This window comes from Lipophrys pholis (assembly GCF_963383615.2).
Source record: "Lipophrys pholis genome assembly, chromosome: 10".
Classification (NCBI taxonomy): Eukaryota; Metazoa; Chordata; class Actinopteri; order Blenniiformes; family Blenniidae; genus Lipophrys; species Lipophrys pholis.
This window is the reverse complement of record NC_137640.1, coordinates 11,703,644-11,847,822: the sequence shown is the minus strand read 5'-3', so window position 1 is coordinate 11,847,822 and position 144,179 is coordinate 11,703,644. Positions and strand designations below refer to the sequence as shown.

Sequence of the window (144,179 nt, the reverse complement as noted above, 5' to 3'; positions counted from 1 at the left end):
CACACGCAGAGAGAGAGAGTGTGTGTTTGTATATATACAAGACACAGTGGAAATGAACAGAATAATGAGCGAGGAGCGGCAGCCAGGGACTTTTAGGGGAAGGAGACGGGGAGTTCATCAAGGTGGATTGATTGGACACTCTATTGTGTGTATTTGTGAATAATTCATCTAAAACATTACACCCTGAGAAAATGATGAAAATGTAATGTACGTCTTTCCACATAACCTGTGTTAAGGAAGTGGACCTGGAGATGAGAAGTTAAATAAAGCCGCACTAATGGCAGCAGAAATGGTTTTAATGGGAATGTGTAAAATTGCCTTTTGCAATATTAATATTACAGGTGACACAATTTTAACTTACACTTTAGGTCGGCACCTTTAATTCAGGCAATTCCAAAAATACAACATTGTTCTTGGCATTTTTCGCTACTCGAATGGTTAATTGTCTCTGGAAATTTGCATTTTGACTTGTGGAAGACCTTTTGGAAGTGGAAGGAGCGTGAACGGGGGGGGGGGGGGAGGGCAGAGGCGACACCTGTCAACTCCGAGTCACGCCAAGTGTGTGTGAGACAAGTGTCCCAGTCATTGTGATGCTGCGTACGACCAGGTTTGACATGATGGAAAGTTGTGTGCGTGCTTGTGTGTGTGCGCGCGCGCGTGTTTAAAGAGGAGGTGGACTCTCCCGTCTCTGTCGGTAGCTTTTGTTTCACGGTCCACGCAGTCCCCGCCACAGAGAGAAGCACCAGGACGTCCACCAAACTGCAACATCACCTCTGTCATAAGCCTCCGCGGCGCCTAAATCAAAGACTAAACCAAAAAGCTTTACCAACATGTCAGATTAAAATTCCGACCACATTACAGCCCCCCCCCCCCCCCCCCCCCCCCCCGCCCCTCCCCGGCCCTGCCTGTGTCTTTTTGCTCTGTCTCTCGGTCTTTTACAGCCGCACTAGCCATGCACGTACACATGGGGAGACAGACATGTACATACAGCGCGGATGCTACCCGGACTATTAAACTCCAAGCTGCCCGACACGCCACTCTCTCCAAACTAAGCGCACAGGCATGAGCGGCCGGTTTCAAGCTGCCCTCTCTGTGAATTGATTCTACTATGAGCCTACACGAAGCTCTGCTCTCAGAGGCGTGATGAGGGGAGACGGCGGCCACCGCCACCTCCAGTCCGGCACAAAACCCGCGTTGCTTTTCCAACAGCGTGTGCCATTCGTCTTAACACAAAGGAACAATACATGTTTGTTTCGCTATAACCCCCAAAACACGCCATCTGAGGCGGAGTAGCGGCACGTTCTTCCTGATCCCACCCCCGCGGTCCAAAATGGATTATTCCACAATTTATTCCAGGGAAAGACTGACAGTTTTTTGGGTCATGAAGCAGCTGTTCAAGTCAGCGGCCTGTCCCCCCTCCGCTGGAATAAGAAATTAGTCCATTTTTAAGTAAATAACTAAAGCCTCTGGCCGATAAGAAGGAATTAAAAACTAGTGTGCAGGCTCAATATAAAAGGAGAGGGAGAGAGAGAGAGCCCTCCATAAACAGTTGAATTCAATAAATATGATTTCCCCTCATCCGTCCTCTGTTTATTAAAAAACGTTTTTGGCAAAGTTAGACCAAGTTATAATCAACACACAGGAAAATAAATGTATCCCAAGGAAGTAAGAGTTACATATAAGCAAGGTGGTCTGTTTGACTAAGCTGAAGTGACATGATGTAAAAGCACAATTACACATGCAATGCTGTGGAATTCATTTTTGGTGTTTGAATGAAATTTCCGGCACCCAGAGGTTATAGCATATTATCCATTCATTCATTGTCCATACACATTTTATCCAAGCTACAATCACAAAAAAAGCAGCCTATCCCAGCTGACGCTAGGCAAAGGGCAGTGTACACCCATCCCATCGCTGGACCAACAGGGACACGATTGTGGACGAGTTATCCATGCACCAAGGGAGACAGTAATCAACCTTATACATTCAGAGCTAAATTGGAGTCTGTGCAAATTATACTGATCTAATAGCAAGGGTGCAAGGTGTGCAGCAAAATTATGTTTAGATATAAATTATTAAGCAAAAAATGCTCAACTAAAACTGCAACGTATCTTTTTCTAAAGCTACTCAAAAATGTTGTTGTGTTTTAATTGCAGTTAATTGTATTGTTAATAGAAGATGTCTGATTCAATTTATCTATGCACAATATTGATTGTTAAATATCAAGGTACTTCACTCAGTTAGACAATATAGTATAGCATGTAGAAAAAATACAATGAGTTCATTTGTTTCACAAAACAAATGTAGATAGAAGGAAGGTGCTACAAAAATCCAGATCAAAAAGATTGAATATTGATTCATATAATGTATTGCATGTACTCAGTCACAATTTATGGTGTTTAAAATATAAGAAAATTAGATTACTCTGTGTAAACACTTAAATATAAGTAAATAATTAACTTAATTATTAAATATAATTACAATGATGTGACATTTTGCAATTTGTTTCTTCCAACAGGCCAGTAGAGAAATGTATAGCTCACACACTTTTCCACCTACAGGTAAAATAATCCCACCAGCATTGGATTGGATTGTGTGAGAAAGCCAGGCAAAAAACAAAACAAAAGAAAACACTATGTACACACAGGAAGAACATGCAAACAGGAAGTGAAGTAAAGCCCCCCGTGACATGCGCGAGATAACCACTATCAGCTATTATGCCCAATACCTTACAATCAGCATATCTCAAAATTAATATGTTATTGAAGAGGTTAGACTTCCTGACATTTAAGCTTATTGCCAGTGAGAAGTGATAATAATATTGATTAGTCCATTTGTATCAATTACCTTGTCTTCAGAATTTGGCAATAATTAGTTGTGAGGAAGGAAGGCCTCACAGTAACAGTGGTGTTGTTACTTTCGGAAAGTATTTTTTTCCAATGAACTTATTCGATGTTTTTACATAGAATTGTTAAATCTGTTGAAGAAACCCCTGTTTGCCACATTTAAGTCACTTATCTTTAGGACCTTTCACGGCAGGCGCTATGTAAGTCTTTCTTTGTAATTAATTCTTCCTACTTTAAAAAAAAAAAAAAAAAGATGCATTCGAACACCTTGGATCCATTAGTTGAGCAAATTCCACATTTTAGGCCCCGTTTATACATGACAATGTTTCACGTGACAACACCTAATTCCTAAAAAAAAAGGAGGGTGTTTCCACTGCTGGAGCGGACACTGAGACAATGATGTAGTTAGTATGCCGGGCCACAGGAGGGCGCTGTTGCTTGATTTTGTAATGAAACTACACAGACGTGTACAGAGAACAATACACTATAAACGTGAAGAAAATGGAGAGCACCCGACATCCGCATGGACTGATGACGCATCGCATGCAATCAGGGGTGAGTCTCAACTATAAAACTACTGATCTGGATGATAAAACTAGAATATAGACCGTGAGTCATACCACTACGAGGCCGCCATGTTTGTTTACAACTGGATGAGCAGGAGGGAGGGGGAGATATGCGCATGCGCAGTAACAGGCAGCCCATCAATCTCTGCAGGAGGGATTAGCGGCTGTGAAATAATTTTTCCACCTCGGGAGCCGGATTACAAATTTCGCGGAAACAGTGCATCCGTACACTGGTGTCTTGTAAACTGACTCCCTAAAAGTGAAGAACGTTTTGCGGATACCTTCGCATTTGTTGTCGTGTGAACGGGGCCTTCGCTTAGTAACATCCAAGTGTTGTGCCAACATATAATTAAATTCCATGATCTGTATGCTGAATCAGATGAGCAATTTGTATCCTTGTAGTTTTATTAGATTTCTGTATGAAATGTAATTTTGTTATATTCTGCTCATTTTCAATACATTGAAGCTAATTCTAAATGTGATTCATAAAGTTTAAATTGAAACTGAGATTGAACATATCATATGAAAAAAATCGACATACCTATTTTAAGCTTAAATAAAATAACAATTATATTAAGCCAAACTGCTCTTATTTAATTGTTAGCTCCGATTTTACAGACTAATCTTCTTTATTTTGTACATCTGCGTTGGTGAAATCAGTTTAAATTCTGAGAGCATCTATTTACGCATTGTTCTGGTCCATGTTCAACATGCAAGGCGACAATAATGCCAAGAGTATTAATGACGCTGCCTTTAAGTAATAAATGAACAGATGGTATATGATGTCCATGTGGGAAGATGTAAACTTGTAATCTGCATATATGCATTTCCTTGGTGTCATCAACATCTGTTATGCACCAAATGTAAGACCTTGAAATCAAACTGAACCGTTGACCGTGGATTGTAGGATAACAAAGCAAGTTCTGTGTTGAAGGCACTGTGATGTTTTTTTCCACTGAACTGAATTTATCTGTGCAGTACTGGACAAAGGCAGTAAATTAATGCGTTTAATGAGACACAGTCTTCATAACCTGAACGTTAATAGAAGTGAAGTCTGACATCCATTTAAATAGTGATTCTTTACAGCGCACCCTTTTCTGTTTCCATACTTACTCCCTTGCATCTATTTAAATTTATTTTCAGGAATTTTCTTTTAATTTCATTTCAATCTTTATTCTCATTTTTCCCACCTGATCAATTAGTCTCTCTATCTCTACATTTCTCCCTCCCTACACACCACTCTCCATCTGTTGGCCTCCCTCCATCTCGTCTTCCACCCCCACCCCCACCCTCTCCTGTCTGCCTGGAGTCACCAGTCATACAGCAGCATGCGTTTCTCCTCTGGTCATAATTGAGATCATATGTTGAAGCCAGCTCTGAAACCCAACACGGGACGTCCACATCAAATAAAACCTGCTGTCAGCGCCGGGGCCTGGCTCTGCCAAGCAGAGTGAAACTATATCTGTGTCTGCCTCACCAACACGCCATAAAATGGGAGTCCAAAAGACTAAGAGACATATAGACAGACAGACAGACAGACAGACCACACCTCTCTTGGAGACATTCCTGTCTCCCTATGCAAACCTGCAGTCTCAATCACAAACTGCCCGACGTGTTCTCAAACCTCTGACGAGACGTTTGCAACCTTTTGCACCTACAAAGCCTCATAACTGTCAGTCACTCTGTGAAGAAAGAGATGTACACCAGCCTGACTTGCAAATGATTTGTGGAATTGCGTGACAGTATGCTGTATGCTATCATTGGATTGTTTGGTCATCCTCGCTGGCACTTTGCTCGTCTTTACAGCACAGGGACTCATTTCAAGCTGGTGCCAATGCATGAGTGTATTACACTGGTGCTGAAACTTACCACCCTTTTCTTTGACGGTCAACTTTTAAGTTAAACCAATTTAGATAAATCTTAAGTTTTTTGTGGAAGCGCCATTTACCAAAAAGTTGTCTGAAGGGATCAAACATTCTAATTTGTTAAATAAGAATGTTTTAATGTGGGAAACATTGTTTTGTTTTGGGGGTTTTTCCAACCAAAAACCCCAATGACTCCCACATGAACAACTACAGTAGAGACGACAACCTCCCTGAACCAGGAAGAAACTTCCATCAGAACCAGACACAAGAATAGTGGCATCAGAACCAGACACAAGAATAGTGGCATTGCCTGTCTCTGGTTAATGGACAATAAAAAGATGAAAAAACAACTTGGAGAAGTTTACACTGTTACACAGCAGCACTCAGTATACCATTTCCAAGTTGATTTATTATTATTATTATTATTATTATTATTATTATTATTATTATTATTATTATTATTATTATTATTATTATTATAGATTTTGTTTGTTTTTCATTTATTGTGGATTGTATATTTCAAAACCCCGACAGGAGAAACAATCAAGAAGCATCTTGGCTGATGTTATTCAGCTGAATTCAGTGGAAGACGAACATGGTGTTCCTTCTGAAAAATTGGTACAATATCATTTGCTCAAGGTATGAAATTTTGATTCAAAGACTTAACTTTAGAAAAGACCAATGTTGACAGTCTATTTTTGGCTTTTGTCAGAAACATGACGAGCTAAGAAGAAGTTAAGTACATACATTATACTTCGAAGAGTTGAAGAGATGTTTCTTTCTTTATTAGTTTATTTGCAGAGGACAGTGCACATTAATGGACACTCAGCACATTGTGTAAATGCGCCAGATTTAGCCATGGATGACGTTCTGGTTCTGGTTTAGTCTGAACAACAGAACAAATAGTACAAAGAGTCCAGGTCTAGGTCTGGATGTGGTGTTTTTAACTCATGTCTAGTTTTAAGTCTGGGTCTTGTTTAAATGACCCAGCTCAGTTAAAAAGAGTTGTGGTCATTGTCTAAAATAACTGTAATGTTGTTTAAAAAAGTTCACTAGGAAAAGTGAGGTTCTCTTTAAATGAATCTTTTTTTTTTGGAGCAGTTTAAAGAGTGTAAGTTCTACTTTTCAAAACTTCGGCTTCTAGCGCAATAAAGGCAACAGCATTATTATGCCGGGTGAGCTGTGTTTGCCCGGAGAGGCCGAGGTAGATTTACATCCCACTTACTTTATTGCGCGACTCAGGAGACCCCATTCACCTGCTGTCAAAAAAGTAACTAAGTAACTTTTACTTTGAGTACATTTTTTATGCGCTACTTTGTACTTTTACTTGAGTACATTTTGATCAAAGTAATAGTATTTTTACTTGAGTAAAATATTTTAGTAGTCTGTCCACCTCTGCTCTGCTCTCAACCATAGTTGGCTGGGATTGGCTCCGGTACCCCGCTGGATGGATGGATGGATGGATTGATGGATGGATGGATTGATGGATGGATTGATGGATGGACGGACGGACGGACGGACGGACGGGCGGATCCAGCCCTCTGTGACCAGCAGTTGGATAAATTGGTAAAGAAGACGGATGCTATTCCAGATTGCCATTGTGCATTAAAGGTATGAACATGGTATGATGGCAAATTGTAATTCCATCACTCAGCCAGCAGCAGGGTCAGCCACGGAGCTAACGGGACCTTTCGTGTGAAGGGAAGAGCTGCATGCAGCCGGGATAGATGTAGATGCTCTTGTGTGACACGTTCCGCCTCTGATTCCAGAAAGCATGCTATCTGAAAAACACGCACTTCGTGAGGGATTTTGCGAGCTTTGTTTGATTGAAGTGTAAAAAAGCGAAGCTGACGTAATAACTGGTTTTCTTGACGTCGGTGTTGCTAGATCTCTGTGTAAAAGTTTTATTTGGATTACAGAGGTCGTCTTTCATGTCTGAGACTTCCTTTGTGGTGCTACACACATGCAAGCCACCGCCTGCCACCCACTACATGGAACGGCGGTGGCGGCAGCATCACCATTTCCCGGCAGATACGGCTGAGATTGGATTGCCCTTCCTCTCCCCGGGTCTCAGCAGTATAGATAGTGATCCAAAGTAAGAGCTGAAGATGGATGAGGCATTGGCAGTGATGGTACTGCTGTTGGGGGAAGGTGAGAGCCAGAGTGTCCTGTTGTTCATCAAGGAGTGGAGAGATCAGATGCTATCAGCCTAAGAGTTGTCTGCTCTGCTCTGTCGCCTCAGCACTGCACACAGCAGCTAGTTTACGTAAAGGATAAACAGTGACCCTGGGGTTGTAATCCACTAGCAGGCCAAGCAGAGGCTGTGTGGATTACCGGAGGCTAACTCTAGCCTCTCCACTTGTTTTACACCTCGAGAGGATCCTAATTGAGCTAAATCCCATTATTTATGTCCGGCTGTGGAGACAGTAATCAGAGTGGCTGGTGTGTCTTTAAACAGATCAGTCAGGAGCCAAGTCTGTTAATTCAAGCATGTGCTCAGGCACCCGGTGCATTTCCAGGTTGTTTTCTAGAGAAGACTTGGAGGTAGGAGGGAGGGGGAAATGTTTTGCGGTCATTAGAGGCTGCACTCATCATTGTGCTGCACATGTGAGAGAGTGATTGTGTTGGTGTGCACATGAGTGATTCTATGAATTAATTTGTGCTGTAGGCAAAGTGTACCTGAAAAAATATAACATCATAGTTACTCGTAAATGACATTTTCATTAAACAACCGTTAACAGCCGTTTTCATCCTTTACTTCTTTGGATTGAATGAATTCAACTAATGTTGATCCAGAATATTCATTGCAAAGCAACAACCTAGACTCGCAATTTCCCGTATTATTAAAAGGCAGGATTCGTTGATTTGAAGATATGACCATATGAAGTTTCATTGCTGGCTGATATGAGAATTATGAATGGAGACAGGGGGCAAGAAGTGACCCTGTGTGGAGCCACAGTGCTGAGGGCTCTGCAGCTCCACCGATAGACAATAGAGACGAGAACCTCCAAACGCAGTTCACATAAATGTCACGCTTTCTGGACTGCTAATAAAAAACGGACAGGGCTCCCGACAAAAGCTGCATTAGAGGGGCAAAAGAAAGAGTAATTAGGCAAGCAAGAAAAAATAAGAGAAGGAAAGGGGAGAGAAGCGTACGTTAATGTATTTCAGACAAAAGGAAAAAAGATATCCGGCAAAATGGTGATGGAGAGATTTTTGCAAAGATTTTGTGATGGCTGGTGGTGAAGTGATGTGGAGCTAAGCGAAAGAGGGAGAAAGAAAAATGAAGGTGGGAGATAGGGTTTGGGAGTTTAGAAACCCCTCAACCATATGCAACTCTGTCTGCAATATACATGCAAATGGTGGCATGCATGAGCGATGGGAAAGCAATGAGCAGAGCTGCTTTTTCGCTCACATTTCCCTGAATGATGCCCAGCCTCTGAAAGCCGCTCTCACACAAAGCACACAGAACTGCAGACGACGCGATAGTATACCTTTAACTCTCTAATTAAGCCATTTTCCCAGTGCACAAAAAAAAAAAAAACCTAAACAAGACACTCAACCATATTCAATCTTTGCGAAACCTAATCTGTATTTATGACAGGAGAAATGTGAGGTCATGTCTGGTGTTCAAAGAGTCGTTTTAACATACAATTAGGTTGTTTTTAAAGTGAGTCAATGAGAAAATAAAAGATAAAAGAAACAAAAGAAATACAAGAAGATTTGGCGTTGAGGAGGGACAACAAGAGAGAACGAACAGATATCCTGGTGCCTGCAGGAATGAGGATCTGGCTTTGATTTTGGCGCACACCACATACAGTTACAACGCTTACAAAGACACTCCAGCATATATGTGGAAAAAACCCAGAAACATATAAAGCCCTGAGACATGAGCTCTGGTTTGGGTTGCCCGTCAGGCAGCTGGATGAAGAGAGGCCTGTCTGGAGCAGATTTTATTGGGACACATGGATCCTCGAGAGAATATTTGTTCTCTCTTGCTCTCTCTCGCTCTCTCTCTCTCTCTCTCTCTCTCTCTCTCTCTCTAGGTTCTTACTTAGGTCTGTGTGAGGACACTATTTTGCTGTTGGCATTTGTTGGTACTAAAATATACATTTGCTTTTAAGATTTTGACTATTTGACCATTATTCAAACTCAAATCACTGAGTACCAGAGGCAGTACCAGGTTGGTATGACAAAACTATACAATGTGATCAATTGGTCAGTGAGTGAATCAATAAATCAATCAAATCCAATCTATATTTCCAGAGCACTTTCAATACAAATAGAATGCTCGGCGAAACGTCAACTCCCTCCTTGCCAAGACAAAACACAGTGGCGAGATTTAAAATTTGTGCACAGGTGTTAAATCATGTAGAAAACAAGGTGAACGTCTGTGAAACTACAGACATGGCTGCAGTCCAGATGTGGCTGTGCAACTCTCAAGTTCCTCATTCTGTCGTGTGGCCTTTTCTTGGGAAATAAAACTTTTGTAAATTCTTTTTAAATAAGATGGAAGCCATATGAAAATCCTATGAGGTAATTGCCTGTGATAAGTGAGGTGCACCAGGGAGGCCTACAGCAGCTCCAGCTCCATCAGCCCCCACAGGCCCAGTACCTGCCCCGTGCCAGGTCGAGAACATTCATGCTTCTCATGCTACTGGCCAAACCGTCAACCCAGGTTCATTGTGCGTCTTTTGTTTGTCATGACGTGGACAAATGCATCACAAGAATCTGTAAAACAAATCTACCCACAGGTTAATGACGTGACATTGAACCTGGGAGTGTTCTTGACCGGTTGGTACTGGCCGCTGCGCTTCAGGCTCCGGCCTCACTGTGCTGTGTCCCTTATTGCTTTGCAATTGCCCTTTTCGTCTTCTGGGCCCTCTTATCCGCTGGACCCCAGCTGGGCCCCGCTGCCCTGGTCTCCTGTTGTCTCTGTTCTTCCGAGTGTTTGAGCCTATTCCGTCCACTGGGCCCTCAGTCGGGCCGGGCCTTTCTACACTCTGTTCTCCTGCCTGTTGTCTTCCTTCTCAGTCTCTTGAGTCCTCCGTCCTCCTTTAGTGTCGATCCTGCTGCGAGTTTGTTAATTGATTGAAAGCTGCTTAGGGTTGGGCAGTGTGTCCGTTGTCTTCAGGGACAATGGTACATAAAACCACTGTTAAAAAATTAATGTCCTGTTAAAAACACAACAACCTAAAATACAATAAAGAAATCAAAACATACAGCGAAAGTTAAAACAGACGTAAAACAAAACCCTGTCAGAACTGACCCTGTCACAAGTGTCACACCTTATTATTTAAAAAGTCTACAACAAGTAGCTCTTTGTGTTGGTCTGTCAACCTTGAAGTAGTTCTCAGCTTCAAAAGGTTGATGACCCCCCCCCCCCCCCCCGTTTCATTACTTTGGTGGTCATTACACAGTTTACTACACATTACTAGTTAGCTTGTTCTGAGACATCTGAGACACATTGTCTTGCGGTAAACATTGCACGGCTGACTCTTTCATCTACCCACAAATCCCTTTCTTAACAAGGAGGATATACACAAGATCTTGCTTTTATGCTCTTTATTGAACTAATAGGTCAACAGGCGAGCTGCTGAAATTCAGCCCAATATCCATCCCAGTATCCCTCACAAAAATGTTGCAGTGAGAATTACACTCAGTTTCCTGGATGAGATTTTTTCCAATTGCTCAACTGATTTAAAATATATATATATGTATACCATAAACCCCTTTTTCTCCTGTCTACCAAATAAATTCCGGGAAAAGCGATAATAGATCAAATAATTGCTGCAAAGCAGCATCACACCAGTTTGAATGGCAAGTTTAATCCAACACTAATGCAGATTATTAAAAGACAACAATTAACATAAAGCCACTAATAAAGTTGTATTAGTGGCTGTTTTGTGACTACTAATCTAACTAACTAAAATATCAAGTAGCTTAAATCACAGCACTACATATTAATCTAATACACTTACCCCAACGCCAAACACTCTTAACACTAAAATCAACATTTAGAAATCAATAAGAAAATGTGAAAAAACACTAGTCTCATTTCACATTGTTCCTCATCAGCCCATTTGAAAGGAATGTGGAAGAAAAGGTTTTCTGTCTTAATGTTATAGCCTAACTTGGTGAATAGAAATGGGTCTCTGCATATTTTATTTCCAGCTTTCATTGGTTTGGTGGCATAAAGGAGGTTGTACTGTAAAGGTGTTAAGAGTTGTGTGTGTGTGTGTGTGTGTGTGTGTGTGTGTGTGTGTGCGTGCGTGTGTGACACATGGCTTGCACAGTACACGAGGGGTTTGTGTGTTACACACGAGAATGTGTGTGAGAATGGCTTCATAAACACACGGGTGTTAGAACAGGCGTTTAAGAGGTTGGAGAGGTGAGGAAGAAAGGCCGCCAGTCTAAATGTTTGTCCAAGAGTGGGAGCAGTAAAAGCATTAATGTACGTTGCTCTGTGAGTTTTAAGAGCCAAACCAGGGTTGAAAACCAGAACGGCATAATTGACATTTCTCCGAGGATCAAAAGTAAACATGACCACGTTTTATTAATCTGTCTTGGCTGGATTTGGTCTTTCAGAGTGAAATCTTAGGTAGACGGTGCATCACCCATCCGTTGTTTGTTCACGCTTCACCCAACTCACAGGGGGGCTGCAGACGACCACAAGAAGCCAATATGACCAAAAGAAAAGAAAAAAAATGCTTCCATACTTTTGTGTTTTTTAATAATTCATTCCATTGGGCATTCCAGGAGGGGATCAAAGTCTACCACCCTCTGTCTTCTGTCTCTTTATCCTTCACACCAGTCATCTCCATGTCCTCATTCACTGCATCCATGAACCTCCTCATTCTCCTTCTGGCCTGGCAGCTTGATCCTCAACATCCTTTTTTCTTCATAACCATCATCTCTCCTTCATACATGGCCAGATCATCACAACGTGGTCTCTCTCACTTTGAACCAGACTTTTTTTTACATGAGCTCTTCTTCTCATAATATGGCAGGTGAACAGTTTCAGGAATGGTTTGCGGATCACTATTAGAAGTCTGATTGGCCACCAAGTGTCCCAGATATCAGTGAAATTTAGTATTTGCCGGAAAAACTGGATAGTCACACTATGGAGGTCCAGCGTCTTCATTAACAGGACAGACGACCTGCTGCAATTACCCTGGATCCAGATACCAACAGCACACCATTACAGTCATGGAGGAGTCCATACCTTGATGTGTCAGAGCCTTGAGGTGGTTATAAGGTTACGGCTGAGATCAAAGAAAATCCCAACAAAAAACACATTTACAGAAAAATCAATTAGCCTTAGTAACAATAATAACCTTGCCACTTTTGCCGCCATTTTGCCTGATCAGTATTTGCAACAAAATAACAAATATCTTGACGTTAGAAAAAAGTGTGATATCAAATATCATCCACTAGATTTGAGTGGTGACTTATTTGTAGTTTCAACAAAGTGAAGTCAATTCGAATAACTAAATCACTACGTTTCTCAACTCTGTTCACAGATAACGACACAGCACTGGAATAAATAATAGTTTATAAAATATTGAGAATGAAACAATAAATTCACCAAGAAAATAGATTTTTCATTCAAGCGAAGAGTACTTAATTGTTGGGACAGTTGATAACAAAATATGTTCTATAAATTTCACGGATTTATTTCTTTGAATGGCAAAAAACTACATCCATCCATCGGTCTGTCTGTCCGTCCAAAGAAGAGCAAAGAAACGCAGACGTCACTCCACAACCTCCTCATCCAGTGAGACCAAAAACTGTCCAAGACCAACTGAGACATATCATTTCTCCAGCAGGTCCTCGGTTGGGGAATCCTAATCAGATTACCAAACCACCTCAACATTGATGATGAGGAGAAAATATAACAATTTCATGACTGAGATAGACGTCTATGGTAATTACTGGAATCAACGAAACCAAGACATTTTCGGCTTCATGTCAGGATCCAGAACACTGGTGAAAAATTGTTTTGTAACATTTTCTGATATTTTAAAGAACAAGCAACACATCCATTTATTCACATGGTAACCCAAACATGAATTACTATTGAAACAATTGTTAAATATTGGCCTATTGGTTGTATTTGAGAGGGACATGGCTCATTTTGACTGGCTATCTATAAAGACTGTAAACATCTGGACTGAAGTAACGGGTGCTAGTTATACACAGAGTTGAGTTTTTTTGTTGTGCAAGTGTGTCTGTGTGTATGTTTGTGTTTTTGGAGGAATGGTGTATGTATGCTGCTTTTGTCTCTGAGGACATTAGGATGTGTCAAGAGCCCTGCTTAAATGCTTCCTTTTCTTGGGAACATCTTGGGAAAACGCATTTTCTGAAATATGCATTTGTACATATGAAAAGGAATACAAATGTATTTTTTCTTTGTAAGAATATATATGTGTTTACGGAGGTATGTTTTTTTTTTTTATGTATGTGTTCTCATGTGCAGATTGTTGCAAGTGAGTGGAGCCGTCAGCAGCTTTGGCGCTTCTCTTCTCTTCTGCTGTAATCAGTAAGAGTGGAGGCCCAGTCTTCTCTACCTCTCCCTGCCTGTGGTTTCTTCACATACCGTCTCGAGCGAGTGGGTAGGAATGTGTGTGTGTGTGTGTGTGTGCGTGTGCGTGTGCGTGTGTGTGTGTGTGTGTGTGTGTGTGTGTGTGTGTGTGTGTGTGTGTGTGTGTGTGTGTGTGTGTGTGTGTACATGAACTTGCAGATTGTGTGTACAATAAGTGTATTTTTCTGTATGTGTCTGTGAGTGGTGCATGCACGTCCATGTATTCATGTGTGAGAGAGAGAGAGAGAGAGAGAGAGAGAGAGAGAGAGAGAGAGAGAGAGAGAGAGAGAGAGAGAGAGAGAGAGAGAGAGAGAGAGAGAGAGAGAGAGAGAGAGAGAGAGAGAGAGAGAGAGAGAGAGAGAGAGAGAGAGAGAGAGAGAGAGAGAGAGAGAGAGAGAGAGAGAGGAGAGAGAGAGAGAGAGAGAGAGAGAGAGAGAGAGAGAGAGAGAGAGAGAGAGAGAGAGAGAGATTTGGTGTGTTTGTGTGTAAGAACAGGGGTGTGGGGGATGAAGAGGCCCTGTAAGGGAGAAGACAGAAACCTGATGGTAGTTAGTTGGCTTTTTCCCTGCAGTAAACAACACGATAGACACAAGCTTTAACTCAGATGTTTTTGCGCAATTCCATAAAAATAATAAACACGTTAATCAGACTGTGCTCAATGCGGCTTAACCAATTGTTAATCCAGGGGACTGTTCATACTGGGAAAAAAAAGAAAGAAAATCTACTAAATACATGTTGTATTTGAAACTTTTATCAGGGTGCAGGCTTGAGGTTTACGACAAATACCAGATCTGTTTTCAACCAATCAATCAAATAATTGTGTTTATATAGCACATTCATAGCACAATTAATAGTGATAACAAGACAAAACAAGGAAGGACTCTCTTCAGCAGACAGTAAAAAAACACATATGAGCGTGTGAGCAGCCGTGTTTTGCCATCAAATGCGGGCAGATGGGGACAGAGCAAAGCATTAAAACAACATTGTTTATGCATTTCCTCAGACAGTCTGCGGACTTAGTAATCCTCTCTACTGTTTCCCAGAAACTGTTCCAAACAAACACACATGCACACAGACACACACGCACGCACGCTCGAACGCGCACGTCGATGCTCAAGTTTATTAATGAACTGTGGCGTTTGAACAAGGCACAACGCAGGGTTTATATTACAACAGCTTGGCATGATCCCTCAGCTGATATAATCATAATGTGATGAGAGGTTGTGATGACACATGCACAGAGAACATTTGGTTCCTATCCAAAATATGCCACCATTACAATAACCCACTTAGCATGACATTATAATCACTTTGGTGCAATTATGTTAAAAACGCTTAGTGTGTTTCAGTGGCATCTATTATATTTTATTCTGCTCTGCTTTGCTTCGCAGCCAAATTAATGACGGGAATGGTGGTGTGGGCTGATTGGAGTTGGTCCATTCCTTGTGATTTGGCCAATGGTGATGGGACGCCAAGGTGATTTCTGGAAGATTTAACTGGTGTATGTCATCCAAGACTGATGAACTGCAGTGAGATCAGCGCAAATTGGGTGCAAATGCTCAAGTGAATGAATCGTCTGATGTGATAACTCGATAAAATCTGATGAATCATCTTTATTAGACCACTACAACCCAAGTTCTACTTGGAGTTGGAGTACTTTGGAGTGACTTCAGTGGTAGAGCTGGTCGTCCAATAACCGAAGGGTTGGCGCTTCGAATCCCGCTCTATCCAAGTCATTGCCGTTGTGTCCTTGGGCAGGGCACTTTACCCACATTGCCTCATATGAATGGCTATGAATGGTGCATGAATGTTGATGGTGGTCGGAGGCATGAAATGGCAGCCACGCCTCTGTCAGCATGCCCCAGGGCAGCTGTGGCTACAACGCAGCTTACCACCACCGGTGTGAATGAATAATGGTTTCTGAATGGGCTTCGAGTCACCTCGAAAAAAGTTCAATACAAATCCAAGTCATTATTATCATTATTAAGTTGTGGTTATGACGCCACACAACATTAGAAATGGGTGATATTGGTCAGTTTATGCTTTGATGGAAGGTTGTACAGTTGTATTTGCTGGTTTTTATTCAAAAACCCTGCTACCTTCACTTCTTCTGGATAATTGACGAGAAAGGTTAAATGTTGGGTCATTCGTCTTTGATTGCACCTTTTTTTTATTTTTATTATTATCAGTGAATGTTAAAACAGAGGCAAAAAGACTTTTGTTATACGATGGTTTGTAATGAAGTTTGGAGCCCGAAGTCATTGGGTGGTAAAAAAAAAAAAATAAATAAAAAAAAAAAAAAGGAAAACTGTTTGAGTGATAATTCATTTGTTTTAAAGGACTTGGTTTAGCTGAACCAGTAGGTTGTCCTCAAATCTCTTGATAAGCAGTTTAATTCCTCAGCCTGCCTATTTATCTGTTAAAGTGTTTTTTGGGCAAAACGCCAAATCCTAACATGCTCCCTATTGTGTGTGAACATCCTACATGGAAACTATTGCCATTGGTGAGAGTGAATTTATGTGTATGAATGGGTAAATATGGGAGTAACAGTAGAAAGTGTTAAGATAGCTTAAAAAAAGAAGAGAAGAAATAAGTAAAAAAGGGAAAAGGACAATGCCCTGTCAAAGTAAGTCTAATGAACTATTTACCATCTTTAAGAATATTTGTTGTGCCTTGACCTTTATTCCTTTGGTCTTAGTAAAAGTCACCAAACATCCTCTTTTGCCCACATATGTCCTCTTTTCATGTCCTGTCCAGGTCGTCCTTTAACTTGTTTTTAATCCATTGTTGAATATGGCTGGTTTTCATTAAACGTGTATTTCAATTGACTGATGCTTTCCACCGATTACAAAGTTACTTGGTTTGATTTATGTATCTTTTCACATATTGTGAGGCTTGATTAAACATCCTCATTTTTTGCATTTTGAAATATAGTCACCCTTTTTTTGTGAAACCATCAATTTATGGCCTGAAAATCATCTCTTTTAAACATTGGTGTTACCGAGCTCTCGTGGTTTCCTAAGTTCCTCAATTCTAGTTTTGATGACGATGATGTGATTGGGCACCCGTGGTCAGGTTGTTTGCACCGACACCTTGCCGGTGAAAAGTACAATTCAGATTTTGGGCCGGAGTATTTCCAAACCGGGTTTTGCGTGGACTCCATGCGACTGTGAGGGTTTTCTCACGTCTGGTTACTTCCGCCACAAACTAATGGTTTCTAGGTTAATTGGCGACTCTGAATTACTGTAGGTATGACTGTGTGGTTGATAATCTGTTTCTCTTAGTGTGATGGACTGGTGACCGATCTGGATTGCGCTCTGCCCTTTGTCCAATGTGAGCTGGGATAGGCTTCAGTTCCCTGGAGCCCTGTTCGGTAGAAAGCAGTTTAAGAAGATGGATGGAGAGCTTTCATGAGCACAAGAGTTGCTGCTAATCTCTGTGGCTTTTCCTGTAAGGAGCCTGGAGTCTGCCCCTCATGCAACATTTAACACGCAGAGTCCGTGTGATACATGCATTCTCCCTGTTTATGCAAAACAAAACAAAAACTAACAAACAAAGATGCAATCAAAGTTGTGATGTGATCGTTTCAATGTGGATTTCATATACTGTCATTAGGCTCACTAATTCTTCTTCAAAGTTTTACACAATAAATGAGTCTCAATGCCATATCGTCTCGAATCTGGCAGATTCAAAGATTATATATATTTATATATATGTGATGTGAACTGTAAGTGCATCGTGACACAGGAATCAGACATAAAGATGAAAAGCATTATAAATGCTTATGAAGCTTTCAAAAAATTCTGTTATATTTACTTAGCCCCCAAAAATGGCAGATATACATTCACTTTCGTAATCTCTGCGGTGAAAAGCTGGAAACTGTTTTCCAGGTAAAGTTAAGTAAAAATAACAAACCAAACAAACAAAAAAAAAGGCAAGAAATATATCGGAGTTCCTTTGGATGTGGGCTTTCTCCGACAATCTCAGGGTATCAGGGTTTAGACTGCCGCGTTCAGGCACCCACAAATGAACACAAACATAGCCAAGCAAATTAAACATGACGTGTGTGAACACCTCTTGACTCAAGCAATGGTTTTCTAATAAAGTAAAAAAAAAAAAAAAGGTCCCAAATTTCCCCTTGCGGTCTGTTGTTATTCCATATTAAGTTACTTTCATGCATTTATCATGTGCCCTGTGGTTTCACCAGTTAACGACGACAAAATGTCACTGATTCAGGCTCAGGTGTCGTGAGGCCCATTTGAATGAAACTGTGACCCACACCTCCACCCAGTGTCACCGACACACACACACACACACACACACACACACACACACACACACACACACACACACGCACACAGTGCAGAATCCTTCCATCCCTCTACCGCTCTCCCTTTTTGAGCTCATCTTAAGCCACCGCCCATTCTAATTCCAGCCTGCATCACTGTGCCTGGAAAAAAAGAAAAAAGAAAACAGTCATAAACACGCCAGATTAGGTCAGAGTTGGTTTCATAACCACTCCGTGACCTCTTATTCGCCGTGTCGTTCTCTTTTCCTCTCCGCCTATTTGACTCTTTCTCTTTCTCTTTCCTGCAATTCTCTATCCTCTCGCTTTCCTTCCTGCACCCTCTCCTTCTCATCCTCTCCACTTTCTGCGGACCAATCTGTCTTCTATTTGGTTTGCTCTCTTTTCCAATCTTCCATATCCCCTGCTCTCTTTTTATGCGCTCTATCTTCACACTCTTTCGCCCACTGTATAAGGTCCCGCTGTACCTCTAAACTTCACAAGTCCCGCACTCCTTGTATTTCCCTTTCCCTTTTTCCTTTCCTCAGTCTTTGCTTTCTTTTACTCCCCCCTTCTCCCACAGAATTTCACTTTCTTATTCTCTACCGCCATCTTAGACACCAACAGTATAGTGTCTCGAAATGACAAAAACACATATATGGATCTATGCCTAAGTATGTAGGTGATTGCCAAAAACATTTAGAAAGACAGTGAGACCAATCAAATTGTGTTGCAGTGATCAGATATACGAGTGAATTATGGGAATTAGGGAGTTGTTGAATACAAACCCAATTCTTCACAAATGTTGCTGCAAAAGCAAAAAGCTGTTGCTTCCGTCATTTTATCTGTGAAGGTATTTGACTGAAGGAGGACAGAGAGTGGACAAAGCTTCTCAACCTCAAAGTAAGAGTCATGGTGTGGTGGTTAGCACTCTCACCTTAAAACGAGATGATCTCCGGCTCAATTTCCGGCTTGGGGGCTTTTCTTCAAGTATTTTATTTCGCTGCCCAATGGCATGCACATATAGGTGAAATGGAATCTCAAGAGTGACTATACCTGTGAATGTGTGTGGGCGTGATTGTCTTTCTACGATGGACCAGAGTCCTTTCGAGGGTCTACACTACCTCTCGTCGGTCAGACGGGATCTCCTCCAGCCCTCCTAAGGTTAATAAAGCGATTTAGAAGGATGGAAGGATGTCAGAATGACGTTTTCAGGTTTATCTAAATTCAATTTACACTCTGAAATCTGAAAAGGAATAAGCTGTAGAACACATGTATACGACACAAAAGTCTGAAGAACAAAATATACAGAATAGAGGGATGTTTTTTGGATTGTTTGTTAGGCTTGTTAAGTCATTTTAGAGAAATAGTGTCCTAAGTCAATGGTATAGGCATTATTTGTAAACGTTAATGTAGTATTTTTTTGATCTGCAACTGGTGAGGATAATTTAATCAATTGAAAGTGATTGAGAAGTGTCGGGAAGAGGGTCTTCAAGTTTGTTTGTTTGTTAACATGCTCTTAAGTGAAGTCATTTCGTTTACTGTTTTTCTTATATTAGTTGCCCCAACTGCAATTTATTTTTAGAATTTCTTCAGACAAAGTTCAAATATGAGACTTAAAAAAAAAAGATTTGCTTCAACGTCCCTGCAATATCCTTTTTTTTGTTTTTCATATAGATCTTTGACAAACCTCAAGTGTCGAATGCATCATGATGCAATCTAACAAAAATCAAGGAGATTCTTTAGTTTATGTGAAACGTATGTTTGGCTTTTGTACATGTTTCTCTGAAGGAACCATACCAAACAAGAGAGATAAAACCGCAAGAATGAAACCCTACAGTCAGGCGAAGATGGGTCAACTAATCTATATCTGGGCCAAAGGACAGTTTGCACATGATCAGCTCTCCAATGAAGAAAATATGTAAATTCACAAGAGCAAGAAAAAAACTGAAGGCCAGTATCTGATGTCTATATTAGACATGCTTTAAAGCATTATGATCTTCAATAAGGAGAAATATGTTTTCAATACAGATCACGTATTACATTTTATAACAAGCATATGTGGAATTTCACAACCGCGACCATCTGACTACGCTGGTATATGTTTTACAGCTGGGAAGAAATGTATTGCAGGATTAACGTTCGCATGTTTTGTAATGTACTAACTCTGCTCTGGGAATGGATCCTAAATGATTTATTGGCCATAAAATTCATTGATCACAGCTTTTCAGTAACACGTAATGTAGCCCAGTTGAAAACAAACAGCGTGGCCACTGGGCACGTTAGTGGCAGAATATTCTGTAATCTGTTGTGGTAATTTAATTAGCCAAGAAAGAATGTGATTAATCAAATCAATTAGATTGCACTATGAAACATAAATCATGTTTTCCCAGTCTCATTATCAACCTCAGGGTGGACGTGTGTGTGTGTGTGTGTGTGTGTGTGTGTGTGTGTGTGTGTGTGTGTGTGTGTGTGTGTGTGTGTGTGTGTGTGTGTGTGTGTGTGTGTGTGTGTGTGTGTGTGTGTGTGTGTGTGAGAATATTCCAACATGTCCAAGTATGACAGCATGAAAATGTGGTTCTATCTTTCAGCAGCAACTGTTTTATCAGCAAGTGTAGTAGCTTACGTGTGTGTGTGCATGCTAGTGCACACTGGAGAGAGGCTACGGAGGCAGAAGAGAGGGCTAAGCATTTGCAGGCTGCAATTATGGGTAATTTTCCAACAGCAGCAAAATTAAAGCCCCCAAAACAAAACAAAGACGGCAAATTTACTCCCTGGACGAATCTGTTGCGCACACACACACACACACACACACACACACACACACACACACACACACACACACACACACACACACACACACACACACACACACACACACACACACACATAATGCTTCAAGCATCTGTCCTACAAATATGGACAAGTGATGTCTGTCAAGTTGTTCAGTCACTCTGAATCATTCCGGGATTCAGGGAAGGTTTATCATCTGCTTGCTTTGGACCATGAAGCCCATGGAAGAGAACCACACTTCATTACCATGGTGCCATATGATATTTTGATATAAAATAGTTTTTTAATGTTAACTTCTTAATACTGGGATCAGGTGTATCAATGCCAGAGACGATCGATGCCTTAAATATATGTGCAGACGAGGTGTTTTTTTCACTTTTATAAAAAAAATACTTAGATTCATTTCTTTGATACCTGACCATTTCTCACACAATATAACTTGTTGGGTCACTTAAGGACTGTGAAAGAATCCAACAACAAAACCATTGAAGCCATAGAAAGCAAAGAAGCATAATACAAGTAGAGCTTGGTAATGCAACATCACTACATTACAGCATTGTGACAAAAGTACATCTTCATCAGGAATGATATATCACTGAGCCTCTTATTCATCAAGAAAAATTTCTTGCATTCCAATAGGGTTCAAGGGGTGCAAACTCTTTACTTGTAGTAAATACATTGTTTTCCAGGCGTAGATTAAGTATGATTAAAGTTGGCGGACACAAAGCGCAGAATAAGAGGAGTAATAGAGGGTGAAGACAGGTAGGTGTGACTCATCCTGTTCTAATAACCACCAGCACTGACATTGTAAGCTGGTATGCATATCAATGAGAACAGAGCTACTATGACAACACCCAATTATATAAATATTCCTCACAATGTATATGCCTTTCCCCTCATTTAGTTTTCACACATTTTGGTTAGAAGCACATCTACATTTTACACAAGCGCTGCGCATGTAGTGGTATGAAATGTTAGTTTCCTTGAGGGAAACATTGCTTTAATCCTTGTTATGTCTCCCAGAGCAAGGTGATGTTAAACAACAGCCGAGATGCATAATGGTGTTAATGAACTAAACTTCACAATGTCACCTTCCTTTCCCTTTCCCTTCCTTTTCTTTCCTTTCCTTTCCTTTCCTTTCCTTTCCTTTCCTTTCCTTTCTCTCTTTAATAGTTAGTGTTGTTTTCAATGACACCAGAGCGACCATCATTAAAAACCAGCCAACGTATCGCCCTCAGCACAGTAATCCCATCAAAAGGAAACGGGGTAACAACCTCTGTCTAATCCTTCATTAGCCTGGCCACGCCCCTCACACCCTAACTCTCCTGCCACCAAAGCGTCAGTAATTAGTTGTGCACTAACGAGTTGCCAGAGGAGTCAATAGTTCAGTTATTCTGCTGCAACTCCTGCTTAAGTTGAAAAACACCCCTGGAACAATAACTTATATCTGTCTGCCGCTCACTATCACATGCGCCTCTACTTTTTCCAGTTGTGACAACCATAACCAAATGACTTGTCTAATTTCAAACCTTGTTTCTGCAGCATTCAAATATGTTATCCTTTCATATAATGTTATGAATGGCAAACACAGGCAGGAAAATACTCAGACGTGTATTTAAAGAAGAAGGATTCCGTTTGTTGGCACTCGGTGGTTCAGTTGTTGTCATTCTTGCCATGCAGTGAGAAGATGCCTGTCTCTTTTCTCTGTGGTTTTCACATGTTCTCTCTGTGTATGATTAAGTTTTTGCCAAGTACTTCAGCTCCTGCCCACATTAGGAAGACGTGTGTCCTAGATTAGATTGTTTAATGACTCGGAATTCTCTGTAAATGGCTGTAATATGTGTGATTGTCTCGCTCTCTCTCTTTGTTTCCAGTTCTTATCTCAGGGCCTGTCCACACAAGAAAGCCCTTTAGTGCAAACGCATCGTTTTTAGTCGAACATTCACAGGGCATGGTGTTTTAGGAGCCCGAAAACATTATTTCTCTCTTTTTTTTAAATGCTGCTTTGGGTTTGAGGTGTGCATGGGAAAAGATACACATTTGCGAAAAATGAAGAAACCACACCATGGTGTACACTGACTGCCAACTACATGAACCACGCCATAACCTACGTACAGTATTAGTTTGTCAGTGATTCCATGTGACTTGTTGGCATATTATTATCTTGGTTTTCTTCTTCAGAAGTTCCTATTGACTTAAAATAAGCCCTTGCTAAGCATAATTTATCAAAGTTACATTAGTACACAAATGCACAGAAAAAGGTGTGAAAGTACAGTTAAAATAAAAGAGACCTTGCCTGACATATCTAGTCATCCAAAAGGCTTCATTGGTTCTGGACATGCCAAGACCAACACAACAGATACTCTACAAATACATACTCTTTGTTTTCCCTGTAATGGACTGGAAACCAGTTCAAATGATTCACATTTCTATTATATATATTTCTATAAAGGGGTATAGAAAATGGACTTCTTCTTTGCAAACTTTCCCCAAGTTGTTTTGAGGCTTTTTATTACTATTTTACTAACATTTCTTTCTCAATCATTGATTCAGTACAATATGAACTGCACTGTCCTGTACTATCTTAAGCGGAATCAAATGTAATGGCAAAGATTGTTTAGTTTCTTCTCATAGTTTGGAGAATTTCGCAAGTAGGGAGGTGAGGGAAACGCCTCTCCAACCACCAGCCCCTCTTCTGTACTGTAATTTTGCAATTTGAGTCACACCAAAGAGTTTCAGTTGAACTGTTTGTTCGAAGGTTAGCTCTGCTAAGACAGGTAGACACAGAAAGTTTACCACCTCCGTCTTGAGCTCCTTCCTCCCACTCCGAAAAAAGTTTCCTGAGGCAGTGGAGGCGCTGATGGCCATCTTCACAGGCCGACTTGCAATTTTCCCCAAAGTTCAGACCACTTAAAACAAATTAAATCATGTATCTATCTATCTTCTTTTTTTTTTTTTTACTAAAAAGCAGTGTGGTCTGACTCAGCCAATCGGTGCATTGCATGCATTAACCTTTGAACTTACCACTTCCTGTATATGAGAGCACATTTTTCATGATGACTGCATAAGCCGACTAAAAGTAATAACACATGGAGTGCTATTTGCAACAGTAACAACAAAGAAATCACTGACGCCTTTTACTCTCAACCACAACAACTGCCTTATCGATATAGTCTGACATCTAATGGTGGGTGCATGATTATTGCCTATTTGGTGGTTGAGATCCGAATTCTGACTCCTTCTGGTTATCTCTATTTTGTTTATTATGTCATTAGATCCATTGAACAGAATATTTTTTTCTTTCAGTGGAGGTTTTGGTGACTGGCAGCAGGAGTTAGTGTCTTTGTGTATGAAGCCAATTTGAAAACCTGCTGTGTGTATTTTGCTTACTGCTGCTGTTGTGGCTCCGTCAGTGACGTAATTGTGTTAAAGTTTACATTCAACGGTGTGTTTAATTGGCAGACTTGTGAATCTTTCATCTCTATCACTTTGGCGAAACATCTTGCGTATTGTATTCTACATTTTGCCTCTTGTCTTGCATAATAACATTTTAAATTGCTGAGCTTTTGCTGTATGTGCGTGGCTGTTACGTGCACGATGCGGTGCTCACATATTGTCAGTGTTACAGTGGAAAATAAACTGTAGCTCCCTAATTCCCCAGCACCGTCAATGATAGCATCAGCAAAGAAAACGATCTCTGGTGCCACCACTGAATGTAACAAACAAAAATGGTAAAATAAAAAAAATAAAAAAATAGTGTAATATAACAAGAATAGTTGAATGTGAGAACATGTTCACAGATGTTTCACAGTAGATGTTTTCAGTTGTTTGTGTAGATGGGGTTTGTGATGTGCAGAATGTGTGTGAATTAATGAATGTGTAAATTTAGAGTGGTTATGGCTCCGGCAAAGAAACTGTGTCTGAGTCTGTCTTTGCTTTGATACACCTGTTGCGCCTGCCGGAGGGCAACAGCTCAAACAGGTGGTAACCAGGGTGTGAGCTGTCCTTGATGGTGTTTTGTGCTCTGCTAAGGCACAACGGGAGACACGAATGTCCAACAGGGAGGAGAGAAGGCGGCCAACAATCTTCTGGGCTGCTGTGATGACCCTCTCTAGGCCCCGTTTGCACGACCTTTCATGTGACGACACCTAATCTGTTAGAAAAAAACAAAAAACGAGTGCTTTTACACTGCAGCAGCAGACACACTGACAACCATATCATTCGTATGCTGGGCCACGGGAGGGCGCTGTTGCTTGTTTTCATAATGAAACCACACAGACGTGTGCAGAGAACAATATGCTATAAACGTAAAGAAAGCGGATACACGTACATTCGTTGTCGTGTAAGCGGGGCCTTTTATACCAGCTCCCAAGATGGAACTTTTCTTTTCCGGGCGCGATTCCCCCCCAGCAGAGACCGCCGGAGGCTACAGAGCACTGTTTCTACACATGCGCCGCTCCTCCACAGTAAGTAGTTCCTTCTGCTCATGAGCAAGTAACAAATATGGAGTCCCAGTCCCATTCAAGTTCTATTGGTTCTATTAGTTCTATTGGTAATTGTATAGTTGAGACTCACCCCTGATGGCATCCAATTGCTCATCAGTCCATACAAATGTCGGGTACTCTCGATTTTGTTGACGTTTATGGACTATTGTTCTCTGCGCACATGTCTGTGTGGTTTCATTTTAAAACCAAGAAACAGTGCCCTCCTGTGGCCTGGCATACTAACTACATTGTTGCCAGTGTCCCTTTAAACGTAGTTGCGTAAACAGAGCCTTAGTTTGAAGTGAAATGGTGGCGCACAAATGGAATTTTTGTGTTTTTTGGTTTATTCAACATTAACTCTTACATTTTAAACTGCATACGCTCCACATTGCATGCAGTAGGGAAGGCGGGGTTTGCAAATTTCAGTGACGTAGAACTGGATTACCCCTATTCTTTAAAAAACAAACAACAAAGGCAAAGCAGATTTATAAACTGTTCTTAGCAAAAAGGGGTATTAACAAATCAACTGGGATAAACCACCAATATGCAGACAGCAGCAGACGGCTCTTTCAAAGGTTAGCTCATGGTTATTTTTGCCTACTAATGCCTCACAGCTAATGTAGAAACAGGCTAATATTAGTGTCATTGACAGTTGGACATCTTTAATGATGCTGTCAGGAGGACTCAGATTTAATGAGGTGATGCTCCTCCAGTAATATAAGTTAAAAATAATGTGGCAAAAGCTTGAGCCAACACTGATGCAAACCGCTTGAACAGTAAGCATGCCGGAGAGACAGCAGCGTCACAGCTCTTTGCATGCATGACAAAAGTCCCTGGCCGATAGAAACTTTGGTGATTGTATCTGTGCTCATAATTTGGTGATAGCAGCCAAATCACTGCCAAATTAAATGGTGACAAGGTAACGTGTTACTTCATAATGCATCGTTACCAACACTCTGTGCACGGGTCAACCAGCAAGGCAAGGGCAACCAGGGAAACCAAAGTCAAAATATAGCAAAGATCACAAAAAAACCCATAAAAAAAAAACCAACCAGCTTTGCTTGGAAAATGGCTGGTATAATCAGATAAACACTCAAAAGGAAGCTAAAAAAACTAAGCAAAAAACACAGATTCAGAAAATCAGAAGAGAAGCTATAATTAGGTCTCGGAAAGCTCATGTGGTCAGTAAGGAAAGGACACCAGGAACACGAGAAACACACAAGTAAAAAAAGCCAAAAACTAAAATATGAAGTTCATGCTGAGACTGGATATGTATATGTGAATATATATAAAATTGAATGTAACACAGATGTATAAATATTCCTTTATTCTTCTTTAAACAAATATATTTCCCTGGAGTGGCATTCTGAAGGACTGGATCTCTGACTCACATACTGTTGGAGGGCCACCTGACTTTGACCCACCCTAACACTGCATTACTTCACTGCCAACCTTTCACCCTGCAGGTGTACACATGGCGATGTAGCACTATGGTAGGATACAGTGGAAGAATGGCATCCCTATATACTGATAAACCCGTGTCTTCCTGTCATCCACTGCTCGCTCCGTCTTTCTCGCTCAGTCAGGCTGAACCCAGCTGATCTGTTCAATCATCCAGGAGCACCGAGGCGGGACCCTGTAAAGGTGATTCACTCCATTTCAGCCCTCCATACACCATTTGTCTGCACCCTTCATTTGGTCTTCTCTCCCTGTTTATAGTTCTCCTCGGTCAGCCATCAATGACCTCACACTCTGGCATGACATTAAAGGAGAGGCAATGAAAAGCTTATTTGTTTAACAAGACAACATTTTGTATACGCCACACTACAATGTGATTTATAAAGTAAACAATTGTTTTAGGCAACTGTTACTTAAACGTGTTTACTTTAGTCCAGCGTTCTGAGAGACTTAACAAGTTTTTGTGACATTTTGAAGTATTTGACAGTTTGAACAGCTGTAGAGTGCGATCAGGCTCACCGTTGCCTGCTTTCCGGGGCCCGTTGGCAACCAGTGACGGACGTCAAGTTATTGTCGTGGACGCAGATCCCAGTGGTTTCTAAACTTTTGCTCCTGTCATTATTACATTTGAAGAGTGTGACAGTCACATTATGTTGGATAGCTGCAAGGTGAAACGGGAATTTTAAAGAAACAAATTCTCATACGCAGAATGCTTCATGCTGTCTGTGCTTTTCACTTGACCAAACGGAGGTTTTACTCTGGACTAAAATAAATTGTAATGCGTTGTCTTTGTCCAAAAAATATGGTAAATAATTACCCTTTGTTCCCTATTGTTTCAGCCAGTGACCCATGAAGGCTGAGAAGTGACTGATGTCTGATTGTATTGTGTTGTCGCCCCTCATCTCCACACACTGTGGCCAAGAAATGTAGGGGAACTGGGCAATTATTTCTGATTTATCTACTTGGACAAATCCTGGCATACTGAGCTGGGCTGCAGTAGTTGAGGTTTGTGTCCTCATTATCGATACTCTTCATACTGTTGGCTGTCTTCAAGCTTTGCAGAGACGTCCAGTTCCGTCTTAAGATCTGTAGTGCATGACTGATTTTTGAGAATAACAATTTGTAGTCAAGCAAATGTATTTATGGGTGAGTAACTCATTAAAGGAGAAATATCTGGCCTCATTTGTTTTCTTGAAATTTAATGTAATTGTCTACCCTCGATGACATATCATGTCATATATGATATCTGAAACCAGAGATGGCACATCGCATATCTACTTGTTGAATAAATTTCAACTGAAGTCAAAGGGTACCTGATGCAACTCTTTATTCTGTGTTCACTAATTCAATGTGTTAAAGATTGTGGTGTTGTGGTGCTTCAGTTGTCTTCTTGGGACTTTTTACTGTTTGGAGAATATTTTGGAGAATGCACCAATCAGCTATAATATTATGACCACATCTTTCTACTGGAATATTTCTATTAGATCCAGCATTAACTTCTGCAGCACTTTGAGCGACAGTTGCACCTGTCCGTTGGATCAGACCACATGGGCCTGCTCACACCACTGACCTCGTCACAAGTTCACTTTTTCCTTCCTTTGACTTCTTCATAGAGATAGTGACCACGGCAAACCATAACCACATTTTGGAGATGCTCAAACGTAGTTATCCGGCAATTGGAATTTGTCCTTAGTCCAACTTGGTCAAATCGTTACTCTCTCCCATTCTTCATGCCATGTTGCTAATCACTAGTATGCTTGTCTTATAGCTAGAACTGAATCTCCTCGTGACTCTGACACGCCTTTTTCCTCCAAGTGATTTAGTCATGCCAAACTGATACACAAACCCCTGAACAACGACTTGGTTTTATGAAGGTGGAAAACAACCCGGACCTCTTCACACTATGCTGACTTATCAGGATTTGAGTGTTCAGAGCATCAGGCTGTGCGCCAGACGTGGAGGTTAAGCTCCATTTCTTCCTTCAAAATTGCTCTTAACTAAAGGTTGATTTGAATAAAACCATGTGATGAAAAGAACTCACCTTACTGCTGGAATATCTTTTATGACTTTTCATGAATGTGCCTGTCGTAAGTCCAAAAGTTCTATCTGGAGGCAATTTCATTCATCTCAATAGATATACAAAGGAAGATAAAGATTCCTGTACAATATTTAGGTATTGATTGTGGAGTCAACATTTTGAAAACCGAGTTATAAATGAAAATTGTCAACCCAGAGAGATTTCATAAATTATTTATTTATTTCATAAACATTTTCATAATCTCATAATCTTTATTTCAAAACTCAAAAAAGTTTATTGGAAAACAAATTGCTCGTCAAAGTCACAAGTTATAATTCTACAAATGTACAGAAAGATCATATCGGATCAATGTGTCCTAACTGCTTGTTTGATCAGAGTTCGAGTTCATCTCTTCTTTTCATGGGTGTAAATGTTAATTTAGCTTAACTCACAAATGATTCAGTCTTAGATGCAATGTGCAATAAAGTTTTTTTAAAACCTACATATGAATTCCCTCGAAATAAGCTAAACCAAACGGGACGACGTTCATATTTATTTTCCTTCTTTCTTTCTTTTTTTCTTTTTGTTGCAAACAATGTTACAAACGTCTGATTGAGGGGCAAAAAAGAGAAGGTCCGTTTGAATGGGCGTGTTGATAAATCACTGAATACCATCGTTTGTTGTTCTTTTTTAATCTAATTGTAACTCAGACTTTCATTTTTGACCAGAACCTTGATGGTGTTTTGATTAGAGTAGGCTCGATGGATCTGTTACAATAGTGGCAGAATAAACTGCCATTTAAAAGTAAGTCTCTAAAGATAGATTTTAGGAGGGGATTTGTGAGGTGGTCCTGATTGAGTCAGTAAGGTCTTCAGGTATGTCTTTCCAAAGTCTGATGGTATACCAATAGGTAACTTGAGAGAGAGAGAGACAGAGAGAGAGAGAGAGTTAAATATACAGATATATTTTTTAAAAAGTGATAAGAGCATAAATGACTTATGAGCGTAAGTATATGATGAGAATAAATAACTGGTTGTTCTTTATTTTGACTGTCCGTCGGATGATTCATACCAGTAGGTTCACGTCCTGTGAGGCGCACTATTTATAAACCAGTACTACAGTTCTCTGACTCACAAGAGCCTCTAGTTAAAGTTATTTTAAGAGGTCTTATGCCAGCAGTGGCCATGGTGCTCATTGTGTTGCTTAATCATTGCTGCGCCAGGAAGCTACAAGGTGCCATGACACAAAATAATACCCAGACACTCAAACACAAGCAGAGGTTGAATCTGTTATATTTAAGACTAAATTCTGCTTCATTGTGGCAGAGGCTGTTTACAGAAGTGAGTATGCGTGCGCGGGCGTGCACGCGTTTGTGGATTTGCAAATATGTGTTCTCGTTTTCTGAAATAAATATGCGCCGCACATCCACTGTTTGTACTTAGGCAAAATAGATGGCATTGCTTGTGAGCAATACATCTATCATTTCAGCCTGTGATTAATAGTTGTCCTGGGGAGGGCTGCTCTGCAAAAGAAAGGGGGGGTAAGGGATGAAGAGCGGGAGGCTACGACAGGAGGAAGGAGAGAACAGAAAAAGCAGTAAACACCAGCTAAAAGAGAAGGAGAGAGAGAGAAACACTCCTGCTCAGGGGACTGAAACAGTTAAATTGGACAACTGAGCTCTGAGGTTCCTGAATGTCTCCTGTTGTGTTAAAAACGTTCTTATGAATAAAACCCGACAAGAGGATCATGTCATTGTTGGTCAAATGGTGAATCAGAGACCACATAGAATTATGTTATTTGGTGGTTTAAAAGTTCTTGTCCTCCAATTTTTTTTCTTTTATCCTTGAATACAAATGCAGGCAATAATAGTGTATCAATACATTCACAATCTTCATCTTTTATTTTCTCTGTGTGCAATTTATTTATATTTCACAGCATCACTGCGTCAGCATGATAAACATCAAATTTGTTGTTTGACATATACTGTAAACACAAGATTTTCAACAAGATTTCTCATACTTAGTGAAAAATCCCTCGAACTGTATAATTTAATGTCTTTACTTTCCCAACTTATTACAACAGGCTTTTCCTACTATTTTGTCAATGTTTATCTGAAAAACCATGTTTAAAAAAATGTATGATTTACTTTGTTTCAAATAATTTTTTTTTCTTTGGTTGGTGGGATAAACACTCGTGTATTTCATAACATGTGCCAAATATATTTTGAGGTCTTTAAAAAAAAAAAAAAAAAATTCTATAAAATGAATGGATGTCTGATGACTTGATGGTGTTTACAAATTTGGCATCCAGGAGAAATGCTTTGATTGTGATGGAGCTTCATGGGGTTGTCTCTTCAGCACAAGCACCAGTGTGGGCTTTTTGATATTTCCTCAAACTGATCAAAAAGTGTTCAGCATAGCGAATATGTGTGGTATACACTATGTGTGAATATGTGCATCTCATTCACGCTACTTTGAAAAGGTTTCAATCAAAATACACGAATATATTCCAGTGGAATCGTTTCATAAATCCTTCAAGGAAGATTTACAGGGCATTTCAATTCTGTTTACATTATGAGTTTATATAGTTCATGTTGAATGTGGTCTTCTGACCTGCCTTTGGAGATTTGTGAGGACACAAAGCTAATCTTTATCAAACCCGGTCGCAGTCTAACTGAAAGTACACCAACACTTGGGTAAACTTCAATGCTGGTCACTTTTGGAATTTATTAGTGTTTGGGCAGTTGGGCGGGGAAGTATGTGTGCAGTACTCTGGACAGCTGAGAAACAGTCATAACTTCACACTGCATATTTAGAACTCTGCTTGCCGTTTTATTGATTTCAGTCATGACATTCGTCTACATATTGTTCACCACTTTATTAAGAACTATCAGTATTAGGTGGTGCCTGAACATCACTATTCAGGCACCTCGAAGGAAAATTAGTGGAAAGGTTTTTCAAGAGAGCTGATTGCTTGGAAGTCGATCTTATATACTCGCTCTTATCCTGAACATAATCTGCTCCAGAGCAGGTTACGTGATTAGCACAGGTTACCACGGCAACGTACCTCAACACCATAGTAGTAGTACCGAAAAACAAACATTAGCTACTGAGCTTAAATCCTGTTTTGTAACACAGTCCTTAAGATGAGTATATGTTCAGTTTTAGCTGCAGTAGCCCAGTATTTGGTCTCTTCTTAAGGATATATGTTCAACATTAAAAAACCCTTGAAGTAAACATGACAAGTCATACGGTGACATTGTTTTAATATTTTTGAATAGTTTGAATATTTAAAACAGAAAATACAGACTTTTTCGATACTGCACAGAGTACTCCTACTCTTATTCACCGATGTGCAAGAGAGCACGAGCGATGTGCATGGTGTGCAGAGTATTTAATAATAATGAGAACGACAAAAGTAAGGCAAGTTATAATCTGGCAAAATATCAAGAGGAGGCAAAACATAGTTCGTACTACCCCAGCAACTTAATCACCAGAGACATTTGGACATAGCCTTCGCACATCGTTTGCATGTGGAGAATGAATTAGGCTTTGTGAAATTTGATAAGTACTTGGTATCGGCAAGTACTTGTACTCGTCTGTCGTATTTTCTGTACATGATCAGTGTTTCAAGAATAGCCTACTTTAACATCGCCTGAAACTTACAATACACTCTCTCATCTGTCAAATATTTATCTGTGCAGTACGCTTTGGTCCTGCTCTATCTTAGTCCCTTGAGTGTGAAATTTATCTTATAAATTGTTTGTCTTGATAGTCTTGAATTGTACATTTTTGACCAATGGGTTGCACACAGATTAATTCATGAAAGTCCAACATGTACATGACTGGATTCGTCTGAGGGGAATGCCATCTGGTCTGGTGCTGAGATGGTTAAAGACAAAGGACACAATGCAAATAATGGAAATAGCCTTCTTCTCGGCTATCTCACACAAATCACCATTATCGGCCCTCTGCGTATGTGTGCACGTGTCTGTGTGTGAGTGTGTGTGTCAATAACTGTAGGAGTGTGTAGTTGTGAAATACTGTTGTATGCTAATAAGAAGTCACATGGATATGTAGGTCACGTTAGTCTATTTTCTGCAAAGAGTACTCCCCCTTCCCATGTAACCTACCCACATGTAGTCAGGCACGCAAGTGCAGACTGGAGTCACAGACAGCAAGTCACAGTCGCGGCAAAATACAAGATCCAACCTCAGGTTCTGAAACACCTGTGGGTTTGACTCACCTCAAGTGAATCTGAAGCAAATAAGAAAAGAGAGAACTTGAGCGATGTTAGGTTATATTCATGAAACACTAACACGTGCTCACACAACCACACACGTACACCTTCGCCGTGCTTTTTTCATATAAACCAGAAAGCCCCTGTGAGCATCTTTCCGAGCCCTCGCCTCAGAAGAAGCCCGTGGTGGCGTTCCCCAGGCGTCCTGTGGCGTTGGCTCAGGTCTGATTTTATTCCTCACGGCAGCAAGGACTGACGCGCCATCCCTTCGTCTACATTTTAAAATCTTATTTTTTTTCCTTTTTTACAGTGCAGTGTAAAGCAGGAGCAGGGTTCATACAGGAGACATGCTCCCGCGAGTCTTTGTATGGAGATGTTTAAGTGCAAACTAAAAGGGAGAGGAAGGAGGAGGGAGGAGGAGGGAGGAGGAGAGGAGAACCAAACAATTCCTCCTTCCCACTCTCCTGACAACACAGGCAGCTCTAAATTCATCATCCCACAGTGGCTATTTTGGGAGCTTGAAAAAAATTAGTAAAACTTCATAGAAAAGAGTCTCCTGATCTTTATTTTCTGTGTTTGTTTCTGCCTCTCTCCCCTCTTCCTCCCACCTTCTCGATCTGCCAGTCAGCTGTTGTGGGTGTTAAGAACATTAAGAATGGCTGTTCATTTTCGGTGCAGTATTGTTCATATCATTGAGTCGACCACCACCACCACCACCCCTCCTCTGTTCTCTGACAGGATCACAATTCAGTCTGCCCGCCCACCCTCACACCCCTCCGTCCCCCCGTTGTATGACACCCCCCCAGCTATCGTGTCAGCCACTGTCCCCGTGGTGACCCTGTCTGTGCTTCACACGCAGTTTAGCCAAGATAGGCAAATGTACAAGCATTTGACAAGTCCGCCTGGAAAAAAAAATGCAGCTGACAACCCATTAGTCTCACTCTATTGTCTCCATCAACCCGTCTCTGCATTTTTCTCTTGAGATGCCAATCACACCGCTTATATTTCCATAGTGCTTGAAATGATTTCCATTGTTTTAGTTTCTGTTGTGCAGATTTAAAAGATCATGTTTGGGAAAATCTGAACCACTGGCAGCAGCCTGGGTTAACTTACTGTGATGACTCAGAAATGAAGTTAAAAAAAAATAAAAAATTCCGACTGTAGAAGTTGTCGGTTTCATTTTCTGTTGGAGTTTCAGCGCTCAAAGCCCGTGTTGTCAAGCTCATGGAGTAAATGATGTTCATAATGGCACCAGTTCTCTCTTGTAAGGCACCGAGGAGCAGACAACCGCTGCTCCCCTACTCCCTGGTGTGACAACCCCCATTACCCGTCTGCTTTAACCCCATCCCCCCCCAATGTGTACACACACACACACACACACACACACACACACACACACACACACACACACACACACACACACACACACACACACACACACACACACACACACACACACAGCCCCTCAGGGCAGTGGGAGGTCACAGAGCTGTGTGCTGGCTGGCAGTGGAGTTGGAGCGGCGTGTGGAAGACATGCAGCAGAGGCAAACTGTGAGGCAGAATGCACGCACGCGCCAGTGTGGGCACGCATGCTGGCAAGCAGGCTCATGCGCATGTTGTGGAAGAGTGATTTAAAAAAAGGAAAAAAAAATAAAGTGACAAAGTGGGGGCGGGGATGTGGATGGGCGTGTTTTCAGACAGAGAGAGGAAAGGCATTAGAAGAAAAGGAGGAGGAGGAGGAGGAGGAGGAAGAAGAGTGCCTTGGCACAGCTTTTTTTTTTCTCTGAATTTCACCCAAGCGTGTTTCTGACATGGTTGCTGGCTTCACACCAATGACGCAATTTCACTGCATACTCACCAGTCAAAGGCAGCACATGTTTCTTTGCTACCGCCGCTGTTGCTGCATCAGTCGTTATCATAGTATGACTGCAGTTCACCGCAGCTCTCCAGGCCAAGCTTCGGGGATCACGGTACCACAAAGCCTGTTAGAGAAGACGGGAGCCGTCACTCTCACTTCTCACCTACTCTGGGTTGAGGACTTCCTTCGTACTGTCGCGGTAATTTGACTCTCCATCTAAAGCGCCCAAAGCCAATACATTGTGGTGGTGGTGGTATGGAAGCAGGGGGTGGCAGGGTGGAGTATGGCGGATAATGGATGATGGAAAGAGAGAGTGAGCAGTAGGATATAACCACATGTTTCAGTGTGGCTCAGTTGGGTTGGGCCTAGTTGTTAGTGGTTCCCATCTGAATCTAAGCAGGAAGCCACACTGGAAAAATCCAGAGCGATTATTCCTCCGTTATCACCCAGCAATGATGGGGCTAAACTAGTGGTGACATGAGATCCGTGTTTGGCGGGACACGGGAACTTCCTTTGGTTGGTGCAATACTTTCACTGTGGGAGCATATCTGTCACTCTTCATTTTCAAATGTTTTTTGAAAATTCTTTTCTCCAAGTATTTCAATTCCTTTCTTCTTTCCATTAGCTTTCATTAATTTATCGAACTTGTATCTTTTTTCTGGCGACGTACAGACTACTTTTCAGTGTCTCCCTCTCTGTGTGTTAAATGCCTTCCTCATCTCAGTAAATCACAGATGTGGGATGCACTCATCAGTATGACTCTTTTGTCTGACTGTGAGAGGATGAGGCCCTTATTCACAGGTTAGAAACTACGTGTGCGTGCGTGCGTGCGTGCGTGTGCGTGCGCGCCTGTTTATATTGCGGTGAGCTGTGCCACTTCCCACATGAAGAAGACGGAAAACAAGCATGAGAACATTATATTGCCACCGCCTCACTCGCCTTCTTATCTCCTTCTTTTTGTTCTCTCTCTCTCTGTCTCTGCCCTCTTTCTCCTCACCCTCTTCTCCCTTTAACTCAGGGACGACATGTCAATTTTGTCTCTGATTTTTCATTCAAATGCATTGTCTACTTTGTCTTATTAAAACAAAATATTGCAGATTGATGACGTCGATCTCGATATAATCCGGAGTTGATGGATGCGTCAGCGCTTCAAAATCACGTGTTCACAAGATCCGTCAGTTTCCCGCTCCCCATTTATTATCTTTGTGAAACGCACTGCGATGCATGCTGGGTGCGGCGCGGCACATTTCAAGCTGTGTTGCAGCGCGTTGCCCTGTTGCTGCCCTCACCTTATTTGCATAAAGTTGAACCCAGTCAACTTTATGTAAATGAAGACATGAGGAGTGGCGGTCTGAAGCGTTGCAAAACATCAGCAACTGCACAGCATAATTCTCGCCTTAAATGTGTCAAGAAATACTTTTTGAAAGTGTTTTAGTAATAAAAGAGATTATTTGTGACAGAGCCACCAAGTTGGTTTGGTTTGAACTCCAGGAGCAGACAGCCCCTGAGATGATGCTTTTGTCCAATCGGGTGCTACATGCTAAAGAGTTTGGGGGGATCATACACTAGTGATGCTACGTGCTAAACATTATCAAAGTATAATTGATGAGCTCATTAACAGGAATCTGGAGCATGTGCCTGTGGCATGCAGCAAGCTCAGTTCCTAGTGCAGTGCATAGATAGAAGCAATGTACTGCCCGGTCCCGTACAAAAGGAAAACCTCTTTTAAGAAGCGGTGCATTTTCATCCAAAACAACACGCCCCTATGGACACATAGCAGACCAGACGATCATCACATGATGACATTGCTCTTTTTCACCCTGATGGCCTAATGTGCTCCGGGTGAGCTCACGCTGGCTGAGCGAAAAATAATAAAATTGGTGTTTGACCATCGATGTTTCATACTGATGCTGATGTTGAAATTTTTCTTAGTGTTTATCGGCAGATAAGGATGTTGTGCCAGTATCATTGTGCATCCCTAATAAATTCAGCCATGAAAATATGTGTTTTAATAAAATGACTGACTCTATGGTGTTTGGTGTTATCACTCTCACCTCACAGTGAGATGAGAGTTTGCGTTCAGATCTGGCGGCCGTTCCGTGTTCCGTTTGAATGTGTCACTGTGTGTACATGTTGTTGTTGGTTTTTTTCCCAGAGTCCAAAAACATGCAGTTGATGTTATTCTACGACTCTGACTCTACAATGTCACGTATTTGTTTTAAAGTGAATGCTTGTGACCGTCTCTCTGTGTTTACCCTGTAATGGGCTGCCGACCTGTCCAAGGTGCATCCTGACTCCTCGCATAGTTAGTGGGGTTTGGCTCCTGTCACCTTGAGATGAATACGGCACTATGAAAGATGAATAGATAAAATATTGAGCAGTTTTACCTTTCATTTATTTAATTTACAATTGCGATTGCTTCTCAAAAATTTCAAGGAAAAATACATCTGGGAAATGGTATCCCCAGGCCCTCGAGTCTTTTTTTCTGCTGTTGCACTCCTGGTGAAGATTTCTAGCGCCCTCCAGAGGAGGCCCACTTCACACATTTAAGACCATTGTCTAAAATATAACTTAACTGGCAACATACACACACTGACGCTGCCTCTTAAATTGTTTCTGTGCCGTACAGTTTTCAATCTAAATGTCAGTCAATTTCATGTGTTCAGGGTTCGAATGATGACATGGCAGCTTTAGCTGCAGGTAAGTCTGAAGGCATGGCAATGCAGATGTCTTAGCCATTATGGCTTTTTGTATTTTCCAGCACAAGATGATGAATAGTGTCTTTAAAGTTTTTTTTAACATGGAGCATTTTTACAAAGTTGCTTCAAAAAGTACAGGTGATGGGTTATAATTGCAACTAGTGTCTGCCAAGAAGGTGCAAAGAGGCAATAACACTTTATCTCTGGATTTATTCGTTTTTTTTGTCTTTAATTTTTTTTTTAAAGCACAATCTTTAATGCAGAGAGAAGAGGGTTGGGGTGGGTGCTGGATGTTAGGATGTTATGGCACAAGTTAGTGACCAAGTAAAATGACGGAAATCAAAGTAGACAAACTGAGAGAAATACGGTCTGACAGCTCTAACAGCTGGTTCGTAGGCACACAGAGAGACAAGCAATGTGACAGACTGACAGACAGACAGACAGACAGACAGACAGACAGACAGACAGACAGACAGACAGACAGACAGACAGACTATTTGGAACAGGCGGTCTGAAGTTATGTAAGCAGGATGCTTACGGCTTCAGAAATCTTCCAGCAGCAGTCGATGTTTATAGAGACTGTGTTTTGCAGATGGATTTTTGGTAAACTGTAACAATATCTGACACACTCAAGTGTTTTCTGTCTTCATTGCTGCGATATGTGGTATAGCAATTAAACGATGTTTTGTACTGTACTGAGTATGATTTCAACCCACAAAGACAAAAGAAAAACTGTTTTTTTGGGTATGTGTGGTTCTGAGGAGCAGGTTTCCAGCGACTGACTGACAGCTATGAGTTTAATATATGTTTCACGTCCACAATGCTCGCCATCCCTCTGAAGTTTGATTTTACACTGAAATAGAAGACAAGATTAACATCAACAATTTTTCCCCATGAGCTTGCCCTCCATTGAAACCCTACTCACAGCTGCATGCACACACGAACTCCATCCAGCCCGCTGACCCAGGAGGATAAAGGATTGTTTGATTTGAAGCATTCCTGCCTTCATGTTAAAGAAGCATTTTTCTTTTGCAAGTAAAGATTTGAAGGCGGGGGGAGAGGAAAGATGGACTGAGAGTGAAGAAGAAGTAGAGACGAGGCAGATTAAGGGCCCATTCCAAGTCAAGGCTGACTCATTGGAATTGCAGGGTGGAGGGTTCACTGCTGCATTGTATTAGGTTGTTTTGATATTGTGTGTTTCTTTTCTTTTTTTTCACTGGATCTGAAGAAGAGCCTTCGCCACACACACACACACGCACACAAACATTACCGTCACACACAGTTGCGAGCTCTGGGGGTGCCTCATGAGGCAGGTGCCGAGAAATGGGCTGAAAAAGGCTTCCATTCGTTTCCCACTGAATAATTCAACCTGTGATTAATTATAATTTGGCCACACAAAAGCTGGGGCTAGGGGAATTCCTCTGTTGGTCTGGACTGCAGCATATTGTGCTTTTCCTTCCCGTGGAGGCTGCCTCCGGGGCGGAGCAGGACCTTCCAGGGGTAATAGAAGCCCGCGTGTTTAACATGGATCCTTATGGCTGAAACTGTTGCATAACACAAATGTAGGTAGTGCACTCTACCGACTAGAGCTCAGCGACAAAAGTTCAACACACATTTCAGAATGAAAAGAGCCAATGAGGTCAGAGAGAGTTGAATGATTTACTGTTGTGCAACTATGTTATGCACTTGAACCAAGTAAAGAAAATAAAATCTGAAATCAGATTTAATTGCCAATCAGAGATGTAATTATAGGAGCCTGTCACATCTATTGATGTATAAGAAACCAGTGCACTGCCTATTTACAGTTATTTTGTAATTGGAGTCTTGTATATTATATAAGTTGTTCTCAGACCACCAGGGTTTCAAGTATGAAATGGATAATAATAATCAATCCACATTTCACAAGAAACCAGTCAAAGATCTTGCCACGGCCTCAGCCTTGTAAGATGTGAAATACAGTCAAAGTTGTGCACCGATGCAAGGCAGTCACTACCTATGGACCACAGGGAGGATGAATCCAGCAGGAAGCTGTGGCTGAAGCCTCTCCTGTTGTGATCGAGAACACCTTTGATCAACTCAGTTGCTTCCATATCCACATCAATCATGCTTCTTTTCTTGACGTTGAGATTTGTTATCGAACAAACATTGTATCAGAAGGTACTGTAATCTGATGATATCAACAGATTAGCTATAATCCTTCAAATCTAAATCTAAATCCCTGAAGGTTTGGAACCACCACATTGGCAAATCACCAAACCTCTACGTAAAAATGTTTTCCACAACATTTTACAATATTTGTATATTGGTGTAAAAAGCCATTAATATAGCACAAGTACCAAACCATACGGTAGAAGTATCTCACAATCACATGTGTAATCTACAGAAATAATTGTTCGATGACTTGATTAGGAGCACAGAACAGAATCAATCAATCAATCAATAAATAAATACAAAGTTGAGTGAAATTCATTGACATTCCACTAATCCATAAACTGAATATATGACTTCATAAATGAAACCACATATTTCATTTTGTTATCTTAAAGGTCTGGACTGCATCTAGTATACCACCGCGACCTGCATGAAGCCATTACTGAAGACAAGAAAATTATGTGAGAGTTGTCAATGGTTCAATAATCATTAAAACACTGATTACACAGATTATCATTGAAAGTGTTTGAGCTCTTTTACAAACGAGATTTGAAACATTTCAAAATGTTACCTTCAGTTACTATTATGGTATAATTAGCTAGATCGCATAGTGCAAACTCAAAACAAACATATGGATATCGGCGCACAGACGCATGCAACCAATACAGAACTAATCCAGGGAGTTTGTAAATTCGTTGGTAAATATTATTAGACTATTTCTGCTCCATCTCTGATCCTGAAACTGTTGTAGAATGTCTATGCACATTGGAGTATAAATTTGCATGACATTCAAACCATATTATACACCTTAGTGGAGTTTCTCCACTGAAGTTTCTTTCCACAGTGAGGAATACAAACTTTAAATGTCAATAAGATTTGAAGAAATGAGAGATAACAATCGTCAAACTACCACCTGGTGATGTCAGAATCCTAAGAGGTTCGACCTTGGTATTGACACGTTTACCTGTAGGAATCATGTGCATGGGTTTAATCAGCAACTCTAGATTGGCAGTAGTTGTGAACGTCAGCGTGTCTGGTCTGTCTCTCTATGTTTGTCCTGTCATGAACTGACAACCTGTTCAGCAGGTACCCCGCCTTTGTTCGTTGTGAGCTCCCTTCCCCACCAGTTAAAGGTTGATAAAGTGCGATGGAAGATGGATTGATGGCTGCATGAAACTAAACGCACCGGGTTTCATTTCTTTGGTTGTGAAGGAGATAGTGTGGTGACAGACAGAGGATGAAAGACGCTGTTCAGATCAGTATTGTAGCATGCACTAATTTGTGATCTTCACTCAAGACTAAATGAAGGTTGTCTCAGTTTTCCCTTTTCACTGCATTTAATTCCACCCATTAATCTTTTGCCTCTTTAATCCATTACTGAGTATGAAGCGATCTGTGCTGGCAATGGGTGTTGCCAGTCCATCACAGGGCAAACACACAAAGACAGACAATCACCAGGACATTTCTTTCAATTAACCTCAGACCACTGAAGAAAATCAATGCACCTGGACAAAACCTACAGGTTGAGCATGCAAACGTCACACAGAAAGTCCCTTAAAACCCAAGGTTGGAGTGGGGATACCCTCGCTGAGAGTGCAACCCCCCCCCCCTCAAAAAAAAAAAAACCCAAAACAAAAAACATCTGCAGACCAGAACAAACAAGCTCTTTTGCACCTTGAAGTGTGGTATTTAATTTACATGGCATGGATTAAACGCTAATTGGTTACTCTAAATTGACAGTAGGTGTGAAAGTGAGTGTGTGACGGTCTCCAAGCATTCGCCTTGCGATGGACTGGCGACATGTCTAGAGTGGGGTGCCTTGACCCATAGTCACCTGGAATTGCAACAACAACTTCCAGCCTCCTAACAGGAGCCGACCTAAAGAGCAATGCCTATACCCAGAATGCCTTTCTCCATGTTTCCCCTCTCATCTCCTCATATTTCTGAGGTCCGTAAACAAGAAGTGTGCGTGTCCCTTTAAGAAGCCCCCGCCGCTTGCACAACAGAGGGAGGATGAGCAGGACTGCGGAACAGCGGCTGAGGAGGGGAAAAAAAAAAAAAATCCAACAGAGGACGGTTTCAAGTCCCCCCAATAGAAACTGTGCCTGATTTGTGGCCAATGTTGGAGATGTAAAAAAAAAAAAAAAAAAGGAGAGAGAGCGAGAGAGAGAGAGAGAGAGAGAGGAGGGGGAGGAGAAGGGGGGGAGTAAAAACACTAAAGGGGTAGCTATGGAGATGGAGCGTTTTCCTGGCTGCTTTCTTTGACAGGTGTTGAGTGGGGCAAAAGTCTTAAAACAGAATTCAGCATGTACGCCAAAGGTAAAGGAGCTGTCGTCCCTTCCGATAGCCAAGCGAGAGAAAAGTAAGTGGATTATGCGCTATATGTAAGAGTTTACCTGCTTTATCATGCAGCCGAGGGGACAGAGGAGGGGAACACAACTTTCCCAACTAGGTGCTGTAATTTAAAAGGAGTGTGCCGTGTGCGTAAAGTCGATGCGATGTCTCTGTCCTCACGGATCACCTTTTTTTTTTTAAAGAGCTGCCTCTGGTGAACTTTTGTCTTAAAAATGCCATCTCTCTTCGAGGCATTTTTTTTTTTAATTATTATTGTTATTATTAGAATTGTCGTTTTTGCACGGGATATTTACCAGCGCCGCGTGCATTCACTTCTTGTAACTTGTAACCTTTTCGTGGAAAGCGACACATTTCTGTATTTTAGGATGTAATTGCAGAAACGCGGCATCGCTTCTGCAGCATTAAAAGTTGCAGAAGGGTCTTTCGGTCTTATTTTGGGGCTGAAGCATGTTTCTGTGGGCTGGATGTAAAGCCGGCTGCTCTCTCGTCTCCTCGAAACTTTTAAGAGATTTTTTCAAAATTATTTATCACAATTCCCTTTAGAACAAATAGGTATTAAAAAAAAAAAAAAAAAGGTTTATTCACGTGCGTAAAGCTGAGGCGCAATCCAACCTGGCGATGTCAGAAAAAGTTTTGTCCCATTCAGCAGCAGTCATACGGAGCTGGTAAACTTTTGCACTCACATGAAGGAGAGTCATGCTGCCACCAACATTTTAATGGCACTGCTGCAAAAGTAGACTTTGTTATTAACAGATTTAATTGCGAATTGCCAAAGAAATATTCCTTGTCCTTGCGAGAGCTTCTACAGAAATCGGATGATTATTTATTACTTTATTTTCTTCTGTGCGAAGTTATTAGATATGTTTTCCTCGAATAGATTAACTTGTGACTGCATCGATGAACTTAGAAACCCAATGCAACTTTAAACGGTCGCTGTCATTGCCGGTGTGGGGAAGCTGCACCATGCCTGTCCTGTGTTTTAGTGCTCAAGTAAAAACATTTCTTTACTGAGTCTTCAAAGAGTTGGACCTTCTTTGCGTGGAAGCACTTTAAATCAGAATAGTCTTTTATCATCATCAGCTATTTTTAGTCACCAAACAGTCTGGGGTTAGAGGAGTAAGGAGGGATCCCTGCTGAGACGCAATTGTAATCTAAAAACACTGTCAAGTCCTCAGAGGCTTGGCTGCTACAGACTCTCATACATCTGTAATAGAGACAAAATTTCTTCAGAGACTCTCTTGTTTCTTTTATTATAATTTTTTTTTTGATGCATTGTCATGTCAAATTCGATTGATTAGGCTTTCTAGAGATGTGGCGGGCGAGTGTGCTCAGAGGAAGCTTCCACGTGTATGACTTTATACATGTTTAGTGCCACGAGCATTTGATTTCACCCTGAATTCACATCAATTTATTGTCAAATTGAGCAGCTTGGCGTGTCTTTAATGCGTCTGTGTGAGTGTGCTGATGTGGAGGAGTGACTCCTAAATGAAAACAGTCCCATGTGGTTTTATGAGCAGCAGGCAGATTGACCTTTGAACCAGCATATGATGTTTAAATATTGCATATGAACCATCAGCAGACGTTCGGCTGCTTTTACACCTGCTTCCAACATGCTGTTTGTGAGCTTGGGTTTCATTACTTTATTTACAACTCACTAAGAGCTATATATAATTCAAACACTTTGTTTTTAGACAGTTGTTTTTTAGTTGCACTTTCTCGTTCAGGGACTATGGATTATGGTCTGTGTGTCACTGGGAGTGAAATCAGTGCAGAGGCAGCGCGTATTTCAAATGATAGTGTAGGAGGAGGATTAATAATTTAACTCTTAAGAAATACTAGTCTTTTGAGAAGTGGAAATGATGATTGCTTCTTTGCCGAGGCTGCTTGTGAATAGCATAATTCCTCAATTAGTTTATTTTAGTGTGTTTGTTTGCATTGGTTTTGGTTTTTTTTCGGATCATTTACCAGCACTTCCTCAGTAAATACCCTGTACTTAAAAACTGTGTGTGTGTGTGTGTGTGTGTGTGTGTGTGTGTGTGTGTGTGTGTGTGTGTGTGTGTGTGTGTGTGTGTGTGTGTGTGTGTGTGTGTGTGTGTGTGTGTGTGTGTGTGTGTGTGTGTGTGTGTGTGTGTGTGTGTGTGTGTCACAAGCCTATAGGTGCTGTCCACACAAATAATGGACGACGCTTGCCCTCTCCCCTAACCTGTCTTGTCACCCTAACCTGCCCCGCAGGGCCAACACATGTTTCCTTGTAAATGTGGAGTTCACAACAGCTGCCTCAGTGCTTCACTGAATTAGTTCATATTCATATTTACATATTCATTCACCTCTTTATGTATTCAGATATTGAAAAGAGTCCGGATGGGTTTGTATCCTATTACCGCAGGTTTTGTCGTGGCGTGGCATTACGGCTGCAGCTCATTGATTACCTCGAGTCATAATAAAAAAAACTATACATTTATTGTATTTTTTTTTTTTTTTTTTTTACTTTCTTGCTCCTGTAAAATTAGGTGGTTCAGAAAACTTGAATTAAATGCACATAGGCTCTGATCGCATCTATCCCTCTACTAGACCGCTTTTACCCAATGTTGGGTTGCAGGGCGCTGGAGCCGATCTGAGCAGACTATGGGGCCAAAGCATGTTACACCCTGAACGGATCGCCGGTTGATAACATCTGTTATTATCATCCCAATAGCGTTATTAATTCTTAATATGAACGTATATTGGCTTTGATCAGCATTTGGGAGAAAGGGTGATTCTACAATCAGGGACAACAAACTTGCCGAGGAACAGTAAAAGTGTGACAAGACAAAAAAAAAAAGTAATTAGTTGAGAGCAATGTTTTCCTTGCACAGCTAAAAGCAATCACACAGTGTGAGGCTGTAGGCTGGGCATGGGACTCACACCGAAGGACTGGTAATACAAGAAAAAAGTTGTAGAATTGGATCTATACTGATAAGTGTCTTAGGATTTTTAGCAAATACCTTTTTATATTGTTCCTGCAGTGGCTTTTGTTGCTGCTTCAGTTCTCTTGTTATACTGTTAAGGTACTTTACATATAGATGCATTTATTGTTTAAATTTATCATGATTTAACATGAATTTGATATACTATTTTCTGATACCATATTTATAGAGTTTTCATTGAAAAAGTGCTCAATCTCACAAAAAATTGCATTCAGAAAGTTTCACTATACTGAAAACGTGTGAAACCTCCTCGTTATGTAAAGCAACTTTTGTTGCAAATCTTCCCAATAGTACCATTAAAAATAATGCTATGTTTTGTTTAGTACACGTGTATTTGCGACACTCTGTGCTTTTGTGTAACCGCCTGTGATCAGGTGCACGGTATCGAGCCCTGAAACCTGAAGCCTTTATAGAAACAAACTAATTGCTTTCCTATAGTACAACACATCTTCTTGTGTTTACTGTAGTGAAGCCTTTGATTACATACGGTAGTTTTCTGGCTTAGCGTACAAAGTGTTTCGGCAAGCGAGCTAAATGGTGCATATGTGTGTTCATGGCACTGTGCACAAAAGTCACGCATGTGTGTGTGGATTTTTTTATTTCTTTTCTTTTCTTTTTGAACCTTGAAACCAAGGCTGGAGCCATCCTATTTGTACATTAAATCCTGCACACCACCAAGGTCTCGCCACATAGCTGTCATTCAGCTGCTTGGTCAAGCTGTCATAGGAACACAGGTAACAGGAACATGGATGGAGTGTTTGCTCTGCGGATCCTTGAGAAATGTCATTGCGATTAGACATTTTGCAAAGGGAAAACAAGCTAATAATAATAATAAAGGTAGCTGAAGAATCGGTGCCCTTGCACCCAAGGAAATGAATTACTCCACACTTTTTTTTTTTTTTCAGTATTTAATTGAATTTGAATTGGTAGAGAGTAATACAGCAGCGTCGATGTCAACGTCTCCTTATTATTTAGGAACTAAAGCCTCTTTGAAATGTGCACTGACAAATCGAGCATCTTAATTAAAGGTGTCATTCACAAAAATATTGAAAAGCGCGATCAAACATCTCATTTGTTAAAGCACATCTTCAGTTTCTCAAAGAACTTTATTTTTTTGTCTAATAGTTTGTTTACAGTGGGGTTTTTTTTTTGTGGCATTTCAAGTGTTGCTGGATTTGCTTTGGAAAAGAGCTTCAAGTGCGAAGTTAATCAGTTTGTTTTGAACATGGGCTTCTTTACATCCTCTGCTCCTCCTCCGGCTCCTCCCATGTATTTACATGCAGTTTAATGGAGATCTTCAGGTCTGAATGCATGGTTTTGATTCTACACAGATGGCTCTGCCATCTGCATTTTAGCCTTTTGAATGCAGCATAAAGAGCTGCACACTAGCATAGGCATAAACACTGCTCTAAAAGTAAAGAAACCCTTGATTTGGCCTCAGCACCCTTTGGCTGACTGTGCTTTCATTCAGATATGTCAACAGTCAATTAATGCTGCCTTTCGTCAGCTGCTTTTGGTGCATCTGCACAGATTTGTTAGTTTTCTCACTTGAAATAAAGGAGACAGTATAAATATTGAAGCTACGTGCCTGAAGTTGTTAATCAGTTTGGCAACAGAGCACACAGAGGAGAAGTGTGTCAGTCTTTTACAGAGAAAAGCATCTGTCTGAGCAGCCCGCACGTTAATAAGGCTTCGTGTGTTCCTAAAAATTAGGTCTATCTTAGCCTAGAAAACACAAGTGGACTCATTTTTTATGGAAAGTTGCATCATAGTATTGTGTTGCTGCTGTGGGAAGCGTCCGTGGTCGAGACAATCGCATTGCTTTTTATTCACAAAATGCGCTTTTGCGAGTTAAATATGAAACTTTATTGAAAAAGAACTGCAGAGTTTAACTCTGAGGTTAGAGGATGCTGATAGGCAGGGGTGGTATTTGTTGGGATGGACCGAGGGGACCTGCCCTCCAGGGAAGAATAAAACTCTTCTTCATATAGTGATTTAGGCTGCTTTACCAGCAGAACAGGCAAAACACATCAAATGAGCTTTCCAACAAAAGAAGAACTGCGAACTGACATAGTCTCAAGAGTTGAAAGTCACGCTATGTACCGAGATGTACTGTCTCGCCGAGTTTCGATGAATTTCTCATGAAAGTATTTTGTGATGGCATCCATCAGGATTGAAAAGCATTATCCGAGATGAGCCACTATACAGGTCTGCCATGGCTGATTTCATTATTTGAAATTTATCTTTGTTACACTTACAATACATACAGATCTGAAATGTATGTTTTCATAAACAAATATATGTTTTAAAATAAAGTCACTCTCTGTTCATCGTGACTTTTTTTCAGACATCACCAGATCACTTGTTGAAATAAACAACCCCACAACTTTGGATCTCTTCACAAATCCCACCTTGCTTACATGTGATTCTGTCAGTGGGAATACTTTGATGACTTATTACCTCAGAGTGACAGGGGGCATGATATTGTGGGTACTTTGTGTGAAGTGGATACACGTTCGAGGTTTTGCAGCAGTAGCAGGTCAAAGTTAACAGTTAATTCAAGGTGTGGGTGAAGGTCATGATTAGAACCAGGGTCTTCGGCCCCGTTTACGCGACAAAGAAAACGAGTGTGAACACAAAACTCTCTTCAACTTTCTGCTGTTTTGAAGACTTAAACCTGCTGAAACAGTCACTTTGTTGTAGCCATATGTAAAATCATTACTTTCTGGTGAAGACATGTTTTGAGGTCAGTCTAAAAGCCCCTACATACTGTGCGAGTTTCAGCCGTTGCAGACGGTCGATCGCAACCGTAGGAAAATCGTGGCTAAATCTTTGGTCTTGACTCTAAATTGGTGGTCCCACGTCGCACTGCGAGACTGCTTCAGATATGTGGGGTGATCATCTCACGGTGTGGCTGCTGCTACGACATGTTTGTTACGTTTACATGTAGCGTGTTCTATTGGAAAATGAAAGAATATAACAGTAAATGGTAACATAAAACGCTAGTAGAGGCCAACAAGTACTTCAAGCACCTTTTAGTAAAATTGACACCCCAAGTTGGCCTCTCCATCGGACCAGCGACTCATCCATATTCTCCTCCTCCTTTTTGAGGGGGTTTCTTTCCAAACACATAAATGCCATTCATATTTATGTATAGGACATGCTATTCTTGTGCAATAATACGTGATTGCACAATCACGTATCCTTCTGCAATTTTGTCGTGGGCTGCGATTCTGCTTGCGTTTCATCGTGCAAAATGCACAGAGCACACTTCAGGCGCAAAGTTTATTAGATTTGTGTCGTACGGTACCAGTAAAATTGTTAAAATCACACAGTGTGTAGGAGCCTTAAGTATATGTTTTAGTAAAGGTCAGGTTAAATGTTTAGGAAATGAATAAATATCAGTGTAGTGTTCCAGGAAGGTGATGAATAAACAACATGTTTTGTCTGTGTATCCCCAACGTGTGTGTGTGTGTGTGTGTGTGTGTGTGTGTGTGTGTGTGTGTGTGTGTGTGTGTGTGTGTGTGTGTGTGTGTGTGTGTGTGTGTGTGTGTGTGTGTGTGTGTGTGTGTGTGTGTGTGTGTGTGTGTGTGTGTGTGTGTGTGGATTAACCCATGGCTAAAGCCATCCGTGTTTACATGCTCATTGACACTGATTTGTTTTGACAAAGGAACTGCCATAACAAAACCGAGCAAATACAAACAGTCTGTGCACTGGGAATAAGCTTTAGTGAAACGGCTTCACAGTATCACAGGTGTCTCTAACAGGCAGTCTGCCTCTCATTCACCTCCACATGATACATCTCTACATCTGCACAGTGTCAGATCCACACTGCTTTCATTTGATGTTTATAAATATTTTATATCTTAGAAATAATATTTTATGTTTTTTTTATTTTTTATTTTTTTTATTCACTTACACTTTGTGTTTCAGTCGGTACGACATTGAGCGCATAAATTTGACATGTTATATATCTTTATTTTTCTGATTTCACATGGGTTCATATGAAAGCAGATGTGGTAACGGGCGCCGCTTCATCCTCTATCAGTTACTTTATGAATACCTTACCTCACCCTGCCACTGCTCCCACTGCTGAATTATTAAAATGAAGACATGAAAGTTAATTTGCTAACTGTCTGTGCTTTAGCTGGCTAAACTCAGCTGAGACGCTCCCGTCTCAGGAGGCGAGTGAAGGAAGGTAGAAGGCTGGATGGGACAGCCCGGGGCGAAATGTCAGGTGTGTTTCCAGGAGAACAGGCAGTGGGAGAAATCTCCTTGATGTGTGGACATGCAGCAAAGTACTGCTAGTTTGCTTGCATAGGGTACAGATCACGCAAGGATGGAAGATCAGAAACTGTGTATTTTATTTATTTTTTACTCTACCCGCTATGTGGTGGAAAAAAAATGACATCAACAAGGTTGTATCTTAGGAGAAGAAGCACGAGGGATGGACAAAACGCCCTACTGCTTTGCTCTGCTGCTCTTTTAATGTGAATTCACACGCTTGCTTCATATCAAGGGCCTTGATATCCAGTCAGCCATCAAAGCTCAGGTCAAATGTTCTTCCTCCCACTCAGATTGATCCTGTACTTCTCACCATGTGATTTGCAACCTGTTTCCACCCTGTTGCTGTTGGTAAATATCATCTGTGGACGTCGGTGGACACGTGGTAGAGAGAATACAAGAGGAGCACGTGGTTTGGAGTTGTTTTGTAAGCGTGTCATCTTTCATTTCTGATTGACATATGCGACTAGTGCAGAGATGGCACTGGGCAAAAAAAAAAAATCTGTTTCTTTACTATTCACACAGGATGAAGCTGACCTTCAGTTTCCCTCTGACACAGCTACTGTATAGTACAACCCCCCCGTGTCTCCTTTATCTACCTCTCTGCTCCATCAGCTTGCAGAAAAAGTCTCCTCCTCAGCTGAGTTACACTTACTGCTTCTGACAGAGTAACAAAAGGTGTTCCCTGAAGCCTGGACTGAATGAGTGTTTTTAAATAATACATTGCAGCCAGGGCAGGTGCCCATTGCCGGGGCATAGAGCCCCTCAGATCACACCAGGCTCTGCCATGAAAATTTCATTGCTGCGGTACTCTTGGGAATCTCGGTTCGATTCTGTACAGTCAGTGTGGACGAGGTGTATAGAAGCTGCCGCCTGCCGCTGGGTATTTCACACTGCAGAGAGAGTCTCAGTTTTAAATGCTACATTGAGGGGCTCACCCTTTTTTGCCTGGGAAAAATGATTTGGCTTTGTATGGCTAATGCTGATATAGCAGAAATCCAGGCGTTACTATGTCAGCAATAAAAAAAAGTTTAATAAATAAATAATATATTTATATATATTTATATATATATATATATATGCAACTAGTGCAGAGATGGCACTATATATATATAAACCAATCACATCTATTAAATGATAACACTTTCACTTTAACTACAGTACTCACTATTGAATATTAAAATACACATTATTTCACAACTGTCCAGCTGCCAGATGTGAGACGGAGCCGAATAAAATGTTGACGTGCTCAATTGAGTCTGCTTCAGTCAGCTGCATTGCTCCAGAGTCCTCCTCCAGCTGAGCCGGAGGAGCGCATGCTTGTCTTGTGGCGCGTTCTCGAGCAAACGGGAGGTGAGAAAGGTTTCAGTTCCCAGTGGGGGGAAAAAATACATCTGAATGCAGTCAAACTGGGAGCTCCCACTGGGAAAATGGGAGGTTTCCGAGCGCTCCCAGAAGCTGAGCTGATGGCATTCACCGTCACAACGGCTTGAGCCAGAGTTAAGGAAATGAATTGCTCTGCTCACATTTAAGTTGTTTTCATTCTAACCTTCCCCTGAAATAAACGGGCAGTCTGTAATTATAAAGTTTTCATAGCAGTGGATATAATGATTGTTGGACAGCTGCGTAGTAGATTTGCCTATATACTGTAACAATAAGCTTAATTTCATCGTCTTCATTGATGTATTTGATAATGAGCTTGTTTGTTGTTTTTTTTACTATAACAACAGCATTAATGTGGCGACGTTGCTTTTCATTTGTCATGTGAATTTTGTATAACCTACCCAACTGGTAACTATCCAAATTCAGAGCCTCATGATCTGATGAGCCACATGTTGCTTTCCTGAGCCTTTGAATGATTGAGTCATTTTATCATATAAACTTTACACAAGAGTTAAGCTGAAGAAATTCTGATCCAAAAATCCAAAAAAAATAGTCTTTTTAGCCCCCCCCCCCAATACTTATTCAAAAATCAAAAGAAGTAACAGCCATATCTACATATTTATCCAAATGGGAGGAACACTCATGCATCTGAAGGGGGAAAAAAAGAAAAAGAAAAGAAGCACAGTCATTTTGTTACGGCCGCAAATAATTAAAGGAACGTCTTGCTAACACTGATCACTTTCGCTCGACAACAGTCGCTCTGTTTCACAGCGATATTAAACATTTACCGGAATCAGGTTGTTACGACTTGTGGCTCATTTGTTGTGACAGTGAGAAAGCCCTCCTGCCCCTGTCTGTCTGTCTGTCTGTCTGTCTGTCTGTCTGTCTCATCGCTTGGTATTCAAACTTCATGTAATTTACTTTAACGCTTAATACTCAGTGTGCACTGTGGCCATGATTTGAATGAATTTCCAAACCTCTTGATCTGCATTTTTGTAATCAACAGCTTTTCATTTATCTGAAAAATTCCTGATTTATAGCAATTTTGTTTTATTTTTTATATATCCTTCTTGTCTGACAATTTCAATTTGATTTTATTCAGATAAATTGAGTCAAATGGCTCTTGTTGACATTGTCAATAAACTAAGTTAAAGACTAATACTTTCAGTAGTTTTGGTAGAGGTGGTTTTGTTGGAGGTTTTTACAACAGTAGTTTCACTTGAGACGCGGAACTTGAGTATTAAGTCTTTGTACCCTTTACACCTCTCTTGTTCACTCCTTTATCCTCCATTGCTGTATCCAGCAAACACACATTTTTAAACATACAGGGCAAATATCACTGTCAAACATTTTTACCGGTATGGCGAGATTAGGGAATGGAGGAAGTGAGAAATACAGGCGATGATAGTGTCTAGTATGCTAGTGAAAACTGGTTTGGACCGGCTGTGAGAGATCATTGTCTTTTAGCAGACGGCTGTCAAGACTTTGCAGTGAAATTCGGTGACATCTTTAACAAGATAAAGAATCAGGTTGTTCAGTTCCGGCCAGCTCATTATTGATTCATGCAGTATCATCCAAAATCAACCCAAACATCATAACTCTGTGTCTGCCCCGGCCTCGATGCATGTGATCAGCATGGAAACAGTCACCTGCCGCACGCAAAAGCACAGCACTGACTTTTCATACCCGGGGAAGGGTTGCATGCAAATGATCGCCCGCTGCACTTTCCATCTTCGTCTCTGCATTGGAGTAAAAATAATTTGTTTCTTTATGTTGGAGCAAAGTTTGTTTTTTCCCCTGACTTTGTCATGGAAAGAGAGCCGTGTCAGTACGTATCTGAAAGTAAATTTTTTTTTTTTTTTGATCTATTTTTTTCCCCATTATTTTGGTCCAACAGATAATATGTGACAGCGTTTGCATTGTTTTTCATGCTGGTGTTGCAGTTATTAAGTAGTGCTTCAGCTGTGTTTTTGAAAGTCTGAGCCAGCTGCAGCCGTCTGGATCCTTTCTTGTCTGTCTGGGACGAGCTTAAACAAGGCAAAAGCAATGACAAGTGACAAGAATGAGCCAGTTGTTAGAGGAAGTGAGAAGCAATACGGTTTGAGAAAACGTCCCACTCTGTGATATGGAGATGATTTGATTTGATAGATCAGGTTCATAATATACCGCAGTCCTTTGTTAGATGTCTGCCTTAAGTGTTCAAAGCAATATTTCTACATCTGAAAAAGTATCGTCTCTTGCTGTGAGTTAAATGAGAAGATCAATAACCCTCGCATGTTTGCTAAATATGAAGCTCCAGTCACTATTAGCATAGCTTAACATACAGAGTGGCAAAGAGAGGAGCTGAGCTCCATCCAAAGAGAGCAACATTTGCCAAGCATTACCTTTTTTCCATCTTTTGGAGGAACATTAAACTAAACAAACAAAAGAAAACGCTATTTTTATCGTACTTCATTTTTCAAAGGACAGTTGTTTAAATCCACCAAAAGACTGCTTATATGTTTACCTCTAAAGCTCCAATATTGTGCTAGTTTAATTCTTCACAAATGGAATTAATGCGGGACATATTCACGATTCTTAATGGACTTAATGGACTATTTCTTGGCGGGATATAAAATCATTATGGGGTCCTACCATGTTGCGAGGCAACCACATTTCTATTTGCTAACAGCTAAATTACTTGATCGGAAGCAAAATTTAAAACAAATGTTTTGACTAGTGAGAAACTGCACAGTCAGAAATTACATGAGTGATTTGACATAATTTAATTGAGAGCCAGTTTAATGGAATTATCAGTATTCTTACTGAAGGGTATTTTCTAGTATCCCGAGGAATTGTAGTAAAAGAGTATTTCTTGTAACATGTTCAACTTGCCAGTCTGAAGCACAGTTGTAACATTTTTCTTTTCAACTGCTATTTCCACCATTAAAACTTGTGTGCTGGCCCCTCACAACAAAGAGGAGCGACATTTTAAAGCAGCCGTCAGACTCTGTGCAGTTTGCATGTTCTTCATGTTTCTGTACAAATGTCCTGGTCTCCTCTTGTAATCTAGAAACATGCAGGTTCATTGGCAAGTTCAGAGTGTGTGAATTTTCTTTTGTGCCAACCTGTCCAGTATCACCCAATGTTTAGTTCACAAAAACTAAGATACCAGTATTGTGAATCGAGTCTGATACTGCCGGATTTACGTACATCCCCTGCTACGTACTATATGACGTCATGCGCCAGCAACGTGGCCCGTAAGGCAAATTGTAAATTATGTTTATACAATACCAGAAATGTAATCACTAGTAACATTTGGACCAGCAGAGTTTGCCCAACGTTGCTCATTAGTTTCACTGCTCAGTCGATTCAGGAGCTGTGCTACGTGCTACGTGCTACGTGCTGCATGCTACATGCTACAAAGAGTTCAATGCTACATGAGAAACATGATCACCTTTGCATATAATTTGCGTATGGAGTATGAATTAGGCTAAATGGCATTTAATAAGTACTTGTATCTGTACTCAATATCGGCAAGTACCTAAAGGTTAGTATACTTGGAATCGTTTACAAAACTGGTATCGGTACATCTCTATCTAAAACCCTTTATATCAGCATCTATCACTTTTGGAGGGATATGTGGGAATGTTATAGATAAAAGTGGAGTACCGTTAAGCCGTTTAGGCAGAAAAATTAAATACCAATAGACAATGTTTCACTAATTTAGCTAGTTTAGTTGTAATGGAAAGGGGAGGTGCAGAGACAACCCTCAGAAGGAAAATCCAAAGCGGATCTTACGTATAGCAATACGTCTTTTAGGTTTGTTGGCTTCACTTGGATTTTATTCATATTGACAACGGAGGGCAATTTGTTTGTGATCGTTTACAGATCTCATGTGGTTAGAAATTAATTGCAGTCCATTGTTTGTTTATTATGACACATGTATTACTGATGCGAAGATAGTAATCAACATGTGTCTGACCACGAGAGCCCACCCTGCGGCACAGTGTTTATCAGAGTCCATTCTTTTTCCCACCTCGTCTGCAGACACTCTCCATCTCTTCTGTCCATGTTTCTCTCACTGTTTTGTTTTCTGCCTCTGTGCCTCAACAGCGGAGCTCCTAAAACCACGGAGACATGGCTGCGTGCCACCAAGGCTCTTTAGCACAGAGCTGAGGAGCTTTACATCGCACATTTACAACTCACATCGTATATGATCTTCATACAGTGAGATCGTGTTTGTCCAGACTCTGTGGAGGTTTTCTGCCAATTCTGCACAAATGTTGGACTTTCCAATTTAATGGGCTACTTGGAATGAAACAAGTGTGACACATTTAGGGATGAAAAGAGAGATTGAGTGTGTTTTTTAATTTTGAAATAATCTTGAATTAACACAGCTTTTTTTTTTTTCTTCAAAATGAAGCAAACACAGAATGTGATCCTTCATCGCTGACTTCTCGTTTTCTTTCCCCCTCTTTTGCAGGTTAGCTTTATATGTGTACGAGTATTTGCTGCATGTTGGCGCACAGAAATCCGCACAGACCTTCCTGTCAGAGGTAAGAGCCGCCTTCAGCTTGACTTCCTTTTCTCTAAGGATGAGTGTGAACCCCCCTCCATTGTATGCGCAGCAATGGTATTCACATTATAAATTGCTCTGGGTTCAAGCAGCTGTGGAGGTTAAAGGCTGCTGTCAGGACTTTGGAAAACTGTAAAAATATTAATACATTAATGATGTTACACTTGCCTTTTTTCAGATATTAAACAACAAGAAAGGTCTTTTGACTGTTTTTTTTTTTTTATTTCACACAATGTAAACGTGGTGGTAGCTGGGTTACTTAATGTGATTACCCGCCTATCATTATTACCTCTAATTTGTAATCAGCTGTATAATTAGAGTAGTTTGACACTTTGTAAGCGTGTTCAGCTTTGACATTTAACAGCTGAACCCGCGGAGTAAAGAAAGTCTTTGAGACCACCACACACCTAACCATTTTCCCCAGGTCTGCTAGACTTATTAGTCCCATATTATGTCCCTGAACTGTTGGAAGAGGTAGGGTCTCTAATGTGTTGCATCCTCTTTCTTAATGGACATCCTTCCTGCTAATGGTCCCACGTCCAGGCCTTCTCCCAGAGAACACCTCTCCAGCCCGCTGGCTTTATTCAGCTCCACTTAATACTCTCCCCAACACTGAGAGGGCTTTAATGGCAAGCAAAGGCAGCTCTGCATCATTCAACTTTAATACTGACATCATTTATCTGTCATTTCATCAGGTGAGTTCAGGATAGAGTTGCAGAGAGATACTGTTGCGCTTGTGAGAGCTCACAGATGTGAGCACATGATATACTCACCTGGAGTCGTGCATTCTTGACAGTTTAAGGAGAGGCTAAACGCTGAAACATGTCTTTTAAGCTGTAAACTAACTTGTGTTCCTCCATTGTGGGTGGTGATATTGACACACTCCATTTGTATACAATGGTATTTCGTGGGGATGAAAATTGAACGACATGTCCCCCCCCCCCCCCATGCACATTTTTCTTTGAAATCAGCTTACATCTTAAGCGGACAAAGCCTAGATTGAGGCACTCCTTGTGTTTTGTTCTGCATCATGAGATTTATGTAAAAAGCACTTAACGCCCACCTCTACCAGTACTCACCTGTCAGTGTGAGCTTGTGAGACAACGCAGCCTGGTCATCAATCTTACTTAATTGAATGTTTGGGCTGCAGCCATCGACTCGAGACCGCCGTGGTTCTCCACCATACTGATTGCGGCTGCCTGGGGACCCTGACGGGAGAGAGTTGTTCATGTCAGTGACTGGGGTGCACTCAGGATTTGGGGTTGTTTGCCTTTTGCAATGAACCGGATAAACAACTGTGGAACTTCCTTTGGTCTCGATCTTCACACATTCAAATGCTGTCGCCTCTGTTCAGCATCTTTCCACAGCTCCTTATAGACCCCTGGAAACTGAGCCACAGCTGGAGGTGGGCTCAGACTCGAGGGCAAAGTGAAACTCTAAATACGTGGTCACTTCTAAGTATGCTTGCCCCAAGGTTTTTGGAGTTGCAACTTACAAAACTTTTTATTGTTTTTTTTTTTTCTTTCTTTCAAAATTGCTTATGGAGTTACTGCAACTAAGCTGCAGGTGTATTTAATTATTATTATTTTTTAAATGTACAAAAGTTTATAGTTCTCTCTGAAAATGTTTACTTATTATAAATATGGCTTACATTAAAATATTAAACATAACTTGATAAGGATAATTTAAGTGTCCATATATATTTTATTTCTATTAGTCAGTTAGATGGTAGGATTTTAAAGAATAAAACAAAATTAAAATCTGAACTATATTGAAGTTTCACTTTTCTGATGCCTATTTTATTGCTTTATGATATATCACAAGTTGCAAATAGCTATCATGGCTCAGTTAAAAGTAAGACTTGATTTTTATTAATTATAGTTATTGTTAGACAAGGACTTTACATATCTCCCAATTTATAAAACTCTAAATTAACAGTCCTCTGGTGGCTGCTTCTGAGATGATGTAGTAGATGGTAGTAGAAAAGTTTTCTAAAATCTAAACCGTGCTCATTATTGAGTAGTGACAGAGCGAAAATAATCACAAGCTTATATACACAGAACATGAAGTTGAACACAAGATAGATTGAAATCACGACATCAACAGAGAATCTTTTCATAAAATTGCTAAATCTACTTTGAAATGTTTTGAGTTTTCCTGGACAGTCAATAAGAACCCAACAACTACAAATGCACCTTTAAAATATAAGAAACAAAAACAAATGAGAAAACAGTGTGGGGAAAGTTGATGAGTCTGAACTCCACCGAATTCGAAGCCCTCATGGGTGAATCTTCTGGAGATTGAGCGTTATCGATGAGCCGAAGGAAAAGGTTGAAGTTCTAGGTTGCCGGAACACACGCAAGCAAGCACGCACGCACGCACGCACACACAGGCCATCAAGACGTAAATGGCTTCAAAATGGGATTAAAACAACATCCCACAGACATGAATTAATAGAACATACACAAAGACACACAGAAGCACTTGGCATGACCAGCAGGCATTCACGCTAAGACTGCGAAACCAATTTGACGCCAGTCGCCTCAAACCTCGTGCCTGCATCACTACGCTACTTAATAGTTTTGTTTATTTCGAACACATCTTCATTTTTATTGAATTGACTTATATAGCCAGTGTCATTTGTGTATTTGGTTTAGACTGGCAGTAATAGATAGAGCTGAGCAAATGCAGCAGCTCGACTTTTGACCTTTCCCCTCTTCCTAGAGCTGGGAAAGTAAACTTTGAAGGGTTCCGACTGTTTGAAGGTCTTTTATTGTTCAATTACCCGAGAGTATTACCTTGTCCTTGATTTGATGCTTTTATGATTTGTTTTATTTTAAATAAAAATAAGGTCCATAGTCGTATAAATGTCAAGAACATTTATTTATTACATTTACTTCTTATAGTGGCAGCAGCAGCCGACATCTTCATATTTCAGACTTACATCCTCAAACTGCAGCAGAAGTAGTCACTGTAACGAGCAATACATGATTTTTCAAACATCTGTATTGCTGGGCAGACCTCATTTCTCTCATTTATGTCCAGCACCATGACTTAATTTGTCATTGTGCATTATTTTAGTTGCACGTTTTTTTTTGTTGTTACCTTTTTGATTTTACCATACCCATTTGTTCCTCTTAACGTTCAGCTCCTACTCATTCTCCTTTTGCCAGTGCAAACCCACGCTGTATCAGATCATTAGGCTAGTGTAAATATTATTTGAAAGACAAATGCAGCTTTGATGAAGAGATAAATCCCTGAAAAAACTGAAACATAAAAACAAATTGTGATGTGAAAAGTACTTACAAGAAAGACAAAAAAAAGGCTGATCAAATTTCGTTTTGCAAAAAACTGAAAGAATACTAACTGATTGTAAATTTTTAATAACTATGAAATATCAGAAATATGAAAGACAAATCAGTCAGTGTATCTTGCATTTGAACTCATCAGTACAAGACTTCAGCAAAAAGTGTTTTAATGCCATTCTAATACACAGCTGAGGAGTTGTCTCATTGAGGAAAGTTTCCCAAACTTCATGTGGGGTGATAACTTATTTAGAATGTTTTCAAAGAACAGCAGTGTTTTCTTCGTAGGTAAATTGGGTAAAAGTGACCATTTTGCTTGCATTTCAGATATCTATATTGTTTCTCTCTTTGAATTTGTGGAAATGATGTGGGTCTTTTTGGCTTCTCTGAATCACAGTCTCATGCACGCACTCTTACAGTAAAACATGTGTGTTTCAGGAGACAAGGGACACACACACACACACACACACACACACACACACACACACACACACACACACACACACACACACACACACACACACACACACACACACACCATTACACAGTTGTAGTGTACACACTTCTGTCCCCGAGGGAACTTCGCCACTCTATGCTCTCTCTCTCAGCGCAGCACTCACCTGTTTAAGGGCATTAAATCAACAGGCCCACACCAACATACAACACATCACATCATTATAAGCGTCACTGGGGAAATCTGTAGAACAGACCCTTTAATAGAAAAGTGAAGTGACTATCTGCTTTTTCCTATAGAGACTACATATAGAAAAATAGAGAAATCTTGCTGCTGTCATGCTGTCCTCACAAACTCTGTTGAATCATCTCCGAGACTGTATATATCTGTGTGTGTGTGTGTGTGTGTGTGTGTGTGTGTGTGTGTGTGTGTGTGTGTGTGTGTGTGTGTGTGTGTGTGTGTGTGTGTGTGTGTGTGTGTGTGTGTGTGTGTGTGTGTACAGTCATGTCAGTGGGAGTCTGTGAAGCAGGCAGTGGGTCTGCTATCTCTTGCTGGATCTTATCTCAGCGTCCAGATACAGACAGGAGCTCTGCTGGTTTGTGAGGGCAGCAGAGAGGACTGCTGCTTCAAGACAGTCACAGTTTCTTATCCTCCAACTCCGCACTGCAGATCACTGGGCTTATTCGGCGGCCTATTTTTCTGTCCGACCATCACTCTGTCAGTCTAAAGTTGAGAAGATAGTCTAGCAAAATGATGACTTTATGCATAAAACATGGTGCGGTGTCTAATTTTTCAATTTTCTCCTCTTTTTCTCTTCAACTCATTCCTTTTTCTCCATTCCAACTTTTGTTACAGATCCGATGGGAAAAGAACATCACACTTGGGGAACCGCCAGGATTTTTACACTCGTGGTGGTGGTATGTATCCGCTATCTGTCTGTCTTTCTTGACCACACTTTTTTTTCATTAGCTCACATTCATACTGTAGCTTTTCTCTTAATGGGGTGACAAAATGTGCAGCAGTGAAGAGACGGATGGTAATCACAAGGAAATGCTAAGTGCGTTATCTCACACATGTTAAACGCTGCACTGCTGATGCCTCTGATTGACAAGTTAACTGGATACTCCTTTCCCCTGGTAGGAAACTTAAACAGCTATTTTATCAATGATGTGCAGAGACAAAAACACTCATACTGGCTTCAGCTGTACCCCTTCAGATTCTCACTATGAAATCTTTGCAGAATTAGCTAATAGTCATTACTATTTGCCGTGCACCTGTGGATGTACTCACAACTTGCACTGGATTACTGTTATATTGAAGGAAGCCTTGTGATCTTCCCTCAGAACTGGCTCGGAAGATGTGCTGTCTGACCATGTGTATGAGATTATAGTAATTTCAAACTGCCACAATTGCAGGTGGGGTGAAAAGCTGGCTATCACAAAGCAATGGAGAGACAGGACATGTTTTGGGGAATAAATGGATATAATCAGCGTTCTGGAGAAAGAAATTCGGATAGAGATGCAGTGGGTTGTGAGAAAATGCAATGAAAAGTTGAGAAAAGAATGAAATGTAGAAGCAGAGGTAGAAAGAGAAGGATAGATGCTGGTACATCTTGCACCTCTGCTCAGCTGGTTGGTCATGGCACAAAGTGGTTGAGAATAACGGATCATTGATTTTAAAAAAGTGTAGAAGTGGTCCAAAAATGCTTGCAGGTCTTTTTGACCATTCAAACCAGCAGTTGCCCAGAGTGCAGAGAAAGTTCCTGCCTTCCATCTAAGTTTGTGTTCCTGCTGCTGGTGCTCATCTCCACAATTGTTGGGCCATGCACAGTTTATAAGCTCGACTGCGATTTTGCTTCCCTACTCTGGTAAGCAAGTTATTCTCCTATGACTGCGCGCAAGTTAACACGAATCCTGAATATTTCGAAAAACACAGGCTTCATCTGAGTGGTCTGGCGTGTCCATGGTTGTAGCAGAATTTGAAGCTTGTGCGCTCGCTGGTCCTTCATATAGTCTGATGAGTTGTGGTTCAGTTTATAAAGTGTTCATCCCTTCAATTCCAAAGTTGGTGGTTTGATCTCCTAACATCTTGGAAGCTTCTTCTAATGGACTGAGTGGCTTGCATGGCAGCCATGTTTTGCTTTATACAAGTAAAGTTAATTTCTGTTGTCAAAGAGGGTTTACAATGGAAATTAAGATACTGATATGAAAGGAAGTGTTCACAACACAAGCTAGAAAATGGACCTAACAGCTTTTGTGGTCTTATTTATCCACTTGGTATAAAACATCATGCACCTGTCCCTCTCTGCTCGTACGAAATGTGTGCCTTCCCTCTGCGCTCTGAAGAGGTGCCCATCATAGTTTGAAAATCTTTTCCCTGTCGTTTAGATTCAAACTGTTTGACCTGATGCTGTGTTTAATAGAAAGAAGGTTCTGCTGTGAGTTGTCCCTTTTTTCCTTCTGTTTTCTTGCCTCTTCATACAGATCTGAGAGATGTGTTATTGCCAGGTAAATAGAAGCTGGATGACTGGGTCAGTGGGTTTATGGCAAGACACTTTCTTACCGTGTCTAAATTGAAGGGAATAAATACGAGGGGCGACATACTTCCTCACAGCTGGTGAATGTGGTTTGATTCTATGCTGAGGATTCGTTTTTGTGGGGTTTACATGTTCTCCCTGTGCCAACACCGACGGCCTCACTCATCAAATCTCATCGAATGTCTTTTTGTGTTTTCCCTGTGATGGACCGCTAGCCTGCCAGACTGTAGGCTGCCTTTTACCTAATTGTATGTTAGATTGACTCCAAACCCAGCGTGATCCCGGTCTGGATGAAGCGGACATGGAGGGCGGCTCAATTAAAGAACACCCGGGTGTTGTATTTCCCCTCGACAGTCTTCACACTGACAAATCCGACTTGCAAATGACAAGAGGAGGAAACATCAAGACAGAGGGAGCTGGATAGCTGGAACAAGTGCAAACAAAGACTCCAGCAAGCAGACACTCGAGAAGGTTGAGAGGATGAATCCTCGGCAAGGCAGCATGAGAGCCAAAGAGAGGGGATAAGAGGTTTGACAGGGCTGGCTTTGTTTGTCGTTCATGCTATCCTGCTCATCCCCAAAGCCCCCTGGTTGGCCCTGTGTAATAAACCCGGACATGCGGCTTCACTCATTCATGCTCCCTGGCCCCAGTGTGTTGTGATTGTGCAGCCTGTTGACACGGTTCATAATGGTCCTTAAAGAGCCTGGCTTTTCTCAACCTGACAGCTCTCAATTGGACAGCTACCAGTAATACTGACAGAATGACATACACAAACATACAGTGCAGTGCAAGTTTGCTCTCGCCTCTGCCTGAACCAATAAGAGTGCTCGCTCAGGGAGACTGGGCCTGTGTGTGTGTGTGTGTGTGTGTGTGTGTGTGTGTGTGTGTCTGTGTGTGTGTGTGTGTGTGTGTGTGTGTGTGTGTGTGTGTGTGTGTGTGTGTGTGTGTGTGTGTGTGTGTGTGTGTGTGTGTGTGTGTGTGTGTGTGTGTGTGTGTGTGTGTGTGTGTGTGTGTGTGCGCCACAGAGCAGTTGGAGATAGGCCGATGATTAGCCAGGATGGGCAGGGCAGGACTCCAGTGTAGTGTGACCTAGCTAAGGGGCGTCTGTCTGGGCCACGCAGCACGTGGACACGGACACTCTCTTGTGGTGGGGTCGGCTACGAGAGGCTACCACCCCTAAGCCTCCCCCACAACAAAAGCTCCAGATGGTAGGAAAGCCACCAACCTCCCTCGTTCCTCACCCTTCGCTCCCCCTTCCTCAACCTTTGTCTGGAGGTTGGTCCTTTTGTTTGCGGAAAAGAGACCCCTGAACGGATTAACTCTTTACATTCCAGCCTCTTTTGTGTTAAACAGCCCAAATTTAAGAACCCGAGCCCAGCGCTATGCCAGCCCACCCCCCTCTGCCATCCACCTCAGCACCTCACTGTGGTTTTCTTCACCCTACCTCTGCCTCTGTCCGTGACTATTTCCTGTACAGGACAGTGTTGATGGGTGGTTGCCTCATAATAAGACTGTGGCTGTAAGAGGGGGAAGGAGAGGGATGTTCGGGGTGGGGTGGACCGGGGGAGGCTGGTGGTGGGGGTCACTCATCCACATCTGTTGTTATGGGTGGAAGGATAAAGAAAAGGCTCAGTGAGGGCTGCAGGTGTTGATTGTGTCATTAGCCCTCTCTCTATTGGCCGCTGCTAGTTGTCTCCTCCTTATCCCCAAATCGATTGCTTTAACCAGTTTTCACTGGATGGCTGCTGATTCCTCAATACACATCCCCCCACACCCCTGCACACAAAACATACACACAGAAAAACCTCAACACAACAACAGTAGCAGAGGGATCCTCTGTGTGATAGCCTCTGGCTGAAATTGTTGTTTGTGTGGGGCAGAGAAAACAAGAGTCCTCTGCTCCTGATTCACTGGACGTTTTTAAAAATTCTACTCTTTTTTTTTTTACCATCTTTATCTTTCTTTATCTCTGGTTCATCCTTCACTCTTCCTGAGCTGTGTTTTTTTTTTTTTACATTACGCTTCCCCAGATTGTTTCTATAAATAAGTCCATGGACCCCCACTCCAGTGTCTGATTTGTCAAAACATTACATTGATGACAAACCCTGGCAAAACACCAACTGTCTGAATCATACAAAAGTAGAAGCCTTCCAATTACATATGAACAGTTTTTCTGGGGTCTGAGGATGTGTCTAATTATGTTTTAAGTCCCATTCTTGCTTGATGCTAAATAGATGGAGATAGACAGAGCCACATGTCAGTCTACTGCGTTCATAAGTGTGTAATTTGGTACGTTTCCATTGAGCTCGCAGGTTGCAAACAAATTAGGACCACTAATGACCAGCGATGTTGCTGCACAGAGTAGCTCGTGTTTGACTTGCAAAATGAACGAAAAAGAAAAACAGAAATGCCGTATCTCTTCCCAGGACAGATTGCATGAATGTGTGTGTGGAAACAATCAAATCAAAATTTACGTCACCTGGACACTGTGACAAAGAATCTATAAATAAATAGACTGTATTTTATGATTCAGTTTAATTCCTGAACAGTTTCTGGTTTTTAAAGAATGGAACTCTCCGTTCCTATGACATTATATTGCAACACTGCTTTAAAACAGGAGGCGTCAAACTCGGGGGAGAGCGATGATTACTGCTGCTTTTATAAAATTCACCGTCACAGAAAGACTTTCACGTTAAAGCGGCTTTGCTAGTAATACGGTAACAAGCTTTCACTGCTTCCTCACCAGACTCTTTGTTCAAGTCTCAGTGTTGTGTTATGCCTGTTATGCCTGTCTCAGTTGTTGTGCCCATTTACACAACAACGTTTTCATGCATCGTTTTTGCGTTTTTGTTTCAGACAAGTTTCTTGTTTAGTTAGCATGTAGTTAGCATGCCAGGCCACTAGTTGGCACTGCTTGTTTTTGTAATGAAACCACACAGCGCAGGGGCCGATATGCTATAAATATTAACAATGGCAAGTACGTGGACATTCTTGCAGACAGAAATTTAATTTGAATTGCTAGTAAGCTTGACTATGAACTGAGAAAAAAAAAAGTTCCAGAAGAATCAGGACAGGGAGTCATGCCACTCTGAAGGCCGCCATTGTTGTTATTGTAAACAGACAACCAAAAGACAATAAAAGTTTTCCGTTTTCTCTTAAAAACAGCGTGTAATTGAAGAGTTTGATCCCCAGTGAATAAGTTGATAATGTCTTTGTAACTTTCACACTTGGTCATATTGGCACCCTTAAACTATATTTTAAATGTTGAATGTAAATCAGTGGACTACGTAATGAACCGAATGTGCACTAATTTGCACTATATACAGTAATCTTGTTATATAATCCTAATCTCAAATCTAGAAAAATCTCAGGAGACGTGTGTAGTTTACAATACTTTAAATACATAATATAACAATATAAAAAGAATAAAAATCTGAAAACAGTCCAGGGTGTACAAGTGACAGGGAAGACATCCATACGTTGTATTATCTTTGATTGTGTGTGTGTGTGTGTGTGTGTTTATATGCACAAGTGTGCAAGCGTGCATGCATCCGTGCGTGCATGCTAATGTCCCGTGTGATAGGATCCCCTTTCCATGGCTGTCCCCAAGGATGACTGACAGGTTGAAGTATCTTCCTGTGTTTGGTAGTTCATTTTTGAGCTGTCAGTTGTAATATTTAGCCACAGTCCAGAGGGTGTTTGATTTTCATGGCACAGGGATGTTGTTCTTCCTCTTTTCTTCTTGAATGTGTTGGTGCTACCATGAAAATAGCTCCCACTCGAGTCAGAGAAAACTGGAAGGGTTTGTTTCCTCACCTCTTCTCTTTGATTGCAGTATTTTGTCCCATTAAGAAGAGTCTGTTCTGAAAAGAGAAGCATTACTGGTGCAATGAAGGTTCATTTTTCTTTGGACCCCATTTCTGTTTCTGTTTCCTTTGGACTGACCAACCAACTTCCCGCCACACACGGGATTATCATATAGACCTGCCACCAGCAGTCTGTGTCTTTGTTTACTCTGCTTATTATAATGGAAAAGCACATTGTAAGCAGTGGCTTTGTCAGACCACAGTTAATTGCAAATAATTATCGTGATGGCATTTAATTTTAGTAATTGTCTTCTTCTGGACCGTTGGATGCTAATCTCTTCCTCTGTTCAGGATACAAAGTGTGTGTGTCTGTGTGTGTGTGTGTAGACTGACAGCAGCAGCTCATGCTTTTCAGCCTTGTACCTCATTTGAATAAATGAAAAAAAAATAGCTTGGGCGACCCGTAGCTTCATTTTAAAGGTCTCCCGCATTTCTCTGAGGTAAGAGCTGTTAAACTTCTTTGGAGCTCCGTGGCTCGAACACCAGCTACTTCCCCTAATATCATAAAGGGCTACCCATGATGAGATGATTAGATTGAAATGATTAGATAATTGGATATACATTTTTCTAATACAAGGCAGAGTACAACATTTCTTTCAGATTGCGCGTGCTAATTAACTGTGAATGTTGACTTCCCAGATAATTTAGAAAGATTAGTGTCAGTTGAAATAAAGGATGTGACAACAAGTATGACGTGGAATTTCCCTCTAAATATGAGTGGCACTCTGAAATCAGCTTATAATCCACTCTTCCCAAATATACCTGAGTTTAGTCCTATTTCTTCATGGCCTGGTGCTTCAAAGGAGAGGCCATCTTTTTCTTGACCTCTTAAAGAGGCAGGCACAAGAATAATCTCATTTCTCCAAAAAGTTGTGTTTTGTTCCTTTTGCACAAATTTTGCTTGATACTCTGAATCTTCTGATGATATTAGACACCGTTGGTGGGATCTTCAAAGTCTTCACTAATTTGCATTGAGTTTGAAATAGTTCCACAATTTCCTGACATCTGGGAGGCTGTGATTTTCTGAAATGCTCCTTCAATACCAACTTATGCAACTGTCCAACTAATTAATTGTCAAATTCTTTTCCAGTTGTTTGATTTTTGACTTTCACTTTTTCAGCCTTGTTTTTTGCCTTGTTTTTTTTTTTTGGTTTTTTTGTGCCTCAAATTCAAAATACACTGACATTTTCCTTGAAATAGTGAATAAAATGTGTTTATGAGTTTTGCAGATCGTATTGTTCTGCTTTTATTCATTTATAACACAATATCCAAGCTTTCTTAAAATATTTGACTGGTCTGTTTAAACGTACCCTCTTTCTGTTATTGTACAAAATATGTTTTTAGAAGAACAATATTAGAGTGACTTTAGAAGAAATACCTCCACATATCTAATGGCACATTTCACCTCCCTTGTTTTCCATTGTTACGACATGTAGAAAAATGTATCCAGTGTTGACCCTCTTGAATAATATCAGAATAATGAAAGTCTTGGTTTGTGCGTTCGGTCTCGTGATCCCGCTCCAGATTATGCAGAGGAACACAGAATGAGATTTCCTTGTGTGGCTCAGACACATGCAGGTCAGCTGTTCAAATCGCAATATATTTCAGACTTCAGAGGCCAGGAGATGTTAGATCACCTTACCCCTACCCTCCTTGCCTGCACCTGGTTGTGTCTTTTTTTTCTGTGACAAACTGTAACCTGCGTCCCATTTCATTTCCCTGAGAGCTGATTGGATTTGCGATGGTCGCGCTTTCTTGCCACGGCTCGTCTCTGACGCAGCAGCAATCTCTTTAACGCCAACCGATAGATATGATAATGTACACTGGCTTTATTGTCAAGTGACAGAAGGGCAGCACAACACATGCAGGCACCATGTGTTCACCACAGGCTTCGCACAGTCCCTCCCTGTTCCTCAGCGCCGTCCTCGTCTGGAAGAGACCCCAGCGCTCACCGAGCGCCTCGGGGCGCAGACTTTTGTCTTTTTAATCTTTAAATACTTTAATAACACATTTCTATTTTAGCTCATATGCTTTGGGAGGTTGGTACAAAGTGCCGCGGGGTTATTTAGGTTAGTTTATTGTTCATTTTATTTTTAGGACACCTACTGTCGCACTCTTGTTTCCTTGATGCCCTCAAATGACACAAATCAGGGAAGAATAAAAGATCACAGAGTTTCATGATAACTACTCTATGCAAATGAAATAACCCAAAAAACTTCTGTTACAATGAAAAATGACCAACATGTGACTAGATGCTGCGGAGCGATTGGATGAAAGATATTGGCGATCAGCTAATTGTTTATGCTCCACGCCACAGTCTGTCGTTTCATCTCACAGCTTTTCCCAACATCAGCACAACGAATGTAACTTAGAGTTTATTAGCACATTGAGATGGTGACAAGAATTTCCCTCTCGTGAGCTCAGCGGTTTGTTCTTTTTTCCCTTTTTTTATTTTAATATATGCTGTCCATGAAATCAATGTCTTGGAAGAAGGAGAACTCCTTAATATGGACCAGCTTAGCAAGTACTTAATTTCAGTGCAGTAATTAAGGGCCCATTTGGAGTGAGACCTGGTGGCCTCTGTTGCCCTGAAGGAGTAGGATTCATCTAATTAACTAATATGAGTGCGGCTGAATGGGCTGTAAGTAACATAATCACAGCTGATTGGTCAATAACCTGCGGGTCGTCGGGGCCAGCTGAGAGGAACATGTGGAGGTTTCACTTTCCTGGTGAGGGGTCTTTGGAGTTGGCTGCACGCTGGACTCTAGTGTTGTGTGATGGCCGGAGGGAAGACTGCGTTGACTGCAGAGAAAAGAGAGTGTCCTGTTTTTACACAGGTTTATAATACCATGTGTCAAGCCTCGGTGCCTTCATGTCCTGGCCAAAGTATGTGTGTCAGAGATGATTAAGAATTGAGTTGAATTGCCAATTGTCTGGATGTGTTTGCATTTTGAGTCGCATCTGGAAGTTTTTTTCAAGGTTGATCACCTGAAACAAGCATGATATATTAGACATATCTTTCAAATCTTGTATAATAAAGGTGATCCTCCACATTGAGAGGAGCCAGTTGAGGTGGTTCATCTGATTAGGATGCCCCCGGGTCGCCTCCCATTAGAGGTTTACCAGACATGTCCGGCTGGGGGGAGGCTCCAAGGTCAGCCCAGGACTCGCTGGAGAGATTGTATGTCTGGTTTGAGAGTAAAGAGGATGGATGGATGGATGGATGGATGGACGGAAGCAATACAGGTCACGTTATTAGGTACACTTATATATTTGGATGTGATCCAGTAACATAGTTTCTGCCTTTCCAAAGTTTCAGTTTGTATTAAATCATAATGGAGCTTTTATTCTAACAATAAGGTCATTTCTGGGGTGGCTTTCCAATGGATTGAACTTGGGCTGTCTAATATTGAATGGTGTTCTGGATGTTTTGGTCCTCCCAAATAATATACACCAAAGATAGTCTCTATATTAAAACATTGTTTCACATCTCTTTGTTACTCTTTCATTTATAACTAAGAGATGAATTGCGTTTTCCAAGCAATCTCTGTCTCGATTGAACTGAGCTTTTCACCAAATGTCAACTTAGTTTGGCTGAAAGTGTGTAAAAGAGGGGCGACGGATATGAAAAACACGCTGATCTTATCCTTGCTTATCTTTTCATCCAAACTATTCAAACTTGGAGAAATTATGATTCCACTGCAGGAGTGTTTTGAATATAATCAGAAAACCTCGGTTTGAAGTTTTTTTGTTGAGAAGCACATTCACCCTTTCCGTACTTCAAACCCAGCGAATTGCTCACTTTCAGCTGTTTAGAAATATTATGAGTTCCTGGTTAATATCAAGGAAGATGGGAGTCAATTTCTTGTCGACATTTGGTGAAACTGGCAACAGTTTAATTATGCAAGTGCATATTTGCAGATACTGACTGAGCTCAGTTAGCCCAGTGTTGCAGTAAGCAGAAGGTGATTTGCCGGGAGGCTCCACCCCTCTGAGGCAGACACATTCACTGTTTTGCTGAATTGTTTTCCATGGCACAGTGATTAACGGATATTTCAACTGTGGACTAGACAAAAACATATGAACTAAAAATAAAGGTAAAGTGGAGCAGCTAACTTTCTATTATAGAAAACGAAACTCACAGTATGCACTCGAGGATCTCTTGCAGTAGTAACTTTTGGTTGATATGAGACTTACGATTGAATTTGCCATCGTTGACATGAGAAGCCTTGTTTTTCGTGTGCGGGTCAGAGGCTTGACATATCTTTTGCACTTTTTTTTTTGTTTCCATCATGTTTCTATTACTTTTTGTTTTAATAAATGTGTATTTTGATTAAATAAATATTCATGTTAAACTTAACATTTTCCATTTTCATTCAGATATTTTTTGCAAAACGTCACAGGAAATATGCCGGGAACGAAAAATATAAAAAGTTTGATCTGCTTTGTCATTTTACCAACTTTTACCAAGGTGTCAGGAAAGCATGATTTTAGCATTGTAACTCAATTAAACATTTTTAACCTTGATGCTGTTGAATTTCCTTTTAACCTTTTGAAATGTCTTTTAAAAAAAAAAGTACTTTTTGAAATGTATACATACTATCAATGCACCTCTTTGTCTACACAAGCCTGTCTTCATTATGGATGTACAATTAAACCTAAAACAAAAAAGCAGAAACACAATTATGTATTTCGATCACAGAGCAAAGTGTCTCACTGCTGTCGCTGTCTTGTCCCGTGTGCACAGTGTATTCTGGGATCTGTACTGCGCCGCCCCGGACCGGAGGGAGACATGTGAACATTCCAGCGAGGCCAAGGCTTTCCATGACTATGTGAGTGAACTTAACCAACCCTCCTGCGGCGCACGAGGGGCACTAGTACACACACATCCACACACTTCGTGCGTGCTCGTGAACTCTCACGATCGCACGGTGAGTGTGTTTCTGAAAATGAGGCGCTCCGCCGTCTCGGATAATGCTGCTGGTTCTTGTTTTGACATGTCTGCGTTTCTTAATGACTGCGTGTCTGCTCTGGCTCCTGCAGCCTCTGTTTTGGATGGGACAGACTGGGAGTCAGACGTCTGAAATAGCACACTTTTTAAAAATGCAGCACCATGAACACCACTTCTATATTTTATGGGAAAGCCCTTAGACTCCCAACTTTGAATTTTTAAAGTGTAATAGAAAGTCTTCATGGAATTCTGCAACATTTCACCAAAACTGACTCTTTCAAGATGTACCTTTTTCCTCACAAGTGCCCCAGCAGGGCAGCGCTCATAGATGGTCTGATGGTTGCACTTCTGGAGACATTGACCCTTGAGGTCCTCGCAAATCTGTTTTCCCTTAGGTGAAAGGTCAGAGTGCTGCCCGGCTATTTATTGGCCCGCTCGTGGCTTCAGTATAGGTCAAATCACATAAACCAGCTGGCTGATCACACAAACACATTAACACAGACTTTCGCACAATAAGCATGTACACAGAGGACACATTCAGAGGAGGACAGGCTGCGCTAGTGGTGGCTAACAGTGCCGGAGTGGACGCGGATAGGTCGAGGTCTGGGGGCCCCCTTGACCCTCTCATCTTCTAAAGAGTTATACCAGTCGATTTATTGAAATCTCTCTCTCACACACACACACACACACACATAGAGACATGCATTTTTAATGAGCCACAAACTGAAAGTGACCTTCCTGATGTGATGTTGGACCTCACAGATGGAATCTGATCTCCTTCTGTCCGCTTTCAAAGTACATTTTTATTATTTTTCTGGACTTGCGTCTTTATATTTGACTCGTCCACACTGTGATAAATATTTGCATTATGTTGCCTCGCACATATTTGATGAAGGATTACATGGGCGTGCGGATGTTGACTGGGCAGCCTGCTTCGGCTGTGAGATTATCGTTCCACCTGGGCAGAAGTCAAACCTGAAATGGATTAGAGGTGCTATTCTTACCAGGCGCATTTCATTCAGGCTGTTTCAGCTCGTAGCCAATCACCCATTCAGTTGAACTCTCTCACGAGTTTTGACGGCAAAAGTGTGAGCGCTTGTCAGCTGAACAGATTACATTTGTTGTGCGTGTACTATGCATGTCTGTGTGGGCATAACTTGATGTGTATGTCTCCACGCCTGTCTGTGTGCGTGTGTGTGCATGTGTTGGACCATCATAAGATTAATTACATGGTTAATTAAACCTAGTAGTTAATTAAATCTGACAACTGTGTCTAATTAATCTAAATGCCATATAATTTCCTACACCTTTCTCCAGAGGTAGGCCAGCTGGATACCTGCATGTCAGCTCTTAAACAGCTCCGGCTTGACAGCCGGTTCGGTCAATATATGACTGAACTTTAAGCTTGAAATTCTGCTGGCATACAGAGCACATTTTAAACGTGTCTTGGGGCACATAAATCAGGCGGAAGAGTCTAAATCACTGTTGGTCTTTTGTTAGGTAGATAAAGCACGGAGCTGAACTGTAAGACTTGAACTAATGAAGTAAATATGACCTCAGGAGTTTTTTTCACAGATACAAACACAATTTTCTTGAAGTTTGCAACAATGAGATTTACCATTGTTGAGCTTTGAACTGGCTGAAATTCCACAATTTGAAAAACTAGATTATACGATCTAATATTGGATTCAAATTTAAATTACTTTTCACTTTGTGCTGTCAAATACAAAACGTATTCTAGATAGCAACACAACAATAAATAATTTTATTTGCATACACCTCTTCCAAATTCAGAGCAAAATGAGATCTATGAAAAACGTAGAATCATTACTATAAAATACTGTGTATCCCGATAGCACCAGGCTTTGCTGTGTAGGTTCACCCAGGAGGCTGTAAATGGTGTTTTATTTGATTAGCTCTATTAATATATAAATAAGCAAGCAGTCAGTAGAGATAAACTACAGTTTAGTGCAGTGAAAGCAATGATAAGATGTTTGTTATGTTCATAGAAACAGACTTTAATTGAATTTCAAGGACTGACATTGAGTGTGGTTGACCTTTGACCTGGCTCAAATTCACACTTAATGCAATATTTTGAATGCCACAACATCAGAAATGCATTGAAAACATTCCAGGCTTTGTGCTTATTTTGCTGTATACATCCTATTCCAGAGGAATAGAATACTCTGATCCTGTCATAATGACCACTAACAGGTGAAGCGACGAGCACCTCCTGTCTCTTTATCATGTCGCCTGTTAGTGGGCGGGATATATAGGCAGCAACTGAACACTTTGCGGTGAAAATTTATGTTTTAGAAGCAACAAAAATGGGCAAGCGTAAGGATTTGATCGGGTTTGACTGATTCATCTTCAATAATGCAGCTCTTGCAGGCTGTTTCCAGGGTCAAGTCCAACAGGTGAGCAACTGCTGCTCCAACTGCTCCAGAAGTTATCACTGGTTCTTAGGAGAAAAGGTGTCAAAAAAACACAGCACATCCCAGTTTCTTATATGTGGGGCTGCCAAAGAGAAAACCAGTTTAAAATTAAAGAAGCAGTCATACTGATACGGATGTTGGACGTTTCTCTCTTTTGGGATCTTCATTATGAAAGATTAAGGATGAGGAAGAACGCTTGCCTTGGTTTCAATTTTTGTATATATTGGAAGTTAATATTAAATCCAGAAGAATGACTCATCTGTAAAACACGAGGAGTTGTGCTACACGCTCCGACCACAGTAAAATGCCAGAAAAGGTGTGAGTGAGTGAATGTGCTTTTGTGAGTGCTGCGCGCTTGTCTTTGTGTGACAGAGAGAGTGTCAGGGTCGAAGCGTGTGAATCCCCGGGGTGATGAGGGTTCTGTCTGTCTCTGATTAACTCTGGCTCCTTGGTCCCTGCAGACCGACGGCCTGATCAAGTCTCTATCACGGCCCCTTGCTGATAACGGCTCCCTCATTCCCCCGAGTCCACCCGGATCACAGAGTGAAAAACAACACGGCTCCCAGGAGTCGCACACACTCCGCTCTGTGTGTCTCTCAGCAGGAGTAGTGAAGGAGGAGTGTGTGCGAGATAAACGAGCATTGGTTTGTTTTTATTTATGTTTTGAATTTATGGCTTTCTCCGGCTGCTCTGCTGTCAGTTTGTTGTGGGTAACAATGAGGAAATATCAGTGCTGGCCTCTAAAACTCATATTCGGAAACACAGTTTGCTTATTTGTTTCCGGGAACTCATTTTGTTGCTAGGCAACATTGAGCCAGACTACAGTCTTGGTTACCGATTTGGTTTTGGCTCAGCTCAGTTTGGCTCAATTTGGCCCCGTTTGAAGGCACCTCTTACTCAGCCCTGTCCTACTGGCCCCCACTGAGAGCAATGATGTAGACATTGTGGACTCTCCAGTTTGGGAAAGATAATGGCATATAATGTGCTAATCCTCAGATCTGGGGACTGCTTGACAGCTAATCCAGGGGAATGTGGTGGGATTGGAGCCCTGGCCACACTCCCAGAACTGGAGGCCTCTGACTAGATGGATAGCTGGTTGGCTTCACCCTTCAATGGTGAGTCTGCTATCATAGACACGTAAACACTCCAACGAGCAGGCATTACTGGGGAGTATATCACACACCCACTCTCTTATGCAAATTAATCCACACACACACACACACTCACACACTTACTCTTAAGTAAGTGAGATAATACTGTATCATAACGAGCTGGAAGAGCCCGAAGTCCTGTACCTCTGTAAAGTAATTTTAAGTGTTCCGTTTTGTCGTCTTAATTGTTGCAGTTGTGTTTCTGTCCTTTCTTTTCACATTGCCTTTTAATCATGTTTATTTCCTAAAGGAGATCCACTCTTCTTATAGCCCTCCTTTCTGCGGGAATTTGGATGTTCCTCAAAAGAACACTTTGTTGAGGAAATGTGTTTGATTATAAGAACATGGCACGTCTTTAGTAACTCAATATGAATGATTAAAGCACCCAGGCTTTGTGATGAAGAAGGCATACATATTGACGAGCAAGCGAGGCATGCTCGCTCTCACTGTTTCTCTGTCTCTCTCTCTCTCTCACACACACACACACACACACACACACACACACACACACACACACACACACACACACACACACACACACACACACACACGCACACACGCACACACACACGCACACACACACACACACACACAGTTGTGCACATTAAAGCTGGCAGAAGAATGACTGTCTTCTTCATCTCCGACACACATACGCGCGCTTGCAATCACAGACAAACAGTCTTTCAGGAAGCGATACACTCGGCCTTGTTGTCGCAGACATTTTGCTTCGCCCCAGCCAGAGGTCGCAACCCTGAACATCTGCGAATAATGCCAATCAGGGTTCACTGCCTGCGGAGAGTCACAGATTTAGTGCCACAAGTGCGTCATTCACATTGCAGTGCTTCACTGACTCCACTCAGCTCTTGGCTTACTGATGAAAACTGTCATGATAATGGTGGAGATGGAAGAGTCAAACAAGGGATGGGATTTTTTATTTTTTTTTCATTTTAATCTTTTCATTATTCATAAGTTTGCATCTGATCCAAAAATAGACCAAGTCCAGTCGCTGTATTGACGCTTATGTGACAGTGAAACAAGTGTTGGAACTGTTTTGAGATTAATTGTTGAAGTCAGTATTTAAGAAAAACAAAAACAAAAGAAAAAGTAATTTATCATATTTTTCATTACTGATAGACATTAGACATTCACCGATTTCATCATGTGAATACAATGATATATCATTTCCACACAATTTGAATTCTTTCTGCATCAAGATTTTGGCGTTTCTGACTTGTGCTTGGACAAAGTCTGATTCTCACATCGATTCATAGCATTTTGCCATACGGACATCCATTTACAATTAGTCTGCAGATTATTTTCTTATTGTGTGAAAACAAGAGATACATTCCCTCCATTGCTGTGCAGTGACCAATGCACGTCTTGAAATGCCTTGTTTTTCACAATTTATTATATTATCGTTGTATAAAAAATATAAAGCCCCTAAAAGCATAAAATCCACATCATTTTTTATTTTATTATTAATGACAAAATGTCCGTCATTTCTTCTATTATGAAAGGCTCAGAAGATTAATGGATTATCAGAATTGTTGGCAATACATCTTCTGTCATTTGTTCCATTGGGGAAGTCGCCGTTTTAAATCGATTAATCCACATTTGAAGAATAGGGAAAACTAAGTATTGTAGTCGTAATCGGCTCTGTTCCCTGCCTGTGTGTGGACTGTTGCTGGCTGTTGGTGGTTGCCTGGGGATTCTTTGAGAGGGTTAAACATTTGTTAGTCTTGACCACAGTAACAGGTGGCACAAGGGGAGGAGCTGCACTCTGTAAACAATCGTTGATGGCCAACCCTTTGTCTGGACTCTGTGCGTGATGTTGTGTGTTTTCCATCCGCTGCGACTCACTTTGTAGCCGTACCAGGTGCTCACGTGCCTCATTTTAATGCCACATGTCTGCTGAAAACCTTCTCTCCCATTATAAGCGGTCTTTGTGCCTGTCCTTTTATCAAAGACAAAATTTACTCATCCTGCACCGTTTTTCCTGCTTCAATTGCTCTCAGGTCTTTTTCACTGCCAACTCCCCCCCCCCCCCCCCCCCCCTCCACCATCCTCCAACCCCCCTCCTGCTGCTCTTTCTTTTCCTCTCCTCCCTGTTCTAGGCTCTCTTTCTTATTCCTCCCCCTCTCTCCTTTTGCCTCCCTCTCGCCACCCTCCCTCCCCTCCCTCCCTCTCAGAGGAGATTGATTGGGTAATCTGGCTGGGTGCCAGCAGTGCCCGCTTCTTTGCTCGGGGGAAGGAGAGAAGCGGGGGCGACATGACGACATGCAGGAATAATAATAACATCCATAATATAAGCAGAGTAGGTATGGATGGAGGAATGGAGTCTGCGTTGGCACAGGGATATCTTCTCCATACAGATTCTCCTGGCTGTTTTCAGTTTAAATATAGCCTACGCAAAAACAGCATGGCACAACATTGTGTCTCAGTTTCTGTCCGTCTCCATCCGTCTTTCTACCTTTTTTTTTTTTTTTTTTTTTTGCAGGCACTGCCGCCTCCTCCTTTCACGCCTGTGTCGTCTTTTAATATCAAACAATGCGTGGAGAGCAGTCTGCAGGCAGACGGGCGTTGAGCGAGAGGACGCTGTCTTTGTGTGTCGTTGTTTACCGTGGGTACAGTCTAAATGAAAAAGGCCAGTCGGCTCTTCTGTCTGTGTATACCTTTCTCTATCTGAGGGAGGCAACAAAGCCTGAAAGTGCTGCCCTCAAGCTGTGTGTGTGTTCGGCTGGAGGTCTGTAAGTGACAGAAGCAGAAGATCAAATATTGTTTATGATTCCCTTCCCTTGCAGGTTCATTCTGGGCAAGCTTAAACCGAACTGTGGTTCAGCACTTGATCTGTACTCTGTAAGCACAAACTCCTGGATCTGTGTTTGACAAAGACAGACACGGGGATGGACAGATGGAGACAACAATCCAGGGACAGAGACAGAAAGACGTGTGACAGAGGGGAGAGGATGCAGAAAGCCGGCGGGAGTTGGCTAGCGAGAGACGGAGGTAGAGAGATGCATCAGTGTGCGGGAAGAAAGAGGTGTCTGAAGGCATTGGGGACTCTTTTTGAAGTCTGCATTTTTCCTAGTTTATCTTTAATTTTGGTGTGAGCTGTGAATTGCATCCTGCGAGCCAGAGCAGCACAAACGCCCTCAATCTGCCTGACCAAAGTTATTGTAGAAGTCAAACCCTGAAGAGTTGACTTTCTCTCTACTGCATGCAGATTTCTAACTCAGTCCCATTTCATTTCTTTAACACAGTTACCCATGAATACCCTCTTAGCTGCATCATCATCCTCCATAAAATCTAAGCGAATGCTTTAAATGAACGCTAGATTCTGGGAAATAGTGTCATAACCTTGGGGCATTTGTCTATTTCTTCTAGTGAATGCCGCCAATTATTTCTTAAATTTGTTATTTTTACAAAGTAAATTATGGTTCATTTATTTGGGAAGTTAAAAAAAAAAAAATCATTACTCATCACTTGTTCGCTTCGACTTCAACCATTTCACTGTGGAGCATTGAAGTGAGCAATCTGTCAGGGGAGCAGGGTTGTAAGTTTTAGGGGCAACCTTTCATGTGTCTGCAAGGTTTCTTTTGCCAAGTCTGCACCCACTGACTGTGTTCAGATAGCTACACACTTGTACTACCCCACACGCAGCGGCAGACGTGCAACACGCACGTCTTTCCTCTCTCATCTGAGAGGATCTCCGACAAAAGTGACTCCCAAACCACATGCACTTATCCTTTTATCCACTGTGTAAAAACACACTGTACAGTGTAAACGGCATAAATTACCACAATTACTGTCTTTGCTTCTGCTTTCTCCCTTTGAACTCTGCTTTGCAAACCTATGCTGACTTTGTGTTTTAGTAACTTTGTGTCCCGAGTCACCAAGAAGAGTGCGGATCACGGTGGTTTAAGGTCATCACAAGGTGTTTTTTATAATGCAGGATTTCACTGCTTAACTGTTTTACCATGGGAATTTCTTCTAAGTGAAGCGATGCTGCTCATCTTCAGTTGACTTTTCCAGCTGCAGAGCCCCTGAGTCGCCCTCTCCCTGCAGAAAAGCTTGGAGCTTTCCATTACTGTCTCTCCTCATTAGGTCTGTAACAGTGACGGTGGTTACAAGGTTTGTCAGGCAGATCCCAGGGAGTGAAACCTATCTTAAACATAGTCTCCTGTTGGTTAACTCTGGGCACTGAGAAGCCATTTCCCTTCTCTCTGCCACGTCCCTAAATGTAATCATTCAGCCGACGAGCTGCTGTTGTGGACATCACATGAGAAAAGTTAGATTTTTGAGTCAAGCTTGATTGTTTGCTGTCATACAGGCACATTAGCTGTCCACTGAGGGATTTAGGTTTTGGCAAACTGAGCAGACCGAGGTCAGAAAGAACTGGGCTGTTGTACAAAAGAGTGTGAGAACAGTATTGACTCTCAACATTGTAATACACCCGACTACTTGAGACTGTGGTTGCATAGAGATCTGCTGGTTAGTATTCTGACTTAACAGGAAGAGCATCCCGAGTTTGAGTCTGGGCTTGAGGGCACCTCTCTTGAGGTTGCATGTTCTCCCTGTGCATGCCAGTTTGCACCGTTTTCCTCCAGCAGTCCAAAAACATCAATTTGAGGTCAATTGGTAAATCTAAGTTGGTGCGAATATGAGTGTGATTGTCTGCGTTTCCCCTGTGATGCACTAATGACAGGTCAAGGGTGTACTCCACCATTACTCATAGTCAGCTGGGATCAGCTCCAACACCCTGCGGCCTTGTGATGAATCATTATACAAGATGGCTGGATATTGAGGTTGTGTATTAGTGTCCTCCTTTTTGTCTGCTTTACAATTGTTCTCACTGAGGCATCTGTCTGCATTGGATAAAAATATATATATTGACCCCATATTAGCACTTTGAGATTCATAAATGTAAAGTGCAATACAAATAAAATGCATTATTATATTATCGATGTTTTTATGGTCTGCAGTTTTCAGCAAAACTTTCTGAACTTGTAAACCTACTTCAACTGAACTGAACTGAACTGAAAGCACTTGTAAGATTATTGCCATATTTATTTATTTTTTTTACCAATTAGGAGCTCATGATTGCCTATAAATTGTATAGAAGAATCAAAATACCCTTTTCTTTGTCGTCTGTCATACCAACAAAAATTCTGCACCTTTGACAACTGTTCTGCCATATACATTAGGTGTGAGCTGTGTTCATACATCTAATCAATTTGGAAGCCGCCAGAGACTCGCTTCCCACCAGCTCTCAGCCCCCTCGCTTTGTGTAGACTACAGTTCAGATGGCAGCTTTCATATTTCTCCCGATGATTCACACCAGCAGATCACACCAAAGTTTGGGTCACATCAAAACAGCCATCTTGTGGTGATACCAAAGGTGTATAACTCGGAATCTATTATTTTACGGGATTTTTGATTGACACTGCAGAAAAAAAAAGCAGTTTGTATGATTGGTGCTTCTGAAAGAACTGAACAAAAAAATCCTTTCTGTTAAAAACTTTTGACCACATGAGTAAGTTGATGTTTGATTCCTTGTACCCTCAGCGGTCAACACGGGTCTACTTGCTTCTATTCAATGTGTTGAAAACCAAATGCTTTAAGTTAAGTCACTTTGCAAAGTACATGAGGACTGTGGTTATCTACAGAAGCAAGTAAAACAAATGAGTAACTTCAGCTTCACTTTCTCCCTCAAGTCAGAGTCTTTTGTTCCTTTTGACACTTGGGGGGGGGGGGCTTTGACTGTCATCCTTTCAAAACTATGTTTTTCCTTCCATATCCACTCTCACATTCTTCTTTCGTCTCTCTTACACACTCCGTCTTGCCCTTTCTCCTTTGCCTCTACCACTCTTTGTAGCAGCGGGCAAGCTTGTAGCTGGCAGACGCTGCAGCCTGGCACAGTGCGTCCCTGGCACACTGTGTGTGTGTGTGTGTGTGTGTGTGTGTGTGTGTGTGTGTGTGTGTGTGTGTGTGTGTGTGTGTGTGTGTGTGTGTGTGTGTGTGTGTGTGTGTGTGTGTGTGTGTGTGTGTGTGTGTGTGTGTGTGTGTGTGTGTGTGTGTGTGTGTGTGTGTGTGTGTGTGTGTGTGTGTGTGTGTGCGCGCTGTCTGCTACTGCTTTGCCAGTCCACCAGTCTCAAGTACCAGCTGGGCTCCCAAATTCACAACCAAAATAAACTGGCTGCCCTGAGTGCATGTTGCACGATGCTGTGCGCATGAGTTGTAGCAGACACTCAATTGCAGACGCGGAGACATTTCTGTGTCCATGTCTGCGATTGTGTGTTGCATATTTAACACCCTTGTTATTAAGTCTCATTGAACGGAACAGTATCACAAACACAGACTTCTCTCAGATTAATTCCTGAGATGCTCGCCTGTCCCAACTTTGCATTATAGTGAGGCCCTCCCTGCTAGGATTAAAGACTAAAACAATTACAAAGCCTTATTTGCAATTTAAATTCTCCTAAATGCAGACTTAATCCCCATTTTCCAAATGCAGCAGTGGTGGGAGGCGGGATAAATGTGTGAGGGATCCAATTCGAGGCTCTGTTGGGGTTTCTGTTCCTAAAATATCACTTATAAGTTATATGGAGGATAATGAATGTGCTTTGAGTGGGTAGAGTTGTATTTGGAGAACAGTTTGTTTCTGTTAAAAGATCGTCTTGGTAATATCAGAATGAATGCACAGAATCAGCAGGGGAGTCGCTGATTTTCACAGCATTTGTACTGAGAGACATACTCACAGAAATATTTGCACTTATGCTATTTGCATTTGTGTGTGTTTTGATGTTCTCACCTATGTGTGTTAAGGTCTCCTGACGGTGGGGGCCACAGGCAGTGCGCTTTACTGCCGTCCAGGGTATATTTACAGACAGTGACTTTAATGCAGTGTAATGATTATTTTTATTCCAGGTACTTTGGCTGCCTGTTCTCTATGAGTGGAATGACTCCCCATTGGCCCACTGATTACCTCTGTGGCTACTGCCACACCTGGCTCCTTCAGCTCTCCTCTCTCCTTGCCATAATAACCTCAGTCCTCCTCCTTCTATTATTACACCTTCATATGTTCCTCCATCCTCTTTCACCTCACCTTTACCCACCAGCTCAACTCAAAATCAAGTTGTGCTTTTTTTTTTAATCTGTCTTCTCATTTTTCATCTCATTCCTGTTCACAAACATTACACCTGTTTATTTACATTATGTTGGGCCTGTTTTATGTTATTGCACCTTCATAGCAATGCCTCTGCACACTGCACTTCGATCACTCCCAAGCTGTGGTTTTCAACCTTTTGTTCTTGGAGTCCTTTACCCTCAGATTACCTCTAAGGCCCTATTGACATGGCAACCTTTTCAAGTGAAAACTACAAACTTTTGTTGTGTTTTTTTTTTTGTTTTGTTTGTTTCTTGCTGTTCATTTACACGACAATGGCTTTGTGAGTCTCTGGATGTGGCACTTTTTGTAAACAGCATCCAGAGTACAACGTTTTCGAAGTAAGCCCATCTCAATCTCCACGGTAACCAGGGAAAACACAACAAAGTTTTCTGAAATGTGCTAATACTCAGACAACAATTACAAAGGCGGGTACTTCTCAACTCACTCTTAGTTTTAGGAGCTCTGTTCATCTAGTACAGCATCAACTGGGTCAGCCGAGACACATTTTCTACATATACCAGATACCGAATGGACCTATATGATGAAGAACGACAGTTTGACATTGTAGTGTTCTGTGTGTGTCAGCGAGCATGTTTGTATTACATAAACACCACACCAACGAGTTGCCATTGTTTTCTTTAACATTTCTGGCATTTCCGTTTGTATGGCAATTTATTTTTAAACAAAATGTTCCCATCAGAACATGGAACCTCTCTGAATTGAATGAAAATGTTTTCGGTCTCTTGTTCTCAGGCAAACATTACAGCGAAGCCAAACTGTGGTGGACACACCCACCTCTACTAATATACCATATTGAAATAAAAGCAATGGGCAGTTTTCCAAGTCTGCTGTAGCCTTCAGAGAGAGAGAGAGAGCATATTATTAAGATTTATGCATTTTTTGACATGTGCAAATCATATTATGATAATGTCAAAGCAGGCAAGTGCTCTGGCTTCCTTGTGGTTCAAAATGTACAACTTCACATGACTTGACACAGGCTTAAGGTTGCATGTCAATGATCAGTGAAAACAAAGAAAAACTAAAACCTTAACTCGAATGTTCATTTCTTCTACCTCTGGCTTTTCCACTAACTGATCACCTTTTGGGGGTTTTCAGGGAAACACACAAAAAAGAACTCAGGACTGTTTTGGGTAGAAGGACAGATGGTGGAGGCCACTCAGGAAAGGTTTGATTTCTAATTTAATGCAGTTGTTCTTGACCACAATGGTTTTTACATCCATCTTTTATATCAACAATGGGAGAAAAGCAGGCGATAGGTTGCTAGTTTATCACAGTCCTTCAAAGGGCAAATACAGAAAAGGCACACACACACAATCTGTTTAGATGTACTTATTCACCTAAAAGATATGTCTTTACTAATAATGAAGACATTGAGATCTTATGAGTGAAAAGATACAAACTCCATGCTGTAAGGCCCCTAAATCCAGAAGCAACCAGAAGAGAATTTCTCTTGAGACGAGTCTCGCCTCTCAGTGATTCTCCTCAATACAGAACTATGCTGTTCGACCCAACATGTTTTAATTGCTTGCCAGCTGAAAACCCATCATGTGAACATGAAGTAGAATATTTCATTTCTTTATATCGTCTTATTTTTTAAACACCTATAGGGTCGGTGGTAAAACCCATTAAACACAAGCGTATATGTGAGACCACATAAAATATTCAACCATCAATTCATCACCATGTGCTTCTTATTTTAAACCTGTTTATTGAGAGGCGACAATGCTGCTGTATAAAAGCAGAGCATGGACAGTGAGTTACGTTTATCATGTTTAGTAAAGGCAGAAAAGATGGAAAAGCTAAAAGACGCAGTTTTCTTGGCGTAATTGCAAAGTGTTACACATGCATATGTAACAGTTTGATGCTGTCTACTAGTGCGAGTTGCTCTGCGGCTCTTTGCTCGCCGTAAGGTCAGTGCAGACGTCGAGGCTGCCCCAGCTGCTGTTTAGGGTTAATTCTTCTGAGAGGACCGGGAAAAAGCCAAAAATCCACATCATGTACTTAGTAGCAACCGCTACGTGTGAACTTCCAACCTCACCCCTGCTGTCTGGATGTAAGCCGTCAGATCAGTTATTTATATCTCTTGTGATTAAGTTCAGTGGATAAATAGGGCAGCACATCTGTTTCATTATTGACGAGATGTTTAGACTTATTTTAGCGTTCATGTGTGTTCATGGACGCACGTGTGCAAGCACAAAGTAAAGACACGTTCTAAGTTGCAGTGTTTGTGCAGGCGGTACGCATGTCGCTCCTGGTGTGTGTCCTTGTTTTTACTTCCTCTGATTTTTACTGTAAAAAAGTGACATTTGGAATAGAGATCCACTACACTGCACTGCACTGCACTCTGTTGCCCTCTGAAAAGGTCAGCTTTCACTGAAGAAGCGTGTGCGACCAGCCATCACTCTGTGAATGTGAGAGGAAAATAAAAAAAGAGAGAGAGTTAGGTTTCTTCTGAGCAGCGGGGTCAATTGAGTTTGCTTGGATATACCATGGATTCCCACTTTGTGTTGACATGGTGGACGATTGCTGGAATTTCTTTCTCTCTGTAAGAAAAGCAGTTGTGCTGAACTGAGCTGCTCTCTTCTGAACTGAACTGTTCTGTTGGATGCAGTAATCTCCTCAGTGCATGGCCAGATTACTGTCTACTCCATATTGTCTGGTGGCGGGTTGCAGGATGGAGAGATGGCTGGAGGAGGGGAGAGAAGGAAGGAAAGATGGAGAAAGCAATGCGCCGCCCTGCATTATTATTATTATTATTATTATTATTATTATTATTATTATTATTATTGTTTTGTTAATTTATTTTTAATTATGATGATGATGATGATAAATGGGCATTTTCAGCTTTCTGGTTTTCATTCAGTCTCTTTGTTTGCTTTAAGGAGATTTAGTATAAATCTTGTGAGATTTTAATCAAAAGTAAAGCAAGTCTGAGATTATACATATGTGTTATTTCCCCAGTGTCGTCACCCAACTGACTAAACCACCCTGTAATATAAAAGTGATCAGATGGCATTAACATACGTATGTGTCGAACTCTCTTTGTGGGTAACACTGCAAGTTCGTCGTGGTGTTTAGAAATAAATCTCTCAAGAAGTGAATGGTTTTCAGTAAAGGAAAATGAAGAAATTTGGGTATTCATTCCCGACACCCCCCCCCACCACCACCACCACCACCACCACCACCACCACTCCCACTCCCACCCGCTCCCCTCCACGCGTCTTCCTCTCCATCTCTTTCTGTCTCCTGTGCACTCCATGCAGAAATGATTTCCATTCCTGCTGAATTAATGAGGTTCTGCTGAACTGAGAAAAGGCAAGGGGAGTGTACACACACACACACACACACACACACACACACACACACACACACACACACACACACACACACACACACACACACACACACACACACACACACACACACTATATCCACAGTTACTATAACCGTATTTAAGTCTGTATTCACTTTCACACACAGACACTTTTTTTTTTTTTTTTTCGAGTTTCAAAGCACAGTGTTTTATTTTCAAGAGAATTTCTGGAAATATCAACAAAGATAATAAACAGGACAACAATTGTGAATTTAAGCTGAGCTCAATCTGAGATTCGACACATTCTCACGTAGTCTCCAGTGCAGGCATTAAAGTGCACACAGCGCACGTGAACGTATACACACACAAATCTGAGTCAGACCGGCGTCACCATGGTAACGCACTACTCTGTGTATTAAACACTACAGTGGTTTGGGACTGGTGGAGGTCCCTTCCCCATCCTCATAGACCCGCGTTTATACCCACACACACAAATGTTGGTGCAGGTTTTCCTCTGCCATTCCACAACCGCTTCACCGCCTGCTTCAGCTGAAGTCGGTCTGTAGAAAGACCCACTTTTTATTTGATTCTAACGTTCTTGAACTAAGAAACACAGCAGGCGTGAGCCAAAGAGAAACGCCACAAAGCCCTCACTCCCCAACCAAGGGCCTGATGAGCTGATGGCCTTTCTCAACTTTGGTTGATACATTGTAAACAGAGACAGTGGAAATACATGTGAAGGAGCCGGCTTTCAAAAGGATGTAATTGCGTTGCAAGCGGCTGTTGCTGCATGCCAGCTTGTGTGCCACTTGAAAGCTCCATCAAGTATCAACTGAACAAAAACCAGCAAGAAAGTAGTGGCTGATTTTGGGGAGACTCTTCCTTTTTTGGACTTCTAAAAAAAAAAAATTTCCTGAAGCACCTCTGATATGTGGAGTTTTCAAGGTGTGTAGTCGTCACAGCGAGTGCCTGGAGCACAAACAAAGGCCAGCCCCAACCCCGAATGAAACAACTTTAAGTGCAATTGGGAATCTTTAACTAAATCTGAGACCATAAGGCTTCTTTCACCTTTGCTTTGTTTTTTTTTCCCTGACTTTTCTGTCTTGCTTTATTCATTAAATACAGACGATCATGCACATTCACATGAGAAAAAAAAAGCAACCTCTTTTCCTTTCTCTTTTTCTTTCCCATTCATCATCACTGAAGCAGAGGAGCCGATTCCAATTTCATGTGTTTTCTTTCCATTCTTCTATTTGCTTATTTCTTCATCCCCCTCTCTCTCTATTTTGATCTCAGGCAACCAGTCAGCAGTCAATAATCTGTTAAATAGCATTGATCGCCACCATTTAGTTTCCTGGCCAGCTACTTAGGCTGTAAAGCTGATCAATGGCTTTGAATGGGAACCACCTAGATAGTGGATTGACTGCTGGGACGCGCGGTGCAATCATATCATTTGTCTTCATTTGCTGTTCAATTATTTGTTCTAATGGCTTCTGTCAAAAACAGCCCCATGCTGGTCCACAATGGCACACGGAGCCTAAAAACTGTAGAGTGCACACTGTGCCATCGTATCCAACTCACTTCGCTCACCTCGACTCCCGCCAACCCCCCCCCCCCCCCCCCCCCCCCCCCCCAAACCCCCAGTCTCTCCTCTCATGCACACTGCTGCTGTGTGACGGCCGAGGAAAGACATCATATCGTAAACAGCATGAAAGGAACTGCAGCATATGTTGAAATTAGTATAGGACCATTTCCGTGCCTGTGTGTGTGTGTGTGTGTGTGTGTGTGTGTGTGTGTGTGTGTGTGTGTGTGTGTGTGTGTGTGTGTGTGTGTGTGTGTGTGTGTGTGTGTGTGTGTGTGTGTGTGTGTGTGTGTGTGTGCGCGCATGTGTGAGAAGAAAGGTTTTTTTCTTCGCTGTGATCTGTGAGTACATGCAGATGGTGCCCATGGATGGATGTGTGAATGAAGTCTGACCCAGAATGGACTTCCCCTTCCCAAGAGCCCCTTCCTGAATTCATCAATCACGTCTTGGAGGACACGGCTGCGTATGTTCACTGGTGCTCGTGACTGTGAGCACATATTAGGAGTGTACCTAGGACTTACGAGAACAGTTGAAACATTTATGCTCAATCTCTTTCCACAGTTTCTTTACTAAAAAAAACTATTTTTTGTGTTACAAAAAGTTTGAAACTACAAAAAGTTTGAAAATACAAATATGTCAATTAAAACTTCATTTAAAGAATCTCTACTTGCTGTCAGAATCCAAAAAAGAAATGGCCTCACTGACTTCTCAAACAATAGTATTGAATGCACATAGGAATGTAGTTCTAGTAATCTGCTTCCACATTTTCCTTCATCTTACTTCAGAATGAGTTATTTGCTGATAATAGCTAATATAACAAGTTAAAAATACTTAACAGTTCACAAATGAGACTTGTGATATGAACTCTTGTATTAACAAACTCCCTGCTAGTTTGAGTCTCTTTTAAGCTTTTTGCTCTTACTGAGTTCAGGCCTCATTTTAACATTAAAAGAAGCCCACCTGCAGATTTTAATTTATAGGTATATTGCAGTAGTGTCTACTCAGCTTTTTCTACTTTTGGGGGGGCAGGGTGTTATTGTGCTGTTATTGAGGGAGCATCCTGCTCTCATTCAGATTCCTCCATTCCAGCTCATCTGGCAGTAACTTCCTCCCAACTTTCCCCCCTTTCTACTGTACCTCTCTCTTAAATCTCCCATCCTGCTGCCTTTCTTATTCCTCTTTTACCTCCTCTGGTTTTATTGGAGGAGTGTCCCCCCTCCCCCTTGCTTGTTTGAAGTGGCCTGCTCATATATCACAGCCTTTCCTTGCAGGATATCCTCCCTCTTCCTGCCTCTCTTTCTTTTTCTGCCTTATTCCTTCCTTCTCTCTAGTTATTGACTGGGGGGGTCAGCTGCGGGGTATCGGGACGGGAATGCCTGTTAACCCCATTTCTTTTCTTCGCTTTATTACTCGTCCCATATACTCAGTGGACATGCTTCTACACACACACACACACACACACACACACACACACACACACACACACACACACACACACACACACACACACACACACACACACACACACACACACACACACACACACACACACACACACACACAGGTAATGATGTCAGATGTGTGCCCAGAGGAGCTCAGCTTTACATGATTGGGAGCTGGTTTGAATGTGTCTGTGTTCAATTTAGTGAAGTGACACATCAGCAGTAATAGTTGTTTGAAGTGGTGTTACTTGAACTCACATATAATCTGAATCCCTTTTTCACAACAATTACTAGGATTGATTTGTTTTTACAGGGATTTGATTTTAGATTCACTTGGTTTACTGGACAACCGGGTGAATGTGTTTTGTCCCAGAAGGTCTGAAATACAGTTTACAATGCTATATCAAGTAGAGTCAGTGCCTTTTATATAAAGTTGGATAAAAGACTGTTCATTGATTACTGAATCTGTCACGTACATACATTGATGTGTTCATCTTATTTGCATTAGAGTAATTATTTTGGTGTAACTTGATTAACGGGGCTTTAATTAAGATGCTTATTCATGTTTCATATTAGTTTATCATATGCACATCTTCTCTTTTTTTTTTTCTTCTACTTGTCACAGTTTCTCACTTAATTTTTGTACAAAGTGGATTTGGGTATAAAAAAAACACTGTTTGCTGCAGAGGCTGATGGGTAAAATGTTCTGTTTAGGAATGGTGGTGACTCTGTTATCTGAAGCAAGGCAAATCCTGAAAATGTATTATGGCTGCAGAGAATAAACGATAGTAAAGTTGAAGCTGTTTGTGTTGGAGGTAATCTCTCTGCCAATGCCATCAAGTACACTCTCAGAGAACAAGGTCAGACGCAATTTTGCCAGCAAGCTGCCTTCATTCCCAGTGTCACAGACTCACCATGCTGCACGAAACATGTCTTAGAGGTTTTAGTTCAAATTGGCGTTACAGCATCACAGATGCAGATTTGTCAACTGTGCATCCATGTTCTGAATCTCCGGTTCACACCACATCCCACAGGTGTTTGTTGGACTGAGATCTAGTGACTGCGGAGGCCATTTGGCATGGTGTTGCCAGGTTCACAATGCCAATTTCAGATGATACAAAGGTTTAATGGAGTGATTTAAGGTTTCAGAAACCTTTGTTTTATTATTTAGTGATAGATAATAAAATGCCAAGACAGTACATCTCCACATCAGTACACCACGAGCAGCAGACTGGACTTTTGAGTAACTAGAATGGGCACTCGGCAGAGCGCGTACCATCGCTCCATTTGTTTGTGGAACCAAGTTACCATCGCTAGCATGCCAGCCGTTAGCCTTAGATCGAGGCTAATTAGCCTGTCAGATAGCAACATCACTGCGAAAGACTGAGCGGGGGCACACAGATAAACCACGACCCGAGTCAATGCGCACACACCGGTGTTTCCGGATATTTGCTGAAGCGAGATATTAGCTGCGTGCTTGCAGGCGGCTAACGGCAACTTCCGTGCCGGAGCCCTGACTGACTGACGGCGCACCACGGAGCTCCACCACGGCGTAAATATCTAATCTCTCCTGGAGCTTTTTGATCCCAAAATGTAATGGATTGGTCCTTGGATTGATTACACCTAATTCTGCCAAAATGCCGTAGCAGAAATCTAAAACTCATTAGATTAAAGTTTTGCCGAACTTCTTTCAAGATTGGTGATCCCACGTTGTCCTCACTCTTCTTTTTGCAGACAGAAGGGGGACTTGTAGTATTCAGCAGCTGCACTCAGTAATCTTCAACTTTCCCTATTGTGTGTTTTTAGGGACAAGTTGCTTGTAATGTGCGATTCTTTGAGTTGTCTTTGCCTGTATTTTCCTCAAATTTGGCATCAAAAGAACGTCTAAAAAGCCGTTTGGTTATTGCTCATCCATTCAGTCATCCACACGGTGGTGCAGTGGATAGTATTCAGCACGAACTAAAGATTTGGTGTATAAAAGCATGAGCCTACTACAGGAGGTCGTCTGAACCTCCTCTAATTGAGTCTACCAGCGGTAGTAGATAGAGTACAAAGATTGGTGGCCTCTGTTGCCTGTGAAATAAAGAGATTCGCTGAGGATGAGGTCTGTTCAGATGAGAAGAGACATCATAGGAGGCCTGATCATGTGCTCTGATTGGATCAATATGGTAATTGGAGACAGGTTTAGAACCAACACAACTGAAATGTTTTCTATCAAGCAAAAGCCTATAGTGCACTATCTTTCCTATCAATGAATCAGGAATGACTAGACAATAAAATCCATAATCTTCTAAAGTCCTGCAGGAGCAAGCAACATTCTCAATGTCATCGTCTCATTTCGTCCTTCATGTTTGATATGTCTGACACTACTGATAATGTGGGGATGGCACATTTTACCACACATCTCCACACTTTTCATTATTACGGCACTTGGCCCGGGGGGAGGCAGCAATTCCAGGTTAGAACCAAATGATGGGAAGGATTCAGTTACTGATTGGCCATAAGGTGGTAGTGATGATGGTGGTGAGGGGGCTATCTCATTTTCCGCAAATTTAACACAAAACACATTTCATCATGACACGAGTATGAAGGCGTGCTTCAACATGGCTTCGTGTTTGGTTAATTTTATTCACCACAGACGCTCTGCCACTTGGATTACCCCACTGTCCTTCATGACTCCCTCTTGTAACACAGTTTATTTGACTCTCATTCATCCTTAATATCTTTCCTTTATGAGATTCATTATTCACTTCCTCCTTTTCATATTCTTTTAATTCAGACCTCCACTGCCTCTCTCTGCATTTCTGGCTTTTTTCTCTTTTTTTTTTCCTTCTCCTTGTTTTTCTCGTTCCATGCCCTTGTTGTCATTTAGCTACTCCCCCCCCCCCCCCCCCCCCCAGCTCAACCCTACCCCTCCTTTTTCTCTCGCCTCCTTCTTTTTCTCTTCCTTTGCTGCCTTATATTTTCTCTCTTTCTCCATCTCTATGCCCTTTTATTTCCCCACCCACCCCTTTTTCCTCTCCTCCTCCTCTCAATCTCTCCATCCCTCGCTCTCTTCAGCTCAGGACAAGGAGGTGAAAGCCAAGCGGATTACAGTGGCAGTTTAATCTGGCTGACCCACCAAGGGATTGCTCTCTACTTTGCTGTGAGGCCGCAAGGCTGGAGGGCAACCGAGCTGGGTGGGTGAGTGGGTGGGTGTGCTTGGAGAGAGGAGGAGGAGGAGGAGGAGGAGGAGGACATGAAGGCGAAGGCGAAGGAGTCCAGGTAGCAGTGGATGGTGAGGGTTTGGGGGTGATAAGGTGAAAAGAAATGGAGGAAAACAGGAGAAAGAGAAAGTGAGATGCGAGGCCCATTAAACATGGAGAAATTATCATGTTTGTCTCGAGCTGAAACGCTCTCCAGGACATGCCTGGTGTGTGTGTGTGTGTGTGTGTGTGTGTGTGTGTGTGTGTGTGTGTGTGTGTGTGTGTGTGTGTGTGTGTGTGTGTGTGTGTGTGTGTGTGTGTGTGTGTGTGTGTGTGTGTGTGTGCGCACGCGCGCACAGTGCCAAAGGTGGGGGAAGGGCTTTGGTTGTTATTAAGAGATGGAATATTAATGCTACTTTGCCTCTAATTTCTTTCCATCTGTCACCAAGTTGTCCTCTGCGTGTGTGCATGTGTGTTGCGTGTGTGTGCGTTCATGCACGCGTTCGTGCGCGCGTATGTGCGTGCGTACGTGCCTGCCCGTGTCAGTCTATGAATAGATACTCTTCAGATATTAACAGACAATTAGTCTTTTCTGAGTTTCAAAGACGAAACACAAAAATGTCCTTGGTGTTTTTTTAAACATCAAAATCTCATTTTACACCATCTTGTCAAAGTCCTTCAGACTCATGAGGCTTTCATCCACAGTTGACGCCCAAACTGAGGCCTCGCCAAATTTATTGGTTCACATAGTACAACACCAGAGTCTGTCTTTGTCGTCTGTGGGTCATTCGTGTTTGTGCTTTTGTAGCTATTTTTAATCTCTTTTCAGTTTTAATCTCTTTAAATTTGAACATCAGGAGGTCTTTGGCTTGGTTCGTATTAAATGGGAGAAACACTTAATCTATAAAAACATGCTATATATCAGTAGTTGGTAAAGCTTTGTATTTAAAAGCAAAACAAAAACAAAAAACAGGCCAATTATTTTAATAATATCGTAAAGCAAAAAAATATTTTTCGATGCATCAGTGCACGCACATCCAAAGAGGATAAGCCCCTATTACATACCTTAAACCACATTGTTTTAAGTGTAGATCAATTTATTGACTAAAAGCTTCAGAAAAGTTTTCAGCTGTTTCACATCCTCAAATCCCGGCTCCGAGTACAACCTCCTCTATGATAGAGATGGGTTTAGAATCAATTCATCAATGGATTCATTAATCCATTAACCAACCAACCATATGTTAAATCCTAACTTCTGTACTTGAATACCCATCAGAATCTTGAATGGAATGTCCACCTTCATGTTGCATTACAGAATCAATTCCTCCGATGTGCAGGATACCGGTGCTTTTCTGTTCTTCTGAGACCATTCTTGTCTTTGCTGCTTTTAGCTGGAGGAACTATGTTGCTCTACATTCTTCTTTAAAAATGCCCCAAAGGTGCTCTGTTAGAATACATTTTGGTAACGTACTTGGACAGGTCTTAGTGTCCACTTTTTTGATCTTTAGTAACTCTTGAGTGGTTGACAGCACACTTGGGTTAACTCTAATTCTCATATATTATATTCAGCAAAGCTCCTTTGACAATTATTTATTTGTTGGTATTTTTCTCAAAACGATTCGCAGTTTGTTTTTTCGTGCTGCTATTTCACTATGCATATGTTTCATCTTTTGAACACTTTTTCTAAACATGCTGCTCGTATCATCACACTCTCACCTCTGGGTCTCACAGTCAGGGAGCATGCAGTGTGGCCAGACGTACAGCAAACATGCAGAACAAGTTCATCTTTGTGTGAACCGACCAAAAACTCTGCTGTAGATGTATTTGGAGTTCATTCATGTTTTTAAGCAACTTTTAATCCTGTAACTTTGTGCCAAAGAACAAGCAAATGTTTACATAGCTATGATGGTGTTGGAGAAGTAGTATAGAAACTTGAATCTAATTAAAAAGTGACTTACGCATCACTTTTAATCATATGACTTTATAAGGATGTCTGTATTTTGATTAAAGTTTTTCTAACTTGTGTATCGTGGATCATAAAGGTATTTACTTTAGTGTGATTGTACTTCAATCTTTATGTATTCAATAGTCTTTCTTGTTTTCCCCAGTTTATAAGAGGAGATACTCAGGTTGTCAGAGGGGAATGCCATTTTAAATTATTCTAAACGCACATGGGTGGACTAACTTCATAAAGATGTGTACTGTAAGTTTCAAAATGTTGTGACAGCACTTCACAAACCGAGAGCAACAGGTAAAAATCAAGTCAGGAGTATTGGCCTTGCTCAAACTGAATGGTAATAGTTTTTAGACCACTGTGTGAAACAGTTCAGACATAAATAGTGCTTTAAACTGCATCAAGCGGCAGTAGACTAGAAACGTCTACCAAAAGAAACCGTGAAACGGCAGCCTTGGAATATGTAAACCACTCTGATAATGCTGTGGTCTTTTAATGTCCTAAATGGCTTGTTGTACAGTACAGAATGCGGTACAGGGGTCTGAGGCAAGCTGTGTCTGTGGCTCTGTTTGCCTCTACAATGCCTTTCATGTCCCTCATATCAGCCTCCCTTTCATCAATCCACCCCCGCTGTGCTGTTTCGGAGGAGGGGTCCAGTCGGCGAGCTGGATTAGCTTCCAACTGGTGCTTGTCCAGATTCTGATTCTGAAGGGGGGCTTAGCCAGCCTCGTCTCAGAAAAGACAAGAGGAAGGAACAGGAGGGAGGGAGGAGAGGAAAAGGGCTCCTGTGGGGGTGATGCTACTCTTCAGTTGTTTACCTTGCAATTAACTGGTTGGATTGTTCTGTGAAAAGGAAGAAAAAGTCAAGTATGGAGGAATAGGCCACCACTGACACGGATACACAAGCTGACTGGGTTCATTATGTAGTTGGCAGTTCCTGGAGTGCTGCTCAACACCTGTTATTTTGGAATAGTTGAGTATGCGTGCACTCGTACTTTACAACTTTAAGATGTATTAAAGAAAAAAATAACCATGCTACTAGCGCCATGGTCAGGGCAACAGACGCTGGCATTGACCAATCAGAAGCAGATGCCTACCGGAGGTAAATGATCCAGACTGTGTGTGTGTGTGTGTGTGTGTGTGTGTGTGTGTGTGTGTGTGTGTGTGTGTGTGTGTGTGTGTGTGTGTGTGTGTGTGTGTGTGTGTGTGTGTGTGTGTGTGTGTGTGTGTGTGTGTGTGTGTGTGTGTGTGTGTGTGCATGTGCCTTGGTCAGTGGCACTGTGGTTGACACAGACGCTCTGAGCTGCTGTCAAAGTTGTGCCACCCTGCGACATTGCAGCCTTGGGACCTTATTTTAGGCCACACCAGGTGCAAGTGTTTTGGGTTGGTTACATGATCCTGGATAAATTTGTGTGTGTGTTTGTGCGCGTGTGTGTGCGTGTGCCATAAAGAGTTGTGATTGTGTGCTGGGCCGTGCGTGCGTGTCTTCATGCTGGAGTCTAGGAAAGGTCAGAGATTGGGTGGGGATGCCAGGAATAGGGGTGTGAGATGCCTGGGTGTCTACAGGGCCATGTGAGAGACACACACGCATGCGGGCACATTCATGTACACAAATGGAGATACACACCCACACGACCCCCACACAAAAGTGTTGGGCCTTCAAACCCAAAAACCCAGAGACACATCCGAGCAAAAGATGGCCAGTGAGAACCATTTTTCATCGCTCATTTTCCCTCCATCTCCTCTTTGCTGTCCCATCCCAAGCAGTTCTGTTTTTCCTGTCCTCTCCTCTAACATTTCCTTTCCTTCTTCCTCCTCCTCTCCTCACTCACGTAAACACGATGCTGCTTTCTGGATCTGGGATGCCTGAGGGACAGAGCACAGACAGGAGCCCCGTCACCATGACAACAGCTTCTCTGAGCTGCCTGACACCCAGACGCCATTGGCTGACGGCTGTTTGAGGAGGGGGGAAGAGGGAGAGTGAGAGAGAGTGAGATAGAAAGGGGGGGTAGTAGGTTCTGGGGAGGTGTAGAGAAAAGGAGATAACGGAGGCAAACGACCCCATTTCTCCTCATGGGGCTGAATGTGTGAAGCGCCTGTTGAGGTTCATGTGCTGGTTTGATGCAAAGAAGAGTAAAGTACAAGAAAAGGGGGAGAATGGGGTGGAGAAGAGATGTGGGAGGGGTGCAGAAGAGCAGGAGGCCAGTGTGTGTGGAATCATGTGATAGTATGTTTATAACTGATCTTATTGGAGTCCTATAATAAAGCTGTTTGTCCAGGTTGTGAGTGAAAAATACATGCACTCTGCTGTGGCACCAAATACTTTATTTCCTAAAGCTTCTTGTTGAACTGTAATATAAGCTTGTGCAGTTTCTTAATCTTGGAAAATGGTTCAACCATACACAGCCAGGAATATAAAGTTGCATAAAGTGTTATCGTAGGTAGTCCCTGACTTTTACTGCAGACATGCCTATTTAAGTAACAATTTTCACCGTGAGTCAAAATCTTTGTGTTCACCAAATTTAACGTTGATAGGATAAACGGGTCTTAAAGTATTACATCAAATTATCCTTCCGATTGCCAGGAGGTGATGCTATGACTGAAAATAAATATTGGCTTATGGATGTGATCAGAGCAGCCTTGTGATCAAGCATGTAAAGTTTGAGGTAGGTTGGAGCATGCGGAAGAGTGTTAAACAGTGCTTCTTCTTTGATGGTGAAGGATTGAACATCAGGGGGCCTTTGGGAGTTTCAGAAGATGTTGATAACTTTTCATCAGTCAGGCCTGCTCTATGCACTGGCCAAGTTTGAGGTCAGTACCCCTTTGCCAATGGAGAGTTGACGCACAATAGTGGACTTTCTGTTGGTCTGATGGTATGGCTGTCTTTGACTTTTTCGCCCGGCCCAATGTGTTGCATATGCCTATACAGTTTTGTGGATGTAGGTGAAACGTGCTGCCCGTGGTGGACATTACAAATGTGTAAAAATTGTAGGGGGGTACTATGGAGCCATTCTGAGTTTTTGAGCATGTTTCGTCCCTCAATGATGCATTTTTTCTGACTTAAAAAAATAATATTAACTCCTTGGGGTAGATTTTACTTGGATGCCTCAGAACTGATGTTTTTTCTTTCTTGTGGGACATGTTGGTAAAACCATCAAAGTTGCTGAAAGTTTCGACCGACTGCGGGTGGGCCGCTGATGTGGCTTCAATATTTTCCAGTGTTTGCATCACTGTACCTGCAGAAAGAATGTGAAATGCAACGCACCATGTTTACGTGGAGCCTGGCAGCTTGCCGGTGCTGCTTAGAGGGGTAACAGCATATAAAAAGAGTGTAAGATTTTTAAATTGTATTTATTTATTTGTTTGTTTGTTTGTTCAATGTTTGTGTGTTTGGAGCAGAGAGACGGAATGGTTTGTGTGTGTGTGAGAGAGAGAGAGAGAGAGAGAGAGAGAGAGAGAGAGAGAGAGAGAGAGAGAGAGAGAGAGAGAGAGAGAGAGAGAGAGAGAGAGAGAGAGAGAGAGAGAGAGAGAGAGAGAGAGAGAGAGAGAGAGAGAGAGAGAGAGAGAGAGAGAGAGAGAGAGAGAGAGAGAGAAGAGAGAGAGAGAGAGAGAGAGAGAGAGAGAGAGAGAGAGAGAGAGAGAGAGCACAACTCACACAGGGGGGCATAAATGGCTCAGGCTGTGCTTGCACACGTGTTGGTGTATCCATTTGCAAGAGACTGAATTTTACTCACACACACAGACACACACACACGCTGAGAGATGTATTGAGGAGACGAAGGGGAGAGGATTGAAGTAGAGGCGTTGTTTCTAAATCAGAACCAGAAGTTGAGACAGAGTGACGGAGCAGAGGCTGTGTGGAATGGGGGACGGTGGGGTTGGGGGTGAATGTGGATGTGGGGGGTGTTCTGTGTTTAAGAGAAAAATAACCCCCACCAACACCACCATCAGCAGCAGCAGCAGCAGCAGCCCTCTGCCTGCAAAGAGGGAATGAAACAAGTAAGCATGTTTCACCTCGGCCATTAATCTTTTCTACTGACTTGAGACCTGAAGCAAACACAAAGAGCGGAGGCATCTTCTCTCTTCATCTGTATCGCTTCATTTTCTTCTTCCCTCTGTTCCTCACTGCTTCCTCTTTATTCGCTCTGATTCCCTCCTTCTTGTTCTCTTCTCCCTGTTGCCATCTTTTCAGCCTTTATCTTCATGCCTCAGTCCGTGTGTGCGTGCGTAGATGTGCGTGCGTGTGTGCCTGTCGTCCTCTCTCGTTTTCGCTGTGCGTGTCTGTGCTCTGCTGGCTGAGACGATGCCGGGGATATTTCTGTCAGCCTCTGTTTATTTATTGATGGCGATGCTGGTGAGAGTTTGCCTGCCTACATGCGTGTTTATGTCGAGAAAAAGTGAGGTGCTTTCTGGAAATCTTTACCACCACCCACCACCCTCCCACTTCCTCTCCTCCTCCTCCTCCCTTCTTTGCTCCCCGACTCCACAAGAGTAAATATTTGTCAGCCTCCATCTTAATGACAGTTGCAAGGCCGACCCAGGAAGTGTTAGCTCTTTGACCTCTCAAACAGCCGGATGGGTACGAGCCGCTCGGCGTCTATGTCGTGTCGTGTGAGGATGAAAGGCCACTGAGGATGAAATGGAAGTTTAAATCATGTCTAGAAGGAAACCTCCCCAACGTCACTGCTGCTGACAGCGAGCTGTTGCAGTATCGGAGCCACGTTGCCTGGCTACTGAAGGAGTTCCTGGGAATCAGGAATGTAAATAGAGAACATTAGTGTCAGAGCTCATTGTGTGTCAGGACCCCAGTGAACTCTTGGAGCCTGTCGACTGGTGGTCCAGAGGTCAGGAGGGCTCACCGAGGCCGTTTATCTTCCAGTGTGTCTACCGGGGGCAGACAGAGAGCTGAGAGTGTGAAGGTGTGATAGCAGGGAAAGAGGAAGCGGGCAGGTACACCTCGGTCCATCCTGTGAGTGTTTGACCCCTCAGTGTTTGCGTTCTAAGCAGTGTTAGGTAATCTAGTAAAACATAGTACATAAATTCCGTTACCGGTGACTTCAAAATAATTGCATATTTGAAAAAGTGAATGTTATTTGCTTTTATTAATCTGTCTTAATTCGGGCTTCTTAATATAGTTTTATTTCTGTGAGACATCAGCTCAGCGTCAGCACCATGTAGGTCAGTCTCATGATGGACACAATCCATTGGGTAGGCTCAAGTTACAGTAGTTACAAGTCAAATGGTTGTAATTCGGTTTTTTCAGGCAGGATTAAAATCCAGTTTTTAAATGCAGGTGTGTCACTGTCTGCTTTTGCAAGGTGGTTCCAGCTTTCCGTAGTGATGTGAACTATTAACACCTGTTCTCGAGGGAAATAGTAAAGGTAGGCGCAGACTCACAACAGGTAACTAAACAAAAAGGAAAACTTTGAGAAATGAATTCGTTCTCTTGATGTGGCGAGAACAAAGTTGGTTCTCGTTAGAAAACTTCATCCTTCACAGAAAAACTCAAGTGCAGCACGCCTGGGAGGAGATGGAAAAAGGAGTGAACACGGGCGGTGTGTTTGCTTTTCCGCATTAACATCTCCCCTTTCAGATTTCTGACAGCTCACACGACGATTGTTGGACACAACACAAAAAAAGTTCTGCTGAGAACAAGCTGGAAAAACTTGTAGACCAAAGCAGCAAGAAAGGGTTTAATTTACTCTGGGAGGCCAACAGACCAGCAGCTGCCAGAGAGACAGCAGCTTTTCAATCATCCATATTTTTATATACAACCAAAGTGATGATGGGAAATGTCTATAATCATATCAAATCCCTTGTCGGGATCAGTTATTATGTTACTGTCAAAAGTAGTTGTATCACAGTAGAACAGTATTTTAGAATTCATCATGATGCTGTAGGTAAGCATGCGAATATCCTGTGGCTCTGTGACTCATTCTGTTTTGATTAGATGTATTCACAAGAGGTAAAGATGCCACTTTGTTTTATAGTTGTTGTTGTTTTGACCAATAGTTGGGGTTTAGATATGTGTTGGCACTGAAATGTACCAGTGGACAATATCATCCCTACGCCATTCTGCATATTAATTATATTCTCCATTCATTCATACAGAAAAGGCTATACCATAAAGATCAAGGTCTGCCTTTGACATGTGTCTCAAAGCATAACATGACAGTATTCATCAATATTTCTTTGTCATAAGCAGTCATTTATTTTCCTGTCCAAAGGTTGTGACAGCACACTTTGAGCAGCAGGTCACAGTTTTTCCTGTTTCTGCTGAAGTCTGGACATATAGAGGTAATATCTGAAGAGGTACAAAACAGCCCGTTACACACTGTGTAACGCTGCCAAGGTCATTGCATCCACATGTACAACTCAAGCTGGAATAAGAACGAGAAGCACAAATTGATTAAAATCCATTTATGGATAAGATAGCTTAAACTTGTTATGTCAGTTATAATGAGATGACTTTGTTGTGTTCAAGCATTTATTGGACATTTGCTAAATATTTCACCCTCACTTTAATTTATCTGTATATTCTGTTTAAATCTCATTGAGTTGAAATGACTCCTGCTTTACATTTAAAGTGATTCTTGAAAAAAACAAACACTTTTTTTATTTAGAAATTAGCCATTTTTTTCCTGATCAGTAAATACATAGGTAGAGGTCAACCTCTGAATAAGTTGTGTAAGTACGATGCTTCTAATTCCACTTTAAACTTTTTGATCTACATATGCACTCATTCAGGACTTTAATCATCACCACTATACCGCCGAGCTAATAGTGTGATCCACTGCATCATCCTGCACTGAAGGATTGTTTGCATCAATATATATCTCCTGTGCTTTGCAAGTCAAAGGCATTAAAACATTCAAATCTGTGTACCATGTGGCAGATGCACTCTCTATTTTTATTGACAAGCTTCATCGGGGTTGTGTTTTACGTTCCATGTTTAGATTTTTTTTTATGGTCTTACAAAGTAAATGCCATGTATTTAGAGATTGATTGATGCTGTCGCTCACCCAGAAATATATACACGTGTCGGGATCTGTGTGACTCAACTGTTTTCAGGTTGGAAGGCCGGAGCTACAAGTCTTTAAAAAGGCTTTTTTTTTTTGTTTTGTTTTTCAATCCACCGTATAGTTGCTCATTTTTACTGTTTGTGTGATGTGACATGATGAACATAGCAGACATTTACACTTGAAACACATGTACCGACTGGGCTGAGAATGCTCGTAGGTCAGCTAAAGTAATAGCAGCTGTCAGTCGTTTTTTTTTTTCTTGTTACTGAAAAGAAAACCCTCCAACCACAAACCCCCATTGCATTTTTCTCCTTATCAGCTCCCAACAACTGGGCCAACTCTCTTTTTCTCTAACACCTTCTCCCTTATTTATCCACTCCCTCCCTTGATTTTCCTTCTGTTCATTCGCTTACTTTTTTCTGCCTTCATTTTTTCAAACCTCTAAACACCTCGACTTCTGTCTTGCCGCCTTCCTCCTAACCATTTCCCCCCTCTTTTTTAACATGCCTTCAGGCCCACAGGATTTCAGCAAGTTCTACAGACTGTCCATTGTCTTGGGAATGTGGTTTGCTCTCTCCCCTCACCTCCTCCTCCTGTCTGGAGGTTAGGTGGTGTTGAGCTCCTGGGTCCTCAAGGCCACTGGGTTTAAAGACACTAAACTAAGACACGAGATGTGACTTTAGATTTTAGGCAGAAAACTGTACACGGGTAAGAGAGGGCAGATTATACTACTGCCATAAATTTGGAGGTGCTCCCTCTGATCTGCTGTGTGGGAAGTCGAATTCAAAAAGTTCTGATCTGGAACATCATTAGGCGAATAAGCATGTTCAAGCTCCTTTGGCTCAAAAACAAGATTCAGATAAGCGAAACCATTCTAATTTATGAACACTATGCTTAAAAACTCTTTCAAATACGTAGGACAGAGATTCTCAAATCCATAACGTTCGCACAGTTGTGTTACTCCGCTTACAGTCTGCTTGCCTTCTCATTTTTCTTGATTTATGCTTAGAATGAAGGAAAAGGTGATCAAAACGAGCTGATCTCATGAGTGACTTGTGATGTAGGAGTGGTCTCCTTTGCTGTGCCTCTGGAATCCAAAATGGAAATTGGTAATGTGCGTGTGTGTGTATGAGTCTCACATGCCCAACCCCCCAGTGTCTGGTGCTTTAAGGGCTACTCCTTTGGGAATGCCTTTTCCTGCCTGGCCTAGCACACACACACACACACACACACACACACACACACACACACACACACACACACACACACACACACACACACACACACACACACACACACACACACACAAGGACACATGTGTACTCTAAAATAGAAATGGTGTGAGTGGATCAGACTGGCATGAGACGAGTGTCTGCTTCTAAACATAAACATTGTGAAACGGACTAAATCTCAAACTTTTATAATTATTTAAGTAGAAAACAAACTAAATAAAATCAGATGTGAGACTAGATTTTCTTTTAGATTTATTAAACTGGACTATTTTTTTCCTCTTATGAGCACACTGTGCAGAATAATATGGTGCTAGTTGAACTCTTACGCACTAAAGACGTCTGACTTTACCTTTGAGGTTGAGCGTGTTGCTTTAGGCATTATGGAATGTGTACAGCCCTCCAGAAACACCCTTCTGCTCTCACTCTCCTTCTATTTTTTTATGTCCATGGTATACGGTACCACCACTTCCCCTCTCCTTTTCATCTTGCACCTTCTCAGCTTTGCAGGAGTAAAATCCAGTTGTGTGAGCCCAACACGAGGAAAGGAGAGCGAGGGAGAGACAGACGGGGAGAGCGGGGAAGTAAGCAGCAGAATATGAAAGAATGCCAAAGAATAAGAAGGAGGTAGATTTTGCTAACAAGGTTGCCAGAGACTCTTTTCATTTTTAATAGTCCCGTAGGAGGTCTGGCTGATAAAGTGTTATGTTATATTATTAAATCCTGGCAAAGTTTTGAGCTCCAACAGATTTCAACAGTAGCATTCGTGAAAGTGCGTCTGCAGCGTGGATGAACTGCACCGACTTGAACGCTAGAACCTTTCAATCTTGTTTTTTGTTTTTTTTTAGTTTTACAACATATATAAGGGTCACCCTAAATGAGGCTGTTGTTGCATCAGCATGTTTGTTTTCAATGTTTGTCACTGTAGACGTCCATTAAAATATGTTTCACTGGTGATGGAGTCGCTTTGAACCAATCGTTTTGTGATTTCAAATACGAACCTTCCCAGTTCACCAGCAGATGACTTTTCTTTATCAAAGTTGTGGTAAAGCGGCTCTGACAACTCTCACTTATTTCACTAAGATCACGTGAAAGAAAATGTTTGCGTGAGGCAATACTACGTGATAAGAGCATCATAGTGCAAATTGAAGTGTTTCACTCAGAGAGGAGTTACATTTGGTAGGTAGGTAGACGCTTGTTCATACATAAGCCAACGATGGTCATATCTTTTATGATTATATTCCATGACTGTGTTGCAGATGAAACAATAAAATGTCCATACCCCAATGATGAATTCTCAGGTATTAATTACAGATGGCTGATAACAGCAGTCTCGTAATAAACAGTTTGTAGGATGTGAAGTGAACAGTGATATCTGAAATTAAAGAGAATAAATGTTTGTATATTTGTGCCACTATATTCATCATTAGGCTGGAATCTCAGCTGACTCATTCTTTCCTTGTGATTAATTGTACGCAGTATTCCTACTATTTTGTTTTACCTCGACTCTCTTCCAAGTTATTTTATGTTAACCCCAGACTGAACGTGATGCTTTTCTGCTGTAGATTTGTGGTGGACTGAAAGCTATAATGTTAAGCTTTGATAAAAGTGGAGGTTTAGTGAAAATGGCCAAGATCTTTGGCAGCACTACATCGTGGTCTGCACCGGCTCAGATGTCTCTTCTTTTTTATGTCGGGGTTTATTCTGTATTGTTGTTCTCGATCTGTGTAAAAGGGAGTTTTCTCAAAAGACGGTGCTGCTATTTGCTTGTGAAGCACATAGCACAGCAGATGTGTTACACTGCTAAACATTTATTTACATTTTTACTGCAAGCAGAAACTGTGAAATTGACCCTGAAATGCAAACGCACATCATCACCTCCAGCCTCCATAGCTGTGTCAAAGTGTTGAGGCGTGCCGGCATGTGTGTGTTGGTGTCACCTGTGAAGTGGCCTTTTCAGGGGATGATCTGCCTGTTCAGTTCTGATCTGCTGCGCTCTCTGACCTACCAAGCTGAACAGCACAGACACCAGCCAGTCACTTCAGAGGATGGGAAGGAGTGCATGATAAAATCTGCTTTCTCTACACCTCTTCTTCTTCTGCAGCGCTCAGACATTCACACACCTTTTAATTCTTGACTGCATTCTTCACATTAGATCGAGTCCCTGTGTTCTTATCATCTATTATTCCCTAATTAGCAGCATTATTAATCTTCAATCAGGCATCTAATGTAGAAGTCAGCCCCGTTCAAAGTAAGTGTTTCTGTGTGTGGGCATGTGTCATAGTGACACCCTGTCCTCTGGTTCTCTTGTGGCTTTCCACCGAACTCCCAACTGTCTAATGAGGGAGCGAAAGGCCAGGGGCAAAGGGAGCAGGGGTGCATATTGCTGCGCGAATGTGCAGTTGTGTTTTTGCGTATGTAATTAAAGGGAAATGCCAGCAGGGGGGACCTGTGTTAGTATGGGTCACCGAGAGAGCAGCAGGCCATTGCCAAGCTTTGGTCATTAACTACTGACACCACAAACAAAGGCCTCTGGATGTGTGTGCGTGCATGGATGTGTGCGTGTGTGTCAGGAATCCAGCTGCAGAATTGCTGGACATCAATATGTGTTTTGCTCAGTTATTGCATATAAACTTGTCACTTTCATTCAGCACTTAAGTCAAATAGTAAATTTCCAAGTTGGGTCTAGTTAAAGTCTTTCCTCTAAAGTCTTTCAGCTCATCAGCAACAAATACGTTAACGTCATCCATGAATGGAAATGATCCTTTCCTGTTGTACAGAGAACAAATCAGAATTTAAATTATGTTGCAACAGTTGTCTCAAAACTCAGAGACAACCATTGAGCGGTGCAGATCACAGGTCATTTCTGCTTGATTGTGTTTCATTTCCATTTTGTCCTAATACTGTGAGCATATGTCCAGCATTAGAATGCACCACCATAGTCTTACTTTTATTTATATTTACTCTTTATGTGTAACTTTCTTGTTAGAGTGTTTGTGTTGCTGCTATACTTTCATTTTTGTTGAGGTTTTTATTCATGCATATCCCATCTATGTTTCTTATTTCATGATTCTAATAAATATAATTAAACCAGCGTCTGAAAACTCACAGTTGGACAGTTTGACAAAGCATTCATACTAAACCACAGAGAGACAAACAACTGCACACATTCACATTCGAGCAGCAATTTAGAGTCACCAATTGACCTCACATGCATGTTTTTGGACTTTGGGGAGGGAAGCGAAGTACGTGGTGGATGTCCATGCAAAGAGGGGGAGTGCATGCAAACGTGTGTGCGTTCATGCCATCTGCACTCCATAATGTGTTGTCTTTGCTGTCAGGTAGTACGTGAGAATTGCCACAGGTTGATTGGTTATCCTGCGAGGCAGCAGCGGGAGTTAAGGCAGGTGCTCCAGGGTAGCAGTGAGGGGAGCCGGGCGGCATCCCCCAGCCACAGTGCTTTCCCTCTGGGCTTCCAGCTCAGAGCGGTGCCTGCGTAGCTCGCTTGAAGGCAGCTCGGGGCTCCCGGGGTCGTGAAGTTGGGATGTTCAGAGACGGAGGTGGTGTGAGAGGAGGGTTATGTATATGCGTGTCTTTGTTTGCGTGTGTTCTATTGGGAGATCCCAAGCAGATTTGTTTACCGGTAATTAATTCACCTGATTGACATAACAGCTGCCAGAGCTGTGGGAAGGCAGAAGCATAAGTGTGTGTTTGTGTGTGTGGTCTGTACAGCGCACTCCTCTGCACACCCACTGTGTGTGTGTTTGTGCATATTTCTCTGCATACCTGTTCTGTGTGTGCGCTACATTCCTGTACAGAGAGCTGACTTTGTGGGCATTTCCATGTGGCGGGATCGGGGCTGGCAGCTCTTCATCTTCTCATCGATCAGGCCCGTCTGTCGGCCGGCAGCCCTGCTTACACACTCCTGCCTCCCTGCTAATCTTTATAGAGTTGACTTCGTTGACAGAGTTATTGGAGTACTTGAAGCTGAGGCAAGAGGAGGAGACGGAGGGCTGTGACAGAAGGACAAATGGGAGGAGTTGGGAGGAGTCAAGATGGCAGTGGCAGCCAGGAGAGACGTGAAGCGTAATTCATGGTTTGGTTTGCGCAAATCACACCGAGCCAGATAACGGCACTGATTTGTCTGCAAATCAGCCTACAAGTCACACGAACTGTATAGATGCACAGCCTCCATTCATGCCTGACACACACTCATGCATTCATATCCCTGTTTATGGCGGTTCATATTGTCAATTTTAACGGAGGTATCCGTTTTTGTCGAAGGAAGCCTCCCGGTTTCTTTGTAGCTGTCGCACGTCAAGGACAACCTCTTTAGGTTGGCAGCTCCAGCCTGTCTGCGTTTTCAGCAGTGTGTGCTTTTTCTACAGCGGGGAAGTAGACAAAGAAGGAGAGCAGAAAAAGAGAGGAGGTAGCAGATAAAAACTGAAGCTCTTGTGTGAAAATTGTGAGCTCATGAAAGAGTTGGATTGGTCTCCGGGTCTGTCTGCATGTGTGAACTTTGTGTTTTTGAGCCTGAGGGTGCCAGTGGGGACATTTTAATGTGTTTGTGAACATGTTACAAGGTTTCTGTGTGTGTTTTTGTGGACTGGTCAGCCAGAGCTTTTGGGATTTCACACACACACACACACACACACACACACACACGCACACGCACACGCACACGCACACGCACACATGCAGCCACCTCCGAGCCAGTATCAGTGATGTTGTGGCCAGCAGGTAGCAGTGTGTTGGCCTGCTTGTCTGGACCCAGATAACAGCAGATCCATTACCCCCTGGAAGCCGAGGTCTGATCACAGCACAGATAGAGCCGCTCACTCACTGTCTGTAGGCCCAGCCGGCGAGCCGGCCTCGACTATGAAGCTAAAGAGGATCACAACCAGGTGCTGGAGGAGAGCAGACACCTTGTGTTAGAGGAAATGATCAAATACGTTGGCCATGATAATACTCGATTCAGGTCATTGTGAAGGAAAGCCGCTGATGGGAAAGATTGCCATGCATTTGCTTTAAAAGTGATGACATCATTGGATAGCTAAAGATGGCAGCTGCATTTTAATTTATTAAATCCTGGTACCTGCTTTCTCGTTAAATTCTGGTCCATTAAAAAGTACGAGAAAACATCCCATTCTGTTGCTTTGAACACACTGTGTGATCTTAAGGTTATCCTGATTACAAGGCACCTCCTCAATATATAGTGCTGTACACTGGGGGAAATTTGTTTGTTTGCTGTCTAAGTGTTGTAAAAGTTACATAAGGAGATTGATGCTCGTCCTCCTGTATCACTGAGCCTGGATAGCTGTTTCTGTCTGTTTTCAGTGTTTATGCTAAGCTAAAGTTAGCCAATTGCTGGCTAAAGTTTTCATATATATACAGTAAAGTGAGACATGAGAGTGATACCAATCTTCTCATCCAGCCTTTGGCACACAAGCAAATAATTATGCTGCCAAAATGTGCAACTGCTGCTTCAAGCAGATTGCGGTGGAATCTTAGAGACAGTCACAGAATCCAAGCCTTAAACCTTTCAACATACACCTTCACACTGCTCACAGGGACATAAAAAGACTTCAGTGAGTTCACGCTTCCTCTCCAAGTGGGAAAGAAATGTATATTTTCTCTGCAACTGTAATCCATCATCTGTGCCACAAAAGTTAAGAGTAAATATATATATATATATATATATATATATATATATATATATATATATATATATATATATATGTGTTGTTTTTTTTGTTTTTTGTTTTTAAAGTTAACAGTAACAATAGCACTGAATTTGGACTAGATTTACATGAGGTTTTTTTCTAGTGTGGTGGAGTCATAGATCTAGTCTGAATTAGGAATTGTCATGTTGCAATCAAGTATGGTCAGAAGTTCACCTTCTTAATAGGTAGACCGGATTTATTTAGATTTTCAAGCTGTAGAGTTGTCAAGCTAATTATTTTATTATATGGTAGTTATTCATTATTACTTTGCTTATACAAAGAAGCTCGTGTTATGAAAGTGTGACACGCTGGTGAGTCTTGTCTTTGATATGACAGTGAGAGACCATCATAATGACCAGTTAATGGGTGCAACACTCTATTCCTCAGATTGTTTGATATTTTGTTTAAAGACAACATAAAGTGTATGGATGGCCACTATGACAGGAATGCATGCCAAGTCTTGCCAGCAGTTACAGGATGAGATTATAAGGGTTAAAACTGAACCCTGTATGAAACACACTTGTGTAAAATGAAAGCGTAATATCATGAAATGTTGTCACTAAATGTCGCAGAGAGAGAAAGAGAGAGACAGAGAGAGAGAGAGACAGCGAGAAAGAGACAGAGAGACAGAGATGTGTGTGAGGAGTTAACACTGTGCAGGTATTGTGTATCACGTTTGTTTGTGTGCAGGCAGAGAAAAAGAGCGAGAAGGCTGTGGCAAACAGGGCAGCTATCAAAGCCACAGGCTGCTTTTAACTCCATGTCTGTTTTCTTTTTCTCTCTTCTTCTTTTGCTTTCTTTTCCTATTTTTCCTCTGCTTCCTCTGTTTCACTGCCTCTCTCTCTCTCTCTCTCTCTCTCTCTCTCTCTCTCTCTCTCTCTCTCTCTCTCTCTCTCTCTCTCTCTCTCTCTCTCTCTCTCTTTCTCTCTCTCTCTCTCTCTCCCTCTCCCTCTGCTCCCTGGCCATGCTGATGATTGACGGCCTGAGGGTTTTAATGGGCACTGGAGAGCAGGAGCTGAGGTCGGGGTTGTCATGGCAACTAGGAGAAGGGGCCTTTTGCTGCTGCTTCACCTGAGTACTGTGGAGCCTCGTTGGCTGGTTGAGGCACACACACACACACACACACACACACACACACACACACACACACACACACACACACACACACACACACACACACACACACACCCTTCTATTCACTCTTCCTCCTCTCAGTGAGATGCCCTGCTGTCCATCCACCGATCTTCTCTTCTTTTTTCCTATTTGTATTTCATCTTCCCTTCTTTCTTTCACTCTCTTCTCCTCCCTTTTTCTCCTCTTTCTTCTCGCTGATCTCTTAATGCTTGCAGAAACACCACAGCTGGTTAACTGTGTGTGTGTGTGTGTGTGTGTGTGTGTGTGTGTGTGTGTGTGTGTGTGTGTGTGTGTGTGTGTGTGTGTGTGTGTGTGTGTGTGTGTGTGTGTGTGTGTGTGTGTGTGTGTGTGTGTGTGTGTGTGTGTGTGTGTGTGTGTGTGTGTGTGTGTGTGTGTGGGCGGGTGGGTGGGTGGTTGGCTGGGTGTGTTGGTGGATGTGCGTGTGGTGCATGTAAATATGCAGTATTACTATTACTATTACTATTACTCTCCTTATGGGGTCAACTTTCTCCCCGGACAAATGGAAAAGACCAGCAGCAGGCACCATGAGAGTCACGTCCTTCGACTTCTCCAGTGCCTTCAACACTATCAAGCCGGCTCTGCCGGTCCTGGATTGTTGACTGCCTGACTGGCAGGCTGCAGTATGTGCACCTGCAGGACGGTGTGGAGGGGACTGTCCTCTCTCCCCTCCTCTTCACCTTCTATACCATGATCCTCAGCTTCTGCATCGAGACCGGTCATCTCCACAGATTCTCTGGTGACTCTGCAGTAGTTGGAAGTGTCAAATGGGTGATGAGACGGAGTACAGGGCGACAGTTGATAACTCTGTCCAAGCGATCTCAGAGAGGAGAATCTGGTCCAAACTGAGGTCCAGTCTGAACAATGATTCTCACCTTCCATGATGTCCTGGTCAACCACAGGAGCTCCTTCAGCAACAGAGCATCACAGGAAATCCCTCATTTCTTTGGCAATAAGACTCTTAAACTCCTCCTTCTAAATAGTGTTTGTTGTGTTTTTTTTGTTAATTTCATTCTTCTATGCTTATATCAGCCACTGATTAGCCCTGTACATATTAATATTTAATCTTACTTATGTAACTTTATTCTGTCGTATTGATATTTTAACGTCTATGCAATTGATTTTGTTCTTTTCTCTTTTTGGAGATTTGCTACTCCATATTCTATTCTATTCTATTCTATTCTATTGATCGTGAAAACTCTCCAAGGCTACCATGCAAGTTGTAACCCCAATAAAAACAACGGGCGCCAGAGAATAGACCATATTTATTACAGATCAAAGGCCAGTAAGTAAAACACAAACGGTTTTGACTGTGTTTGTTTCTCCTTGGGACCTGAGCTCAGTTATTGGGTAACATGACCAATCAAACATAGCTGAACTTGCGGCGCTTCAGAGACCAAGCAAGAACAAAATGTCTGAACATGGTACACACCTTTTTTTTTTTATATATATAATCGAGTTATACTCAATACAAAAGATATCAACTGAAATTAACCATGAACAAAACTTCAGGTTTGGCTGTGCAGTGACTTTGCTGTCTGTTGACTTCACCTCTTCATGTTTGGTTGGACTTTTGTTAAGGCTGGAAGGAACAGACAGGGTTCACACCAAGACCTTAGAGTCATAAGAAAGTATCTTTAGTAGGCACTTCTCCACTGTCTGACCTCCCATCACCCTGTGAGAGAACAGTCTTTTTCTTCCTCTCTCCCCCTCCTCCCCCTCTTCTCTTTGTCCAGCTCGATTTCCACAACTTCTCTCTCTCTCTCTCTCTCTCTCTCTCTCTCTCTCTCTCTCTCTCTCTCTCTCTCTCTCTCTCTCTCTCTCTCTCTCTCTCTCTCTCTCTCTCTGTCTACTGCGTTTTACTTTCTGCTTTTGTTTGAGTCTGTCAGATGTCCACATCCATAGTATCTGAGTCTTAAGCAGCTTTTTTTTTTTCAATGCCACACAGATTCACACCCCGTTACTGGTGCTCAAGTGTGTGTGTGTTCGTTTACGTTTGTGTGTGTCTGTCTGTCTGTTTGTGTTTGTGTCCTGCATCGTGGCCCCAGGGCCTGTTGGTTAGAGTCTGGGCCGCGCAGGGCAGCTGAAGCATGCAGGAATTGTTGGCAATGGAAGTGAGTGATGCTGTAGTTGGACGAGGGGAAGGGCTGGAGGGTAGTGTATTTGTGCATTTGTACATTTATACATCTTTCAAGTGTTTGATTGTTCAGTAAGAACTACTTTATGAAGTTTATTGAGATTGTTGATATTGTTATTTTTTCAAATGGGCAACCGTATTCCTATAAGAGTTTTAAACCGTACTTTCTAGATATTTAACGTGCTTATATTTGCAGTTAAAGGACTGCACGAGTCATGTGGTAGTGACCGCTCTCGTGGCTAAAAAGCCCTGGTTTGGGAACTTTTGGCCTTTTTGTGTGGAGTCTGCACAGTCTTTCTGTCCATGCGTGACTTTTCTCTGGTCCAAAATGCCAAAATCCTGCATTTTGAGCTTTATTGGTGGCTCCAAATAGTGAGCTTAATGAAGTTTAATAAATACGTTGAGGTGAATCCCCATATCTCCCTGCTCTGTAATATCTTGCATCTAAATTGAGACACAAAAATGCGGTCAGCAACAACTTCCACTTGGAATCACACTGAACTGATGCTTTGAATATCTCCTACAGATGCTGCAACTATGTCACTCAAACACGCCTGTACATTTTTTTATAGGAATTTACCTGAAAGAGTTGCGTAGCACTTACTTGACTTTACTTGAGTCATAATTTCTAACTGCCCAATGAGACGGGGGCTTTTGGGAAGCACCCTGATCACGGTTATTAGAAACAAAATGTACCAGAGTCATCCTCAGCTTTAACGTGTGATACTGCTTCATAGTTACTCGAAAGGAATACATATAGATGGTATGCTGAACAAGTTTTTGTTCATCAGTATGGAGTCTTGACTTGTTTATTTCCACTGCGGTGGAGTGGTGAATACCTTTCAAGGGGTGCATCACATTTTGTTCTCTGTGTAACTTTTTTTTTATTTTATTTTTTTTTATCTTTTTCTCATTTCACTGGCCATGTGTGAATGTCGGGCTCTTGACAGAGCAGTCATGACCAAACAGCGACTGTCAGCTTCGCTGCCTCGGAAGAAAACCAGAGCAGCAAGTGTCACATCTGTCTTCTCCCCGATGTTGAAAATCATTATAATTGAGAGGAAAGATGAAGGAAATATTGCCAGGAATACATTTAGAGGCCACATTCAAACAGGGATGGCACGCTGAAATAAAGGCTGTTGTGTAAATCAAAGATCATAATACTGATTTATTTAAAAAAAATAAAAATTCCTTCTCTTCACATCGCACATCAATCAACCGAGACAATACTTGAAATTAAACTAAATCCATCAAAGCTTTGGGGCAGGCTTAAAGAAAACCCGCCCTGCTTTTACCTATTGAATCGTGTGGGACTTTTTTCAGCTCATAACTCTAAAACACCCTGCAAGGGAACGATTCAGTCACCATTCTGAAAATGTATCAACAATTTACTCTTCTGCTTTCAGATCCTCATTTAACATGTCCCTCTATGAAATTGCACGGTGATTGGAAGAAAACACAGATTATAAAACTGCTATATTTTCTTCATGAGAATTTACTTTACTAATTTCTGTGTTTTTACACATTCTTTAATACATTGCCCGACTTACAGAAAGTAATTTAATTATTATTATTATTATTATTATTATTACAGTAAATGTATTACAGACTGAGAATGTACCCCTCTCCTCACAGTTCCTTCGTCTTTTCTATTAACATGGACAAAAAGAGGTTGCGCTACAATAATGCACGAACCATTCAAAGACAGCAGTCTCTTATGTACAGATAGTTTTTCAACATGAAGAGATTTCAATGTGAAGGAGCCTGTGGCTCACTTGGTGGACCGGGGCATTTTCTGATTCCCAGGTTGCTCGTTTGATTCGCCAACTTGATCATTGACCAATCACTTTGACCAAAGCTTTGTTTAGTTATTTTGTTATGTTCAGTACCTCCACAGTCACATCGCTGGCTTAGGTTACTGGATTAATCTCTCCGTATTTTTATTGCATCATTATTGGAGTACATGTTTTAATGTGAAGTAATTGTGTATTATATCATATTGACATAACGATAATTTAATTACTCCTCTTTCAATGAATGTGTGTTTAAAATCCTCTTCTGACCTCCGATTTTGTCAATTTATGCAAATTATACCAGAAATCACATAGAATTACTGCAGTATCATCAGAATTTAAAAATATAAAAATTGCCCCAAAATCCCAGTTTTCTTTACTTTGTTTACTCAAAGCAGAAGAGAGCTGAGCCGGTGTACAAACTACTTGAGTAGTAGCCTTATTATTCCTCCCAACTATTGCTTTTTCATAAGTGCGATTGAATAGTTCTCAACTGTGTCCAAATAATTGCATCTTTATCATATATTATCAGATGTGTCATTGTTTCATTTGTTCCTGAAAGGGTGTAATCATGTTTGGACAATTTGCACACAGTAATGTTTAAACAGAAGATCTCTTTCTGCGAAAGCTGGATTATTTTAACATGTTCCTGATGTTGGTTTGTCCTGTGGTTTCTCTCTCGCTGATCGAAAACTCTCCTTGTTTTGTTTAATTTTTTTCAGAGTGCAGCCGCTGCCCCCAGTCCTGTGATGGGCAACATGCCACCCAACGATGGCATGCCGGGAGGACCTATGCCCCCGGGCTTCTTTCCAGTAAGAAAAGGATCCCTCCTCAGAGCACACATCTCTGACGCACCACCCCCCCATCACCTCTAACCATCACACACCCGTGGCAGCGCCTCTGCCCCTCCCTCAGCCACCGCTAAGCCTATCCTTCTGTCTCCTCCTCCTTTTTTAGCCTCTTTAGCTGTCCTAATCCCTGTCCAGATGTGTTCCCTCCTCTGTCTCTCTGCCTCTTTCCAATTTGTCCTCCCTTGAGTTGTTAACTCCTTCTGCTCTGACTCATCGGACTCACACACTCACAATTATGAAATGAATATGTTTGCAAGTGGCAGTGGTAGCGGGTTTGGAAAGTGTAGGAGAGGGAGCTGGGTTTTTTTGGCTTTTTTTTTTCTGGTTTGTGTTGCTTGACTAATTCCTCTTGTCATCTCGGTTCTGTGAAGACTGTCTCAGAGGTCTCTCTCTCTCTCTCTCTCTCTCTCTCTCTCTCTCTCTCTCTCTCTCTCTCTCTCTCTCTCTCGCTCGCTCCGCACACAAGCCTTAATTAACACTGACACACATCACATTGAACTAGTAACATTTTTGAAATTGAGGTTTAACAAAAAGCTACCCCTCTTCTGTTTGTACAACGAATACAAAGCTACGACATTCAGCGGCTGGTTTTCATAGCTACAACTTTGTGAAAAGCAGCTGGGCTTGTTCTGTCCAAGGGTGACCAAAAAATAAAAATATTAATGAGTAGATAGATTTTTTTGGGGGGTGTTTTGTGTTGCTATTATCAGACTTTGTGCCAAAACCAGAGCATGAATAGGGCCACTCACCGACAATGACATATATCACCACATACATCTTTTCCACTGGACACCTGAAGTACCCAATGGAGCAATAGCCATACACAACATTTTTTTGTTGGGTATGTTTGCTGTCTTCTCAAATGCTAGTTGTTTTTGTTTTGCGCACACCCCAATTTCTCGGTTTTGGTTCCTAATGTCTCGCCTCTTTCTTGGAAACACGGCATTCAAACAGTAGTTGAATGAATGTCACCCTTTTCTATAATCTGTCCACTCTATCCTGTAATGATAGCTCTCCGAACCTTTATTGCCGTGGTAACAGTCAACACAACCTTTGTGTGGCAACATTTCTGTTGGCCGATTAGGTTTTTAACTTGTTGGGGTTTGAGCTTCAGGCTCCAAGCAGTGATAATTTTATTCTCTCTCTTATAATCCTTATGACTGAATTTCGCTTCTGCTTCAAATCTTTTTCTCCCCTCAAATCAACAGAAGCTCCCTCTCGATATTTCGCCAACTCAGCGCCATTTTTGCAGAAATTTCCCCAGATGCTGCCCACTTCGAGGAAATAGCAGTGTTTCTGTTGACAACAGTTACGAACGCTTTATATTGATGTCTTGACAATGTGATTTTAACTGTGTCAACCTTTACTGTATTGGCGGTTTGTACAGCTGCCTGTTGCAGTCTCACCAGATAACTACTTTCTATCTCTAGGAGATAGACTGATCGATTAAACAAGTTCACTTCAACCCTGCACAGGAGTAGTGGGTTAGTGGGTCGTTGCAAAATGACCCGAGACATCTCTAATCATGGTAAATATTGTTTCTACTATGAAGTATTTAGACCTGGGCCTATTACAACGTTAGTTCAGAATAACTGATGAATGAAATTACACATTTTAGAAGTGAATACATTTAATCGCACTTTATTTTGACACTCCAACATGGTCCATTTCTCAGTGCACCTGCATCAGACAGTCGACCCTGTGTGAAAAGCAACTAAGGACATTAAAGAAGATAATGGATGTGATGTATGAAGGAGATGAGAGCGTGTTGCTTGGCCCTGTGGATGAAAGGTTTCAGTGTGAAGAGTTGTGGTATGGAAGTGTGGGAAAAGCACAATTTTCTGTAAAATATGCAACAAATAATTTCAGTTTCACCGAAGCCATTCAAGTGTTTGGTAACAGTTCACTGTTAAGCATGGAGCTGCGTTCACCACCTCAAGGTGATCCCTAACATTAAATTTAAACAACATACAATTGTGGATGTTATCAGCAAAAAACAAACAAACACACTAATAAATAGATAGATTTTGTTGTGTAAACATATTTAATCCCATTTATTGAGTTATTCCTACCAAAATCAGTTTGAATTGAAATTGTTGTTTCTCGTATCAAACACTGCAAATAAAATGTGATTGATAAGAAGAAAAAAAAAGAAAAAAGCAAGCAATTAATTCTTTCTTTATTTTTGTTGAGTTACATCACTGTTTGGAACACATTTTATTATTTTTAGACTTTGAAAAAGGAAAAACAACTGTTGCTAATTTCTTCATTTAACCTAGTAGCCATTTTATTCCCAGTGCTGCGCTGATTAAGCTGGCAAGCTGCACACAAGTTGCAAAGTTGTACTTTTAATCAAGACAAAATAAAGAAATCGCTGATACTAATGTATTTGATCAACAAATCAATTGCTAATACTTTGTTATAACTTTAATATAATTTGTTCATTCCTATGAAAGATGAAGACACACTGTTTAGTGAGCATGGCACCATACAGTGTGTATGCCGCTTGACTGACAGCATGTTGTGTGTGTGTGTGTGTGTGTGTGTGTGTGTGTGTGTGTGTGTGTGTGTGTGTGTGTGTGTGTGTGTGTGTGTGTGTGTGTGTGTGTGTGTGTGTGTGTGTGTGTGTGTGTGTGTGTGTGTGTGTGTGTGTGTGTGTGTGTGTGTGTGTGTGTGTTGGGGTCATGGAGAATGTTAATGATGTATGAGCAGCGAGCAGGCCAGGGAGAACGCTATCTGATGGTGTTGCATGAGTGACATTGCGTTCTATAAATAGACCCTGTGTGCACGACAGACGGACAGACAGACAGGATGGGAAGAGGAGGAAAGAAAAAAAAAACCTTCCTTCTATCACTCTTTACTCTCCTCTCCTCTCCTCTCCTCTCCTTTCCTCTCCTCTCCTCTCCTCTCCTCTCCTGAGCTCAGCTAATTCATGCACAACACGCAAAGGTGAGGAAAGCATAGAATAAATAAATAAAGGCATAAACAGCGAGACTGCGCAGTGCACAAGACAGAATGCTGTCTGCACCTCCCCAAACTTTAACCGCCTTTCCTTAAATTATGCTCACACTGTTTCCAGAGCAGCAGCATCCTTCAACTTGAGCTGGAGCTGAACCCACACGCATTTCTTTCTGCAGGTAGCTGACATCCATCCCCCTGGTGAACTAATGGTTGCGGTCCATGCACAAAGTGCAGGCTACTGAGTTTTCTGCACTTCGCTTATTTATTCCAGTGAAGCAGGAAGCTGTTGTTCTCTCCTCTTGCATATTGTTGAGATTTTGGTTGTAGTCTTATTGCTCTTCTTGCTGCTACACTGGAGGTGGGGTAGGTGGAGTGGACAAAGCTTTTGAATGTAATGTGTGGAAAACCTTAATTTTCTCTCTTCTCATGTGAACTCTGGGTTAGTTTTCCTCTTTTTCTCTCCATCCCCTCTGCTCTGCTCTGTATGCCTGAAATATTTCTCCCTAACCCCCTCTCTCCATTTTCCTTGTGTTTAAATCTATTATTTTCACACACACCGCTACAGTGACACATGCTTACTCATTGGCTGAGTTTGTGCGTGTGTGTGAGCACGCAGTTTTGTTTTTTTGGGGGTGTTTTTTTCTTCCTCCCAGTTGCGTGAGCTTGGTAATTAACATAGGTGACCCCAACACTGTTATTGGCTTCGGTCCTGGGAGGGAGGGATCAGGAGCAAAAGAGGGACAGCGGAGTAAAATGAAGGTGGAAGTAGTGGTACTAGGAGTCTGCTCCCATGCTTCCCTAATGTGTAGCTTAGCATGGCCGCGGGCTCCTGCAGTGCAAAAAAAAAAAAAAAAGAGCGAGAGAGAGAGATAAAGAGAAAGACCTGAATTTGCCAGGAGAACTGAAGAACCAGAGAAGTATTGAGTGTCTGTGCAGGTATTCATTTGACATAAATCCTCCCTGTCGCTGCAAAAGTCCATCCCTGCTGCATCATGACCCTCCGGGGAGGACAAGCAAAAAGGGAGATGACAGGGGGGAGGAGAAAGAGGGGAGGAGAGGCTGCAAGGAGAGTCAGAGTTAATGACAGGGAGGAGGAGAAAAAGAGTGGAGGAGAAGAGAGGACATTGACATGTCAGGAGAGAATTTCACGAAAAAGAATCAAGAACAAAATTGATTAAACGTGCTCTTTAGAGGTTTCGATGATCCATCTGTCAAATAATGCCCCTCAAAAACACCCCTCTGTTGACCTTGTTCTGTAATCTGCATGTGAAACGTCAAGTGTTCATAACGTTGAACGCGCTCCATTAGGCACGCAAACCAGTTGAGGTGGCGCTGCCTCTTTTTACTAAACTGGAATTGTTCTTCTTTGCCAAAGAACAAAAAAGAAAAAAAGGGGGGATCCAAAGTCAAAGGCTGGTTGTTTTACTGCAGGTAAATGCGGCTCTTCAGGGACAACACCACAAAGCACAACAAGCGGATTAGGTTTGATTACACATTTAAGAACAAGCAACCCAGGTATCAAAGACGGAATTTAAGAACCTGTTCAAAGCTGACACGTGGCGGGCACATGGTGAATTAAGGAGACATCTGTGCTCAGTAATTTATTTATCAAAGCTAAGACTGATCTCTGAGTTCATTCCGGTCAGTGTATTACAAATATGCAGATGCACAAGGTGAAGTTCTTCAGCAGGTGGAGGTAAGAGCGTGTACATGACTGAAGTTGACTTTCCGGAGGTATTGTTTTGGTTTTTCTTTTAATCTCTGAAGGGGTCAGGTGTCAGATGTCAGTGTTTGGGGCTATTGCCGGTCCTGTAAATGTCTGGTGGAGGTCCCAGTCGACTGAGTGAGAGAAAGATAATTACAAGGTTATAAAGCTGCTTTTTGTGAACACAGAGCACACATTGCCCTAACTGTTTAAATCTTAACAAAGTGAAACATCACAGTGTTTGACCTTTTTGACCACTGGACAAAAGACACCAGCAGATTGTGAAACGTTTTAATCTCCTTTGCCACCACATCTGAAATAGTGCCGTGAATGGAGAATTTCAAAAGAAGCATGCTGAAGGACCCAGATGAGAGAGTGCCGGCGAAACTTTTAACATCTATCTGAACTAAAGCTATTGAGAAGAGAGGTCGTCTTTTACTCTTATCGTCACTGCTTATCCTTGAGAGGACAGCAACAAAAATGACACCTACCAATTCCCCTTGAATGACAGACACTTACAAACGCCAGGCAGTCTTCAGCAAATGTTTTCTCTGTCCATTGTCTGCATGCAGGTTCTGTTTGACTTAGGTGAGACACAGTGATAACAGTCACTACAGTTAAACAGTGACTTGAACGTCGCCTTCGTCTCCTGCTGTGCACGCGTCATCTCTTCCAGCAGAGGCTTTCGGATGGTTTATCTGTTCTGAGACAGACCTGAGAAGTCATTTCTGAACACATATTTTCCTCTGCGGGTTGGTAAAACATTGCTTCTAAGCTCACTTACCAATACAGAGAAAGGATTTCATCGATCAAATCCGGTAATTAGAGCTAAACCGAATTTAAGCAATATGAGTAGTGACCATTTATTGCATGCAAAGTAAAAAAAGTGTTCAAAGTAGAGTTCTCCATCTGCATTGGACAACTTTCCCCTGTTCATCTGTGGACTCGGTCCCCATGCTGCGTGTCTTCATGTAATCCCACACTGGCTCCAATTGTTGTTGAGATCAGGGCTTTTTTAGGGTCATACCATCTGGAGCAGGACCCCTTGTTGTTTTGGTTCCTGAAAGCAGTTCCTTATGCCCCAAACTGTGCTTTTGGACTCATTGCCACTACTGCAGGATGATTATGGAGCTAATCAGAGTGTCCTGTGATGAGCCTGCATATCTGAATTCTCTAAACTGATATATATGAATCATTTCATTCGGTTGTTGCAGGTTTAATAGCTGTCAGCATTTCTTGACTGTCCTTAGGGGAGAAAACACCACTGCACACCATAGCTTGTTCCCATCTCTGAACTGACACGTTGCCATGCCGTATACCGTGAGCAGGCAGGAGAAGAGACCCACTGCTGCCACCGTCACTCTCTCTGGAATGTTAGCAAGGAATGACAATGAGTGTGTGTGTGTGTGTGTGTGTGTGTGTGTGTGTGTGTGTGTGTGTGTGTGTGTGTGTGTGTGTGTGTGTGTGTGTGTGTGTGTGTGTGTGTGTGTGTGTGTGTGTGTGTGTGTGTGTGTGTGTGTGTGTGTGTGTGTGTGTGTGTGTGTGTGTGTGTGAGATGCTGTTCCTCCTGGCTTTGTTTGTTGTGTTCAGTGATGCAGGCGGCTTTGTGTTTTCTCTCTCTCTCTCTCTCTCTCTCTCTCTCTCTCTCTCTCTCTCTCTCTCTCTCTCTCTCTCTCTCTCACTCTGTGTGTGTGTGTGTGTGTGTGTGTGTGTGTGTGTGTGTGTGTGTGTGTGTGTGTGTGTGTGTGTGTGTGTGTGTGTGTGTGTGTGTGTGTGTGTGTGTGTGTGTGTTTGTCCAGTAGCTTGATGGCAGTTACACACTGCCCTCTAGTGTTAGCAGCTCTAAACAGGAGCAAAGAGAGAAAAAAATAGTCTCTCTCTCTCTCTCTCTCTCTCTCTCTCTCTCTCTTTCACTCTCTCTCTCTCTCTCTCTCTCTCTCTCTCCGTTAGTGGTCCATCAGGGCCAGCGGTATGGGTCTTCCTTAAGCTGAAATGAGTGGTGAGGAGGCGAGGGGGTAGTGCTGATGGGTTTGTGGTACTGTGCCAAGCTGTTATCTCCTTAGCCGGGTAGAAAATGATTTTATTAATTGCTTCATTTAACGCTCCCCATATCCCCCTCCTCCTCTCCTCTCCTACACAAGTACACAAACAACACCACGCATGCACACACATGCATGCACACTCTGACCGAGCTACTTTTCAGACTCGCCCTGCGTACACCTCTGTGACAGTCGAAATGTTCTCTCTCCCTCCGTCTCTCTGCAGGGACCTGTAGAGAGAACAGTACAGCCATAAAGGCCATATGCTGGCCCATTCAGATGTAATAGCAGGAAGGCCTGGGGAGGCCCAGCCAAAGGAGCTACGCTCCATTATGGCACATTATAGGGAGGAACAAGAGAGGAGCACTGTGCATGCTTGTGTGAGTCTGTGTGCGTAAGAAACAAAGAATGAGATTTTCTACACCGCTGAAACAAAAATGTGTTCACACGGACATTCTGTGAAGATCAAACTTGCGGTTTGGTGACATAAGCTTTTTGGTTAGGTGAGGCTTATGGTTGGGATAAACCATGCTGGTGCTCCTGGCCGTGGAGTGTGACGCTCTGAGATGAATGAAAGTCAGTACAATGTCCTCCCTGTGTGTGTGTGTGTGTGTGTGTGTGTGTGTGTGTGTGTGTGTGTGTGTGTGTGTGTGTGTGTGTGTGTGTGTGTGTGTGTGTGTGTGTGTGTGTGTGTGTGTGTGTGTGGAGCAGAACCCAGACTGCTGCAGCTGGGCCAGCGCAGTCAGACCCTGCAGGGGTGTCTTATTAGACACACACACGTGCACACGCGTGCACACGCATGCACACACGCGCAGACTGGCTCTGCGTCAACAATAACCTCTGAGGTCAGACGGAGCTAGCACTGCATTAGCCCCAGTGTGAACCTGCTGAGAGACCGAGCGAGCCAGTACAGCTGGTGTTAACCACCCAAAACATACACACAGAGAGGAGCAGGAAAACCACAGTGGCTCTGCTACAACCGAATGGCTGTGCCAACACGTCCAGAGTACACTGTATATACAACTAAATAAACATGTCCAGATCGCATGAATAGATTATTGACCGGCCGCATGCAGTGTGGCCGGTTGATATGTGGTTTTAGTGAAGAATTTACTGCTTGTCTTATGACAACAACATGAAGAGGATCGTTGTAAAAACAAGAGCGAACTGCGTTGTCTGAAAAAAAGATGGGAAGCTCTGGCCAGCGGTCTCTGGCCAACGCTCGTGCCTGATGAGAGAAGTTTGCAAACCCATAATTAGATGAAGGTGTTTATGTGCAATAGTGTGTTTGTGCACATGTACAAGCGCTCTACTGCCAAAATGTGAGCTTCTGTCTGGTGGACAAGACAGACCAGTGGACAGTACCTGTGCCTGTGGGAACTGACTCGTTTGTAGCTGTCACTCCGGAGTGTTTAGTTTGAGCCTGTACGCAGTGTGCAGAGGCTCCTGGTGTTGAGATCTGTCCATCTTAGCCATGCAAGAGGAGCAATACATAAATCCCACTTTTATCTCAATAGGGCCGGGTTATTGAAATGATAACATGATTACTTACAAATACATCTATAACTATTTATAATATCTACCATGAAATCCCTGAAACATCTTTTTCAAAATGTCATATGTTATATTTGACACAGCCATCGTCTTCAGACCGTTGTCATAAAAAAACCTGTTGTTTCACAGCCACATAATCTCTTCAGGCTTCCAGGGGCACGTTCTCCCAAACTCACCCTGATAGTGTGGATTCCTTTACCAAAATAAAACACCAGTTCTAATCATTTAATACAGAGAGATATAATATTGCAGACTGGGACACTGAAATAAATTTTTTTAAGGGTTTAATGTTGTAGTTAACTGCTTATGCTAACTTTTGTAGCGTGTTTCCATCGGTGAGCATTATTCTTCATGAGGTTGACACTGTGACAATTCTTTTATCTTATGTGCCTACAACAAGGAACTATTAGCATTATCTCAGTTGTATTTTGTTGACAATTTATTATCTGTACATTTGTGTGCACTGTTTGTATAATACTCTGAGGAGTGCTCACATATACACATTATATTTACTTAAATTGTATTTACTTGCGCTTCTTTCCATCATAACTGTATTTTTGGGACAAGACAATAACTTGGAAAAGAAACAAACTTATTTTGTGACGTTAGATTAGTGAGAAAAAAAATACAAAATTCATCTCAGCCATGCATCTTTTCTATCAATTTCTGCAGCTTTACCTGAGCAGTGTTACGAGTGTGTGTCTGTGTTTGAGCGTAAAGTTATATTGCATGTGGGTAATCCCCCTAATCCTCTATCTTCCCACCATGATGTTAAGTTGCACACCTGTTACAGTGGTATGCCCCTCCGCCCTTCAAGCAGTCTCTGACAATACACGTAGTGTGCCTGCACACACATCAATAAGTCAGCACACACTCGTCACCTGAGAATGGAAAATCCTCCTTGAACCTGTGAAGAAAAAAAAAAAGAGGGCGCACTCACATTTGCTCTCATCACCGCTCACTTGGAACACTTCATGCACACACACCTGTAATGTTAGATGATAGCACCGAGACCCGGGCCAGAGCTGCAGATAAGCTTGGCCTTGCAGTGGGAGGCCCTCGTGCTCCACATCTGTGCTGGAGCTTCTGCTGCCGGAGTCAGATGAGGTTACTGTTGTAGGAGACAAAGAAGTCAAAGTGCACACAGTCCATTGATTTCATATCTATGGAGTTATGAGATCAACGCACCGGAAAGGAATTTGGTTAAGTCAATTATAAAGTTGTTTTGTAGCTCATGCACCAGGTACAAAGCCCTAAAATGTATATTTTATTCAAAGGACCAAATCATTTCTCTGTTTCAATGCCAAAATGAGGCTCAACTGGGTTTAAATATTTGGTACTTTTTGTTGATACCATCAAAATTGGCTTGTTTCGTCCCTCGATTTGGTTTTGGACAGCAGAATGGATCAAGATATATACAACAAATAATGCTTTGTGTGAAAATGCCGTGAATTATGGTTTGGCAGGAGCTGATTACAGTCCTCTTGGTGAATTGATCTGACCTCATCCTTTTGATTAACTATTCCTGCAAATTGAAATCGATGTAACCCTTTAGAAATGTCAGTGGAAACTTCTATTACCTGCAAAACTTTTTCATCCACCAGAGTAGATGACAAAGGCGTGTTCTTAATTACTGTTAGTGGGAGTTGACATGCTGTGTTGATCTGATATTCTCTGACTTGACCACTGGGTAGAAACAGAATGTGTGTGATTGTATGTCATCGCTCCGAGTCCTAATGAGCAGCATGCAGGCAAATAATCATTGTTGTATACACACACAGACACGCGTGCCTGACACGAGCCAACATTACATCCCACTGGTGTTTAGTTTCCTGCTTCATGATGCATGTCAGCAACATGTCCACAGGCTTTGGTAATGGTGTAACCGTCTCAGCAGCCACTATTTTACCTTTCCAACTGTCTAAGGAACTGACCAAATATTTGGAGTTACTTTGTAGAATTGTTTGTTTTTGCACTAGCTATGTGAATTGGATGTAGTTTGACAAGTAGTGGGTTTTTTTTGTTGTTGTTTTTTTTTAAATTTCTTGTGTGGTGGACTGGCAACACGTTAAATATGCAGGCGCTTATTCACAGACATCAGCCCAACACTGCTCTCATTCAGCCCAGTGGAGCAGTAAGAAACTATCAATTTTCATTGATATAGTATATACGCTCACAATTCTCCTCTACTCTTAAGGTTTTTCTCGCTTTTGTTTTCTGATTTCATGAATTTTAGGTTAAATTAATTTGAATTTTAGAAATGTGTATTTCAGTGAAATGGGTTTGAGCAGTCTTAAGCTCCACTTATTCCTTTTATGTCAGGATTTCTTCTTGTAAAAAACAAAAAGGACTCAACACACAGGGAAAAAAATGACTTACACATACATACACCCCTAACCTCCGCTTCCTTATTTTTTTCATTTTTTTAAACTGAGGTTTGAACCAAGCCAAGGAATAAGCGAAAACGCTGCATCCCTGAAGATTACAGATGCTTACTTAATTCTAATATTTTTGATATGATTACGCTAACCTTCCATCTGTGTATGTCATAATTTATTTACATCACTTCCATCATAGTGAATTTGAAGTTTAACATCTTCATCATCTGACAAAACCAAACTGAAGGGGATTTATTGTAGGTTAGTTTTCTTCCATTGTTTCCCCGAGCAGACTGGAGTATCAGCATTGTTTCACTTCATTGACATCTTTATATCTCTTTTCTCACCAGGGTCCGCCAGGATCTCAGCCTTCCCCTCACACACAGCCTCCCCCACACAACCCCAGTAATCCCATGATGGGACCTCATGGACAGGTAAGAAAAACAAGCATTTACATAATCCTTGATTTTTCTTTTTCCCTCCATAAAGATGAATTCAGTGTTTCCGCTGCCACGTTCAGGCTGTCATGGGGACTTTGAGTGGGAATGTGCTCTGAGTTTTTTTTTCACATTATAATCTTAGGAAAGCTTTCTCTTCTCAGGTTATCCTTTAACTTTATGGTTGGTGGTTCAATTCCCAGCTCCGTTTGTCCATGTATAGAACTGATATCTGGCGAGACAGTAAGCCCCAAGTGTGTGTGTCCGCGTGCGTACGACTAACCGTAAGACACTTTTACACAGCTAAAGCAGCGAGAACACACTACACAAGTAAAATCTGTTTACCATGGCCGTCTGAACTCATGTGGATTTGTGAATTCTGGGCTTTGATTCTGTGCTTTTTAGCTTCAGGAGTCAGCCATTCATCTTTTATTCCCGCTTTATCCATGTTAGGGTTGTGGAGGCCGGAACCAGTGTCAGCCTACACTGCGCAAAGTGCAGGTTACATCCTCCACAGCTCAGCAGTCTATCACAGGGTTTCCATAGAGAGAAACAAATACACAATCAACATACAATTTACAATCACCAATTAACTTATCATCAATGTCATTGTAATGTACAATGAACACAACAAAAACGTTCTCTTTTTTTTTTTTTTTTTTTTTTTTCATTTTTCTTTGTTTCCTAATATTTTCAGTGTTTAAAGACGTGCACTCAGTACACTTGGTATTAGGCCTCACACTCCACACACACATCTGCAGAGGCATCACAGCAGGCAGGTGACAAACTTGCTTTATTTGGAAACAAATGAAGCTTAATTTTGCTTTTACAGACACACACTCACTCACTCACTCACTCACTCACTCACTCACTCACTCACTCACTCACTCACTCACTCACTCACTCACTCACTCACTCACTCACTAATCGCCCACAAACACGGGTCCCTTGTTTCTGCTTACGGGGCAGGACGGGCAGCATCCATGATGGTGGACTGGATGAATAATTTAGCTTTGTTGCCCCAGCTGCAAGGAGTGGAGGTGCATCTGGAGGGCCTCCTCTCCCTCAGCCCAGCACTCACCATCCCATAGTCCATCAATAGACCATTAATATTGCAGCACAACCTGACACAGTGCAGCTCTTCATGGACAAACCCACCACAACATGGTCAGAGGAGGAGCACGAAGGAGTCGAGAGAAAGATAGACACGAGCGAAGGGAGTAAAAAAATTTGAATAATAGCAAGTCACTCCTCGCCTCATGGACTAATTGTAATTATATAGCCTGTCCTCCTCTTGCCCCATACATACAGACAAGGTACAAAACATACCGTCTGAACTGGCAGTGGAACACAGTCTTCTGTTATCTTTGTGTTGTCTGTGCTTATCTCTGTGTGACAATGATGATTTGAACATTGTTCTGCGGTTCATGCTCTGTGACCAAAACACACAACCCTTACCCAATGAGCATGCAAATTAGCATGTTCTCCCCGGATTCCAAAATACTTTTTATTTACTATTGAGTTAGGAATTCATTCTTGTCATCTGATGCTGACATATCGCTCCGCTGGCTGCTGGTATTTGTAAGTCGCAGCAGAGTACTCTCATAGGTAATTCTGAAAACCATCTGTCTGTGGTGCTTTACATTATTTACTAGTTGTGCTCTGGCTCTGTGCGCGAGTCCCGGCCAGCCTCCTCTTGTCCTCTCTTAGCCGAGACACGTTTTGTCTTAAGTTTCTGTTGTGAATAACACCACCCAGACAGAATTCTTCTTGCTCTGCTGTACAAAGCACAAAACAAGAGAGATGTTGAACATTTTGTCTGTTCTTACCTCCACGTCCTGTCATCCAGTTAAATTCAGTAATGCTCTTTTACTGCTCCACCGACCCACCAGCATATTGTCTTACATGTGTCCGTCTCCCTGACTCTCACTTAGATGTCCTTATTTACCTTTAGCCTTACAGCTTTTTTACCACCTGAAGTCTTACTTGTAAAGTTAATGACAAGAGTCTCTTGCCTCAGAAATGTCACAGAACTGCAATGGCACATAATTCTCTGACAGAATAGTGCCCCCTGTTGACACCTGAGGATAACACTTCCAGAAGAGTCCGGTCACAGGAAACTTAAATGTATCGATAAAGTGCATTAACTGAGAATATGTGATGATTTACTGAAAAAGAGAAAAAGGAGGACGTGGTGGGGAGTTTATGTTATTATAAAAAAACACTACAATACTAAGTTGGCCTTAAAATGTCATCGTTAATTAAGTTATCAGATGTGTTCACTTGTTCATCAAAAGACTGAAAATCATCTTACTGAGAAAAACAGGTAAAAAATGTGACATGGATGTTATCGCATTAAACTGGTAATTTAATTTAATCTTCACTGAGCCGTCAGTTCCTTTCTCATACACACAAACTATAGTAGTTTGTGTTTTCATGAGCACTCCTTTCTGTCATCGCTTCTCTCTTCTGTTATTCCCACTACATTTACTTAATAAACACAGCTGTGAGTGAGCACTGTCTGCTTTACTTCATGAGTATCTGATATAAATGCAAATATATTTAAAATTTGTAGGTCTACAGTTATATTTGATGATATTCAATTAATTGATTGCACCAGATTCTTAGGTGTACGTCAGTATTTAACGTATTGAAAAGATTGTTGATTCACAAATTGATCAAATGTGTTGCATATGATCATTGAGAAAAAATATGATTGCTGTCCCTCCTGCAGCCATTCATGTCTCCACGGTACCCAGGTGGCCCAAGGCCCGCCCTCCGTATGCCAAATCAACCTCCTGGGAGCATTCCCGGGTCACAGCCTCTCCTTCCAAACAGCCTGGACCCCACCAGACCTCAAGGTACTGACAAATGCAGTGATGCAAATTCAGTGAAAATACAATACTGTACTCCACTTACCTGTGAAGAAAATCTATGAGTGATAGTATTTACCCCTCGTGTTTAATATTACTTTAAATTTCAGTTGTCGGTCATGCTGATCGTTTGTGTCTCTCGTCGCAGGGCATCCAAACATGGGAGGTCCAATGAGAATGAATCCTCCTCGGGGCATGGGAGGCATGGGCCCACAGGTCGGTAACACACAAAAGTTAATAACAGTCATACAGATTCAAACACAAAGCACTGAGTTATTTAAGCAGGTCATGACAGGGGGCAGTGTCCTTCACCATCCCCAGCCCGCTGCACTCTCACTCTGGAGCTGACACACAACCAGATTTGGTACTTTGATTGTCACATTACGAGCACAGCCAATGTTGTTGTTGCCCTTTGTTAAGAGCCTCCATAAAAGCAGCTGTAATGTCAAAGCAGCAGCCCATAAACAGCATGCAGATTGTGTCTCTCCTCTGCTGAATAGAAGTTTTGGATTGACCAGGCTCATAACTTTTCTTTTAAATGTCAGATGTGGTCTGATGATCAGATTGGCTCAGGCCAAAGCTCGTCCACTGCCAACGCGAGTTGCCCATTGCTAAATCCTACCCGCTAACTCGCGCTCAGCGAGACGAACTCAGGCTATTAAGACAAGAAGTCGCCACCAACACATTCTTACCAAAGGCTGTCCGCTTATCACGTGAACCTCTGTTAATGTGATTTACTGTGGTGCATAAGATGATTGAACAACAGTGTCCCTTTGAATTACCATTACCATGCAGCTGCTTCATCCTGCACCCACCTCACACACACACACACACACACACACACACACACACACACACACACACACACACACACACACACTCACACACACACCCCGTGCCCTTCGGCCCCTCTCTGTGCCACCCTGGCTCGGTGACTTTGGCAGTGAGTGTACTAGCAGCTGGTGTGGCATCTGCTCGACAAGTGTAATCGTCTGCTGAACAAAACTCTTCCTCTGAGTGGAACTGCTCTCTGGCCTGCCCCCCTACTCTTTCACACACACACACACACACACACACACACACACACACACACACACACACACACACACACACACACACACACACACACACACACACACACACACACACACACACACGCACGCACACACCAAAGTACACGTGTCTAGTACCAGCCAAACCGCCCACTGTGCAGCCATGAAAACATACATGCAAATACACAGAAGGGAGTTTGGGCACATGGAGGCAGATATACAGAGACTCGCATCATACAGACATACACAAACACTCGTGCACACAGCTGTCCATTTTCACACAGCCCACTCCAAGCAGCCCACACACAGCTCATCCGCAGCTCATACATGCACATAATTAAACACTTGTTAGTGGGAGACATGATCGCCGCTGACCTTGATTAAGATTCAAACCTGTACTCAGAGCAGGTGTGAGACCCTGTACTGACTCTCTGTTCATCTCTTTGTGCAGAACTACGGTGGAGGAATGAGGCCTCCGCCGAACTCCATGGGGCCAGGAATGCCTGGCATGAACATGTTAGTAGACAGAAGAGAGAAAAAAAAAGATGTTTTCACCTTTCTGAATCAAAGTTCACAAATTCAGCTGAAGCAATTCTCATTTCATTTCATTTGAAATTTCCATTTCATTTTTGTGGTTAAGTTCATTGTTTGATTATGACATTTTGAAGACATATAAGTAATAGATTTGTAAATATATTATTTCTCCATATATTTATATATGATTTTATGCTTTTCAACGTTTTGAATATGTTTACATACATGAATTGGGCAGAATATTGGGAAAATAGTAGCACATCTCAATAAAATGTAAACATAATGTAATCTTTGCAAATTTTCAACAGAAAAATATGTTGTTTAATAAATAATTAATGTAAAGTGTTCTTGATGATCTCATGCATGTAATTGAAACACTGTGAATAGTATTTTGTAATGCCTGTACCAGAACTTTACATGAAACAAGTTTTTGTGAAAAAGCATTATATCACATTATATATGTGCATCCCACAGCTTTGTTAATATAATAATGAGATGACAAGCTATAAAGAGAAAGGTCTGGATGTGGGCCTCCTGGAGTGGTAAAGTTGTATATTGTGTACAATGTTTTTGCATATAAATTTTATGTGACAAAAAAAAAAGTGAATTTAAATTCATGAAAAAAAAAAAAAAACCTGCTTCTGAGGTTCCTGCTGCTTTTTAATACCCTCCTCCTCCTCCTCCTCCTCCTCCTCCTCCTCCTCCCTGTTTGTGTTTCAGGGGTCCTGGTGGAAGAGGGCCGTGGCCAAACCCCAACACCAACTCAGTGAGTCATGTTCCCTCCTGTCTACACTCCTACATGACTGAGTGTGTTTACAATAACTGTGTCTCATGTTTTGTTTCACCTCGGGTCGTCTCTCTCCACAGATAGCTTATTCATCTTCATCTCCAGGCAACTATGTGGTGAGTGTCCCGTCATGAACTCGTGTTCGACCATGGGCCATAAATTACCTGTCATGCCGTGATATCCAGCAGGCACACTGCCTTCTATATGCACTCAACTCTTGTTCCTCTCCTGTTCTCCTCTCGCCCCTCAGGGCCCTCCAGGGGGAGGCGGCCCACCAGGAACTCCCATCATGCCTAGCCCCGGAGGTGAGTTACACTCTTCAGTTTTCCTTCTGATTTCTGCTTTTGTGGCGTGCTCACTGAAGGAGGGCCTGTTTAAGTAACATCAAACGTGTTCTCTGTCGGAGACTTGCCTCACTTTGGCTGACATACGGAAAATGGAATCAGAATACTTGAGAAACTGAACCTTTGCGTATAAAATACAACGTAGGAACAGGCAAGACAGGTTCAAATGGGACGTGTCCTTTAAAATGGTTGGTTTGTCATATTTATTGCTTCATTTGCAGTCAATTCATATTGTCAGGACACTTGCATTAGAGGAAAACAGAGACACATTGGCTGGCTGTCGTCTCAGGGATTCGTTTGTGTTGGACCTATGGAGAGGTTGTGCTTCACGTTTGCTGATGACATACATACTTCTTATTGTAACGTGTTGGAGGAACCCTTATTGCAGAGATAGTCGCACCTACTGAAAGAGGGCGAATACGTTCCCATTGCAGTCGGTACGATTGCACGTGCGCAGGCAAACGCAGTGTGTCCACCATTTTCAGACGTCCAGGGAACATTGACTTGCATTTTATTTTCTGCAGATTTACTGTAAAACTCTGTGACGCTATCCTCACTGTGGCGACAAATCCCCATTAAAATGAACGTGTACACACATTGTGGTCCTCACTGAAGTAATAAATACTGTACATGTCGACACACACAGATGCCAGCATCCCTCAGAAATACATACTTTACTCTGAGTTACTGCCCTCCTTCAGTCACGACAACATGACTTATGTTCAGCGACATGAACAGGCACGAGTTCTTCGTTACTCTGCACGGGGACGAAGTCTTATCAGCGCACCGCTCTTTTCAATTTGTAATTCGTGTTTTTTCACCACATTTTTGAGTTATCTGCTCACAACTTTCTACCTGCAATGTCAGATCAAGGTCACCTCATTCTTCTCAGTCTTTTCAGGGTAGATAGGCAGACACATGAGGAGGAGAGACAGCTTGTGCTGGTTGCTGCTAATTTGCCAGGGTGTCCATATAATAACAAATCCCCTCACTGCAGGAATAGGTGATAATGGGTTTCTTTCATCATATATTGTAGAGCGCACCGAACGAACTGACAGACTCAGTGAAACTATTTACTGGTAATTAGAGAAACATACAGGTGCGTTTGGTCATGCGCTGCAGAGGAAATGAAAACTGAACGTATTTCACTGAAATGGAGTTAAATATTTTGAAAGACAGTACATCATAGTCCATTAGCCCATTTTATACTCTAAATGGAAATTTTTATAAGACTATTCCTTCTTGACTAATTGAGTATTAATTATGAAATAGAAGTAATGCTGCAAGAGCTCATCTTTAAGTACTTCTAAGTCTGGGAGTTATTTTCGTTTTACCATCCAACTGTTCTGTCTTGACAGACTCAACGAATTCAGGTGAAAATATCTACACAATGATGAACCCCATCGGTCCTGGTGGAAACAGACCTAATGTAAGTGTTGTTTTGTTTGTCTGTTTGTTGTTGTTTTGGTTTTAATAAAACTTTTAACTCGATCTACATTTTTTCCGGACGCTATTTTCAATTGCGATGTCTCATCGGGCGCCATGTGATGCCATCTGTTCTTTAAAAAAAAAACATGAAAAACAACGTTTCTAATCTATTCTGAAACCCTTTGAGGAAATGTGCTTCACAATGTTTGGCTGTCGATCTAGTAACGACAGGAACGTTTGTCTTTAGTTCCCAATGGGACCTGGTCCTGATGGGCCCATGGGTGGAATGGGCGCTATGGAGCAGCATCATATGAACGGATCACTAGGTGAGTTGCTAAAAACAGTGTACACTGTGCATAACAGGCAGTTAGTGTGAGCTCCTGACTATGTTCTCTGAAACCTGTTACTCTGTGCATGGACAGGATTTTAAAGGTGAGACTCTGCCCTCTTCCGGCAGATGGAGGAAGTGTTGTCCCTTTTTTTTTTTTTTTTAAATATTGATCAAAGGTGAAGCAGAGTAGCAGGGCAGTGAGTAGGCCAATTGATCCTGAAGATGTAAGGCGGTCAGTGAACTAGTACAGTTGATGCTCATCTGTATCCCAAACAAATAACTTCATTAAAGTTCATTACATGTGAGAAGGTTGGAAGGTTGTTTGTTCTCTGGACCGACACTATTACCGACATTAGCAGCAGGGAGGTGCGACTCCTTTAACTCTAATGGTTCCGCTTCCTCTTTTGCTTCCAAACCACAGGCTCTGGTGACATGGATGGGTTGCCAAAGGTAAGACTGCGAGAAGATCTTCACGCCTGTAAGTCCATCTCTGTGAGCCTTTTCTAATTGTAACTTTATGTTTCATCCTTGTTGCAGAATTCTCCCAACAATATGGCGGGCATGAACAATCCTCCCGGCACTCCGCGGGATGACGGCGAGATGGCAGGCAACTTTTTAAACCCATTCCAAAGTGAAAGTGTGAGTAGCAGGCAACCACATCACAACCGCGTATACCAATGCACTCACAAAAAAGAAAAATATGTCTACAGAATACTCTCAAAACATCTGAATAACACTCAGAAGTCATGTTTTTCATCTGTTATTTTGACACTCTGCAACTTTATTGGCCTCCAGTTAAAAAATAGAGAAAATATTTGAATGGATGTGATATTCTAAGATTTTGAAAGGAGGTATTTTGTTTATTATGACTTATAAGGTGTCATTATCAGGTGAGAAAACATTTTTTTAAGACTATTTCAGTTTAAATGTAATAAACCTAGCAGAGCATGGAAATTTCACACTTTTAACTAAATTTTGATCCAATTGAACATTTGCATATTCACTGAAGTGTTTTATTTATTCAGATGTAATTTACCCTGTTCCTTCTTCTGGTGTGAATAGTTACTTATTCAAAGAAAATCCTTGCAGCCCTTGTCTTGTTTAATATTTTTGTGCTCCTAATATAGGTAAATGATGATAAATGTCTCAGCACAACCCAGATTTGATCCCAAAACCTCTAGAAAAACAACTTTTTCTTCTGAACTAAAAGCATGGCACAGACTCGCCTGTCAAAAACAGCCGCTTTCGGTCTGAAAAAAGGGAAAATGCTCTCCTTGAATTTATTATTGTTTAAATACAAAACACATGGTAGAAATACAACATAAAAAATCAATATAAAGAAATATACAGCAGTTGAGACGGTGGCAGGGCTCAGTGTGAAATATACGGTACGTATTGCTTCATTATTTCGTCAAACTTTCTGTAAAAGTTGTTTTAGAGCAACATCACAAAATGTAGATTGACCTAAAACCCCTAAAACAGTCTATTCTGCCACATCTTCTTGTGTTTGTCTCATTTTTAGACAAATCATGTTGTTACACTGAATCTAGACAAAAAATGATATTACTATTCCTTTTCTTTGTCATTTAAAGTGAACAGTATTTTGTGTGATTGGATTTTATATGTGTTGACCTATGACCAAAAATAAATCAGTCATTCATTCATTATCATCTGATAGATGAGATTTCCCTGAGATATAAGGACATGCCTTTAGACTCTTTATCCAACCATCTTCAATACAACTTTATCCAATTTGGGACCACTTTTGGTCAGGATGCGCGACTCATCACAGGGAAAACACAGAGACAGAAAGCCACACTCACATTCACCGATTAAAGAAATCAATTAACCACAAATGCATGATTTTGATCCGTGCGAGTCGACCTAAAAACGAGGAGAAAACTCACAAAGGACGATCAAACGTGTATTGAAAAGTGCCCAAGCCTGAACTGGAAGGTGGGATATTCCCCCATTTGGTTGTGTCTGCTGCCTCACTTCCTCGTTGCTCTAGTGGCCTGGTCACGTGCGTTGATCCAGCGAGGACGTGTTCTGATAATGATACGTCTGTTAATGTTTATAGTTCGTCCAACAACCTGATTTCAAAATTTCAGAGTCCTAAAACAGGTCCTTATGTCTCACTAATATCTTGTGTGTCTGATATTAAGTGTGATATGACATTCTGACCAGAAAATAGACACAATGCATCTGCTAAAATGGGCTGATTTTGCAACCCAAAATGACGCAATTGAAACCAAACTCTGCTCTTTTTTTTTTCTTTTTTTTTTTTTTTTTTTTCGCACACTCTACCAGAAAATGGCCCATCAGTTTGAAATCAGGCATTGTGGCTCCATGGAGCTTAATCCTTCATATGATATCCTGTGTTCCCAGCTTTACTTAACTCGAGCATGTACAAAACATAAGCATGAACAACAAACACCCATTAAGCCTTGTTTGATGCATGGAGAGACTGTTATATGAAGTGAATAATGTGACCCTGACCCATCGCTGACATCTAAACTTCCTTAACATTTTCTCCTCGGGCTGGACTCTGCTCTGCTTGCTTGGTTTACTGACATGTTACGATTAATGAGCGAGGGTTATGGGTTCCGTATGTTTGCTGCGAAGCGCTGGGATAATGGATATGGCATTTTAGTTGAAGTAGCTGTATTGCTTTCATCTTAAACTGGGTAGAGTAACCATTTTAATATAGTATTGGCTTATCTTTTTTCCCCTCCCTCTCTTTTTTTTTCTCTCTTTGCAGTATTCACCCAACATGACGATGAGTGTGTGAATTTTCTTACCTTTTATTTTATTTTACTTTTTCATCTCCCTCTATCTCAATCTCCCTCCCCCCAACCCTGGTGCCTCTTTGCATTACTACCCTCACCTATCCCTCCCTCCCTCCCTCCCTCCCTCTCCCCTCCTCTTTGTGGATGGTGTGCTGTGCCGCACAGCCCCTGGTGATTCCCCTGGATAGCAGGACTCCCCTCAAGGCCCCTCATCCCAGCGCCTGTAAAATGGGTGTGAGGACATGAAGCGGCCTTCAAGCAGCAGGAAGGAGATCCTCTCCACTCCTCCTTGCCCACTGGGCCCCATCGGGGGTCCCCAAAGGACAGTGAGAGCCCAAACTTGTTTCTCCCAATCGCAAAACCTGCCCTCTGGAGGGGGGAATTCAGGCACCAATCAAGCCGCTCCTCTGCATTCAGCTCTATCCCGCCGTCGGCCCACCGTTACGTCATGCTGATCATAAGTTATGAGGACAAGCAGTTGTGACTGACACGAGGTGAAAATGCTCTTTTCAAAGCTCTGCCTGTGTGGCAGAATTCATGAAAGAAATATGAACTGATAATGTTATTTTCAGGCAAGAATTGTTTTCATTAGGGTTTTTTTTTGTTGTTGTTGTTGTTTTTGTTTTTTGAATGATTGTTCTAATTGCATAATTAATATTATTTTACTAATTTAGTTAAGATATCCTGTAAAGGGCACATTTTATCTCAGCAGCAGCATCAACAATGACAGAATAAGCACACACTCGAAAAAATGCACAATGATTTTCTGTTTACATGATTTTAGGTTATTTGTTGTTTGTAATTGTTTGTTTTGTTTTGTTTCGTTTTGTTTTCTGTCGCAGCAAGTCTCACTCCACATACCTCTCCTTACATCTTAATCTGAACGTGTAGTTTGCGTTTCCTGAGTGTTTTCATTTCCCCCTAAACTTGGAAAAGAAGAGTAAATTGCGATGTTTAAACTGTATTCAGCTGATGGAGGGTCGAGTGCTGCAGGTAAAACTAACCCGGATGTTAAAGCGGAGACTCACTCCGAGCATTTCTGTTTCCATTACCACGGGTCCGTTGAAGCAGCTGAGTGATCAGATGTCTATAACTATCTTGTCTTAAAAAGCAACCCTTCTCTGCTCTCACTGTCTTTAAGTGGTTTGATCGACATCCTGAGGTGATTGTCAGGGATAATCCAAATTTGATAACAGACGGCTATAGAGAGCATTTTGTGGATCTTATTATCTCTTTTGTGAATTGGGTCTCATTTTGCTTGTTTTGTGGTTGAAGGTTTTTTTTTGTTTGTTTGTCTGTTTTTTTTTCAGTTTGTTAATTACAAATTGTCTGTGAATCCTGAAATGTGGTTCCTTCCCCCACCTTCGTCGGTATGTATTGTTTCAGCTTGATTTTGGACTCCGAAAGTGGCGCCTTTTTCCTTCCAGGATTAATTTGGGTCTGTCACCAGGGTCCCCAGTTGGAGACTGTGACTCTTCGGATATGATTCATACAACCTTTCAGTTTGGGTAGAACCTTTCCGTCTTGTATGAATCTCTTCTTAACCCAAACAAAAAACAGGCTGAAGCAAAATGACTCCCTGGAGTTCCCATCAGAGCAGCTCCCTCAGCGCGTCCCGTATATATATAGGTGTCTCGGCGGCTACAGGAGTGCAGGTGGGGAGCAGAGCGATTCACCTTGGGGTCTCTAAATCACATCAGTCTAAAGAAGATGGACACTGTTGTAAAGGATATAGATCTGTTTTGTGGATTCTTTTTGAGCAGATTGATTTTATTTTGAAGGTATTCAACTTAGAAAAGCCACGCAAATCTGCACACAAAGAGAAGTATCGTCACACATTCTGCTGTTTATTCGTTCCTTTGCGGATGTTCTGCACTCATGGCCTGATCAACACTCACTGTCACTGTGTCAAAGGGATAAATGATGTCTTGATGCACCACACTCGAGCGCCTACATCACAGCTGTGTTCAACCCCACAACAACCAAACAACCATTGTAGCCTCTGTGGGTGACGGTGATGTACTTAAAGATTTCCTGATATCAATGTGAACCCAGAATTCAACAGGGACATCTCCAGGATTTGGCCTCCAGTGGCCGGGGAATCACTCTGTCCAGTGCTCCCTCTATGTAATGAAACACACCTCACTTCTTTCCTCCAAGTCCGGCCCCAAACCCTACCCTTTAATTTACCTTTTTATTTTCTTTTTTTTTTTTCCTGTAAATACTGTATAATGCATTTTGATATCATTGACATGTTTTGATATGTCGGTCACTACCAATGAATACAGCTGAAAGTAAATTATAAATGAAACTGTCCATGTTTTTCATAGAAAAAAGATGCGATGAATATTTGGCTCATTGTGGCTAAATTTATAGACTACAGTAAATGTGGCTAAATGTATAGATTATGATAACACACTGTTTGCTAAAGACTTGTATGGCTGAGGAGGACGGGACAGAGAGAGGACAAGGCAGAGAGAAGCAAATAAGCTGTGGCGTCTTCACTCTGCCCTTGACTCCTTGTGTTTCTGTTAAAAGTGGCTGCTGGGTTTTGAAATAATCACACGAATAATTTGTTTTCCAAAGGGCACCTTCTCACAAAAACATGCGAGCTCTTATTGCAGTTTTTAATATGAAGGATTTTTATCAATTTCAGAAAACTTGAAAAAAAACACAAAACTAAAAAGGATTTAAAAAAACTCATTTTAAATTACGAATGGATCAAAAAGTAATGTTTATGGGGAAAACCGTGTCCTTTGCTATTTGCTCCTGTAATAGCGTTGTATATTTTGAAGCTCTCTCTCACTGATCCTCTCTCAGTCCTTTGTGTATATTGATCGTCGGCCATCTCTGTACTTCTATTGTGATGTATAATACTGTACCATTAGGAAGATTTGCAGGTTGGGTGGGGTGGTTGTACTGAGTCGGGGAGGAGCAGGGATTCAAGGGAAGGGGATATAAATGATTCTCCTGTACCATTCACAGTCCTTTCTGATGACACGGCAGTATTCAATATGAAGCAGTCTGTCTCTTGGGTTTGCTTTGTATTTCATGGTAGGATAGTTCAGAATCTTGTCTTAGGGACTTAGGTGTCTTGTGTAGGTAATAAAGATGTTCTTTGTATGTTTCTTTATATTGTAAAGTTTCTTTAGACTGAAAAAAAAAAAACAGATAATTTGCTTATCAAAAAGAAACAATGCATCAGTAATAAATGTCATTTGATTTTTCATTTGTTGTTTGAGTCTCTTCCTCAGAGTTTTCATTTAATTATCAGTTTATAGAGCAATACCAGGAAAATATATTAAAAACTGATGGCGAAAATTTTCGAAAAAAGATTATAAATGATTAAAATCAGTTCTTGTTTCAGGCTTGAATGGTTTGGGATTTAAAACACCACGAGTCAGGTACTAGTTTAGAAATGAATTAATTAAAAATGAGCAAGAAACTCCAAAACAATTCAATAAGCACCATTTTATCAATTTAGTGGCTAAAGCATACAACAAAATAAACTATGTTGTTTTTTAACGGCAATTTGAGGGCAGTGGTGTCCTAGAGGTTAAAGAAACAGACTTGGAGGTTGGCAGGTTCAAATCCCACAGCGGACAGGTCATCACTGTGATTTCCTGAAGAAGACCCTTGACCCCATCAGCTCCATCTTAAAGGAGCTGCCCTCCGCACTCAGGATGGGTAAATGCGGAAAGAGGATTTTCCCCATCGGCGATTGATAATGTATGATTAGTTTAGTTTATGTCTGTTTCTTTCATTTAGAGGTCAGAATCATTCAGTTGTCAATTCATTGATACATTTCTGTGAAAGCCAGATAGCACTGTTTTTATTGTGTATAAGATGAAATAAATAAAACAGATAGATGACCGAAACCCAATCGCAGTAGATGAAATGAGACTGCAAAAAGACAATTCATCAGTGCATCCAATATGCATCTTTATTAAGTTGTATGTCGTCGTGTAGCCCAAATGACTTTAATATTCATTTTAATCCAGTGACATCTCAAAACATTGGAATCCCATTGAGACTTGTATTCGATTATTGACTGTGGATGTTTACGGAGCAAACTTGATGAGTTTGTGATGTGTGATGTCACATGGGTTTACATTAAAGCGTCCAATAATAGTGCACGAGCTCAAGGTTAACAGGAAGCAGCCTGTTGGGATCACCGCAATGAAGTCAGTTTGACGTTGTGTTCCACCAAACATAGCGAGGCGTTGCAGCGGCGTTGACTCCCTGCAGCAACCTAACTTCAGCACCTCCGGACCAAAACAAGCTCCTCGCAGATTACGTCTGAAGGTAAAATCCATCACCTTTTTTTAATCACACTCGACATTCGCACCGACCTGCTCCACGTGAAATCCAAGGAAATGGCAGTTCACTGCGCGACTCTTTAAGGAGAGCACTCCCTAACTGCTTGGTAAAGAGTAACTATCGGGTGAGCTGCACGGCTCGCTGGATTAGCACTAATGCTAGCGTGTTGCTGTCGGTGTGCCGTTAGCACGTTAGCATGCTACCTGCTCGAGGACAACTTGTTTAGGAACTTCTGGAAATGCGCGAGCAGCGTTTCTGCTGCAGCAGACTGGTTGACGAGTCACGTGAGACTGAGTCATTGTCGTGTCAGCGACCGTTTGACGTTTGAAATATGATATTTGACACTGATCATCGTTAAATCAATCAGCATTGGTAATCATTCAGAGTTTAGCTTCCGCATATATCACGTGATTGATGGCAGAGAGTGCGGCTCTTTTAGTGTCCACATTGCTCTTCAACATCGTCACGATTCTGGATTGTATTCTAAAGTTAGATTGTTGTTGTCTCTTCTAAATGTCGGTACCATCTTCTTCTATGCCCAGACTTTTTCCACCGATGACTGATAAAGAAGAGATTATGGACATCTCCGACTGCCCTGAGAACGTGCCGGCAGCTAAAAAGATCGGGAAAACCTCATTGCTGGACAGCGGGGAAGATTTTGAAGTGTTATATGAGGAAGATATTGATGACGACCCCCCTCCCCTGGAAGATGCCGGGGGTGGGAAAGAGAAAAACGCGGAGGAGTCTTCAAAGACGAATGCAGACGTCACGACAGAGCCAGAACCTCCAGCTCAAATTGATGAATGGTTGGAAGTATTGGGTATGTATCAGAGGCGCCATCACATGACTGATCGCACTGCTAAAGAAAGTTTTGTAGTAGCCCAGAGGTTCATGTTATGGATTGACAGGTGTTGCGATTAAAACCACACACTGAGCCCAAGGTGTTGAGGAACTTTGGCTCATGTTCACTCTACAGCTGCAGGAAATTGATAAAATGATGTGTGCAAATTGAATGTGCCCGTCTGCCCCCAGGCAACGGCCAGCTAAAGAAAAAAGTCCTGCAGGCAGGGGAAGGGCGAGACAGTCGGCCGCAGAAAGGACAGAATGTGAAGGTCCAACTTAAAACATTCCTGATGGATGGTACTCTCGTTGAGGAGCAGTCAGAGCTCTCTTTCACTCTGGGAGACGGCGATGTTATTCAGGTAAAAGTGTTCCTGCGCGGAGAAGCTTCACATTCTTGTGTCATGTTGTCTGCAGTCTGATTAATGCAACTCAACTGAGCGCAGTGTCCATCTCAGTAAGTTACCGCGCAGAAACTTTTTTTCCCTCTAGGCGCTGGATCTAACAGTGCAGCTTATGGAAATGAAGGAGAAAGCGCTCATCGAGACCAATGGAAAATACGCATACGGTGCACGTGGAAGGTAGGGAAGTGTTTCAAATCAACCGAGCAATTAGTTTATTTTTTTCTGTGATGTCCTGGGATTGATGTCTTTCTTCATTTTCAAAACTCAATTGTTTTCATTTTTGTTTTGTTTTGTTTTTCTCACCAGCAATGAGCCTGAAGTCCCTCCAGATGCTGAGCTGTCCATGGAGGTGGAACTGCTAGAAGCTACTGATGCTCCAGACCTGGAGCTCCTGTCACCTGCAGATAAAATTGCCCTCGCCGCCTGTAAGAGAAAAAGGGGCAATGTTTACTATCAGCGGGGAGATTATGCTTTTGCTGTGAACTCGTATAGCATTGCCCTGCAAATAACAGAGTCTAGTTCAAAAGGTAAGATGCAAAAACTGAGTGTTGGATGTTACTAAAGAGTTTCTTGAAATCGGGTTTTCTGTATCTTTCCGCTCATGTTTCATGATTTGCTTTTGAATTACAAAACACATAACGACTGTTGTTGGTTTTTTACCTCAGTCACTTTTTCTCTGAAATCAACTTTAGTGACACAATGTTGGATTTAGAATTCAACTAATATTCTCTTTATGTGTTTGTCATTGTTTTGAATGTTTAGGTCTTCGGTTTGTTTGTATAAACTTGTGTGTTTCTGTGGCAGTTGATATCAGTCCAGAGGAGGAGAGCGAGCTGATGGATGTGAAAGTCATGTGCTTGAACAACATGGCTGCTTCACAGTTGAAACTGGACCACCATGATGCAGCACTTAAATCCTGTGTCTCAGTACTCGCACATGATCCAGACAACATAAAAGCACTTTTCCGCATGGGCAAGGTACACTTTACTCCAGGTCTTCCAAGTGTATTTTCACTGTTTTGCCCTTGTCGGTTCTCTTGCAAACAATAAGCTGTTCACACTGTAGGTCCTGGCCCTGCAAGGTGAATACACAGAAGCCATTCAAACACTGAGAAAGGCACTGAAGCTGGAGCCAAGGAACAAGGTAATTTTGGCTTCATCACATTATTACAAACTTTTCTTCGTCTGGCCAGTAGATGGTGCTATAGGGTACATTTCTACTTATTTCTCAGCACAAGTTCAGGCGGACTGCTGATTCATCATCTGTTTTCATGTTGTCTCTGTAAATTAGTAGTCCTTGCTCCATGTATTTAAAGCCTCGTCAGTCATTTTTGTTCTCTTGCTTAATAAATGAGATAAACATGTCCCTGTAGCTACATAAGGATGTTTTACAAAACTCATCTAAGTGTGGGCTTCTTGAACCACCGACAGGCTGCCCATGGCCAGAACTCCCTCCTTTAGTCCCACACCAATCTGTCAACCAGCACTTTACTTGGCCACCACTTTTCAACCAACACTGCTGATATTACGTACTACTGCATTTTATACAAATCCAATCTGTGACGAGCTCATTTGAGGTTGCTTTGGAAGAGAGAGAGCGAGAGAGAGAGGCTTGAATCAGTTTACCCGACAAAGCTGTGATATTTGACTAATATACTTGTGTTTATTTATAATACTTGTGTGTGTGAATATATTTCCTTCCGTTACATAAATGACAAAATGGGTTTGTTTCTGAGTGATAATGGAGAGACTCTGGAAATAACTCCCTCTTCAAGCAGCAAGAGCAGTGGGTGTGTGTCCCAGACAATACCAGGATGCTTGTCTTATTATCAATGAGGCGGTCTTCAGCAGGCGTCATGAAAATGACAGAATGACACGTTATCCTTTTATTCTCCGAGCAACGACAGACACGCTGCCTGCATTGTGTACAGTGGTGTCAGATGCTCACGCCTCTGATCTTGCGTTCCACTGGGTGAAGGCAGATTTATTTGGCTGTGGTTTGTTTACTTTTTGAAATGGCGTGCATAGTTGACGGTTCCGGTTTAGGCAGGTTCAAACACCTTCAACTCGGTGCATAGACATGGCTGCTGTTCAGTGACGAGGTCGCATGTTTACTTAGACAAATGTATCCCCAGAAGCTGGTTGGTGTTGCGCAATGTTTTTGTACAGTGCCGTCTTGAAGAGCTGTCCTCACTCAAGTTTCAGTTAGTCTCCCATTGACAGTCCCCTCCCCAGAAATCTCTGTAAGTCTCTCTCTTTTCTTTTTTTTTTATGAACCACAGTTTTGCTTAGTCACTCACCAGCTTTCAGAGAAGTAAAGTGACTCAGATCTGAGACTGAGCTGGAACAATAACTGAATTCATATCTGGGAATAACTGTGTGGACATGTGTGCTAAACGGTACGCTATATTCAGGATGTGATTACCTGTAAGACAACAATCAGATTTTCCAGTATTCAGTGAGTTGACTGTTCATTCAAAAATAATCCCAAAAAACGATGTGGTGTTTGTTTGTTTTTTTTTCTCGTGCTACAAGGTACCGAATTTGGGAATTATTATTACCAATCAATCCTGAGTGTATTGTACCGTAGAATGACAAGAGTAACGAGCGCTTGACATGATTTGGACTTAAAATCAGAATTTTAACTTTCCAAATCTCTATATCTCCTGTAAAGACAATTCATGCAGAGCTCTCCAAGCTGGTGAAGAAGCACTCGGAGCAGAAGGGAGCAGAGCAGGCCATGTATAAGAAGATGTTGGGCAACCCCTCGAATAGCAGCAGTACAGAGAAGCCCCAAGACAAGTCTTCATGGGTGAGATGTTACGTCAGCTTGTGCTTCGTCAGGAATTCTATCCATTTTCACACTTTTTTTTTAAATGTTTATTGGTTTCAAAAAATCAATCATTTTGCTATGTATAGAGTTTTTTTTTTTGTTTTTTTAAACCAGTATAATATTACTCTTTAGCTTCCCGATGCATCTTAATGTTATTCAACCTCTTTGACATGCACTCTCTACTCTTATTTCCCCAGGGCTTCAGCTGGAAGTGGCTCTTTGGTGCCACTGCAATAGCTATTGGCGGCGTGGCTTTATCTGTTGTCATAGCTGCTAAGAACTGAAGTTAAGTTTGCCGTAATGGCCTCACAAGAAACATGCAGTGGAAGATCTGAAACACGGAAGCACATCTGGCAGTGCCTATTGGCCTTTGGTCCACATGTGGTGAAAATGCCAGTCAGTCGTCTCTTCACTGTCACTTTCTTTTCTTTTTTTTTTCTCTGCTATGTTTGAGAACTATACGTGGCCAATAAATCATAATAAGAGAACCTTATAAATCTGTAGATATATATATACTTTTTCTGTCACATTGCCAGGCTCCGTTTTACAGTTTGTTCTCAAATCTTTTTGGTCTTTCAGTTTATACGTTTGACCTCACTCATAAATTATTGAACTAAAAAAAAAATTGGACTCTGATAAGAGAAACTTTTGAAAATGTTCATTTTCAGACATGAACATTTTAAGTTTCCATTTAGATAGTAAGATTTTGCAGGTAAATTAATTAACCCCAAGACATGATTAATCCTTTCCTGTGGACGGATGTATTTGAAAACTTTTCTGCTTCATTAGCTTTTCTAAATGTCGTCTGAGTCCCATGTATAGACCAATGCATAGTACTTAAATCTACTTGAACACGAACAATCATAGTATGTCTTTATTCAACATATCCAGTAAATCATACACGGCGCTGGTCCAGTGTTGTGCTTGTCTGATCGGCAGCTTCCAGAAGCCCTTGGTCAAATGGATTTCTGTCATAGGATCGAATTAATAAGGAAAACTTCATCATCTTCTTGCCACTGCTTTTGTGAAGCAATTTGTGTTTGTTTGTTTTTTTATCTCTGTAAAATACGAAATAAAATGTACTTACACAATTAGTTGAGGTCCAGATGATGTGAGGGGAACATGTGTGCTGCAGCTCCTTCACCTTTTGTGCAGATTCAGTTTGTCCTTACTACTTATTTAGTTTATTCCTTAGTATACATACAGATTCTCACAGAATTGTTTCAAATCACTCTGTTGTCGCTCGGTTGCGAAGCGGTTAATTGCTTTATAAAAAATCTGTAAGAAAAGTGTGAGTGGAAGTAGAGCTTGTTTTGATCTCGGTCTGTTATACCTCAAATCTTTATAGTCATGACAAATGTTGAAGGTTGACATTTAATGTATAATGCAGAATCTATTCTTGTTTTTTTCCCTACCTGTTAATCTTCCATAAGTTATTTTTATCTACTTGATTATTTATTCCACTGAGTTTGCTCATTGCTTTCTTCTACGCAGTACATTTGACTACCAATTCCAAGCATTCAGGTGGTAGACCAATCGAGCCAAAAGCTGCAGAAACTCTTAACATACTTGCACACTGACTGAGTGCTCAAAAGTTCCTTATGTTCCTATTTTCTTTTGTTAATTTTATATTTGTCACAATAAAAATGTGTTATTGAACAACAGTGTTTTGTTTTTTTAATCATTTCCGCTTTGTTGAGCAGAGTACATTGACCACCTCAGTGATCAGGACTTCACCAGGCCTGACGGTCTCAGTTAAGCTAGAGAGGAATATTAAAAAGGAAAAAAAAAAAACCTGTGCCGCAGTGTGTTGACTCAAGAAGTACAGCCTTCTTGAAAGGGGAGCCTGTTTGCCTTTGTACAGACCTTTAAGTCAGATTTAAAAGACCTCAAACACGAGGTTCACTGAA

General features: G+C 41.7%; 2 protein-coding genes across 6 annotated transcripts; both read left to right on the top strand.

Moving 5' to 3' along the window:
- Positions 1-41,970: 41,970 nt before the first annotated feature.
- Positions 41,971-134,250, top strand: ssbp4 (single stranded DNA binding protein 4). Of its 3 annotated transcripts, none has more exons than XM_080474282.1 (17): positions 42,036-42,207; positions 55,299-55,371; positions 60,006-60,067; positions 70,300-70,384; positions 112,533-112,622; positions 123,649-123,732; positions 126,470-126,596; positions 126,757-126,824; positions 128,112-128,176; positions 128,915-128,960; positions 129,062-129,097; positions 129,232-129,286; positions 130,684-130,754; positions 131,001-131,079; positions 131,506-131,534; positions 131,622-131,723; positions 134,039-134,250. In XM_080474282.1, the coding sequence occupies exons 1-17, from the start codon at positions 42,152-42,154 to the stop codon at positions 134,117-134,119; spliced, it is 1,209 nt and encodes a 402-aa protein (XP_080330408.1). In that variant the 5' UTR covers positions 42,036-42,151; the 3' UTR covers positions 134,120-134,250. The 3 variants fall into 3 exon arrangements, with proteins under 3 accessions (XP_080330407.1, XP_080330408.1, XP_080330409.1); XM_080474283.1 differs by lacking the exon at positions 134,039-134,250 and adding an exon at positions 133,846-133,978; XM_080474281.1 differs by lacking the exon at positions 134,039-134,250 and having other exon boundaries at positions 41,971-42,207; positions 131,622-133,021.
- Positions 134,251-138,003: 3,753 nt separating this feature from the next.
- fkbp8 (FKBP prolyl isomerase 8) lies at positions 138,004-143,926 on the top strand. 3 transcript variants are annotated; one of them, XM_080473553.1, is made up of 9 exons: positions 138,004-138,178; positions 138,736-139,013; positions 139,226-139,395; positions 139,526-139,614; positions 139,744-139,964; positions 140,242-140,414; positions 140,503-140,580; positions 142,111-142,248; positions 142,467-143,926. In XM_080473553.1, exons 2-9 carry the CDS (start codon positions 138,749-138,751, stop codon positions 142,551-142,553), a joined length of 1,221 nt encoding a protein of 406 aa, XP_080329679.1. In that variant the 5' UTR covers positions 138,004-138,178; positions 138,736-138,748; the 3' UTR covers positions 142,554-143,926. The 3 variants fall into 3 exon arrangements, with proteins under 3 accessions (XP_080329679.1, XP_080329681.1, XP_080329680.1); XM_080473555.1 differs by having other exon boundaries at positions 138,164-138,299; XM_080473554.1 differs by having other exon boundaries at positions 138,164-138,317.
- Positions 143,927-144,179: the final 253 nt, after the last annotated feature.

Excerpts from the sequence above, each read along its gene's own strand:
- ssbp4 (XM_080474281.1), top strand. The coding sequence starts at position 42,152 with ATGTACGCCAAAGGTAAAGGAGCTGTCGTCCCTTCCGATAGCCAAGCG. Across the intron at positions 42,208-55,298 it reads GATAGCCAAGCGAGAGAAAA|GTTAGCTTTATATGTGTACG; the intron begins GTAAGTGGATTA and ends CCTCTTTTGCAG. Across the intron at positions 130,755-131,000 it reads CTGGTGGAAACAGACCTAAT|TTCCCAATGGGACCTGGTCC; the intron begins GTAAGTGTTGTT and ends GTTTGTCTTTAG.
- fkbp8 (XM_080473553.1), top strand. The coding sequence starts at position 138,749 with ATGACTGATAAAGAAGAGATTATGGACATCTCCGACTGCCCTGAGAAC. Across the intron at positions 139,615-139,743 it reads GCATACGGTGCACGTGGAAG|CAATGAGCCTGAAGTCCCTC; the intron begins GTAGGGAAGTGT and ends TTTTCTCACCAG. Across the intron at positions 140,581-142,110 it reads AGCTGGAGCCAAGGAACAAG|ACAATTCATGCAGAGCTCTC; the intron begins GTAATTTTGGCT and ends TCTCCTGTAAAG.